Raw genomic sequence first — 116,744 nt, forward strand, 5'->3', positions numbered from 1 at the left:
CCTGTGCATTTGCGCTATCGTGGAGCGTTTGTTTCTAAATCCAAATTGGTGATCCGGTATTAATATTTTCATCTCTATTATTGGTTTTATGCGGTCATATATTATTTTTTCCAGTATTTTGGAAAATACTGGAAGTAGTGTTATTGGTCTGTAAGATGCAGTTTGGTGTGGCTCTTTGTCTGGTTTAGGTAACATTATGATCTGTGCTAGTTTCCATAGTTTGAGATAATTCTCGTGTATAGAGAGTGTCCCTATGAACTTTGCGAATTCGTTATTGTTGTGCTCTTTTATTTTGTTTTTTATTTCCTTTGCAAGTTTGTTTAGGTGTTTTTTGTTTTCTTGACTTCTATGTTTTTGCCATTTTGCTTTCGCTTTTCTTTTTTCTCTAATTTTTTCGAGTATTTCTTGCGGAATTATTTTTGTTTGTCTGTTGGTTGGTTTAGGTGTCAGTGGTTGTCCTTGCTGCTTCTTGAATAGTTCCTGTCAATGTTGTTACTGCCTGTTCGATGTGTTCAGGAGTTTTCAATGGGATGTTGCAGTTTATTTTGCTCTTTCTTTAAAAGTTTGCCATTTGGTGGTTTTATTGCATAGTGTCTCTGGTTTGCTACAAAGTATTGATTTGTTTCTGTATTCAATTATTATGGGTGTATGATTAAAGCTAGGCTCGAGGTTTGGTGTTATTTTTAGTTTGATTGTATTTAGTCTCCTTGTAACTGCAAAGTCGAGTAGGTCAGGTTTTTTGTTCAGGTCAGTCGGCCAGTATGTCGATCTACCTGTGGATAATATATTGAGGTTATTATTTTTAATGTATTTTTCAGGGTTCTACCTCGAGATGTAGTAATTCTTGATCCTCATAGCGTGCGCTTTGAGTTGTAGTCCCCCGCTACTTTTACTTGTCCCCTAAGGGTTAGAAGTACTCTTCCCACATTTGTGATGTTATTTTGTGTCGCGGAGGTACATATGCTGCTGACAACTGGAAGTAGTTGCTGCTAGTTTGAACTGTAACGGTGGTTGCTTGTATATATTCCTTATTAACTTGGCTGTGTAAATGGTGTTTTATGGTTTCTTATTATCACTGCGGTCCCTCCGTGCGCTTTTCCTGAAGGGTGTTTGGTATCATATATGGTGTAGTATGGTATTTTCATGTAGCTTTTTGGAGTGAAGTGTGTTTCTGAAACAAGTAATATGTCAATATTGTTGTTATACAAGAATGTTTTAGTTTCAAGGGCCCGTTGTTATAGGCCGTTTGAGTTCCAGGCTGCTATTTTCAACGTGTCCGTTTTTATTTTTTGCTTAACATGTTTGTAAGCAGTTGTAGCATGACTGTGATTTGTCGCGTTTGCTGTCTGAGGACTGCGTTTTGTTCGCTTATCATTTTTATTAGCACTTAGGTGTTTTTGATGGATTGTTTGAGCAGTTCCTTGATTTCTGTAGTGTCGTTGCTGATGTTGTTGTGATATTGGTTGTCAGAGGGTAGCGATTGGCTGATTTACTTGCGCGTAGCTTCGGCTACCAAAGGTGTTAGGTGTTACTGTGGTTCATTGCGTGCTGTGAATTTGGTGTTGTCTCAGTTTCTGTGCTGTCCTGTTGCGCTTGTAAGTTATTGTATGTCCTATTTCGTAGCGGCGGAAACAGTTTATGTTGAAGTTGTTTTCTGACTACACAGCCTTTGTAACTAGCTGGGTGGTTTCCATTGCAGTTGAAGCATTTTACTTCGTTTATTTTTCCTGTGTTTGGACAGTTTACTGTTAGGTGCTTCCCTGCGCATTTGACACACGTTGGGTTTCTGTTGCTGTAATTTTTTGTGTGTCCTTATTGTGGACACCTTATGCATTGCGGTATATCTTTTTTATGTCTAGGTGGCTCCACTGTTACTATTGTGATTAGAACTTTTTGATTTCGTATTTTCTTTGTTGTTGTTTTTAGGTTCTAGCTCAATTAGAAATAGCGGTAATGGCTGTTTAATATCGTATCTGGTTATGTTGTTTATTGATCTTACCTGGTGTCCGATTTTTGCTAGTTCCTCGCTTATGTTGTCGGTATTTGTTTGTGGATGTAATCCCCTGATTACTGCTTTGTAACTTTTGTCGGCTTTGAACTGGTAGTTGTGATACCCTGCGTTTTTCTCCTTTAGTGACTTTGTCACTTTTCTGAATGGGGTGTTGTTTTGAACATTGACTTGGTCTACTTTTATCTGTTTTATAGTGTTTATCTGTTTTATCTGTTTTATCTTTCCCTGCCGTGTTGTTTAGAAGTTCAAGAGGGCGTCTGTTATTTTAGCATCGATGTAGATTCGTGGTGATTTAGCGATGCGGGTTGTTGGTTTTTCAGTTGGGTCTGTTACTGTCTCTTTTAGCAGTGCGCTAAATGAGTTACGGAGCGTGATTTCTTGCAGCCATTGTTGTTTATCTGCTGCTATAGCTTTCCTGCCGCTTGTGCACGGAGTTACTTTTCGCTTTTTGCTGGAAGTTCGCCACCTTCCAGCTTTCGTCATGGTGTGTTAGTTCGTTGTTCTCGTCATTGTCTTGTGTTATTTCCATGTTCGTTTCGTTTGTATCTGTATTTCCGTGTTCTTCGTTTATTGGTTGTCTATTGCTAGTAGAACCTGTGACTCTATTTATAAAGTGTGTTTCACCTTTATTTGTTATTCTTATTGGTGAAATCTGCATATTCCACCATTTGGCGATGGGCGTTTACGTTACCGCTTTCTCTTCCCTCTTGCCGCACTTTCACTGAAACACTGTTTCGCACGTCCGTTTATCTCGGTTGCTCAGGCAGAACTGCATGACAATATAAAGTCAAGGTGTGCAACACATGGACCACATGTACGATTATTACTACAATACAGTGTAACACGCATCATCTGTAACTTACTGCCAGAACAAGAATTAGTTATAGGCGGGAATGTGATGTTTTCTTATAAATTAATCATGTATCACCATTCGCATTTTTACAAGCTGATAATGACTCTTTTTCTATTTCATTTGATAATATTTATTCTTAACGGTTTGAACATTTCTTCCTATGCTGTAATTTAAAATTTATTAACGATAATTTTCTACAAATTGATCGCTATTACATATGTATCTGATTTTGATTACTTTGCTATAAATATGTCGAGTGCAAGAATTAAAAACAAGGGAGCAAGTGCGATACAGTAGGACGCTTCATAAAGTTCATTCATGCGTTATCCCCATAACTAAATGTTAAAATATTTTCTAATATATCTCTGAAACTATTTGGGATAGAAGAATGGTACCAATGACCGAAACTTTTTGTAGGAGAAATATAAATGTGCAAACAGATTTGTTGAAAGCCCATTTGCTTGGACAATATATCACAACCTGATATTTATCGATAAAATTTTTTGTAAACAGTTATCGTCTTTCATGTAAATTTGTTTCTGTAAACTATATATCTAAGCTCGAAATATGGATGAAATTAAATTTTGGGTTTTCGAAAATTAATAAATATAATTATTATTAAACTCTGCTTATGCACGGTGCTTTCCTACGAGGAAATAAAACTCTATTGACTAAATTACTCGCACAGTATTGTTTTAAATACAAGGCAACAAATAAACATACCATTTGTGGTGAGCTAAAAGCCTATATCTATTTAACAGATTGCTTTCTATAGAAAGCAATGCTTATGTGACATCAATCACATATCAACCCGCATCAAAGATAGGATATCAATCGCTGAGCTTCGGACTCCTTTGGACACATCACCACCTTATCATCATAGCCTACACAGAAGCTATGACACACCTTAGTCCACATCAAAGATAAGACATCGACCCCCGACCTTCGGACACTTTTCCACATCATAACCTACACCGAGCCCCCTCAACATCCTAAAACCAAAAAGTATATAAGCCGAAACTTCAACCCACTCGGGCGGTTCTTGTTCTAGCTCTTGTTATTGTACAACCCTTTCTACCGGTTCAGTGTCAATCTATTCTTGTAAGTGTTAAATTTATAATAAAAGCTCGATGAAAGAAAATTAAAAGTTGAGTTACGACTCAGCCTTATTTTCCCTTACAATCCAAGTGTCGGTTTTACGTGACACTTACATAGTCTGATTTGAATGCTTCACTATCTTAATATCTCCTATACCATTCCGTTTACAGAACTGTCCTATCTGTATCGCTATCAAATGCCGAATTTAAAGGCTACAATAGAAATCAATGAACAAAAAATATAAGAAGAGGAGTCAGTAAAATTCCTAGACTGATATAGAAACCTAAAATTAGAAAAACTCACTAACGAAATGAAAAACGAAAGAAAAGGTAAGACTAATAAGATACATTATGAACATCAAAACAGGGGTAAACTCAACGACAGCATTTATATTATATAAAGCAATAGGTAGATCAGTCTTAGGGTATGAGACTCCAATTTGCGACAGATTCACGGAGAAAATAAAGTACAAATAAACAAATTACATACTGCAGGTACAGGGGCAACCATAAATTATGGTATCACAACCTCAACAAATATAATGAACATAGGGACTAACATAATAGGTATGGAAAACAGAACGGAATGTATAGAAAAAAATATACTGCTAAGGAAAGCTCAGCCCAAACAATGGAATAATAGGATTAATAAAGGAATTGACAAAGTACGAAGAAGAATAAGAAAAAGAATACCAAGATCTGGATACGATGACAGATGTATAGAAAAACGCACAAGAAATGAATAGAGCTGAACAGAATAGGAGAAAACACAGCAATAACTTAAAAAACCCTTACACAGACTATGTGTATATGGCTATAAACGCCTCAGGAGCAGCACATAAAAGGGAAATAAATATCGAAAATAAAATTCTGATTAAGTATTTAATTGCACAGAAAAGAAGCCAATCAAAAGGTAAAGTATTACATTGATGGGTCGAACAAACAAGATGTCTACGTCAAAGGAATGCCTACGCCAACAGGTTCGGGATTATTTTAAACGAAAGAGGAGAATAGATAGAAAACGGAAGTAGCATACCTAAGGGATTAACCATTTTCACTACAGAGACAATAGCAGTACATCTAATAACCTCAACAATTTTATTTATTTTAGTAGATAGATAAGTAAATTTTTTTTAAGAATCGCGAGCTGCATGGATTAATATATTAAAAAATGTATTATTCCATTTAAAAAAACCTAGTTCACCTCCAATTACCTTTATGCGTCTACCTGCGAGAAAAACCAATAACTTCAAAATATGCCCACCTTGAAGCCATTCAAGTTTATCTGAAACATTTTCCGATATAATTAATAGTATCTAAAATATTTCAGCTCAAACTCTTAGATAAATCATCCTATATATCTACGGAAACTTAGGGTTAGACTACAATAAAAGCTAAAGAAGATGTATAGTTTGTAACGTTGAAACTTTATAATTATGCACTTTAGAAACTTAGATCTAAGTTAGGAAATCTAAGAGACCGAAACTTCGAAGACCTGTAAACCGAAGAATAGATTCGGCTCCATCCCTCGACACACATGAAAAATGTATCGAAGGAAGAAAGTAAACCAAACCAAAAGCTGTAAGGAGTCGGAAAGCCACCGAGGACAGACGTGTCTGAGGCACTAGCGAATTTACAAGGAACAAGAAAGTAGGCAGATATATTAACCAATAGATTCTTAACATAAGGATAGCAGTATCCAGAGACTACGACAAGCCTATAAATGGGAGACAAACTAGAAAGCTGCCTCAAGGAGCAATATTCGGCCCTGTTTTGTATAATATATATATTTCTAGCATCACGAACAAATTAAGCTCGTCAAGAGTGGAAGTTAAGGTTCTTCAATACGCGGACGATATAATAATGTACGCCAGAAAATTATCTAAGGATCAAGGAAACAATGGAAGTGAGTAAGCTTAAGTGACAAATTTAACGACAATAAAGCTAGAAATATCTACCGCAAAATTCAAAATTGTACAATATGCTATGAGACAAAAGGTCGGAGGAATGTAGCCGCTGGAAAAATACAAGGTGGGGAGCAAAGAGATTCAATTATCTGGCGACGCCAAATTCCTCGAGCTAACACTGAACAGGTATCTAAAACTGAAAAGTCACTGCCAAGAAATAATTGCTAATAACAACTCCTCAGAATAACAACTCCTATAAATGTGATGAACGTTGAGGCTGGCAAGATGGACATGGAAACAAGAGCAGAACTACAGGCGAAAAACTTTTTAGCAAAATATTGCAAGAGAATCTCACACTGAGAAGATCCACTGATAGTACTCTTGGACAAATATAGCAAGGAAACCATGCTAACCTGAAGAAGAAATACGAAGATTACCTGTCCAGAGCCTGAAATCAAGGAAAAGATTATCAAAGAATTATAATGAAAGAAAATGAAGAGATCGCAACTGAATTACAGGAAGATCTGTTTGGGGAACTGAAGCATGAGACGGAGAAAGAAAAATTATTTCAAAGGAAGTTTCAGTATAACAAGATAGACTGTGTTAGAGAAGGGCTCAGAAGAGAGATAGAAATATCTAATAATATCTTTGTCAATGATTTGATTTCAGATGTAGACCTGGATTCAGATGAAACATCCATCATTTTCATGGACGGTTCGAAAGTACCAAATGAAGTGTCAAATAGGATTAAAATACTTAGAAGGAAAGGTAGTCGATGACTAGAAGAAGAAATTAGCATCAGTAACAAAGCAAAAACTGAGACAATCGCAATCTACGAAGCATTGAAAACAGCCATAGGAGGTACGGGAATTAAGCAAACGACAATTCTATCCAACTCCAAAGGCGTCCTAAGGAATGTACAAGCGTCCCACAAAAATATGGCTAAACAGAACACGAAACCGTTAATGGATAATAACCATTATTAAACTGAGATAAATTGATCCAATAATGAATGACTCAGCCATCCGCTCTACATACGCTACTTACACAAGGAAAAGCAACCGCAAATAGTACTTATATGGATCCCGATTCACGTCAGTATCAATGGAAATTAAATAAAATTGATGAAACAGAGTTGCGAAAGAAAATACACAGAGAGCAATCATATTACGAACTGCTTGTTTCAGATATAGTAGCGGAAAACAGGAACAAGACATGCAGGAATATGTCCGAAAGAATGAAGCAAGAAAGTACCTTTAAAGGGATATAATACTTTCAAAGACAAGAAAACAAACTATCAAGAAGATCCCCAATTATGACTTTAAATAGAACACGATCAAATCATTACAATCTCTTCTTTTTATACGTGGGGAAATCCTCATGGACACTCCCCACTCATAGAAACAGGATTATACCGATTAAAACCCCACGGTGGACCGCCTGACGCTAAGCTGGGACGCCACGGGACCTCTTTCCAATTACTGTCGGAGCACTCCTGCGTCTTCTCCTGTCTGAGGGAATCGTTCCTTGGTTAGTTTGGACATTCAGAGGTACCACCCCTCTCAACGCTATCCCCTGGGTCGTCGTGCAAGTCTGAGGAGGTCTAGATCCTCCTCGACGTGTCGGCCTCTATGACCACCTAGGACGGCGTAAGGCCATCCTTCAGCGCGGAACACTGCTAGGGTGGGATGTTCTAATCCTCTCCCTCTTCGTTCCTTTACGAGCGTTACGCCTTCACAATATGAGCAGACTGCGAGGAACCCTTGTCCTCACCCCCTCAGCATCGCTTTCACAACTGACGAGGGGTCTAATCTTTCGCCAACCGCTAGCCGTAGAATACGATGTGAGGTCTCCCACGCCAGACAAAATTTCAACGTGTACTGGGCCGTGTCCTCGCCCTCACTACAGTGGTGACAGGTGTTCGTCACCCCGAGGTATTCCCCGAATGCTCCATGTCCTGCGAACACCTGTATCATCCAGAAGGACAGTGGAAGCCCTCCGCGGCCTCTCCAAGTCTCTCAGTTTGGTAGGACCGATCTAACAGCACGGTGGCCACGGACCTGGTCTTCGGCGAGTAGATCGGAGCGCCACCACTTCCACACCTCTCGTCAAGCTTCCCCTCGAACGTCTCGGTCCGCCTGCCCGGGGGGCGGGCAGTTCCTGCCTAAGCCCAGATCCCAATTCAACAATTCAAACAATATGGTATGTCACTAACCTACCATAACGAAACAAAACATAACCTCAAATTACAAATATAACCAATGAACTCATTCGATAAAACAACGAAATTTAATTTAATTTAATTTAATTTAATTTACTAATGTAAAATAACGGAATTTAAGAACTACATAAATAATATTGATATATTGCAAATTACTGAAACTTGACTCAAGGAAATAGATAGAATAAACTTTAACAATCACATAAAAGTAAGGAGAGATAAGTCTACCTCTAAGATCCGCAGAGGAAGAGACCTCTGATTTATGATAAAGAAAGGTATAGTGTTTAGAGAAAGAGATAGATAAGGGAGCTTACGACAATATCAATCACAACAATGATTCAGACCCATGAAAGAAAAGAGTGCCTGATTAAAGTAAAAAATGCATCAGTAATTAACTGAAAGGCAAGAATATCACAATAGTGAGAAATTATGGCGAATGCCAGGTGAGAAAACTGGTAAAAAGTCTCCCATAGGGAATAATTTTCAGTCCCAATATTCTACAATATTTACAGAACAAGAATAATAAATAATTTGGGGCTAAACCAAACAAAGGTAAAAATGCTACAGTGTGCAGACGACATTGTGTGTATATATGTGAAAGGACTATTACTATAGAAAGAAGCAATACACCAATGGGGCAATAGAAATAACAATAAGCAAATTAATGGAAAACTTAAACAACATTAAACTATATGTCGGGTTCACATTATGATTAGAGTTAGGGGCGTGAAACGAATCTTCATTTGGATTAGACATTATTGTTATGCAATAGAGAAGATATTTACTAGTGCAAATATGATTATTACGGAATTTTTTTTTTTTTTTATTTATTTCTTAATATTCACAATTTGTCCATTTTGGACATTAGGTCGAATTTTTTAACAGTTATATTAACATATAGGTAGCTACCCCCAGCGGGGTACCATCCTCGCGTTTGCAAGGTTATATCCTTTGTGAGGTCTGCTGGGTGCTTCTTTTTTAGCCTTCTGTCCATGTTTAAGGTGTTGAACGTTTCCGCAGCTAACCAGTTTGGGTGTGTTGCTATTCTTACTTTGTACAAAATAATGAAAGTGAATACAAAAATAGAGAAAAGAAAGGATGAAACTGCTGAAAGGTCGACTACTTCGACTTCGATGACTTTTGGATATATTGTAAAACTCAACATTCTGAATACCTTTCTCTATAACATTTTCTTTTTTTCTATACAAATAAGGACTAGTCTCGCTTAGTTTACAAGTTCGCGAAAAGCTGCTAGTACCATTGCAGTCAATTCTGTCTCTAGATGACGTTTGTGACAGCGTACATATGCATCATTAGTGGCAGCGAGTTGTCGGCCGCTTATTTTCTGTCTATAAATATGGTTGTGCAAGTTTAGAGCCCTCGTGGACGATGTGTATATGTGAAGCTGCAAGAGATATCTTATAATTCACCTAAAAATGACTATTATCAATGTATTAGGTTTGTTATTTTTTTTTAGCGTTTTAGTTAGTTTTTTTCAATCCGACCGTCGCGAGGTGACCGGCAACATTTGCTTAAAATAATATTATCCTTTTCATAAAATATTATCAATTATTTTTCTCCTGCTATTTTTATGATTAATTTTTTACTACCTCATGCAAATCTAGCTGCCATGCGACAGCCGAATTGAAATATCTAACCCAATACATTGATGATATTCACTCTTAATTGAATTACAAGTTATAATAGATATTTCTTGCAACCTCACATATGCACATTGCGCACGAGGTCTTTAAGCTCGCTCGATCTCGTTTATAAACAGAAGATAAGCGGCTGGCAATCAATACTGACGCATATGTTACTACAGTCATGCGATTACAAGCAGAATTTGCTGCAATGGTAATGATAATTCTTCGCAAATATCTTGAAAAATAAGCGATCTCACCCTCATGTATAGGAAGAAGTTATCCAAAATATCGATTTCTATAATATATCCAAAAATCATCGAAGTTGCAAAATAGTCAGCCTTTCTACAGTTTCATCAAAGAAAGTTCGTGAACAGGAAATGGCTAATGCAACGAATGTTTTACATTGGAGAAAATAGAAATAGATAATCTCTGAAAACGGCATTTTCTAAAAATAAGTTCGTAATCTAAGAGAAAAAGTAAACTCGAACTCGAACTATCAAATAAATTCTGTCTACAAAACACCCGCTAAACGCGATGGCAGATGACTATGATTTTATTGTCAAATTCTGTCAACTCTGTTACCAATCTGCAGACATGTGATTTTGCAAAATATACTTTCTTGTATGATGTAAAAGTAAATTTTAATAGAAATATTGTACTAGTACAGTTTCTCAAAAATTATAAGCAAGTTAGTTAATAGTTAAAAGTAAGTTATAATAAATATAGTTATAATAATAACAACTAAGGAATTCCTGTAAATCTAATGAAGACATTTTAGATATCTTATTCATTTATAACATAGGAAAATTTCTGACATTGTAACATACATATTATAATATTGGGTGTTATTCACATACATATATGTATGTATCTTTTTGATACATTTATAATTTTGTTGCATGTTTTTAAAACGTCCTTAATTTAATATTTTATAATTAGACAAGTAATCTACATAATATAGAATTTAATATTTGATTAAATACTTATCTTGTTTCATTTATTGCATTGTTCTTATAAGAAAATATTTATAAACAAATACCAACCAACTTTTGGTATATAAATAATTTATTTTATTTGATTTTATTAACATTTTTATATAATTAACTTATTTTAACTTATTTTGAAATTAAACAACATAAATAATTTTGCAAAATTCATATATCTAGTTACAGAGATTTGTCAAAATAATAATTACATTAATCGAATTTAATTCGAGGAATGTAAAGTAACTTTCTGCGATCAACAATGTCATCCAAAGAATTTAAGTCTGGTAAAACTGCTGGAAGTTCAAGGCGAGTAGTTGACCGCACTGTTTGAGTAGACCATTCTTTTAGGTTCTGCGTAGAAGTATAATAAGGTTCTGTTGTTGTTGAGAATTTTGGATAATATGGATCATATTCCAGTTCACTTGGTATTAAAGGTTTTAAAGACAATGTTAAAGCATACACAGGTATTTCTGTAGTAGATAGTGTCATACTTGCTGTTGTACTATGAACTGTAGTAGAAATCACTTTTGAATTCTTTTGTATAGATTTCAAAGTTTCTAAATATGGGTAATTCCTATAATTTATAGATGACAATTTTACAAAGTCAATAGGATTCTTTGTCGATTGATAGTTTATTACATTATTCTCCTGAGTTTGATTACTTCCAGAAAATGTATTTGATGGTAATTTTAGAAAATTGTATAAAGCATCATTTACTTTTTGATATAAATAACCTTTTTGATTCATTCTTATTAGTTTTTCATTAAGTTTATCCTTCTCATGGAAGCTTTGACTTGGAGAAGAAAAATTTTCATTTTGTTTTAATCTATTTTCATTATATTGACTTATTATATGCATAGATTGTGTATTTATAGAATGATCAATAGGAATATTTGTAGTATAATTAATGTAACTTAATGGATAAAATGAGCTTATTATATCCCTTCCAGTTGTTTCTGCCTTATTAAAATTCTTAAAAATTTGTCTTGAATTAAATACAAATCCATGTCTTTCTTTATTACTTGTGTTTGTTGGTTGTGTTGTGTAAAAAGAATGAAAAAGGGATTGATCATTATCTATTGAGTGTTTTGTACCAGAACTATTGTCCTTTTCTTCTTTAATATATCCATTTGTACTAGAAATAATACTTCCTTGGCATTGCACAAGATGAGCATGATCACATATCAGAGCATCTTGTCGAAAAGCAGTTTCCTCAGGACAATGATAAGTGAATTTATTTCCATATTCATCACAAGTGTGATATATCTTACAGCCAGCATTAATATCTGCGTAAAAACCAGCAGTTCGGTTTAAACATGAAAATATTGTTTTCATAGACCTCTCTGTATTCTGAAAAACACAAAAATCAGATTTTTCATCAAATTTTAATTAATATCTGTTACTGAAATACTTAACAAATATTACTATAATACTTAAAACTACTATTCTTTTACATCATATGTTTTACTTTTGTATAAAATTTATTTATTTCTCAATAATGAATCAAACTTTGCAAATAAATTAAGTATATATAAACAATCATATTAAAAATCTTAATATTTTATTTTTTATGATTTTATAAGTACCTATATTGAATTACAATAGATTTTTATTTTAAAGATAATGAAAATTGTTTTGTATTCATTTACTATAATTGGTATTTTTATTTCAAATTAATGTTATAAATATAATTCATCTCCTTAGTGTAGTGATTAACAATAAACATAGTACATACATATATGTATGTATATGAAAATTTAATAACCTATTTTATTTTTAATGGCAATATATATCATGTACAAATAATAGGCCAGATGTGTGTGTATATGTGCGCGCACGGGCATACATGTAGATACATATATATACATATACATGTTTACGTATGTATAAAATCAAGTGATAATTCTTATAATCACTTAATCATTATTTATCTTATTTCAAATACCGAGTTATATTGATTTACCTACATATGTTTAAAAATAAGATTCAATTTTTCAATGTCTTAATATTTAATGCTTGTTAATATCTTTATCTTTAATACTTCATAATATCACGAATCTTGGGAAAAAATTACCATTATATCTATCCTTTTACCTATCCTTTTATTTATCAAGAGGTTTATCTTATTTTATTATTGTTATATTTCCTTATTGTCTTTCTATTGTACACTTACTTATTATTATTAGATTAGATTAAATTACTAATTAATCTATTTATACCAATTATTTTGAATCAACATTTTGGTTTAAATATTTTGTTTAAATATTGCACTATTTAATACTGCAAAGTATTGTTTATAATCAATTCAACTATGTCAGCCTAAAATAATTTTCATTAATACATTTAAGACATATTAATTAGTGTATGTATTTCAACAATTTCATTCATCGAAATATTTATCGTTTCTTACGAATCTCAAAATCTTTTTTGAATACACAAGCTTAGTTTAATTTCATTTAATTTTAATAATTTAAATACATATCTTTATTTGAATACAAAAAGTTACGGTTTCATTAACATTTTTTAAACAACACCAAATAAAATATTTACGTATGTAAAAAAGAATAGCTTCAACTTTTATAAATTTAACAAAACTTATGTTACACAACCTAACATTGGATTACTTACAACTATCTCAGGTTGAGTGTGTAGAATAAGCATCATATACTGAATAATAATTTTCCAAATCCAGTTGAACTGGATCATTGTCATAATTTCAAAATGAAATTAAAAATACTTTTTTACGAAAATTATAAACTAACTGATATAATACTACTATTGCTGGTACCTCTCGTTCACAACAATACTGGTAATGTGAAAGTGAAAACGTCACGTTTAGAATGTAGGATTGACCTATGATATTCTTCTTACAATCTCTCTCTCCTTCTTCGTGTGTATCCGTAACAGGGCCTCTTTTCCTTTACGAAATATACACAGTGTAACTATAAAATTCAAGAATTGATTAAATTAAAATCACATAATAAACATTACAAAGTTTATTATATATTTTCATTAAAAATAGTGTCTTTTCGAATTGCATTAATTGCAAATTTTGTTTGAAATTAATAACGGAAGCTACACATATTGCTTCATTTCGCCTGTGTAAATCTAAAGTCAAAAGAGTACAATTATTATTATTTATTAAAATTACAATCTAAATATTCTTTTTAAAAACTGTATATTCATCCTTACAATTAATGAAGTTTACGAAACATGTAAATTTATATGGTAAACTTATAGAAATGTTACGTTCTTTCCGATTTCGATGATTTTACGATACGTTATAGAAAGCAACATTTTGAATAATTTTTTCATATAACCTTAGTTTCCGAGATATTTGCAAAGAACTGTCGCTATTAGTACAAAGGATTCTATGTAGAATCGAGTGACCAAATAAAATCACTTAATCGAAATTATTCGTTTATATATACAAACGAAGATGAAGCGAGTGTAACGTAAATCACGTCAGAGACCAGGACACTGTAACCCCAAACTCTTTTGCCCTGATGTCACCTTAGGCGACCACTTCTAAACATTCTCCAGACAGCCGATACTTGAACATTACACATGGCGACCTTGGCGACAATGTATATTGCCGGAGTGCCTGAGGGTTCATCTGTGTCCTAACGGTCCTTCCACCGAATGTTCTGGAAGCGTGGCAGCGGTCGCGTGCGCCTGCAGGGTGGTGGGGATGATGAAGGATGAAAAACAAAAGAAGAAACAGATGTCACCGAAAGTAAAAAATATTGTAAGAGCCTCAGTCTCGAACGGTCACGCCTAGAGCTCAGAAGTGTCTTATAAGTGTATAAACGAAGTAAAAATAAAGTTTCTTTTTTTTTTTAATTTCTTTTTTTATTTTACGTGACACGAGCTTGGGTATTCGAAATGAAGGTTCGTACACAACGTGCATATGCGCAGCTATAAGAAATGTCTGTTGTAACTCAATAAAAAATGAATATTATCAATGTATTGAGTTTGTATTGTTCAGGTTAATATTTTCAATCCTGTCACCGCCAGGCGATCGGCAACGCTTACATAAACTGATAAGAATTGTTATTCCTTTGGTAAAATAATGTCAATTATTTATTCGCCTCCTATTTTTATAATTAATTTTCTATTATTTTATGCAAGCGTAACCAGCCGCCACGCGGCAACCGGATTGAAAAATCTAACCCAATGCATTGGATTATACCTTTCTCTAATCTTCTAAATCTCGCTATATATTATAACAGACATTTCTTACAGCCTCGCATATGCACTTGCGCACGCAGCCTTCAGTTCACACAACCCTTGTCTATAAACGGAAGATAAGCGGCCAGGAGTCGGCAGCCAATATTGACGCATATGTTGCCACAGACGCACAACTATGAGCAGAAATACATTGTAGTGGCATTGGTAGTCTTTTGTGAATATCTCAAAGCTAAGCCCAACCGCCGATTATATATAAGGTGTTCGGCTACAGGTATACACAGACTTAAGTGGTTATTCTTGAAGCCGAAATGGGGTAACAATAAGGAATACAGAATTTGCGTTTTCGGCTTTGTCTTTTAGTAGTTATTGACAATTAAAAATCGACCAAAATATTCCTGCACGCCTTACACGAGCAAAAGTAGGTCGGAGTGCACAGGGATTATCAAATTGAACGATACATGGCAGCAGCTTGCCTTGGATATCTAGAGAAGAAGATTATGACATTTAAAGACGTAAACCATTCTACACAACGTTTTATAAGAAAAATCATAGATTTAAACATTATAGCTGCCTACTCATTAAAGTCCATAACAGCATATCGACAATCGCAACATGGAATATTTGAGTAGAGGGAATTACTGTTTATATAGCGAATTCAGATATAAACTTACAAAAATAGCTTGCAAAACCCATGAATTGTCACATCTGTTTCACGTTGCAGAGGACAGCGCCTTCCCTGTTTCACGTCTAATACTCTCAATCGATATCTCCCTCCCCAAATATTCGATGTAGTTTTTAAAAAAACATATTTTTTCAAATTTGGTAAGAACCTCACTATATCGAGTGCATGCAAAATCTAAATGCTCGAATTTTTCCTCTATTGTTTCTGGCGGGATTAGTATATCGTCTAAGTTTTCTTACTTTTTAAATTTCCTAAGGCGGTGTTGATCGCTCGTTGAAATACAGCCAGTGTGTTAGCGAGACCATAGGCCATGCACAAGAATTCATAGACGTTACAAATACGATCTCTGTTCGGAGAATCTAACTAGTATCAAGGAAGAATCGACATAAATTCCTTTTATATCGTCGCTTGTAGTGTTCAAATTCATTTCTTTAATCGGCAACTTATCTGTTTATTCTATTTTCAGCGAGCTCACGCGTTTTTGTTACTTACTGTCGGTCGGCGAACTCGTGCCTAAGCAGTTTTTGCACTACTTCGACTTTGCACGGCTTAGGCTTGAACACACAAACGCACTCATACAGATGTATATGATAACATCTGTTTTCACCAATCGGCCAAATATCGTCAAGTAGTTTTAGAGCAATAAGTGCAAGTAGGAACACATTTCGTTGCTGGCGCCGAATATTATCTTTGAGGGCTAGGTTTCTGTGGGTTGCGACTTCGATCATCGCGTCGCCTTTTCTAGCATGGCTCATTGTATGCGCCGTCATATGTAACATTGCTTTCATTCTTGTTGCGGTCGTGCCTTTTCCGTCTGGTGATTTTCTTCGTTCTGCATACTAACTTTCTTCGATTCGACGATTCTGATTAAAAGCTCTGCTGTCAACTTATACCTCGCGCTTAATATTTTTAATTATCACCAATTCTGTTATTTTCGCTTCTGTAAAGGTAACTTTGGTCTGCTTCAAATATTCGGGTTTCATACGGATACAATTAACGTAGCTCCTCGCAGTATCATTAATGCACTGTAGTGCATGCATCATTCGATGGTGCAACTTCTTTTCCGACTTTTTTCTTTTATCGTGTAAAGGTCCTCCAGAAATTTCTTCCAAGTACAAGGACGGGCTTGCCACCCGCGATATCACTTTTTGCGGAGTCTGAAAGCACATGGTTATGTGCGCATTCCAAGCATTGATGCGGTACGCTTCCCGTTAATTTCTGGATCCAATCGCATCACGTATTCGCGACATCGCCGATATCCTCCTCGTTGAATTCTGACAACGCAACCACAGGTGACAAAGCCGCTATGGTTAATACAGCCCTCGAATACTCTGCTGCTGCGTCATTCCCAATGCAATCCAGGATACGACACACCAAATCCTCGACTTGGTTACGTAACCGGCGAATTTTCCATTTCGATTTGTTTAACACAAGTACGCGATAAATAAATCCACGGAATGAATTAAATCACAGCACACAATCTGAAGCATTAGTGTACTGTCACGAGTATCGCAAGTTTGCACGTTATGCTCGCCAATTCCGTTTTTGATGTTATAAAGATAGTCATATTTTTAGAATACTCGATATCTATAATTCGTCAAGGTACTAGGGTAAGTGCCGTGCAGCCTTTCGCAGTTCGCTTATTAAAGGACATCACTGCCTTTCCTGTTCCGTTGCTAGCCTATTTTCGAATAATGTCTCTATCCTTTAGCAATGCAAAGTCGGGTCGTTATCATGGGTAAACTATCTTACGTATCCTCTAAACAGTTACATGATCGATAACTCATAACTAGGCGACTTTGAGCCGTCGGCTATTAACTTGCCAAATACTCACTCTAGCAGCTTGCTGAGGTTCATACAAAGCGCTCAGTTCAGTCATAATTTATAGTGAGGCTAAATTGCGGCGGCTACCTGTTATTATATCTTCTCAAAAATTGCCACTAACATATGTATACGATAATCTGAAATAATAATAAAAATTTTAATGACGCGTTACATTTAATGTGTATTTTTTATTGATTATTTGGCCAAATGTATTTATTATAGAGGTGAAGCATAAATTTAACATTCAAGTTCGTTAATTAAAATGAATTTGTGTTCATTATAATTTCAACCATTATTGTTGCAGACGAAACGATTAAGTTGGATAGCTGGGACTATCCTGACGAGAAAAAGACAAGGAAAGTCTCTTTATTAACAATTTTTGACACTCTATCAAACACTCCGGACATAATAATAATCGCGATAGGCACGAAAGCTATCATAACTGAATCTGGGAGGCGATGTAGCGGTAAAACGATTATAATTTGCGAGGGACAAAGACGATGAGCGCGTGTTGCTTGCTCGACAACTCGAAAGAGAAGAAGGAAAAGAAAGAGAAAAAACAAAAGAAGATCGAAGGAAGGATCGTCTAACAATCGCAATGATCAACAGCGGCTACGTTGTTACGCTCGCTCAGTGTCATATCCAATCGCTACGCACTCGAGACCATAATCCGTGCGATTCAAGCACAAGTCGGATTTTGTTTCAATTTCTTAACGCTTATGAACCTTAATAAATATGTTAGTTATCAAAAGGCATCAATGAAAAAGCAATCAATATTATCCCCATCTAGAAAATATAGCACTTGTTTTTAAATAGCATAAGTAAAATAGAGATATAGTAAAAAAATGTCATACTTGACATTTATAAAACGCATGAGAAACATGACTCAATACGAACAAGGAAGTAGAAAATATTCGATGACTAAACAAAAATTTCATTTAAATATATCTTTGCGAAAATACAATAAGTAATCTTAAATAATAATTACTGTAATCTTACTTTATTTATATAACTCATCAAACTATGAAATATGATGTGCTGTGACTATCGACACGAATAACTGAAGTATTATATGTATCATTTAGTAACAAATAGTAATAATATTAACAATATCGAAAATATTTCTGCAATTTTGTTTAAAAGTTATGATCTCGTAATAGAAAAGAAATTAAAAATATAATAACTTTCAATTGAAAAACAGTTACATAAAATATAAAAAATACTACTATTAACATCTTTTTCCAACCATTTATAAGTTTTTAATAACTTGTAATTTCTTATTTTTTGTAGTAATTGCGAACTTGCTTTCGATCTTAATACAATTATTATGTTGCGGCAAGTTCTTAGCATGGATTTTCTTGATTAAACCAGTCAGGATACTTTTTCACGAGTGTACGCCTTTACAATTTCACCTAAATGCAATTTATATTTGGATTTGGATTTGGAATTTCCCTCGCGAACTTTGAAATGATTATGTTCCACAGAATGCTGATTGCGAAGACCTGTTATTAATTCAAAATGAGGAAATTTATCATATAATTGAACTAAACTTTTTACAGCTATATAAATTCCGAAAAAATAAGGGAGCTCCTTGGTATGACCTCTTATATTCAGAACCCACTTACAGGTTATATAATCATCATATAATTGAACTAAACTTTTTACAGTCAAATGAATTCTGAGAAAACAAGGGAGCTCCTTAGTATGACCTCTTATATTCAGAACCCACACAGAACCCACCCAATTACAGATAATCATCATATAATTGAACTAAACTTTTTACAGTTAAATGAATTCCGAGAAAAGAAAGGAGATCCTTGGTATGACCTCTTATATTCAGAACCCACTTACAGGTTATATAATCATCATATAATTGAACTAAACTTTTTACAGTTAAATGAATTCCAAGAAAAGAAAGGAGATCCTTGGTATGGCCTTTTATATTCAGAACCCACTTACAGGTCTCACAAATACGTAAGTAAAAATATGATTTTAAAAAGTCAAAAATAAAAAGTTTCACTTTTAAATTAGTACTTAGATACATTGACTCAGCGATATCTGACACTAAATTATGTTACAGCACTCGATCGCGGCGGTCCGTTGAGCTTCTCAGTGTGTCAGGGGAACCTAACCTAATTCTACCTACCACCGAACCTAACCTCTTCATAATAGTGTGCAATTATGCAAAGAATCTTTTCAAAAAATTATATAATGTTTCCTGAATTTGATAAATGGGAGCAAAATATAACGATTTTGTGTCTGGGAATTATGGTTTGAAATCCAGGAATCCATTGCATTGGTTTAAAAATTGTGCATTGTTAAAGTTTGCTATTTTTTATTAAATTAGTCGACTTATTCCGCATTATTCTTTTTGTCTTATACGTTGTTCGTCTTTGTTAATACTACGAGAGATAGAAAAACATAACTAATATTGGATGAGCAACGTATATAATCTTTATTCGAAATGTTATTTAACAAATCCAATCATATATCGATAATAAAGCGAGATTCCGTTATTCTCAATACAGTATGTGTTTAAATAAATAATAAAATTTACCATTTAAATGGTTATTACGTTTAAGTAAGCTATGCAGTAAGCCAAAAGTACCGAACTTTAAAAATTAATGGATTTCTAGATTAAAAATTTCTATATGTCATTTTTATTCTTCTCTATTCATATGAGTACTATCAGGAAATACCACATAAGTATTTATAACATTTTACAACAATAAATGACCTTATAAACCAGCGTACTGAGGAAAAACAATATGAATTCCATGCGACGGTGAGAAAATATTCACGTCAGTACAATTGACATGCCAATTGCCAAGAATTAGTTTTAGATCTAAATAAAATAATATTAAAATTATTGCATCATTCCACTAATCCATAATCGTTTGAAAGGGAATCTTCCCTTTTTCTCTCTAAAAAATATATTAAACGATTAATTTCTCTTTCTTAGGTAATTTATAATTAGTTTCATTATTATGCGATTTTGTCATTCTCATACTTGTCTATCTCGAATAGAAAAGTAGATATAAACTTTTCCGTAGAACCGTACAATGAAATAGATTCTCGTAGCGTAGAACTCAATAAGTTCTTGTCTATGTGCAACCAAACAGGGCAGATCCCTAACATTAAGCTTAAATACATAGGTTCTTGTATATGCTAAACTCCGACCAAACAGGGCAGATCCTTAATTTTATAAGTTCTTATATATGCCAATGTTAGTTAAACTAAAAACTATGGGCGTGAACACTCTTATTTCTTCTCCGGTAATATAGAGTCACTTAGCCCCTGCAAACGCCATCTCTTGACAACAAGAAAGAACATAAACATAAACAGAACATAAATCATTACATACGCGTAAGGTTTAAACTGCTGGATTCCTAAAACCAAAACTTGCATTTTTAGATCTTACGCATTGAAAATCATTAAATTCCAATAGAGAACGGCAATAATTTTATGTCCTCTAAACCGAAGTTCAGCCAAAAATTCTATTACTTATTTAACTGTTTAAGTTCTGAATACTTCTATTGGACACAATCTATTTAAAAATTTTAAAAATCACGTATTGTAACAAAATCCTCTCGATAATCATTTCTATCAATATCATAGATATATTAAAATAAAATTGTCATATTGCCAAAGATAGTATCGATAAATCAGCAAGTATGTGAACTATATTCAGTAAACTAGTTTTATTTAAGGTTTGAAGAAAATTTATTATGAAAATTATTGATAATGCATTCTACCCTTACTATGCAGAAGATATTAACAGTTGCACAATTTATTAAAAAATGAATTATCAATATTTAGATAATTAAATTAACATTTTATAATAAAATTTTTCATACCTATAGATTTTAACTTTTAACCTTTTATAATTGTAAACAAATTAAAGTGAGATGTGAATTTTGAATTTCTCGAAATTTTACGCATTTATGTTTGAACCAATAACTAATACGACCCCAAATTACCACATGACCATCTTCCCCGCTTCCTGGTGGTGATCCCCCCCCCCTTCCCATGCCAAAAGTAAAGGTTTATGCTCGGCTTTACACGGTTGTATACATTGTGATCGTGGGTTAGGCTGTGCAAAATTGTATATCATAGATTTTTAAATAACTAACTACAAAATAAATAAGAAAGAAATAAATAACTAACTATAAGATGTTATATAATTTATGCAAGTTTCTATAAAAAATACTTTTACTTAGCAAAATATTCGATGCTTGATTTTTTATAAAAAGATATGCAAATGTATTGTTACACCATTTAACTTGCCATTTTTAGTATTTACATAATATAAAACATTAAGGAACATCTATAGCATTCGACATTCCTTTTAACATTAAATATTTAGGTATAGATATAAAGAGTATTTGAATTCTTCTGTCTTATTGCGTTGTTAGTTACATGTAATGTGATCTGCTTTGATGCCTTATGTTGTATTTTAAATTTTTATTATAAATGTATGATTAAAGCGGTTAACACAAGCAATTAACAATTATGGCTACAAATAAAAATGTCATAGTACTTGTGCCAAACGGTCGTCGACAAAATGTTGGAGTAACTCCAAATACGACAATACTACAAGTAAGGAGTAAAAATATTAAAAAATTATTTTGATAAATATTTCGTTATGTTAATGTTAAGTAAAATATTTTTCTCATAGATACTGGAAGAAGTGTGTCAAAAGCATGGATACAATGTAGATTCTTATGACCTTAAGTAGGTATTATCATAAAAAGAAGTCATTGTATGTTATAAAAAATATATACTTTAATTGAATATATTTCATTATTACAGACATTTTAATCATATATTAGACCCTAATGCTATATTACGATTTGCCGGATTAGCAAATAATGCACAATTAGAAATGGTACCTTGTACAAAAATACGTTCCATTTCCAATGTCACAATAGGTATACAGTTGGAAAATGGGGAAAGATTAATGAGTGAATTTACACCTAATGTAACATTAGCTGAAATTTTAAAACATGTGAATTTTAATGAAGATTTGGAAAAAATTATTTTAATTTACATGCATCGTGAGGTATGAGTATATCATTTTATTGTTAATATTATTATTTTAATAATAAATTTTATGTTAAACAGTAATTAGAAATGTTTCTACATATATATAAATATATTGTTTATTTAAATTTATTTTTATGTTACAATGATCTTCACATATTAGGAAGCACAAACAAAAAGTTTGTTGTTCTGTAAGAACTCAGATTTAGATTTAGAATTTATTGAATTCGTTGCTTAAAATGGGAGTTCTACATAAAATTAACATTTTCTTTATTACTTAATAAAAAAATCTAATCTACTACTAAATATATATTTTATTAAAACCTGCATGGATTTGTTCATTTTTTGTATACATCATGAAAAACAAAATTAAATAAATTGTACATTTATATAAATTTTTTAATATGTAATCCATAGCATTTTACTTTATTGTTTATGCTCTATAATATTAAATGTGTAATGTAATAATATTATAGATAATATTGTAGAATATCAGAGTCTATTAAGAAGTTTTATGTAATTATGAAATTGAGATAAAATTTAAGATGTATAAAATCCGTTTTATATTATGCTATGATTTTTACAGATTTCTGGATTAGAAGCTTTAAAAAATACTACTCTGAAGGCATTAGGACTTGTCAATGGTAAAGCTGTATTACGGTTAATACAAAAACGACCTCAAAGCATAGGTAATATTGCTTTGACAACATCCAAAACAGTTAAGATTGCTGAATACTTCAATATACATAAAAGAGATTCTGGAAATAAATATTCATTAATTGCAGATACTAATGAAACATCAGAATGTTTGATTTCTACAGGAAAGCAAACACAAAAACTAGGAGAATTAAAAACATGTTCTCAGAACGAAGAGAGAAAAATAATGAAAAGAGAATATGAAAATAATATAATACCATCCACTAGTACAGATAACTATACTGGAAACCAAATTTTATTGCAGCCATGCAACAAACATGAAACAGATGATTTAAATAATATAGAATTCGTAAGATTTATGTATATTAAAATTTGAGTACTTGTTGTGTAAAACATACAGCCTCTCTCTCTCTCTCTTTTCTTATTGCAGTTAGGTGAAAGAAATGCTTTGGTATTCAATCAAACTTCAATTCAGCGAAAATCTAGAGATGAATTACCAGATGATTTTTATGATCTAACAGTTGATGATGCAAAAATATTATTAAGAGATGCTAAACGTTATAGAAAAGAATTAGAAGAAGCACCTCTCCTAACAAATATTCAACGACAATCCAATCAAGAAAAGCGAATATTAAATCAATTAAATAAATATCATTATACAATTATCCGTATACAATTTCCAGATCAATTTGTTCTGCAGGGTTTATTTCAACCAATGGAAACTGTTCAAGCAATCAAAGATTTTATAAAATGCTATTTGATTGATGCAAATAGTGACTTCATAATTTGTAAGTAAAAGCAATATTTCAAAAGCATATAAATATATCTTTTTATTACATATTTTTATATATTTTTTGTTATATAAAAATTAAAAAAGGAAAAATTTTTAGAATAGCCTTAGACTTAACGTAACTTAACGTAATATTTACAAAAAAATTTTGTTTATGAATTCAGAAGAACTTAGTTCACAGTAATTTTTAAATTTATCTTGTAATATAATTAGCTAATAAGTACAATAATCTCATTATAGATTTACATTATATAACATATTATACATCCCGAAAGTATACGTTTATTATAGTTAGTAATACACATTTTTCTTATTGAATAGTTACTACACCACCGAAACGTAATTTGAACCCTAATTCTCGCTTAGTTAATGAAAATTTAGTTCCTTGTGCTATTGTTTATTATTCTGGCTCATCAGCTCTTAAATTGGATGTAAAAGAGAAGTTTACAGATCCTAAGAAAGTTGAACTGCAAGTAGCTAATGTTAGGTAAGTGACGTTTATAAGTACTGACTTCTTGTCATAATTCTACATGTATAAATACTGTTTAATGTACTATATTATTATTTTAGGAAATCGATGCTAAATAAAGATGAGAATGTAAATAATGATACAAATAGTAGATCGACATTTAATACAGCAACAAATAATGAATCCGTAATTGGAAAAGGAAGTAAAATTCGAAAGTAGTTAAATCCATCATTTAAATAATTAATGACCTTTGTTATAGTCTGGCAGACTTCGGAATATTTTAGAGTAAAGTATAATGATATTTTAATATGTACATACATGTACACACATAGATATATACATTCATGTATTTCATTTAATATTGTAATTAAACATACTTTTGTATAATAAAGACTGAAAAAACGAAAAGTTAGGTATAAAATATAAATATTTTATAACAGTTGAAAAAATATTTAAAAAATTGTGAGTTTATAACACTACATCTATGTATAAAGTTACTTTCTTGTTGATAACGATAAACGTGCTATTGATTTTAAATTTCATCTGCTTTCAAAATAATAAATACATATCTTGCATAAAATGGCTAGCAGGAATTTCAATCTATTAACAATCATTAACATGTTTAAGTAAATATTAATACTTAGATAAAATTATTAACTTTGTAAATCAGGAGGTACTGTAGTGGGTGATTGTAATTGTAAATGCAGAAGTTGTCGAGCAGGTCTACCTATTATATTTCCAGTTGGACCTGAACCACCTGCTTCTTCTGTAATACTTCTTAACAAATTATCTTCTATAACATCAGAGCTTTTATTTGTCTCAGAGTCTTCATCTTTTTCTATTTGAGACTGTATTTCTGAATTTAACAAACGCATATATTTGTCCATTTCATTTCTTTTATCTTCATCATCTTCACCCAAGGATCCCTCTGAACTTCCTTCAAATTCTCCTTCATTTCCTGGAACAGCTAAATCTAATATTCCTCGTAATGTACTATCAAATATGTCTGCATCGAATTCAACTTTTCCATTGTCCTCTGGATCATACATTACATCAACTTCTGTTGAAAGATCTCTGAAAACAAATAAATATATAGATGACACATACACACTTTGTAATATTATTAAAATTTTAATAAGTGTAACATACTCTAAAAATTGTACACCATCAATATCACTATTTTGATTTAAGAACATCTGTACTTTTTCTTTAAGACTTAATGATTCTTGTTTATGTTTCTTGCTTTTAGTACTTCCCCACTTTTCATTCAAAAATGTTTCTAACTGTATTGGATCTACATTTAACCAACTATCACTATCTGCAGGACTTAATGTAGCTTCATCTTGTGCTATGTATTAAGTATAATATGAAGTAATAATTAAATATTGAGTAATAAATGGAATATTAATTTCAAAAAATTACCATGTAATTCAACATCATTGGACTGTATGTTTTCCCATGCTTCTAAAACCTTTTCAGCATCACTTTTATTAATGTCGGTAATAGAATTATATAGATTAAAGTATTTAAAGTAATAATCTTTTGCTGCATTCAAGAGTTTTTCATATTCTTCGCTACCCTTTAAAAGATTTTTAAAATAGCCATTAACTTCTAAACGGCTTAAATATGTATTTAAAACATCTTCATTTGCTTTTAATTTCTCAGAATTATTAACTGATCTTTTTTCTCTTCTTCTAAGTTCTTCATTTGCACGAGCAATTAACATTTCTAAACCACATGCTATTTTAATTCCAAGTACGTGAGCATTATACTTCGAATAAGTTATTGGGGGTATATTCCAGCCTGTCCTCGGATCTCCAGTATATCGACAATGATTTGCCATTGCATACAAACATTTAGTCATTTTTACATTAACCATAATACGTTGTTCGGGAGGAAAATATTTCATAGCACGACAAACCTACAATACATAAAAATTTATGAAATAAGCCAAATTATAGTTATACACAAGTTTATATATTATTCAAATTTATATATTACTTTTCTTTCAAGTGGATCAGAATGGCAAATTGTTCGAATAATTAATGCGATCAGTCTTGGTTCTTGTCGAAGTATTGAAACTGCTTTCTCAGGTAAAAAGACTCGAGCCTTGTGATGTCTTTTTTCAATCTCACTAGGATAAATATTAATTCGTCTTTTTAAGACATCTTGTACTTTCTCCGAAGCTCTGTAAAAATATGGTTTCTCCCCAAGATTATTTAACAAATCCAACCATGTTTTATGTTTTTCGCGAATAATGTGCAATTCACCATTATATACAAATACATGGTTTTCACATGTTTCAGGATTAGCCCATGGGGGCAGAACATTTGCAGCCTCAATTAAAAGAAATTCACCGTCAGAATCTATAACTTTAGCAATTAATCCATTAAAAGTCTGGGTAAGTTTGAATATCAGAAAGACCACAAACCATTCATCACTTATATCTTCATCAAAACGTAAGCGTATATAAATGTGAGGCAATATATTACATTCTGCAAGAATGAAAAATAATGATATACATTTATTATAATCATGTACATTTATTATAATAATCATATATTTTAAATAAGTTATTAAAACGTTTTACCTCCTGTAGTTGTAGAATTTTCAATAAGCTTTTCCAATAATAATGCTTCTTTTGTTCTAGGATGAAAAATTAAATTATCATTATGCCAAATATAACCTTCAATATAAGGTGCAATTACTTCATTGAATTTTGTAATTTCTTGTAAGAGAATTTCCTCTGTTATAGCTATTGAAGGTTTTGTATAACAAATTTTTGGATAAAGGAAACATTCAAGCACATCATCTTCTTTAACTTTAGGTATTTTTGTATAAGCCATGGTTATGGTTTCATCTGTTACGTTATCGCGTGAACTTGCTGTTAGTATTATTGTGTAAAGTTTGTTTCAACGATTTTATTCATAAAGATACATATAAAGATAAAGTACACGAGTCATATGTTATGAAGTAAGTAAATGCGATATAAGAATAGAAACAGTACGCTGCATAGAAACTCCTCCAGTTCTTGTCTAATCAGGCATGCACACTGTCGCCATTCATTGATCGGTGTTTCATTTTGTACTTTACTTCCTACTCGTCCACCAGAGGACCATCGGTATGACTTCATGCAAGAGCTTCTCGCAAGTGCCCTGCTTGGAACACTTCTTATAAACACATATACGTATGTAAACATGTATATATAAAGTATGTATGTAAGTTTAAACGTTCTATTTTACCCTAATGTCTAAAACAGGTCTGCTATGTGTTAGGTTAATTGCTAAATCTTATATCAAGGAAATATTCGAAGATGATTCATCTCAGGGTTCTCTACTCTCATAATGGCACATTACTATTACAGAACTATAAGTAATTCATTACGATTAAGTAATATTAAAATAATACAGATAAATGTAAAATTGTCGATATCAAATAACAAAAGATATGATTTACAAGTAATGGTTTCACTCAAGAAGCAGTTCTTGTGATCTGATTCTTTCATCGGAGACACCAATCTTGAAAAATTGTCAAAAAATGTATTTTCAGAATTATAAGTTCATAAGAGAGTATAGGTCTGGCGCAAAGTTCAGTGGTGAAGCGAGTATACTGATCCATAAATTCAACTTCCAATATACATATTGTACCAGTAATCCCATATAACAGTCGTATCAAATTTATAATAATTAAAATTAAAGCACAGAAAGATAATAATTTCTTTATTATATCTATATATGCATCTTTAAAACAGAATTCAATGAACAGCTGGATATTTTATTTTCAAAATTAAATTTATCAGATTTTAACACTTTGACAGCTACTATCGCGTAGACATGATTTCGCAAACATAATTTGAACATAGTAGCGTTAATACTTTTTATTTATTTGCGGGAGACCATAATGCTAAACGTACACCGGGGCAACAATATTAATAACAATCGTGGAAAAGACCCTATATAGATGAATTTTGAATAGATAAATTCAATATAGAATCCAACTGTATAATTGATTTCAACCTTCTTACGAAAAATCTAACTCCGTTATAGATTTAGTGATAATGAGAGAAAAATATTGTTATTTTTCATTTCAATCAAAGATTCTTATAGGACTTTTCCTTCTTAATAAATCAGTTCATTAGGATTTTAGTAAATGTGGCTTGTAACTATATCGAGAACATCTTTTATGAAATTTCCCCTATTTAATACTAAACAACCATAAATTGTCCGTTCCCGAAATTGACTCATACCTAGGAGAAATCAATAAACACATCCGTGATGTTATTGAAATTTCTACCCTAAAGATTATTAATGAAGCATATAATTCTATAGATAAATATGTAATTTCTAAACTAAAAACATATTTGTAAGGACCATATATCAGAGGATCAGAATCATTCTAGTCACCTTTTATAGATCTGTAATCATTGCCTACATATTCTCCCAAAAATAGTAAAAAAATTTAACAATCAATTCGTACTGGTACAACAGAATAATAGATATAAGTACTAGTAACCCCGAGGAAATATTCCCAGAGATACGCTCGTCACCTTTGGCAAAGGAATATAACCTTCTTATTAAGTGCAGCAACCGTGATTTACAAATCAGTTCAGACCACATGATTCTAAATTCAGTTGTAAGATTCCCATATTCATGACTAGCATAGTAACTACCCCACTCCAATCGATTAATTCCCAGGCATACCAGTTGCCTGATAAACCATATGTATAAAAGCACCATGGAAATCAATAAAAAGTTTCAATTGTCATTCAACATTCGATCAAGTGTGTAATTATTACCTCCTTGTTCCTTACTATCCTGCAAATAAACTTATAAATTTTAATGTTTTCGTTTGCCGTTTTAAACACTTCGTGACATACTTTAATCCTGACTATTTATATAGATAACAGAATTGTAGTGAAAGAAAATTTAAGAGAAATCAAAATATTATGGAAAAAATTGACTCACGAGTTTGAAATTAATATTAAAAAACCAACCAGCTTTCTGAATATGGAGATCTAGAAAACAGGAAAAAGAAATAAGATTTACAAAAGAACTACGCGGAGAAGGTATTGAAACTTACGGAATGCAAAATGTGAAACTAGCGACTACGCCGATGCAGGTGAATGAATCATTATACCTGAAAATAAGATAGGATTTTTCAATTTTCTGGAAGCAATAGGGAGTTTTCTATATTTGGCCAACAAAATACGATATGATGTGAATTATGCCATAGATTTCAATAGTAGACGTACGGAGAAATCACTGAATGGAGACATAACGAATGCTAAAAGAACGTTTAGGTGTTCGTCGCGTACAAAGAAAAAAGTATATATTACTTATATATTTATGGTTTCCTGTGCTGCAAATTATAGAGGGGATCCGGAGACGGGGAAAGGTACGTCCGAATATGTAATAAAATTTTGTGGGCGCCCATAAGTCGATACTCGAAGAACCAGTCGGTAGTAGCGTTGTCTAGTACGGAGGCCAAGTTTATAGTTATAGCAGACTGCCGCATGGAGCTACTATATATAAAATATATAGTTGAGGAAGCCAAACTGGTGATAAAGTTACATGTTGATAATCAAAATGCAATGTAGCGAAGAATGGAATATACAATGTATAGAAATGCTCGGCATATACATGTATGTACAAAATGCATGATATTTTGACCAGTTTTCGGATAGCTCGGTAGTTCGGACCGATTCGAGGGATCCTTTCTCTTCCGCACATTCTCTCTCTCTCTCTCTCTCTCCCTCCCTCCCTTCCTCCCTCCCTCCCTCTACCTCTCATTAGCTCAATCGAATTAGTTCCCAAAACACCTACAATCGGGGAAATTGTAAGTGGTAATTTTTTCACAAAATAGTTCAGAAGGTCATTAGAAATGAAATATGCTTTTATTATTTTTATTTTGCCTACCTTCTAATTTCGATGAGTTTTGGATATGTATAGAAGTCCATATTTTGGGCAACTTTTTCATATACATAGAATGAGTGGTTTTCGAGATATTCGTGAAAAAATTGTCGGTACCGCTATAGTGAGTTCTACCTATAGTTGTGTGTTGTAATAGCGCATAATGTTAGTTTGGTTACCGGTCGCCGGCAACTTATCTTCTGCATACTAACGACGGTTGGACAAATTTAAAGGTCCCCTGCACAATTATATATGTGAGGTTGCAAGAAATGTCCGTTATAATTCATTTAAAAGTGAATATCATCAATATGTTGAATTTAAAATTGGGTTAGATTTTTCAATCCTTACGTGTCGGCAACTCTTATGTGTTGTGAATTATTTTCTGTTGAATTAAAAAGTGTACCAGTCCGTCGTAATTATTACATAAATTTAGAATTCATACAATTTCATTATGGTTACATTTATTAATTGTTTTACAACTTTAATATAGATAGAGAATAATTGACAAATTCGGAGGTGCAGACAAGCAAAGTATCAAATCTTTTATGCTACGGCTAGATTTATACTAAAGTATAATATTCTTACAGCCTCGCGTATGCAGTTGTGAATAAGGTTTTCGTAGCTATTTATTTAGATTCGCAAACTATGGTATAAAAATAAGCAGATCGATGGCTGATGGGTATAAACAGATCACCAAGTGGCAGACAAAGTAGTGAACGTGTCGGCTATATTTGCGACTGTGTCACACATCATCACATAGCTACACATATATGAGCGGGATTCAATGTCTAATAAGGACAGTTTTTTTTACGAATATGTTAGAAATATCTAGGACCGAGCGGCGTTTACACACATCTAAAGGAAAAAATTGTTGTTTTGAAAAATTGTCCTTGATGACATATTTAGAAATCATCGAAATTGGTGATGAAGACTAATTTTTAACTAATTACCAAAAACTAATCACGTCAAATTAAGTTCTCCTTGAAACCATTCAATTTTTATGAGAAACATTTTTCATTAAAGTCGTTATTTATGCAGTAATCTAAGTAGTTCTAATTACGTGTACCACACCGCATATTTGAACTTTTTCTTTTCATCAAATCTTCATAAAATTATTGATGCTTTATGGTTTATATTACATACACAACTATTATGATTATATGGATAAATAAAGATCGTTTTAGCAAGATTGTGATCTCAGAAATTGATAAAATTTTCGTTGTTACGTTGTAGCAGAAAATATAAGTTGATAAATTCATTTTTAGTTGATGTATAATTGAACTTATGTCATATGAAAATTTAACTGCTGTCATCAAATTGTTAAATATCCTAAAACGCAATGTAATACATGCGTATTACATATATCGTTTCTAGTTTAACGTGTAACCATGTATATATATGTATATATAACGTTTATTGCCCAAGAAAAATATAAATTACATATGTGTATTCACAATAAACAATGAATTTCTGTTTGAAAGTGGTTTTGGCAAAAGTACCGTTACGCGACGGTACGATGTAGCCATGCCATATTTTGTGTTGGGTTTACATTTTTAACATTACAGTTTGTAATTTAATTTAAGCTGCTCAAAAGCGATACTTTTATATGATATTGTCTTTTCTTCTTTTTTCTGTCCCGAAAACTTGGTCGCAACTTGGTGACTAAATCGTAGATTTTTTGTTTTTAACGTATTTTTTGAAGTCACTATGTTTGGATCTATATGTACTCAGACAAGCCCTGATGCATTTTCTTTCAAATACTCGGATTTTTTTCATTAACGACGCTGATATGTTATACCAGAGTGGACAACCATAGGTTATGATCGGTCAAATTAGTATTTGGTAACAGAGTTTTTTTACCACTGTAAAAAAACATTTGCTGTTCAAATGTTTGGAGTAGAATAATCTTTTTGCTTTCCAGAACGCTTTGCTTGCTTTGGCAAGTTGAATTTCGATGTGCTGTTTGAAGATTAATTTGTCATCTATATTTACGCTTAAGTATTTTACACAATTTTTGTGGTGTATAAGTTCCCCTTCATTTGTTTTTCCTCTTAATTTAAATTTTTTATGATGTTCTCTTTCTACTGAGTCGAGTTCACTTAATTTGGGTCTAAACAGTATGGTTTCGCATTTACTCGCATTTATTTTTAATTTCCATGTATGGTAGAGTTCCATTGCGTAGAGTGTGGAATGTTTGTATCGGAAGCCGAATTGATTTTCTAGAATTACGTGATCTTTTGTGCGAAAGGAGACTAAAAGTTGAGTAAAGGACTTATAGGTCGTAGGTTTGAGGGTGAAGAGTCGTCTTCATCCTTTTTTGTGACGGCTATTAATTTATCTTTTTTTCCATTTTCCATTATTAAAGTGTGTAACCATGTGTAATCTATCAGATATGGTAAAAATACAACAGATTTTTACTCGTGATGACTTTAGGACACTTGTCCGTAACTTTACTAATTTTATTAGTTGAATTGAATATAATTTCTACACATACCGCTGTAAATCCTAGGGGGCGTAAGAAACATTAATTTTTTATACGATCAATATTTCAGAAAATGGGGCACGAAGTCTATAAGATGTAAGATCTATGCTGTATACTCATCTATTCTATACGTTGTCGGTGATTACGTCTATTCTATATGCCGTCTGTGGCGCCACTACTATACCGAATCGATAACATCGCATGCGATACGAAAATGGTATGGGCAAATAAGATGACTCTCAAAACGTTGAACTCGTAAAAGCATTGAATGTCATATATCACGTCTATTCTGTACGTTGTCGATGGCATAAGTAACTCTTCAACGCCAGTTTAGGAGTTGGAAATGTAACAGTTGGACGTAACCTGAACAATAGAAACAGATTGTATTTGTGATATTTTAATTATTATATTATACTCTATTTTAATTATTATTATTCTTCTCTACATTATACCATATCACATTATATTATATTGTATTATACTGTATTATAATTCATTATATCATAAGGTAGTATTTAAGATACTTTATACTATAAGCATGAGTAAGACGATACAAAACACACACCACAGAAACAATTAGAGATTAACTATCCAGCGTAACAATAAGTGTAATAAATATAAAAAATTTACAGTCAGTCTCATTAATATTCCGACACTCCATAAAACAGAACAACTTTTTTTTAAATTCGACCATGCGACGTGTTTTTTTTTCTTTTTTTTTTTTAGATGTTAGAAGAGTTAGTTTACTAGATAATGTATGAAAAAAGCTTTTTAAAGATGCAATTGATCAGAATTATGAAAAAATAGTGAAGGTCACTTCTTACATATTCTTATCTGACTCTGTAATGAAAATTTAAAATATTAAAATATTAAAATTAAATATTAGGCGTATCGACGTTTTGTAGCTTTATGTCGGTGAAAAGGTATCAATCCTAGTAAACTAATTCTTCCAACTTCTGAAAAAAGTTCGTCGTTTGGTCCAATTTGAAAAAAGTTATTCTATTGCAAAGAGTATCCGAATATTAATGAGAATAATTGTACAGTGTACAGTATATTGACATCGTTAAAATTACCCGCGTTTCGAGTTAGAGCCGTTAGTCTAATTGTTAGAACTGTACTTCGTGTTAAACTTTTGATTGCTTTTAGTTTATTATATTGTTCTGTAAATATTATACTATTTTTATTATGGCACAGTAAACGATTGTTACAGAAAATAAAGAATGAAGCGGTCAAGGCATTCGACTGCGGGATCTCTGTGAATCTCCTTGTTGCAAGTTCACGCGCTAGTTTTTTTAGCATTTTTAACTACATGGCAATAAAAGATCATCACTTAATAGTATTATAAAGTATCTTAGAAATATTTTGCCATAAAATATACAAGTCCACACGAATGACTATAAAATTCGCAGAAATAATGTAAAGATACTCGGCAAAAATAAATAAAAAATAAGTAAATAACAAAATAAAATAAGTAGAGAAGTAGTAAAATGGATAATGAAATAAATGAATGAATAAATATAAATAAATAAATGAAAATCGTAAGTTAAAGACATAAAATTAATGGAACGAAAAAATTAAAACATCGTACCCAGACCATTGCAAAGTTATAATTAATGTAGGTTTGGGTTAGGATCGCTTTGTTTCATATTACGTGTACCTAATGTTATCTCGCGCGTTAAGAAAAAGATGGGAAGCGAAGAGTTGTTAATACCTAATAATAATAATAATATAACACTAAATCCTCATTTTCTATCGCAACCGATTCTTCATTTACTGTTTGCTATTGCGCGGAACAAATTCAAACATATTATGACGCAATGCGCGGTTATCGTGCGCGTTAATGATCTACTCTAGGCAACGGTTGTGAGGTGGTGTCCTCTCGAGGTCGAAACGGTCCGATGACAGCTAGCATCGGCGTTCGTTTCGAACGAGTAGCTATGGTGTATACGATTCGAATTGTTGCGCTGCGCCGAGTTGTCGTTGCCGCGTCGTGAATATCAAGAGCTTTACCGAGTCTTCGATAGATAACCTTGATTGTATAAACGTTTCACCAATTTTATACAGTAATATAATTTCACTTTAATACTTCATCAATAGGTAAACGAAGTGAAATGATCGTTAATCAGCCGTGAAATTCATTTGTTCGACTGTAATACCTCGGTTGTGTTGCATTGTTGAATATTAAATAGTACGTATGTACAAATATGCAAGTATGTGCGCGTATATACGGTGAAAGTACGAGTTACAACGAGAACTATGGCGGTGGTGCGTTGTATCGTTTAGAAGTGCGCCCACGTTCGCCGTCCAAGATCGATAAACGGTCGAGTGTTACCTGAAACGAGCATTCGCTTGCGCACAACGAATGAAATACTGAACGTTCGAAAAAGAAAACGGTGCCAATGACGAAAGCAACGACGCAACACTAACGAGGTTCGTGACGAAAACATCGACAGTGACGACGACAGTACGATTAACACGACCATCGTCATCGTCGACGAGTATCAATACCGGTGTCTTAGTGTAACATATAATAATGAAATAATAATACTTATATATATGTAATATAAATATATATATATATAACATAATAATGACCGGTGATAATGCTTGAACTAATCGTTCCCACGAACGAGTGAAATACCAAGGCATGAAAACTCTGAGCTGCACGCAGAAAGGTTTTTGCTGCTTGTCGCTGCTATGGAATAAAGAAGATATCGAATGATTCTAATCACACGCGCTCGTTCGCATGTTTGTTCATTTGTTCGTTCACTTTTTCATTGCTACCGATTCAGCTTTTTCTATTACATAATTCGTAGTACGTCGAATAATTTTCGATTGATGGGACAAAACACCAGGAAAACAACGGTTTAAACGGATAGAGTGCGTCGATTTCAATTTTACGAGTAATTTTCACTTCTCATTCTTCTTTTTATTTCCTTTCCGTTTACAATGTTATATAAAATTCAATCAATATTCGCCTGTATCACAATTACAAACCGTGACGAGTCGATTATGTGCGATTGACCGACTGGTTTTATTTATCGCTTAACGCGTTGTCGAATTAACAAATTTACAGAAATGGAACAATAGTCGTCTCTAGAAAAGTATGGCGTGGCTGCTCGATGATACTTAATTAATTTAGAGGATCGGGTTATCAATTGTATCGGGCAATCGATTATGCATAGTATTATATCGAAATACATCAGGAGTCTGGAGCTGAAACTGCAATTGGAATTTAATTTGAGAAGACAAAAGTAATACTGTTGCGTCCAGGACGCGCAACATGGTAATTATTGATGGAAAAAATGGAAATATAACGTTGTAACGCACACCTGTGGACGACAGATAGAGAAAGGAATACTGCGCGGGCATAGACATTGAAAAGAGATATATAGTGAGCACAGAGGGGGAAGAAAGAAGCCCCAATAATGAAGGAGCACGGAAGCAAACTTCCGGCAGAGCAGCCTGCGAAAATTCTCAAGTCCTTGTTAAAAAAACCTGGTCAATCTAAAACAAGATCGCAGAAAAATCGGGTTGTAATCAACGAAAAATTGAACGAGTTTTTTGCAGCTGATTATATAATATTGATAAAAGAAGAATGTTGTGCCGATTATGAAGAAGACTGTGATTGTTGTTGCCAAGAACATGAATTGATGCGTTTGGGAAACTGTAAAGAATGTCGAGCCGAGTTGAATCTCCATTTCGGTGTTTCGGATAACAATCGATACCATGATATAGAGAGAGATGGAGAAATGATACACGAAAACACGTTCAGAGAAGAAAATTGTACTCGCGAAGGATTCGAATGTGTCGAGTTACATGTAGAAGATGAAGATGATGAAGAATATGAAATAGAAGGAGATGAAGAAGAAATCGAAGAAGGAGAGGAAGAGGAAGAGGAGGAATTAATGGTAGAGGAGGCAATTAAGGGTGACATAATAAGAAGAAAGGAGCATGTAGTACAAAAAGGAATCCAAGTGCCAAAGACCATAGCGGAAACGGAAGAGAGAAGATCGAATGTAGGGGAAGAAGTAGTGAGAGAAGTAAGAAACTCAGCAGATCTACGAGACAAAAGCAAAAGTCGTGAAAAAGTCAATGGAGCAAAGAATGTCGAGAATTACAGACGAATTTTGACTGAATTTGTTTCGCCGCCATTGACGATCGCATCGTCTACGTTGTCTTCACCGTCACCACCTCCTCCGCCGCCACTACCACCGCCGCCGCCACCACCACCTCCACCACCACCACCACCGCCAGCACCATCGCAACCATTGATAGAAAGATCATCGCCACCGTTACTTGCAAGTCAAGATCATCAACAAGAAACATTAAGTCCACCCGAAGGTTACAAAGATGTTTATTCTAATGGAGAACTGTCTAACGTAGCAGAATGTTGCTTACGATCATCATTAAATTATCTTCACTGTCAACGAACGGCAGGTGAGTTCCATTCCAATGTGAGAGGTAAAGGGAAAACAACGAGAAACGTCCATTTCTCGTGATTTTCCATTTTATAACATATTTTCTCTTTTTTTTTTTTGTGAAAACTGAGTCTGTAAAAGTATCAAGTCGCAATGATTATAACGATCAAAATGTCTTCATAAGATAGCGTTAAAGATTTGATAGTTTGGTTAATAGCAGGGAATGTCTACATGTACTGAAACAAAACACAAAATTTCCCTCTCCGTTTTATGACATGTTGCGTCATACACAACAAAAACGTGAGAAAGAAGTGAGTATTTGTGAAATAGGCGTTTTCTTTTATTTTTAGTGATAGTAGAAATAGAAATTTCTTAATTTATTTCATTATTAAATGCTCAAAAAAAAAAAAACAAAATTGCAATTCCTGTAAAATACTTAATATTTCATTAGTCATTCCTTTTTATGATGTCTTAATAAGGTATAAACTTCATTTTCTGAGTAATATGGTTAACCTTAATGAATATTCTTCTTTTTTAATAGATTTGAATATTAAAGTTTAATTTTCTTAACAAAGCTATTTTGTGACATTCCTTGTTTTTTTGCCATACTCTTTATGAATATATGTGTGTATATATATCTATATAATATACGTATATAATATACATGTATATATATTAAAAACCGAACTTTCCTTTCTTACTTCCCAATAATACCCAACCAAACTTGAATCAAGAGGAAGTATTAATATAAACCAACATAAAGCAGCTAGGTATTATATTCTTGTACAATATTCACACGCGTTCTCACACCATATCTCTCCATAATGTAAAATGTATTGTAATGAATAATACATACCTCCTAATTCGAGTAAGGAATAACTTTCTTTACTTTTTCCTATATAGATTATTTTATTTCTGCGATAGACCCACTATGTGAAATTTCACAGTTTCGTGTAATGCAGATTTTGTTCTTAACGTTTCTTATTTTTTTATTGAATGACAAAACCGTATCGAACAAATTCCATACATATAATAGCAAAGTTCTTTCCAATGAAAAGAGGAAAAGAGGAGGAAAAAAAGAAAGAAAAGAGGAGAAAATCATTTACGGAAAGAATACGTAAATAATAATTGCGCACTTATCCATGTTCGTGAACGTTGATTGTACGGGTTGTCAGCAACCGCCGGAAGTACAGTGTACCGTGACTCCGGCATTTTCGTGCTATGCGGGGGAAAAAGAATGTGTACATTCTTAACTAAAACTGCTCGTCGACCTACTATAAAATCTGTCACGTACTTGTTGATATTCGTGTCAATTGTACACTTGGCTACGTTCCGACGGTCATTGAATATCGAAGTAACCAATAAGATGGCGTATCGTATTTTTACAGATGCAGAGGTTGAAGGAGAATCCCGATGCAACCACGAGGTAATGGATAGTAATAACGGGCATGTACAGAAAACGGACGAGAATCTACCAAAAGCAACTACTAGTGGTATATTTATACGTTTCTTAATTTTTCAATGCAAATATGCATTATGATTAACGTTTTCTGATGGCAAACATTCACGAGAGCATTTTTCCTTTCTAGAATCTCGCCATCGGTATCTCGTGGAAACCATAACTATGACAACTGTCACCGAAAGACGTATTGTACGCGAAATTAGCGAGGAAGAAGATATCGACTTGCAACATGGAAAGAAAACCAGCCAAAAGAACGTTTCTGAAAAGAATGTTGCTTCCCATGACACAGAAATAGCAGTTAATCGGACGACGAATAATCATACTACAACCGATGAGAACGATTCGATCGAATGTATCGTACGTAACGAAGAAATTTGTTGTCGCAATGCTAACGATGATCATGATACACAGCCAAATTTGCCTAACAAAATAAGCGATACGGAAGAACAGGACAATGAAAATCGACTTGCTGTAAACCAAACACCATCGGATATAAAAGAGCTCTCCCTTATATTTAAACTGGGTAGTTCTTCTTTAACGGGCAACAGCCTTAAACCAAATTCTGCGGTTAGACAGTTATTTCCTAACCCGAGATTCGTTTCGCCGCCTCCGGCTCCTCTTGGTAAATTGATTTCTTCGGCGCATACTCTTGACGAGCCACAGGATAGCCCGACATTTCTCGTTACCACGGAGAACTTACGTTTTCTCGATGTCGCAAAGAGATCAAAAATTGGCGAAAATCAGACCGGTTCTCTTAATAACGACTCAATGAATCCAATTAAGAGAACGATCGAGAGGAATACTCTTCGAAGAAGTCTTCTCGATAAATATCGCACGAGTTCTCGAAAGAAAGTTCTTCCTTCGAAAAACTTGTCGCTTGAGGAACGAATACGTCAACTTACTTGCGTGGACCAAGAGGAAGACGATGTTTGCGAAAATTCAACCAAGGGTGTTACAGATTTGTTCACAAGTACGGAAACCGATACCGAATTACCAATACATGATCCGTCATCGAGACACGATGCCGACATGTCGTCGATGGCAGCAGAGTTACCAACAACGCTACACGTCGCTACAAAATTCACCGCATTCTCCGATGCAGCACTCACGACGACCATTACCACCAACACTGCCGTTACGATAACAACTACGGCAATGGCAACGACGATACTTACGTCGTCGAGCTTGTCATCGGTGATAACCACGGCAATGGCGACCACAACTATGACCACAATGGTTACAGGCTCCAATTATTATAAGCAAAATCCTTCCACTACCAATACTGCAACTGCCGATGGTATACATACTCAGTCGACGTATAAGAAATTGACCGATTTGTTTGTACACAAAAAAAGCATTCATTCTAACTTGCCAGATCTTGGTCTTGGAAGCAACGGAAAAAACAATAACGTCAAAGACGGTCAACAATCGAAAAACTCCTTAAAAACGAATAATTCCGATGGCCGTCGACAATTCCTAGCTAGTCTGGCGCCATTGTCCTGTGTAACTGTTAATAATACGGATACTCAAGAAGATTATTATCGGTATAATTCTAGAATAATGGTGAACGAAAATCGTGCTTCGACTGTAGGCTACAACGCGTTTTCGCCTTACAGTTTAGAAGATATCGAAGCGGCGCTGTGCGAAGATGGTCGAAATTACGTAGGTCCACCGGATGTTACCAAAGGTACACCGACGAGTGTCAACAACAGACCCGATATAGGAGATAATACAACCGATGAATTGCTAGCATTTGTAGAACAAGACAAATTCAGAACCGAAAGAATAAAGCGACGTTACAACGAAGTCGAAAATCAATATCAGCCGGTAATGAATGTCACTAATACTAACAATAGTTACAACGTTGAGGATAAACTTGATAGAATCGTCGATGGAAAGAACGAGGGTAATGATAATCGACACCAACTTTGTTTTCCATCCAATGAGAATGTCAATCATGAACGTGGTGGTGGTGTTGGTGGTAGTGATGGTAGTGCTGGTGGTAATAGTGGTAGCAGCGGTGGTGGTGGTGGTGGTAGTGGTGGTGGTGGAGGTGGTGGCGGTAACAGTAGTGAGATAGAACGTATAGTTAGTCGCTGTTACAATAACAACAATAATAACAGCAACAACAACAGCGGTAACGGCAATAATGACGGTGGAAATAAAGACACTAGTAATATTGACAACGACGATGACGAATTAAACGATTACGGATTTAATCGTAGACCATCTGTAACCGGTATTAAACGACAACAGCAAGATAACATGGATGAAAATGTTTCGTTTCATCAAAGGACAATTCTGGAAAATGATAACACAAATGTTCTCAAAACGAATTTTCATCCCTCGTTACCGACGTATTACGAAAACAATTGCGTTAAAGTTGATAGTCGGATTGCGTTGTATGATGAAATGATCGACGTTTCTACACCAAACTCGTTCGTTAGTACTTTGATTGCTGACGAACAAGACGCGAACACGATTAATAGAATAAATACGATGCAGAAGCAAATTGACGATATCTATCAGACTATTGTAGAGAATACCAACGTAACTGGCCAAAATTCGTTAGAACGTGAGCCCTACGCGGACGACCTGTTCACGCGACAACATTCTCGATTACCGGCAAACGATAGTACCTTTCGTTTTTATCAAGATCCAAGGAGCAACGATCAACAGTATTTTCAAGAACAATTAAATGTTGCGAATATGCACAGTACGCGAGGTATCGCAATCGGAGCCGAACAGACTGATATAAACAACACCGTTCCCGTTGGTATTGGTAGAAGTTGTACGAGCGGCGGTCCTTCCATAAAGACTCGACGGAGGGAACCTATTGCAACGACTCCTACCAATTATCGATGTAACATAGTGCCTACCACCGTATATGCCGGACTTCCTGCTAATGGCAAGTGTTACCGTACCATGTATTTCGTTCCGTACAACGGATTATCCGATCCAACTTACCAGAATATCCAACGAATCTTGCCATCGCATCCTTCTCCTAGTTACGCGAATCACATCGAGAGGTATCCGTATCCTCGAACTAATAAGAACGATCATCGATTGCAAACGCAAATACAAACGCAACCACAACCGCAACCACCGCCAGCGCCACAACAATTTAGATATTTCCATTTAGGAAATCGTTCAGTATCGCCGATATCGAATCTTACTCAAAACCTTGATCAAGCTTCGCCACTTTCCTCCGGTTCGGTCAGTCATCCTATACCTCCTGGTTCCTCTCCTCTTTTTGATTCTCGGTTCACATCAATCTCATCCACTAATCCAATCGCGTTACAGCCTACCCAACAAACCTTGCACCTTCATTTGCATCATCATCAGCAACCAGATGACTTTCGAATTTCCGGTGTCACTTTTTCCTCGGTTCCTCATACCGCGAATCATTCATTACAAATTCATCATCACGCACAACATCAGCATCATCCCTATCATCGACACAATCATCAACCTACTTTTTATTGTTTACCATCCACTATATCCGCCTCATCCGCAGCATCTTCCTCCTCGTCCTCTTATACTGTAATAGCGCCATCGAGATGCGCTGCGTTCAATGGTAGCGGAATAGCAACCACCGAAGGATCTTATCGATTCTACCAATTGCATTTGGGACATACAGTTCTCACACCTTCGTCCGATCTTCAATCGGCTCAAACAATTTTGTCCTCATCCGCTTCTATCTCGATACCTTCTAATTCTACCTCGTTCTCTCCTTCATTGTCACAACCATCTTCGTGCTCGTCATCCTCTTCTCTACCAACTGTTACACCCGTAACACCTCTACAGACCTCGAATTTTACTCTTCCGAATCACATTTCCGATACTCTAAATTGCAGCAGTGCCAACTTCGACGCCGTATGTCGCGCAGGAACCATTCAGTCCATTTCTAACAATGTTGTAACTTCAACACCGTCCACAGTTACCGTTTTCTCATCCTCTACTTCCTGCGCCTTGTCCTCCTCGTTGTTGTCGTCGTCATCGTCTTCGTCGTCCCCGGCATCGGCCTCGTCTTCTTCTGCTTCGTCCTCCTCTTCCTCCTCCTCCTCCTCTTCATCTTGTTCCTTCTCTTCCTCTTCATCCTCCTCTTCGTCGTCTTGTTCTTCGTCATCTTCCTTACAAATCCCTTGTTCGCCTTCAAAATTACACCAACAGCAGATAATTGGCAACTACGCAACAATGGAACGCGGAGTTCCCGAAGGAGCAGCCAGCGCACCATCCCACGACGTTACGCAATCTGGAATTCTACTTACAACAAATTCTTATGTTGCGCATAATTCAAATGGTGCCCAGGCTCTACCAACACATGCGCAAAATTCAATATACTATGCCATGAATGTTTAAATCTATCTACTGTGAAAAGTCTGCACGTGTCTGAATATCCTACACGCACACGCAGCAGTAGGACATAAACCAATCGTTATATTTAATACACAGCCACATCTTTGTGAATATTTTCGCAAGATTTTCCCAAAATGATGAACGAATTTTCAAATTCGTGTTTGAAATACGCGTTTCAATACCAAAACATAGGTGTTCATCTCCCTTGAATAATTTTTGATCGACTTATTATGCATCTATTATCAAAAATATTCACGTAGGACGATAAGGTACGCAAGTGAAGACGAACTGCCCTTTCTCGCCACATTTGCAACTGAATCGAAATCGAATCTAATGCGACCTATAGCAGGAACAAGAAACAAAAAGATCAACTCAGGGCCTCTGTAATTCCGAAAGATAAATTATGTTTTATCGCTTCTCACGAGGCAAAATTGTACGTACGTTGTAATCGATTCTAGTCACGGCGAAATATTTACAGGGATATCGATAAACATAAACCAAAGGAAAGGACGTTTACGGCGTCTATGATGTATACTACATGTAAGTATAGCTGACGCTAATTATTTTCAACAAATTGAATTCAATTTTTGCGGTGGAATTGATAAATTAATTAGAAATTTTACAATAAAAAAGAAAAGGTGCGAAACATGCAAGTAGAAACGCCACAGCTAGTACACTTGAGCTAACTTGATATTTAACATGCTACGTTGTTTCATCATTATTTCTTTTAAATACATATCGGTATTTTAGACTGATAAAAATAAAAACATAACAGTAAAAACGATGATGAAATTCATAAGTGATCGAATGCATTTGACTTTCTATTGTTAAACATCGGTTTTCATAAATTACGTTCGTATCGTATTCGTGACTCCGTTTCTTTCGACCTAGTATTTTGATCCGTTTTATATTTGCGAAAGAAAAAACTAAATCCACGAGAGAATTTATCACTGTCAAAAGTGATACAACGAAAATAACTTTGAAATCATAGATTACACTTTACTAGTAGAGGTTTCTGTACTTCGTATTGTTTCTGCCATAATAAAAAATAATAGTGTTCAAAAAAATGACCAAAAGTAAGTAATAATCATATGAACACGTTCCGCGTAAAATATTACTTTATATTATTATATTATTCTGAAACATAGCAGGCATGCCGCACCTTTTGTGATACCCTTTCCGTGAGCGTAATGCATTGATTTTTTAAATGGCAAACGGTAACAGAAACAAAGAAATGCATCTTATTTCATAATACATATGATAAACCTTTTGTCGACAACAAATGTTAGTATGCGTATATCAAAATACACGTATGATGACTGCATAACGCAGTCAACGTCATAGCGACCTAATAGAGATTAAGTAATCATGATAGAATAGAAAATAAGATAACATTCGAATTCGAATGTAATCAATTTTAACCCAAAGTTAGATACCAAACTTTTATGGTAAATGGCCAAGCTTAGAAACAGGTTTTACATGTAATATAGTTTACTTAATTATTCTTACTTACTACTTAATTATTCCATGATATATCACCGTGAAAAAATGTATGTAAATAAAGCTTTAACCACAGGTCAAAGGTTTTATCATTTTGAAAGTATCGAAAACTGAGATAAAAGAAGGCACCCTAGCACTATTGTTAAGAAAAAATAGTTAAGTCATTAAAGAACGTAAAAATGACGTAAAGGTAAACAAAAAACTATAAAAGATGTACTCGTATGTTTCAATCATAATCTTTTTTTAAACTGATTTATTAAAAAATTCACACTACTAAGTTATCAATAAAAACGTCTTACATATTAAATAGAAGAATGTTTTACAAGTATTTTTTATACGAAATTCATGTAGATGTTCACAGTTGTCAATAATTACATTGTTCCTTCCACGCGATTGCCAAGAAGCATCGATGTTCGCTCGCTGCTTCGAATTGGTTGAAGCAAAAACCAACCGTAGATTATCTTTTTTCGATGAACCAGTCGACGAAAGGATAAATATTGGTATGGGTGTGTCTGCCTCTGTATGTGTATATCTGTGCACGCGCGTTCAGTGTATATGTATGCATGAATGCATATATATATATGTGTGTGTGTGTGTGGATGTGTGTATATATATATATATATATATATATATATTTACATATGTGTATATATATATATATATATATATATACTCACACGCGTGCACATGTACGCACATAATATACATGTATATGTGTGGATATTTCTTATACATAAAATGCTTGTCTTCACCTTTTCTGGATCGAATTTTTTCTTCGAATCGAGCGCACGTCGAATGATTTGAAAACGAAAGATAGATCGCACAGATAATCAGACGAACTATCATTAGTCGAAAGTATTCTCGTATGCACTGTATGACAAACTCATACAGCAGTCATCGTCCGAACAGTGCTAATAGGTTTTAAAAACGATGTTAGTTGCTCTCTACAAAACGATACATCGTCTTCTTCTAACTGGTTCCGGAGGCTCTAACGCTGCTAGAATAGCTTCGTCGAACACGTTTTTCAAACCTTTCTAAACATTCGAGGAAACGATATGTTAAGAATCGAGGAAACGTCATAAACTACAAGGATAAATATACTATAAACAAAATCATACCTGTGTAAGAGCACTGCATTCCACATACTTTACTGCTTTGAGTTCTTTGGCAAGTTTCTCACCTTGTTCCGCAGATATGGGCTTTTGTTTATTTTTTGCAAGTTTTTCTATAGTCGCCGCATCGTCTCGTAAATCGATCTGAGTACCCACCAGTAAGAATGGAGTCTTTTGACAATGATGAGTGATTTCTGGAACCCACTGATACAAGAATTCTAACTGAGCTAGGAAATCGCTTTTCTAAATACAATTAACGATATTATAAATATGAAATCCACATATATACCTTCTCTTTAACGTTTTCAAATGACGATGGTGACACAACCGAAAAACAAACAAGGAACACATCAGTTTGAGGATAACTTAAGGGACGTAGCCGGTCATAATCCTCCTGACCTTTAAATCAAAGATTAAGAATCGATAAATTATCTCACATATAGTTAACAAAACAAATGAAAGAAAAACAAATATATTTTAATATATATAGTGCAAACTAATAATTACCTGCCGTGTCGAACAATCCTAAGGTATATGGTTCACCGCCAATCATAACAGTCACAGCATAATTATCAAACACTGTTGGGACATATTCGGATGGAAACTTATTCGTGGTGTATGAAATCAACAGACAAGTTTTACCTACTGCACCATCCCCAACTACAACGCATTTAATTGTCTGCATTTTTCAGCTTTCTCTGGGATATCTCTATGTACAAAAGAAACGTGTAAACGTTATTAGTGGTAACGTATACGTTTACATATACCGAATTCTCTTACACGAGGTTATTGTCGAAAGTAACATAAAGTTTCGTCTCGTTCGGTTTTGCAATGTCTGATCTAGTCCAGTCCTACTCAATTCCGTCGGTTTTCGTCACGTTTCATTACATCCCGTCACGTCCAATTATGTCCCCTAACGTTCTATTGTATACTTTACTAGGTAAAAGGAAATATATGTTGAACGTTCCAAACGATACTTCAAAGATATTCGTTTCCGTCAAGCGAATAGAAAGAAATATTATGCAGAAGTGACGGAAAGGTGCACGTTTGCCAATTTTCAACGAGTCGATCCAATTATACGTAGATGTTGTATGAAATAATTGTTTTTTCAGATCGCCATTTTTGGTATTTTGTCAAATCTATCGACTTCTACTTTAAAAATTTATCATTCGAATATATGCTCAAATATATGCAGTGACATTTTTCACTATTTAACCCATAGCAAAATGCAAATCGCATTAAGAAAAGAAATACACAAAATTTAACCGAAACACTCACGAGTAACTGGGCGTCGACAACACACTTTACTGTCACAAATTTTTCGAACGAATATAGAAAGCCAACGATACAGTAATTCAAGAATACAGTATGCAACCGCCATCTATAGCAACGTTTTACCCATCTATAACACCCTTGTCTGCTTTTGCAGTATGATTTGTTATAATAATGAATTAGTAATATCGAACAAGTTATTAGAGAGAATTGTAATGTCAAAAATTGTTTCACACATTAATAACAGATTGTTTTATCGAAATTATAACGAATATAAAGGATGTGCGTTTATATTTATCAAATGGCCCATATTGTAATATATACATATAGAAGATAAGTATACAATAGTATGCATAGAAAACGAATGATCTCAATTATAATCATATACAATATATGTATATATATTATTCGTAATATCAGATAATATCTATTAAAACGTAAAACGATTTAAATAGGCAAATATGTAAAACAATTAGCTTGCAAACCTCCGGGAGGCAGCGAAGTTTTTACATACATAAGTTATCCTTTTATTATTGGAATACAAAATATTTATTCTCTCCAAATTTATAAATTCTTGATGATTAATTGATGAATGTTTTGAATATACATGTTTAAGGCAAGCTCTAGACTTGAATTTTAAATTAGGTCTTGAGGGTTCGCGATAACAAAAAATTATATATTTAAAGGAGATCTGTGGTAAGTAAAAGATTAAGAACCGCGGATGTATAGAATATACCTACATATCATAAATATAAGTAATTCATGTTTAAGCTGGTCACATCTGGTACAGTGTGACAATGAAGATGTCGTGTCGATCGTACTTTAATCATATATATTTCTAAGCGAAAGAAACTAACCTAATTATTTTTGCTGAACGATTTTGTTTGATTCAGTTATTTCTTAAATAAATTAAAGTAGCATAAGTTGAATTACAAAATAACGTATGCTTAATTATTGTTGCTCATTATATGTCACTTGCTGAGAAAGAGGTGTTGTGAAAAAGTAAAGTACGCCTTGCAAATATCGTTATGGTTTTGCCACGAGTATATTTTGATGTTTCCGCTGATGATAAACCATTGGGTCGCATCGTGATGGAATTACGAACAGATGTAGTCCCAAAGACAGCGGAAAATTTTCGCGCTCTTTGTACGGGAGAGAAAGGTTTTGGATATAAAGGAAGTACCTTTCACCGAGTAATTCCTAAATTTATGTGCCAAGGTGGTGATTTCACTAATCACAATGGTACAGGAGGAAAATCTATTTATGGGGAAAAATTTGAAGATGAAAATTTTGAATTGAAACACACCGGACCTGGCATATTGTCTATGGCAAATTCTGGGCCTAACACCAACGGTTCACAATTTTTTCTAACTACTATAAAGACTGCTTGGTTGGATAATAAGCATGTAGTTTTTGGTTCTGTAGTTGATGGTATGGGCATAGTAAAAAAAATTGAGGGTTATGGCTCTCAAAGTGGGAAAACACACCAGAAGATTGTAATTACCAATTGCGGTCAACTTTAAAGCATTGTATTTTGCACCTTTATAATGTCATACACATGTATTTTCTTTTTCTTGATAGGCAAATTCTTGTAAAATGAATAATGTAATGCAAAAATATACAAACAACAAATGAAATAATGCATCTGTTTGGATGACATAAATAACTGTGTTCTTTTTCTTTCTCTAACATATTCATACAGCTATATATTTCCATCGAAACTTACTTTGTAATGAGATACATTATATGTTATGTATATCAGAGGATTATAAAAATATCTGTAATTTTCTTTCGTATCTTGGCTAAACTACAAGTACAATACTTCAAAAATTTATTTGAAAAACACTTATGCTAAATATAAATGGTTTGTAAATCGTTGAAATAGCTATATAAATATCATATATACATACATACATAGGCATTCATATATTACAGTCATTAAATTTATACGTGTACAAATTCATAAGTACATATGCATCACAAAATAATACACTAGAATGCGCACAAACATTCAGGAAAATATAATGAACTAATTAAAAGTTGAATTATTTGCGACAAAAACGATACATTCATTGTGAAACCAATGTTCAGTTGATGTTTCAACGATTCGTGGTGCATATCAAAATATCGAAAGGAGATAGAAGGAGAGCCTGATTCAAAGTTCCGAATCCTTTTGTAAAACTTGGCAAGTGAAGATAGGTTGTCAGTGGATTAACAAACATATGTACAAAGTATCAGTGAACACATATTGGTAAATTAACCACAAAGAAAATATTGAGTTCGAGGATGGAAGCAAATACCAAGAAAATTAGATACATAATGAGGCAAACTATTCCAATGGATCGAGTCAATTTAAATTTGCCAATTAGAAGAGACAAATAAAGTACGGTGAGAGTAGAAAATAACGATATGGAATTGTAAACCAGACCTTGTGAATTAATCGTTACATAATGATCGCCAGGTGTTTTCGGAAAAAGTGCTGCTTTCAGGAACCAAGGTAATCCGAGACAAAGTAACACGTCGAATACGTTTGAACCGATTGAATTACTTATGCCCATGGCTCCGTGACCTAAAATCATATTTTGAATCAGCAATATCAAATAAGAAAGAAAGATTAGGAAAAAACAAAGGAAAAGAAATCATGAAATATCGGTACTTTATGAATGCTAGTCGTGAAGAAAAAGTAAAAACATTTATAATACGTTAAATACATAATGAAACGACGTGGTTTGTAACTGATTATAAAGCGATTCTAAGATGAGACAAATTTGATAATAATATCGTGATAATATCACGCGGTGCGTTATCGTAACCTAACTGTCTCACGATAACTATGTTATCGTGATATTTCACGATAGCTACGTTATCATGACCGCTATTCGTTAACTACATATATATAATTTCTTGATCGATGTACCGATTACCACAAAAAAATCACTCCAAAGGTTAATCGGTTACTTTGGAGGTGCGTTTAAATGAAAATTCGTTTTAACCGGTTGATTCTTCCATTATCGATGAGTGAAAGTGTGAAATGAAGAAAATTACCTTGATTCGCAACGATAACACTAGAAACAGCCTCCGGTACACTCATTCCTGCCGCAAGAAACGTCAATCCCATTATGGAATCAGGAATCCTAAATGTATCACCTGAAATAAGGATCATTTTAAATCAATATCGAGAATAAAACGAGTGCATTTAGATATCTGGGAACGATAACAGCAATTGTTGCAAAGATACGTACCAATTACAGTGATGACCCATCCAACTATGTACGAAGTAGTTGCTATCCATATTATACACATGATAAAAGTAAGGGGGTACCAAGATTTCAATGTGCTTCTTCTACAGTCAGGAATCGTAATGAGAAGCACAAAATTTATAGGCCAAGTAATCAACCACCAAATCCGTTCGCACGTCGAATTTGGCCAATTCTTCATATTCACGATATCAACTAAAATAATATAAGTATATATACACATAGGTAGATATTTATTGAGGTTAAGGCTTTTCAAAGGATTCTTGTACATATTTTCATGCAATCTATGTTACTTACGCGATTCATCTTCACCGCCCGATTCCAACAAATTAATATCCGTGTTTTTAACCAGGTCTGACAGAACAAACGGATGACGTGTGTTTTTAAATGAAACTCAACGACGTATAATTCAGAGAATTGAATTGAATAAAAAATTAATCGATATAAACAATACCATTAGAAAGTAGAGGAGTTGATTCGGAAAGATTCTTGTACTTCTTTCTTGTATTTGTTACAGATTGAACAAACTGATGTATGCTCCGATCGAAGCACATTACTAGAACGATAAACATTTCCGTTTCATTTAATTAGAAATACAAACAGTCTGTGTGGAGATTATGAAGTAGCAATGAAGATTCGTAAAAATGGAACGAAATATTTATTTATTTTAATTTATTTATCATTTATCGATAGAAAGAATCAAGTAACGATGGGGAATTACCTGAATAGTACTTCATAAACTTACCTAAAATGTACAAAACATACAAGAGAACGAGAATCAATCCCTCGTACCATTCGATACGACCGTCTCGTAAAGTTAAAATAAGTAAGAGAACTGTGATTGCATATGCGATAGTATCTCGCGTGACAGGCCACCCTTCTAGATTCAATACCTGAACAAAGATTTGCTTTATTCGTGTTTTTTTCTTGTTTTCCTTTTTCATGTACTTGATTTTATTTTCGATTCATACATAATCGATAGTGTGTTCCGTCTATGTAAGGCGTAAGGAAAAGATCTCACCTGATTTGCAAATAAACCACAACAAGCAGGCACAGCTAATATATTGAAAACAGCAGACCCAACAATCGTGCCGACACCCAAATCTCCTTCCGTGACAAAAGTACCTACAATATTGATAAACAACTCTGGGCTAGAGCTAGCTGCTGCCATAATTGTTGCTCCTGCGACATCTTCTGTTACGTTAATCTCTGAAAATCAAATCCATGTAATAGTTCCAATGTTTTAGCTGTATTAGTTATATGAAAAATTTTCTTAGATCTTGATGATAGTCTATCTTGAAATAAAAATAAGGTGGAAATAAATTAAAGCGGCTACACTGAACTTACTATGGCAAATTTTTTTAATCGACGGCACAAAAAAATCATCACAAACAATAGCGAGTAACAGAAACATGTAAATCGCTATCACGAAATGTATAGCTATAAGACCCGATTGTCTTTGCTGTCGAGTAAGGCCATCCGATGGAAACTCTTCTATCGCTGGAGGAGTGCAGTTTACTTCATTTTCTCCAGCTTCGATAGTGCTTGGTCCAATTTGCAATAACTTGCGAAGTCCTTAAAGAGATAGAGTATGTACGTACTCTTAATGATATATAATAATAACTATACGCGTAAATTCCAATGATAACGAAGGGGCTATGTTATGTTATAAATGGAAAGTAAGGAGAACAAGCGTAGAGATAAAAGGTGAAAGTTTTATATGTATATATAAAATATATTATATTTAGATCGTATTGATAATGCGAACATATTACGTAATGATTCATTCTAAATTTTAGTATCTCGATATCTCCACCATCTTTTTCGTTCAACGTAGCGGCATGCATCCGTGTATACGCATTCGTTAGTCATCGAATGCCTCATCATAATTGCCCTTTATTACTTATCGCTTGTTATTAGTTGTTCCTTTACTCTTTGAGAGAACGCAACTAATCGTGTATGTCGCAATAAGGGACAAATGTAAGTTTAAGAAAACAAGTCATGGACTTTTGTTTACTTATGACAATAATATGATACGATATGAATTACTTGATATGTATAAGGCACATATAACATAAGAGAAAGGAAGAGGAAGAATTGAAAATAAGGAGAATTCAGAAAACGAGACTTACGCGTATCCGTAGGGTTATTCGCACTTGCTGCATTGTTTGGAAGAAATATTGCTAACGTATTAACGAAGATCAAATACATCGTTGGAACGATGATCATACAGAATATTTTGTAGCCTATCATTTGTCTATGTTTCCGCGGCATTTCGTAGTCGCTGTTTCAGGTAATCAGCGACAAGTTTCAGTGATCGAGCTAACGGTGCGACTTGCCGTTCCGTATGATACTAATTTTGATTCGCCAAGTCGAGCAGACCGCATCGATGTTTTTCGTTTACGAGCATTATCGGTTTTAACTTTACACAGATAAGATACTATACAAAGCGAATAAAGACATCCCTTTACTGATAATCCAACAACAGGAGTATTCCTGCTACTGGAGCATCTTAATTGTCAATTACATATCTATCGATAACGGGTGAATGATCTGTAATGTTGTACACCATAAACTTATATGTATATGGTTACGTTTACTGGTATTCATCCTTATATATGTGATTATCTATTGTGAAACATTATATTCATATTTACGCGTGTACAGTGTACAAATGTACATACGCGTTTCAATTTTGAAACATCATTTCAGTTAGAGATTTAAAAGAAGGGACATGAATCAATTTGTTTATTTATTCATTTTAATTTTTCTAGTTCTACTTACTTGTCCGTTGCATTTTTTTTTCGAATGGAACCGTACACACTGAATCGTAGTTACAGTTGACTGACAATCAACTTATTTACAATTGACAGTGCTAATTGTTCTCTTTGCGCGCATCATACAGAGAGAACGACATTACGTTTTTACTGTTGCAACTTGCTTCTACTGTAGCCCATCGCATCGTATCCCGTCACACAGTTTACTGTCTTTAAAAGCTTTTCTATCAATCCGTTTGTTAGTTAGTTTACTTCCCAGAATATCGTAATGCTGCTTTTAAAATAATCGATGGGAAAAGAATAGACGCGCGCGAGTGTGTGTATGCGACGTGTGCGACTGGAGGAATAAATTTGAAGGGAATAAGTAATGCAAAATGCTTGATTGTGTCGGAATAGAATATATACGGTACGACGTTCAATTTTCAAGGAAGCCATAACGACGATTAGTGCGATGACGATTTCGCATTTTGACCGCGGCACGATTCAGCGGGCGCGATGCGCGAGAGATGAGAAGAGAAGAGTTAGAGGGAGGGGCGATTCCAACAAACGCTGCCGGACTTCGGAGTAGTTGTTAATGTAGTATATGTGTGACAACGGGATTGACAACATGGATACGTCTGACTTAGGAGGAGGTTCGTTCAAATATATTTTGAATATTATCGGGAACGGATGCTTTTTTATAGTATATGTTTGATCGATACAAGAATGGTTAGGGGGGTGTGCTTCGATGGCGGTGAAAGATAGAACGGAATGATATTTAAAAATCGGAATTAAAGTATCGAACAAGGTGGAGGAGACGTAGGAAGAGAAGGAACAGGAGGAGGTGGAGGAAGACGAGGAGAAGGAGGAGGAAGAGAAGGAAGTGGAGGGACAGCAGGATGGCTAACATCAGCATTAGCAGCAGCAATAACAACAGAGGGAAGAGTAGAAGAATAGTATACATCATAAGGAAAAGGAAGATGAAGGAGAATAAGTATGGGGTAGAAAATGAGGCAGACAAATGGAAGAAGGAAGAAGACTGAGAAAAGAGGAAAGGGACAACGATGCAAGATCGACTAAAAATAGAAGCCAAAAATAGAAAATCGTTCCAAACATTTGGTGCATTTTCAACTGAATTCAATTAAACATACAGGTGTGTCGTGCGGTGCTGCGTATCGCGCATCAATACTTGTGATTTAGTTTCCGATGATCGATTGGTCTAAAGGACTACGAATAAGACGAGATATTCGAAACTAATCTTGCGCAGAAGGGCGCTTGTCAAAGCACAACGTACGCGTAAAGTAAAATGTTTGTTCATATGAGACGTATGAATTATTCATTATCTCTTTCTCTTTATAAATCGCAAGAGTTCTGTGATCTTTATTTCTACAAGAGATCGTGTGCAGACTAGAGACATGTTTATCGCAAAATTTATAGAATGAATTGAATCTCGTTGCTCTCTTTTCTCTGTTCTATCACCTTCGCTTTCCTTTCTCTCCACCTCTCTCTCTTCTCACTCTTTTCTCTCCTCCTCCTCCTCTCTCTCTCTCTCTCTCTCGCTCTCTCGCTCTTTGCTCTCTACCTCTCGACCGTTCTTCTTCCTTTCTACTCCCTTTACTTATTTTTATTTCATCCCAGTTTCACATCGCATGTCGTTCTTCTATATGCAGGTTAATTGAAACCTTGTTTAAACAATTTAATGAGTTATTGGATATAACGATCCATGTCAAAAGATTTAGTTTGTGTTACCGTTAGTGATAATGAAACTTGTTTAAACTCATGGACATATATTATTATATACCTATGTATTCGCACGATTCGTTACTCGTAACGAATGTTACGTTTAACAGATGCTTAAACATTAACATGTTAATTAACATTCGTTGTTATTTGGGGTCTTTGTGTTGATAAATTATTGTTACTTTTTTTATTTAAGTATAATACGATGCTCGTTAACGTACGTACAATCATGAGACACGTTGGTATTTTAATTTTTATAGAGGAATCATAAAATGAATCGGCGCAACTATATGTATATATAATATATATGTATATATGTATATATATGTATAACTATATATATATATATAAACGTATATAATATATATATATATATTGCATGCATATATATATATATATATATATATTTCAATATAAATTTCAATAGATAGCCGTGTAACGGAGCAAAGTGAGACGAAGAGGTGAACAGTACTAGTAATATAGTACTGCTTATGATTTAGGATTGAGATTTTGAGAAATGTTCCGTCTGGATGTATTTGAACTGCAAAAGTTTATATAACGATAAAAATACTGCCTCCGCTCTCGCACATTGTTCTTTTTGAATAAATATCGAAATGCGAAGAAACGCAAAAATATAAATGAAAAATCCTGTGCACCGTACACGATAGATCTTATCGGCGGTCGAAACACAGAAGAAATAATAAAGTTTTGAGTTCATTCGAAATTGCGACGATGTGATGAAAGAAAAATCAACAGATTGCTAATTGAGAATCAACGTTTAATGATCGGCGATCAAGCCGATGGTCATCGTTTGTTTCCAACGAGACGAAACCGTTCGACACCGAATGGTCAAGCCACGTTATATCTAGTTTATACGACGTACATTAGACATGAATGGCATCTCCTCTGCCAACTTGAATGAGAGCAATTTAACTTCTTTAGGTTGCTTAATCGGTAGGAAGTCACATCAACTATACAGCTGTGTAACCTGTACAAGACACCAATACGTGCATCGTTTGCTTCATTACGTCGATTGTAACAGGTTATAGGAGAAGAATTATCAAGATCTAAGAACGGAAGTGAAGAAACAAAGTTGTTAATTTGAACCTAGACAGGACTTTTCTTTCACGCATATACACCAACAATGGGATATCACTTTCAAATTGATCTTGATTTTCAACGATCGTCATTAATGTATATACAATATACATATACCATATGTGTGTGTGTGCGTGTGTGTATATATACACATGCAGATATGTATACGATGTAGAGAAACGTTTAACAACGGAAACTTTAAAATGGGATGAGAGAAAATCACATGGAAAATGTGAGTGACGTTGAATAGCTCCGCAAACGAAGGTAGGAATATGCGCAAAGAGTCCTCGTAAGAAAAACAATATATAATGGAAAAAGGGGCGACTTCGCCGATTTCAAAGTCCTTGAAATATATTAACCAGATCAATATTCTAAACCACTATTTCCTATACATACATATAATCATCGTTCGGCATTACTTTTCAAGATATTCGCCAAAAGCTTGAATTAAATTTAGATTATGATTACACTCTATACTGGAATAAACGACCGTATTTTTATATAGCCCAACCTAAACTTAACGCATTGATGAAAGGAAACCATTTGTAATATTATATAAATAGAAAAGGAAAATCAATGTGTTATAGGTTGGGTCAGAGTAGTATCCGGCCGCCATTAGGCGTGAAATAATCCTCGATGAATTGATTGATATACGGAATGTTGCACTTATTTCAGAATTTTCGATTGATCAAAAATTTAATAAATATTTCAATATAACATACGTATCTACTTCCATTGAAAAATTGTTTACGAAACAAACATTTATAAAACAAGTTTGTTAAATAATGCATATAGTATTAAACATAAATTGCTTTACACATAACCTGAAAACTAAAGCCGAACAGCGCAGCGGTTATATGTATAGGAAAAAGTTCTCCAGAATGTTCACCTTGACAACATATTTGAAGGTCATTGAAATCCGTAAATTCGCTCTTATTTCCAATATTTACTGAAAAAGAACATTTTTTCCTTTCGTTATACAACCATTGCTATGAAATACCGTTGTCGCATGCATCGCATATTTTAATGAAATTTACGAAAAAAGATCGATGAGAGGGAATATAAAACTTTCAATTTGCCTGCCATTTCATTTATTCGGAATGTGTTGGAATATGACAAGGAACAATGATATACAAGTGCAACTTTGTTATAGGGAGATTATTATGTTGTAAAAATATTGTTAGGTACAATTAAGGTTAAATGAATTTTGTATCGAAACTTGAGAAATGAATGTACGAAATGAATCAAAGAGGATAGGTAAATCAACATCGAATTATCGGGAAAATCAAAGTTTAACAAACTACGGCTAATAACTATAACTTGTTGAAAAGACGCTAGATGAAAGCCGAGAAATATAATAAAATTTAGTGAAACATCAGACATTTCTCACGATTTACTTATATAACGAAAAATTTTGTTGCGAGAGATATTTATTAGCCCTTGTACATAGTATCCGTCAAAACTAATGCTCATCGATATTTCATTTACTTATAGTTATTGATAAATTGGAGCATTAAACGAATCTATCGTTGAAAATAGAAATAGTTTTCCACAATTTTCTTATTTTTGCTATTTTCGTCCACTCATCCGTAACGAAAAATGTGCATATGCATGTGTTTATTTCCGTCTATTTACGTACATGTGTACCTACATAAATGTCGTAGTAAAAGTTGAAAAGAAGATACCAAATAAATGACAAAGATACGATTCGATGATAAAGCTAGAGAGTCGCGAGTGAACAATTGTAGCGATCATTTCTGATCTGCCATATCCAAGAGAGTTATTTGTCTTTGAGTGCGCGTGGGAATGGTTTTCATCGAGTAACTTATGAAACCGAGCAAGCAAATGCCTCGTAAACTATGACACGAACGGTTATTTGAAATTTGTGTACTATTCTATGTTCCAGCTTACTTTTAAATATATATAGATTGATACGTGTCTACGATAAAATATTGCATCGTATCATTTGTCACAATTATCTACGTGTTTATATATTACATATGTATGTTTTGCCTTCGAACTTATTTGCCAGTTTAGAATACAAGTTCTGAAAATGAATTCGAATGTTGCAATTAATACGTATGTATACAAAATCGGCAGGCGTGTCGCTTATTTATTTTCGAATAGTATATTGGAAACCGCGTCGTTACGATGATCATTGTCGCCACTAGGTCATGGTTAGGTGATTATGAATGAAATTGAATTTTTAAGTAAAACATCTTTCCGGGAAAAGAGATTCAACGGGTGAACATCGAAGGTCAATGAACCGATTATATTTGTGATCATCGTGACTAGAACGAATGCAAACCAATTATCTGGGTTCGTAATCACATTTGTGGAGCGTGTATTTGACGTTTCTATCCAAGTATGCAAGGTCGTCGCTACTTATGTAATAGATTAACCAAAATCGAATGCCAATAGAATGTAAGCAAACACGATCGTTTTACTGTATACACATACATCCGGTATCTTTAAACAATGAAGATTTATTAAGTGATCGAAAAAATCGACGAGAAACATAATGGACGTGAAATAAATATAATGGGATTAAGAGCAAGAAATGGCAAGCAAGAATTCTATGATAACGCCGCGTCGCTCTTCTTTCTTGTAATGCGGCCGTTTCCTCCTTCAATATGATACAACAAATATAGGTAAACGTAGAATAGACATCAATGAAAAATAAAAAAAATAGAAGAGAAAGAATTGACAATTCGTTCGAATTAGATGCGTTTTTTCGCTTGACCATCGTTCCATCGCCAAATATCAAACTGTTACATTAACTACCTGTTACTATGAAATAAATCGTCCTTATCGGTATCCAGGAACAAATCTTTTCTTCGACGCATTGGACATGGAATTAAACACATGAAAATAAAGAGATATTATGTTTTAGGTATAAATTGTACACCTCCAGCGATAGAAGACTTTCCACACGACCTTTTCGACGAGAAACAGAGGCAGGGCGGAGCTGTCGTCGTGCACGTAATCGTTTCGCTTTACCTGTTTATCGCGTTAGCGGTAGTGTGTGATAAATTTTTCGTTCCCGCAGTAGAAAAGATATGTCACGGTAAGCAACATTTCGCAGTTATTCCTAAATATATTATTTTCTAGGAGGCTACGATTGGTGTCGATTTATAAATATGTTTTTCGCTTGTGTTCGTCTACCTGATGAATAAATTTATTGAATGATTCGCGGGTGAAACAGCTGGTTTGTGCGTAGAAGAAAGTAGAAGAAGAACGAAGTCAAGTGTGAAATGAACCAAAGTGATACGAATTTCTTGATTTGTTTCTGAATGTTTTTAAATTTCAATTTCAGCACTTTCAATGTCCAAGGACGTGGCAGGTGCTACCTTTATGGCCGCAGCAACGTCGGCGCCGGAACTGTTCGTAAACGCAATCGGCACGTTCATCACCGAAGGTGACATCGGTGTCGGAACAATAGTAGGCTCGGCTGTATTCAATATTCTCGCGGTACCGGCTTGCTGCGGTATAGGTGCTGGGATGGTAAGTTTTTGTGATCTACATAACTTGGTGCACATAGAGTATTGGACAAGTTTTTATTATCGTTTTATTAGTTGACTGCGTGCAATTAAGAAACCTATCAATATTCCCTGTATGTATATTATGTATTATGCAACTCAAACGGTCTACGTACGTTAATCGAATACGTACAGGTAGTTCCTCTTGACTGGTGGCCAGTTAGCAGAGACTGCCTCGCCTACGGCGTTACGGTTGCCATTCTGATATGTATCATACACGACGAACGAGTAGAATGGTACGAAGCGTTAACGCTAGTGTTATTGTACATCGTATACATCGCCGTCATGTATTGGGACAAATCGTTTCAGCGATGCACGCGATTCCGTACGCATAATGCTGATCGATCGTCAACGGATGATCACCGACACGCGACAGGTAAGAGAACGTGCCTTTCTTCTCTTCTTTAAGCGGCCATAAAATAAATAAAGAACAAACGAATTATCTATTTCCAAGCACTAAACACTTTACTCTGCTCGGATAGACTCGAATAACGATAACGATCTGGATATCGCAGTCTTTTTCTTTGAAATCGTAAATATTATCATCTTATATACATACGCATGTGCGAATACATATCTATGTTCGTACTTACGTTTGTGTATGAATGAATAGTACATTCAATATCGTTGCAAATATAGTTGTGTACCGATTTATTTACAACGTTTCTTACAATATATATACTTGTCCCGAACATTTGTATACTTGTCCATTTAAAAAAAGTTAAACACAAAGTGTCGTTTCTTTAGAAGGCAGCACAGAAATTCACATGGCAAGATCCGACAAAGTACAATCGGCCGTTGAACAAACTGAACATATAGATCTACCATTGCAAAATGGAGGAACGAAACCTCAAGAAGAGAATCCCGACCCTAGTAAGTAGTATAGAAATTTCACTGGGCAAAATTTAGTATTATCCGTTTCGGAAACGGATAAAATGAAAATGAAAAATCACTGGTGAGGGGGCGGGGAGCAGGGAGAGAAAGAGAGAGAGAGAGAGAGAAAGTGAGAGAGAGTGAAGCGTGTTGGTGGAAAGCGTAGATAGGGAAGGGGGGGGGGAGAAGGAGAAAAAAGGGAAAATAAAAGCGTTGCATACTTTTACGTTGAACAGATTATGAATACGAATTATTGGTTTGGCCGACACGAGCTGGGTGGATAAGAAAAACAGCATGGATTATGACTTGGCCGATTCATTTAATTTTCATGTGTACTATTCCGGATTGTGAAAAGCCACGATTCAAGAATTGGTTTCCGATAACGTTCCTTATGTGCATCATTTGGATTGGATCGTTGAGCTATGTGGTCGCATGGATGATCACTATAATTGGTAATGAAAGTGGTAGCAAGTAAAAAAAAAGCGAAAGAACAGATAGAACTGAAATTGTACAAGAAAAAAGAAAAGAAAACAGGGTGAGGCAAACGTGATTACTTTCTTTTTAGGAGACACTCTGAAAATACCGGATTCCGTGATGGGCATTACTTTCCTGGCTGCTGGTACCAGCGTACCAGAGGCTGTATCAAGCGTAATAGTGGCAAAGCAAGGTAAGCTGATATGCGAATATAACGTATGAAAAATTAGATGAATAATGAATTAATTGAGTACTAGTGAGGAACAATTATTAATTTGTGAATAATATTTGAAATGGACGACACGATGGTTTCTATGTTAAATCTTTCGATCGATTTATTTTGTACCAGGACACGGCTCGATGGGTATTAGCAACTCGATCGGATCAAACACTTTTGACATATTGTTGTGTTTGGGTCTACCGTGGCTAATTAAATCTTCGTTTTCACCAACACAACCAGGAAAACATTACATCAGTATAAATTCTGGTGGGCTCGAGTACAGTGCCATATCACTGTTATCGACACTAATGTTACTCTACATTGCTTTTGCTTCGAATAAGTTTCAGCTTGATAGAAAAGTTGGTCGAGCCTGTTTATGTATGTATGCCGTATTTCTGATATTAGCCTCGTTGATAGAACTCAATGTATTCTTCAGGGTAAACTTGCCCACGTGCCAGAGGACGGTCAAGTGATCCGAAATCGAAAGTAGAGTTGCTTAATGATATTTCATACGGTGTTTACTCTGATCCTCGTACGTTCTCCCGAACTTACGAAAAACATTGTGAACCGAAGAACGCTGTTTTACATTATACGAAACTATTTCTTCTCCCGTCTCGTTTTTCGACGAGATCGTCCTTCACCCCGAGGCTCCGTTACTCCATGGCATTCTTTCCTTCGTAATCCATCCATAATCCCTCTCTCTTTTTCTTTTTCGCCTTTTTTCTGTCCTTTTTTCACATCAAATCATCACATACTCGATCACCCTTTGACTTCTCTATTGCGATCAAACTTTATCGTTTCCATCTCTCCAACTCTTTCTCTCGCGCTATCGTCTAATTATTCCGCTTACCACGAACAACATGTAATTTTTAACGTGATTTAGGGACATAAACAGTAAACGAAAAAAAGAAGAAAACAAGGAAATTTCGTCCTCTGGTAAAAGAATAAGAAAGAGTTTGTCATTCATGCGAGTGCAGGATCTGAACGTTGAAGCGTACTCACGTATTCGTAATGATAGAAAATGTTGGTAACAATGATTAAACGAGTAAATGGAATTAGGAAACAAAATATTGTTAAAATAATAAATAAATAAGGTCGTAATAAGATGTCGGTGAAAAGAATTGGATTACAAAGTAAAGCGAAAGAAGCTAGAGACAAACGAAGATTAAGAAATCAACAAAAGTACGAAGTACATATAACGAACACGTATGTAACATCGTATATATGTATATTCATATATATACACACATATATATATATATATATATGAATGAAGTATGCATATGTTCGTGCATGCGTGTGTGCGCGCGCGCGTGTGTGTGTGTGTGTAATGTATGTATGTATGTATGTATATAATATATGTATATACAGTAGATCGATAGCGTAGAAAAGACTGCCGCTTTTATAAATGTTTCATTTCGAGAAATACAGCACATACATCAAACGAATATGAATACGTATATTGGGTAGCTAATATGTCCGATTAAATAAAGTTTCGATAATCGGTTATCATTGCGGAACACCATGATAATCGGTTATCGGAACGGGGGAATTACGAAAGTCTCGATAATTGCGCGCCAAGATTGACATCACGTTTATTGGTAAAATACATTGACATGTACTGAAATTCGCCGCAGGGTGTATATTTAAGTAATCTAAGAACTTAACGAGATTAATAAAGTACTGTAATAAGTTATTAAAAAGAGATTGTTGGTAATTTCGTTTTAATCCTGTCGCGAAACACGCTGAACAATTGCTCGATTCCTTCTTACCGATTTTTCGATTGACGATGGTTCGGCTAACGAATGCATCGTATCGATAATTGAAAAGTTACACGTTGAGTTACGATTCTCTCTGCGACTATAACGTATCCGTGTGTCGGCAATTGTAATCAATGTCTCCGAGACCTTTGGCACGATTTCAACGAAAGAGTCGATCTGCGAATTCGAGAAGAGCAGACAGCCGTCACGCGGCGCAGATTCGCTTCAGCAAGGAGCAGAAACACGTCGGAACACGTTGCAGAATTTTAACAGGTAAGTAGAACATTAAAGATCGCTTTGTGCTTTTTAAAAGATCGGACTACTCTCACTGCTTGGAATGAGATTCGAACAAAGTTTAGGCGATACGCAACGTTTACATGTTTCTAGCATTTCGAGCTTAGCGCGTTGATCACCATTCCTCAAATACATAATCTACATATACAAAAACTAATTGAGAACTGTACCATGAGGTTCAGTGAATCATGTAGAGAGCAATACGATATTCCATTTATACGATGTGTATTTATGCAAGCGCACGCATGCAATTGCAGCGCGACGTGTGTACCAAACACGTGAAACAGTAGGTGAAACGCATTCAAGTAAGTAAGTATGTATGTACTAAGCAGTGGATCCATGCTGTATTGGATGGCAGTAGGTCGAGCGCGTATTAGGTCGGTAGGTCGAACAACGTGGGCGACCATAAACGGTTCAGGAAGGGGTCAGCTGCACGTCACCACGCCGGATCTGCAATGCGGCGTTGTCGCAGAGACAGTTACCGTTACATTTTATACCGGTGAATTCTTGTACCCTTAATAATTGACCGAACAATTAATGCTACCGATCATTTGAACATTTCATGTACAGTTTCGATTTACCCATTTATATTCGTATACAATATTTGTATATGTATACATATCTATTTACCCATATACGTTTCATGTTGTATCGATAAAAAGGAAAACATAAAACGAGATCATAACCAGTGCGTCTGACAAGGATTTAGTGATAACGAATTCAAGTTATTCGAAAGAGAAAGAAAGAGAGATAGAGAGAGTGAGAAAGGGAGGGAGAAGGAAAACGATAAATCGATTGGTTTCCGAATGAACTTAAGAAGAGAAAATAGAAGGACGGAAGGACGAAACTAGGAAAAGAAGGAGACTTAGAGAAGAAGAATAGAGCAAACGATTAGATGATCCTAGTTCGGAGCATAGGACAAAGGGTGGACGGGCGAGAAATACAATTTCAGGAGAGGCTCGATGCGGCAAATGCGGCGAATGCGCTGAATGCGTTGAATGCGACGACGGTAACGTCATGCGCTCTGAAAACAACCGCAACCCCCTGTGAGAAGAGACGAGGAAGAACGGTAGGGATTAGGTGTACGCGGCGTGGTAGGATACACGGTGCGCGAGCGCGGGCACGCGCGCACACGCGCATTAAACCACCAAGGTACCCGTAGTGGAAGAGAGACGGGACAGCACGCACGCTCGTAGGTTCTGCTGTAAAGGAGGGAGCACAGTGCATCGAAGTTATGCAGTGTTGCTTACCACGTAGAAGGCATAACACTCGCCGTTTCTACAATAGGATCCTAACATTTTCATAAATTTTTTGTTCTACGTTTCGGTGTTTTCAGTTTTCCAACGTTCTCTTCTTTATTGCTCTTCTTAACAAACGTTTCGTCAGTCTCACCGTAAATCGCAACGTAAAATCGATTATCCAGAGACGGGTATTTCGACAGAAACACCGCGGAAGGCAAGTCCTATTTGAAAGAGAAATCGGAACGAGGATCATAAGGATAGTTGGCGCCGAATGTTTTTACCTACACGCGACTGACAACGAAGATTAATCTGGAATTGGCGCACGACTTTTAAATGAGAGGGAGAAAGAGAGAGAATTGAAATCAAAAATTGGATCGAGAGTAAAATCAAGATCAAGACTCGCATTTGACAAGAAACGTCACGAAAGTTCAAGTCTGAATTGGAAAAGAAAGCAGAGTTCGAAGCAATATAGTACAGAATTACATTATGATAGAAAATGAGTTTGGAATCGCTGAATGAGATTTCGTCGCATTAACGTTGTATCAGCTTGATATATTACAAAGTTATCAGTTGGACCAGTGGATAATCCGCAAAAAGTGGATTTTTAGTGTCCGGCGTTGTTAGTGTCCGATCTGGAGTTTAATAATCATCGCGCCCTACCTCTCTCACCGCGCCACGCCAGCAATCGTACCACATATCGATACTCATATCGACCACCGTTCGTTTTTACGTAATTACGTGTAGTTTTTAAAATAAATATTCCGTGTCATAGTGTTTGAATAATATTCTGATCGAACCAGGTAAAACCACAAAAGGATTTTGCAGAACATTTCGATATCACGTGACTAGTTGCGAACAGTACTTCCTTATGTTCTTTACTGTGGTGCCTAAATAACTTAAGTAAAGAAAAACTAGTGCCTATATAACGTATATGCGCAATAAATACATATATCAAATGCTGTGACTTGAAAACATAGAACGACTCGTTAAATCGATTGGGATCATTCGATGAACCAAATCATGGATCAGTGATACAGTGATACTCGAGATACTCGCGATTTATCTCGATTTCATTCTGTTAGAATTTCAATCGAATCAGTCACACTCACAATAAGAATATTACTCTTTATTTCCGAAACGAAATTTACAATCATCGCACTAGAACTAGGATTAGGACCAGAAAATAATGTGAGTGAAAATCGTCGAAAGAAAATTAATATCGAATTTGAAATGCGAATGAAATTATTATGAAATTACTCACATTTTTCTCGGGGCTCGAATGAACAAGCATACTCGCATTTGTCCGATCTAGATTTAATCTTACCGCCTTCTCTTTGTATCTCTTCGCAATTTCCGTTCTCTTGAAACATCTTCCGCTTCTATCATACATACATATATACATATATATCGAAGATATACAACAATGTCTCGTTTAATGTTGTGTAATCTCGGCAATACATCCACGGCGGGAAATGATACAAATAACAATGCAAATACGAATAGTAGTATGGAGGATGATGACTACTATCCACTGCCAACTATTTATCGGTGAGTGAATTCTTGATCGATGATGTACCGTTCCTCCTCGTCCTTTTCTCCTGTTTCCATCCGCGTCACGTTCAATTCTTTTTCGTATTCTCCTGCTATTTTCATCACGTCGCGTCGAATCTGTATCCGTACCTGCATATACAAATTCCATATTACCAAATTCAACAAGTTTAAGATAAACGAATAGTATAACAAACTAACAGCGACTGCTATAACAAAACATCTCGACAAACATTATCTTGCTTCTATCATATTTGTTGTCGTATAATTATTTATATATATTTATATATATTATATATTTGCCGCCTATCATATTTTCTATATCATATTTTCCGCGTTTCTACACACGTTCATATAAAGACACACGCGATAACGATCGAATGTTTTCAAAATATTTCTTTTGCTCTTCGGTACCAGAAACATGTTACCAAGAGGAAGATACATCGCGACATGTGCGACGAAGAATTTCTTACATACTTGAAGTGGCAAAGTCAGTTACATAGCTAATATGTAATCGACTCGTTGCGATAATATAGCTGCATAACAACACAGTGAAACGTAATATATACACTAGCTGGAATATTTTTTCCAATTTTCCGCAGTCCGTTAATTTTGAATTTTGAGTAAATAACAAGCGAGTAATGTTTTACATAGACTGGCATGTTACGAATTCCTAGTTGTAAATGTTTATGCGGTTGTATCGAACATTCGATCGATCGTGTCCTATTAATACTTACTCTGTACCTATACTTTATACGCGCAGCTGCCGTGCACCTATAGCGAGTTTGGATTGCATGGAAGAGTTCAACGGCGGCGGCGGCGGCGGCGGCGGTGGCGGCGGCGGTGGCGGTGGTGGCAATGCCGTGGACTCTGGTGTACATTGCAGTAATACCACTGGAACGAAGGAACAGCTACTGACTAACTGCATTGCCGCACAAGCGCAGCGCTTACAGCATCCTTCGCCAGGTATTCGCTACCGCAACTTGGGCAAAAGCGGTCTACGTGTTTCCAATGTTGGATTAGGTACGCTGAATGTTTTCCCAACTTTCGTAGAAACGAACAGAATCGCGGTTACCCACCCGTTTTATTCCATCTCAATGTATGCTTTACTATACTCCTTTTTCAGATAGCTTGTCAGTAGTATTATGTTGGCCATATTTTTTTAGACTATAGGTATTGTACAGTAAACAATGAAAACTATATATTTTCTCAATCCATCGACAGTGCCATTCTCCGTTCCTTTTGTCCATTCCATACATTTATAGTTATTATTCTTGTTTCTTTTGCTTCGCCTAGTAAATCTTGTCGATGCAATCTTTATATCCACCAACGTGGGCATGCACGCTTTTCACGTACGTTTTTCTAGCAAGATGCAATGTAAATAATTAGTGAACAAAGTAATATAGGTAGACACGTAATATAACAATAATATCCATATCCAGATAACTTCTTATATTTATTGTTGTTTTTGTTGTGACAATTGTGCTTGTCGTGTTCATTGTCATCGTGATCGTCATTGTGGTCGCAGTGGTTGGCGTCGTCGTCGTTGTAATTGGAAATATTTCCCAAAATTATAAATGTTTTTGGAGAGATTTGATCGAAGATAAATCATTATATTCAGACTGCGTAAGTGTTTCTGAGATTATGAGCTATCAAAATCTCAGGCGAATGAACAAAGAAAAAAGGGAATGAAAAAGAATGAAGAGAAAGGGAAAAATTGCCGCGTGTGAGAGCCAATGATTCGGAACGATGATGATGATGATGTTGGTGGTGGTAGGAGGGAAAAAGATAAATAGGTATACGTGATGCGTAATAAAGGTTTAGGGATCGATTGTCGGACCATGTATTGCAATTTTTGAAATAAAAATAACGATAGATGTAAAGGTGGAAATCGTATGCAGCATCATATTTGTCTATTGAAAACGGTGAAAAAATTAAATTAATATGCACCGAATCGAGACAAGTGAGTTAACAAAATTGCTTTATACATGTAGGTACATGGACAACTTTCGGAATAGGAGGTTGCAGTAATGAGGAAACAGCTGAAGCTGTAGTTGCCCTCGCCTATGACAGTGGAATAAATGTGTTCGATCTGAGCGAAGCTCATAGCGGTCATAGAGCAGAAATTCAATTTGGGCGAATTTTATTACGACGTGCTTGGAATCGTTCAAGTTACGTCGTTACCACCAAAATATATTGGAACACGAAGTGAGTATCGATCGAATTGATCTAACTTCTAAATGGATAATAAAAATGATAAATACTGATTCGGGAGAATCACTACATTTCAAAAAATCAAATTGATGATCAAAAAAATTGGTGATCAAAATTGACAAATTAGAAATATAAAAATTGGCAAACAGTACGACGTAGATATGTAAATCAGATGTATGACGTTATGAAATTTGATCATCGCAGGACAGAGGGACGTGGATTGTCACGAAAACACATAATCGAATCGGTGCAAGCATCTTTAGTCAGGTTACAATTATCGTACATCGATATTGTAATGATTCACAAAGTAGATCCTATGTGTCCTATGGAAGGTTCGTTTCTTGCTTCTCTGGTACAATTAAAATGCGCTATTAAAAATAATTGAAATAATCGATGCTTACTTATTTTCTTCTTTCAGAAATAGTACGTGCAATGAACTACGTGATAAGTAAAGGATGGGTAATGTATTGGGGAACGTCTCGTTGGACCCCTGTCGAAATTATGGAAGCTTACACGAATTGCCGTCAATTTAATTGTGTCACACCAATCGTGGAACAAGCCGAATATCATCTATTTTATAGAGAAAAACCAGAACTTTATATGCCAGAGTTGTACAATAAAATCGGTATTTAATCGGAAAACGTCCAATTTACTCGACATAGTATACTGTATGCATATTCCTTAACAATATTCAAAAAAGTCGTTTGTAAACCGTAGGTGTTGGTCTGATGGCGTGGTCCACGGTTACGATCGGCATGGTTTCTTCGAAACCTGACGACTGTGGTGTATCTTTTTTATCGAGATCTTCGTATAAGGTAATATTATGCAGAAAGAAAATTTTCGGTATATTTCATAGAATATATAGAATTATTCATAGAATAATTGAGGAAGCTGGTAGCTGTCGGCCTCAAAATATCTGTAGCGCTAGCAAAAGAATAATGCTTGCAATATTTACCTTTTCATTTCAGAATAAATATTCGTCATTCAGTTGGACCGAAGACGAAACGCAATCTTTGTATAAAGAAGTACGTAGTCGAATTCGCATATCGTGATAGGCTATGCCGTATTTCCACGCACATAAGCATACGTAAAAGTTAAAGGAATAAACGAACGTTACGTGTGAACGTACGTTACGTTATCGTGTTCTTTTCTGTCTTTGTTTCAGCAGGAATACGGCTGGAAGGAAAAGTCAGCCGATGACGAAACGCGAAAATATTCGGATAAATTGCGAGATGTGTGTGCACTCGCCGAACGACTCGGTTGCTCTTTCGGACAGTTGGCCATCGCGTGGTCTTTAAAGAATGAAAGTGTTCAGTGCCTTCTCCTCGGTGCATCAAACATAGATCAACTGTACGAGAGTCTTCAAAGTTTACAGGTAATTATTTCTTATTGGTGAAATTAAACATTCGTATTTCGTATCTCGATTTCGATAGCCGCGTACGAAACGAACGGGTAATTGTTATAAACGATGCGTGGTTTCAGCTAATTCCAAAATTGAACGCCAATATAATGAACGAAATTGAAAGAATTCTTGATAACAAACCGTCGCGACCTCCGATGATTTCAACATTGGCGCTCAGATGACAATCAATTTGCCCCCACGGAAGTGGTGGGGGCTCCTTAGAAGATGGAGGCAGCCCAAAAAGCGAAGGTGCTAATAGCCAAGATCAAGAGCAGACGAAAGAGTTAACCGGCAAGCTACCATTCTGCGAAATACAATGAAGTCACATTAGTACGTGTACGTAAATTTATGCACAGCCTGATCTTGGCCGGGTAAAATTGGATCGATTAAAACCGAATTCTAAGATGAACTAAAATGAATGAAATGATGCCAAGCGAGATCACACAAGATTAAACGAGAAAGAAACATTCGAATAAGGCATCTGCTGCACGTTCTAGGTGTCCGGCACGAATATATTCACGTGAAAATGAATCGACGACAATACTACTACGGTTACGGTTACGGTTACGGTTACGGTTACGGTTACGGTTACAGTTACGGTTACGGTTACGGTTACGATTACGGTCACAGTCACTGTTACAATTACCATTACGATTGCGATTGCGGTTACGATCGCGGTTACGTTCGATATTTCACGATAAATGTTCACGAATAAATTACAGACACGGTTTTCACACATCTTTGATGCAGCTGTACGATTATCCTCTTTGCAATCTTCTTGGAATAGGGACATTTAAATGCGGAAAAGAGAGGTTGAAGATAACTGGAAAACTTTTTTGCGTACACTTCTTTCGTTTCGAAGAAAAGCGATCGAATACAAGTTTTCTATGAATGTACGACTTGAATTTCTACCCATGATTCACTATGCCAGGTGTTCATTCGTAAATTAGATAGAATATCGTAATGTCTTTATTACAGCTGTGTAAGATGATAAGATGAATGCTTGTGGTTACTTTTTTCAGCTTCAAAGAATTTCTTTTTTTCGTTTTCCATATTTTTCCTGCAATTTATCTGAGAATATTTAATAAAGTACTGTAGCCGTTGGGATTGATAGTAAGCGAATAGTCATCTCTATTGAGATCGCAAACTGTCAATATTGAATCGTTTCTCATCCTTCCAAGGTTTTATTCCTTTATCCGTGTACAAGGCAAACCAATATAAGGAAATACAATGTGAAACTGGTCGGAATTCACACGCATATACATATACAGCTACGCACGTACGTTCTCATGCTATAATATCTACGTTCGTGCGAGATAGTTTTCGTATGATTGATTATACGATTGATTTAATTCTCGAACGTGCGTATACCATTCGTAATCACAGGTGGACAGCTAGCTCCGGTCAGCTAACTAGCCATTCTGCTAGTTAACTACCCCAAACCATAGCCAAGTAGCTATGTAGGATAGGTAAATGACATAGACGGATAGTCTATCAGTAAGTAGTCGTAGATAGTTAAGGTAAATAGTTAGATAAGTATGTATATACTTAGATAGATAGGGGTATGAAAGGACGAAAGCGGGCAAGCGCGATAAGTGAAATTATGTGATATAGAACGAAAAAAGAGAATGCGTGTGACGCGAGGAAAAAGGTTTCAATGGGTTTATAGATACGCGCAGAAAAATCACGGTACAAGAATATTTCCGCTATACGCTTATTTCGTTCGATTCGTTCGACTATCTGCTATCTCCCGCAAGAATGTTAGAGCAATATTCTTTTCTTGCATTTAGTTTTCCGAATAAAAACCGTCCTAACGGCGCGACAGGCGCAAAGCCTCGTAGAACTAGTAAGATCATTTTCAAATAACATCGGTCACGAACCGACCAATGTTGAATATTCCTGAAGACGAACGATCCATGTATATTTACCTTACTAATCCGCATATACCATTTCGTGTATATGGGGTGAAAACAACTGTGAGAATATCATTAAATAAATAACGGAAGTGAAACATGACACGTCAAGGAGAGAAAGGAGAGAAGATCAGAGACAGTTCAATGAAATTCCAATGAAATTCGAATAAGTGATCAAACTTCGGGACAAATATGGGGACGGTGATATTACAGAAATTATCAACCGTTGCCGATTGTATATATGTAAATCATAATTAACTGTTACGACTACGTTGCTATTTAGTGACTCTTTGATCCCTGGTATGCATTCGAATATATAATAAGTAGGTATATATTCGAATATAAGTACTTATATTATACATTCGGATAACAGGGAATAAGACAGCAAACTCGTTAATGGGGTCGGTTAGGTAGCTGCGCGATTAGCTATCGGTAATTAAAATGATAATGATCGAACACCGATCGCAGTGCTGGCTACGCTTTTGCCGATTACGCTAATTATTTAGCGATTTTTCATCCAGGTTACGATCTATATTTTCCACGAAAGTTTTTATCGAAGCGTAATATATTGTTATATAATATATATATAATAACTCGATAATACGAACAAATGTGTACAGAAGCGTGCAAGTATGTACATATATTTGATTTGCCGTGATCTCGAAGACATGGCATCTAGGCAAACTAAAACGCGGTTACGCGACTTTTTGGGACAATTCAAAAAGTTGGAAAAACTTGAGTCGATAGGAAGATATCAAACTGCCAAAACGTCGAGCGTTTTGTCGTGAATCAAATGACGAGCCATGATACGAATGATCGTTAAAATATATGAAATGCCTCAACTGTGTTCCGCGCGAACAAAACAATCCTCTGTATAATCGATGATAGTCGATGTGATTTGAAGAGAGAGCAGGTCGATTAGCAATGAAAGAACGATTAGGTATGGAAATGGCTGGGAGGCAAAGAAAGTAGGGGAAGAGAAGAAAAAGGAAGGATAGGTAAAGAAAGAGGTCGGAGAGTAGAAGCGATACAGAAACGGCGATGATACGATTAATTACGAGTCAAATGGAAAATGTTCAATGAATAGACAATCTTGATCCTTTGCGGATGTTTTTCATCGCTTGATCGCGTTACGTTCGAATCAAGATTGTTCGTTCGTTATTTCGTTCGTTCATTGAACGAATTAAGAGAGATTGTGTCCGAGATTGTTACTCGTTTAAAATGTAAGATTTTAAAGATTTTATTCACGCGCCTTGTAGATAGATAGGTAGGAAATGTGTACGAGAAATCGGTAGGACAATTACGATACCGTCATTATTATTGACCCGTTATCGACGATCAAAGATGCGAATATTCGAAACGAATTTCATGCGCATGATTGTCATATATATACTTGCATGTATACACTACATAGTGTACATAGTCGGTCATTGGTTATCTTATCCAGTCAAATAGTATACACTTTATCGAATAATCTTCGTTTACGCGGCTAATTGTTATTGTTTAATCAGAAATTGCGAAAGCATAAGGAATTGTATTAATACCAACGAAAAATCGATCGGACTGTGATTAAATCGATCGGTCTTCCATTTATTATTATGGATGGAGTTCGTAATTTGATTTAATCGACTATCAGTAAGGATGGCCACGAACACATAATCGAATCGAATCGTATCAAATTGAATCGAACCCGACTACGTACATAGAATCGCGACAGTCGATTAAACAATCGATGCTGAATAGGACACGTGTATATGTAGGCAATATTCGTATAACTGTGTCATGTGCGTGTTGCATAATACCAAGTACTGACACGAAAAAAGAATAACCGCTCTTGCGAAGCTGTAGCATCTTTTTAAATTGTCGATGATACGAGTACGCATCTACCTATCTATATTTCTATATTAATTTATGATACAACCGTCGAAATACAATGAGATCGAATTCGAATAAAAGTGTTCAATACGAACGTACTTTTTGGTCAACTATTTTGTCAATAAAGAAATAATATGCACGAAAATTTCATCTAGATGGCATTACCAGTCACATATAATGTATATAACTTGTCCTCCGCGGGTATACATATTTTCTCAACGTATTTCTCAACGACAAAATCCCTAAAATTATAGGGGCCAAAAGGGGTTTGATCGTTACTCCGATCACTATCTTGTGATCTTCGATCTACCTTCTATCTTCTTCTACCGACTTCCTTCTTCTTTTCCCGAAACCACGATCGTAAATTTGTGAAATGGAAAAAACAGCGCGGCGTTTCATTCAATAAATAATTTAATGCTCCAAAAAATGTAAAACACACATACACACACATACATTTTCATAAGACGGAACATTTTCTCAAAGTCTTTCGAAATCTTATACGAACGTTCTAAGCAATGTATCAAGTATTTAGGGGACTATTTTGAAAGAATTATAAATAAAAGAAACACGTTACCCTATGCATTATTTCATTGCATCCTCCTTTGTCTCGTTACCTTCTTCATCTACCATGCTACGTTGTGATATTCTTATAATACAGTAAGGAATAAGAAAACTTGTAAAGTACTTGGATAAAAAAAGAGCTGATCTTGAAAGCGGATAAATCGAAGATCGTAGTCTTTAGAAAGAGAAATTAGGCAGTTTAAATAATTAGAGTATGTACTTAAAGTCAATGAACGTGATAGAAATTTCGCAAGGAAGGCTAACATAATCATGAGGCAATTTTGAGGACAATTGAAGGGAGGCTTTTTAGGAATGATCACAAGAGGAGGATGAAGATATTCAACAGTCTGATAGTAGGGGTTCTGGCGTATGGAACGGAAGAAACAGAACTTGAAAGGATTGGAAAGGAAGGTTTGGACGAAAAGACTCCAGAAAAGCGTTGGAATACGAAAGAAAGATAAAGGAAAATGTAGCAAAAAGTCTTCCTAAAAAAAGGAGATAGTAAAAGACTTAAAGAAAGGTTAAAACACTTCAAAGAATGTGGGTACAGCGAAGAAGTAGTAGAACAATTATAGAAGAAGGGAATGGGGACGTAGGGGAGATCCTAAGGAAGAGGAAAAAGGTGTAAAAAGATAAAAACAATGGAACAGAATACAATTATTTACCTAGATACAGTAGGAAATACAGGAGAATAACGACAGGAAGTTTACGAAAATATTTAACGTAGAAAAGGAAGATAACAAAACAAAAGATATTAGCAAGAGTAAAACGCGGTAGCATGGAGAGCGCATGTAGGTTTTGATTGAGTTGAAGAAGAAAAGAGGTTATTTTGTGAAATTAGCAAGCGGGATATTTAAACACTGGAAAATGTACAAAGAAATTCGTAGAACAAACTTGAGAGTGGAAGAAATACTAACGAAATGGCTAAAAAAGGTATAGAGGAGGAAAAGGAAGAAAGGGACGGAGGAGAGATGAGCAAAGGAGCCAGCGCAAAGTGTAAAGTGCAAATAGTAGACAATGAAGTAGTTTATGGTACCTTTAAGAAACAGAAATACTTTGAGCAAATAAAAGACGGTTTTAGAATAGAAACAAAAGAAACGATTATGTAAAGCAGATTCAGCAACAGTATGGGATAAAAATAATGTATATATTGTAATCTATATAACCAAGTCCAATTTCTGGGCTAATAAGCTGAAATGAATAAGCTACTACTCGTACAATGCACCTTTTTATGCACGTATATGCATTTATACATGTACATATGGGTATCGTATGCGTGTGCGAGTTGTATGTGCATTCAAGCGTTTTATCGCTATGCGTACACAATCAATCAAATTAATCCATTGCTTGATTCATTGCCTAATTATTTTTTGTCATGAAATTAATTTACATACCTCGAGTACAAAAATAAATTATTCCTTATTAAATATATGGTAATTATTTACCTTAAGAAACACCATGCCGATGATCTTGATTTTCACACACGTTATTAAGGACATGATTTTGAATAACTTTTCTTAATAACTTAATCAATGGTTTTCTACAATTTCCGACATATTTGCAAAAAGCTATTGTTACTATTATATTGAATCTTGCCTATATTACATCGCGGTGGCCTGCAAACGATCTTTATAACGGGCGAATTTTTTCAAACGACCAATGCTGAGGTTCTCTCAACTGTAAACAGTAAGTGGAATAGATTGTTCGGAACGAAGAACAAGCAATGCAAAAAGATTTTTTGAACGCACAAATATCATATGCATTGGCAGCCGCTATTAAAATCTACATCAACTCTTATCCCAGGAAAATGAAGGTACATACTGATCAATCCAGCCATTGTGAAGAAGCTGGTTATTACCCATGCTGTCAGTATAGCATGCATGATGTCAATATAGAAAAAGAAAAGTTACTCAGAATCATTTCTTTAACATATGTGAAGATCAAGATCATAGGCGTAGTATCCATTGAGGTAAACAATTACCAAAAATATTGTACAAAATATAAGTTTCACAATATTCTACATATATATATATTTCATAATTATACAATTTAAACTGCGCTACATAGTCATTAATTCAAGACACTCGATTATTCTTACACTAAGATTACACGGGCGTTTCACACGCCGTATGCTGCACATCGCGGTTTCCCCGTCGAAGTGGGATCTTGGCTTTATGAGTCTTTTACGTACATTTGACACGTTGCACGTTACACACTGATACTAAATATTGTGTCGCAATGCCGGCTTGTTTCATTTTCCGCATGCGACACGTAACAGACGGCGTTTGGCGAGCATGTCAGAACGTGTGCCACGTCTGAATAGTCAGTTGCATTTAAACATACAATTCGATCTATGTTGTCCGTTCGCCGTTACGCAGAAAACAACACCTTGTTGTCATCTGATTAGATAACCATCTTTCGTCGTTCTTTGTCCATTATCTTATGATTTTATATTCCATTGGACGATAGATCCCTCCAACGAACCAGAAAATGTCCTAAATCTAGAGATTCGAAAAGTTAGGAATAGTTTCTTAAATTCTGTTTTATGCTCTGAATCGATGAAGGCGACAATTCTCCATGATGTAGCTAAACCTTACTTTAGGGAACAAAAAAATTATTACTTTGACGCCATGTTGTCTTCTACTATGATTCGTCCAATGAATGGAGTCGCTGGCTATAGATAGAAGCACATAGTTGGCGACCATTTTGGAGCTGTGTATCAAATGCCCCTAACCACATATGTTTTGTATATGTTTAATTTTTCGTTTCAACAATGCTTCAAGTTGCCTGTAGGTAATAGTTCTTCCAGTGCATTCGAAGAATTTAGTTGCATTTTTAGAGCCAGGTTCCTTTCTTCAAATTCTTTTTCGTTTCGTTTCTTTTATTTTCTTTTTTCATGTTTTTTATTTTATTTTGCTCCGTTTTCTATTTCTTCATGTTTTAACTTTTATTTTGTTACGTTTTCTTTAAAAAAAAAATGGCCATAACAAAATGGAATTTATATAGCTTAACCGCCCCAAAAGAAGCAGCTGTTATTTATTTGGTTGCGAGAAAATAGTCCTTTACGTAGCAGTAAACAGTGCCGCAAACATCGAAAGCTGATGATTATTGCTGATATAAATTTATGACTCGGAGGCGCAGAGACCGAGCAATTTCGATGTCCCATCGAAAGAGGTTAACCGCGTCAAATGTAGACAATACGTAAATACGATTAAACCATTTTGTTATGTCGCGCAAGACATCTGCACTCCATTCCGCGCTGCTTGACAGCCAACGGTCTACGTGCCGCCCTTCAAACCCTCAATAGGCCCAAGGACCCACCATAAACTTTTTTTTTATTTGTTAGAATATTTACAATCAATTCTCGTTGAGAATTTTCAGTAACTTCATTTGGCGTGATACAATGACATGGTTTATAATAGTTTATATTGTTGATTCTAGTAGGATCTAAGGATTTAACGTAAAGGGTATTTTCTTTTTAGTCTGCTGATCTGGCCCGTCGTGTCAAATAGTTGAGTGACTAATGGGTTGTGATGGTTGTTGACTCTTGCTTCTGGACTTGTATATTTCATCTTTGACTGTGGGTATCTTGAGGTCGCGGTGGATTGTTTCGTTGGTAACATACCAGAGTGCATTTATTAGAGATCTTAGCGTTTTCGATTGGAAGCGTTGGAGTATTTCGATGTTGGAATTACTTGCTGTTCCCCATAGTTGGATTCCGTAGGTCCAGACAGGTTTTATTGCGGTCTTATAGAGCGTAATTTTGTTCTGCGTGCCTAGGTTGGAGCGACGGCCAATGAGCCAATAAAATTTTTTGAGTTTGCCCCTGAGTTGCTTCGATTTGTCTGTGATGTGTTGTTTCCATGTTAATCTCCTGTCATGCCCAGGTATCTGATTGTGTCCTTGTTAGGAACTGTTATATTGTTAATGGTGACCTGTGGGTCTTCAGATGTCTTCGCAGCGTGAAGGTTACATGTGTGGATTTTTTTTCATTAATTTTGAAGTCCCATTTATGGAACCACTTTTCTATAGAGTCGAGACCTCGCTGGAGAGTGGATGAAGCAATTATCGGGTTGGCGTGGGACGCTAATAGCGCTGTGTCGTCAGCAAATGATGCTATAGTTATTTCTGTTGATATTGGTAAATCGGCAGTGTAGGTGGAGAACAGCAGGGGTCCCAGGACACTATCTTGAGGTATGCCCGTTTCTATTGGGAATATTGTGGTAATGGCGTCTAAGTATTTAACCATGAATTGTCTTTTGGTTAGGTAGGACTTTAGGATGGAGTAGTAAGCGTGTGGTAGGTCTTTTTTAAGTTTGTAAAGAAACCCTTCGTGCCATACTTTGTCGAATGCCTGTTGAATATCAAGGAATACCGCTGAACAGTATTTTTTCTTTTCGAGGGTTTGGCTGATATTGTGTGTTATTCGGTGGATTTGTTCTATTGTGGAATGTTGCTTCCGAAAACCGAATTCTCAGGATGCCATAAAGCAGCTGGTTACGGTAGTTTGTGCGGTCATCTGTACGGATCAATCAGATGATAAATAGCAGTCAACATAGCGTCGTACTAATCTGTAAAATACGCTAACAACGCTCAACTTTGTACACGCATAGCTTTTGAATCAGGGTATTCCTAAAGGTAAGACTTGTATTTTTAAATTCTACGCGTCGAAAACTATTAGGTTACACAACAAAAAGGCCATAACTTTGCGTACCCCAAATCGAAGTTTAACCCATGATGTTTATGCTTCAAAAACATACAAACGTCTTCTTGCATTGCCTTTTCCATTCCCCCTCCTCCCCCCCCCCCCCCGACACCCTCACTTTTCCATTTCCCGATCGCAATAGTAATAAGTTCAAAATCCTTTCCGGCGAGAACATTACCTGCGTCCCAAGCACTTCTTAAATTTCTCCCATAAATCCTATACAATCAAATCAAATTACTGGCACATTTGTAAGCGAACTTCAAGGAAATATAATCTATAGTTTATATAAATGTGCTCCGATTTTTCCAAAGCGCCACGGTTTACTCGGGATGCTAGAATACGTATAGGGAAATCTTATTTGTTCGGCCGTGTTGACTATTCTACAAAAAATGCTCGAATATCCTAGACGCCGCAACCGCAAAATCGTTGGGGCTTGCTAATCTACAACGCAGTAAAAGAGAGGGTTTAATTTATAGAACCCTCACTTGTCCTCCGACGAATGACGAAAACCAGGCGAGTGCTCTGTACATTTGAAGCTTTACATTTTTTATACATCTGCTATGGACGAAGAGGTTTCCGCCGATTCTTTTGCTCCTAACGCGAGCTTCCATGTCTTCCGCCACTGTCGCCAGCGGCTCTTCATTGTCTCCAAACTCTGTTACTCCTGTCAACCTCCACATTTCAAACTTCTCATTTAACATCGTCCAGTTCGAAAAAGCATTATCGACTCCGACAAGACATTCGTTATCGAATTTCTTGTAAAAGGAATTCGTCTACAATTTGTAATAAAACAGTCCTTAGATTTATTGCACGTTCTTACAAATTACGGAGGAAGCGGATATTTGTCTAACGGAAAAGCAGCTTTTTCCCATTAAAAATGTCGCCCATGAGCCACGTTGTAGGAGGCTTCTTCCTCCTATCTTCGTTCTCAACGTTGATCATAACCAATGGGCATCGTGGATTGTTACCCTCACTTTCCTAACGAAAAGTGTGACAACGAATCCGCTTTCTTCATACAACAAAGGCACCTACTCCGAACTTTCTTCCGTAATCACACAAGGACGAACTTCACTCGTTCTCATAACTACAGAGCAGTCACTTCGTCTATATACTTGTTCTCACGACTACAGAACAGTCAACTTGTGCTCTAGACTTCATACTTGTGCTCTCGACTTCATCTCTATACTTGATCTCTAGACTTGTTCCACAGTAACATTCAAGTAACAATTAAAGCTCATCAGTAACAGCTAAAACTAGCACGAGTTAAAACATAGTTCAAGGAACAACAAGAATCGGAAGTCAAGTCAGCAGAATCGACAAGTCGAAGACGGTCAATCGACAGAAGATACATTATCACAGTCGTCAACGCGAAACGAGTCTCAGATCGTACTCGTTCGTAGTTTGTCATTCCACATACGTAGCCTTGTATCACTTGAAGTTGCTGGATCGTTGAAAATATATATTAACCTGTTAATATCAGCGTTATATTCATTTAACCACCCTTATTATCTGAACCGAAATAAGGGATCGAACGATTCGTGGCGTCGATTAGTCAAATCCGTAACGGGAATTTGCGACTCCCGTTGGCGCGCTTCTTCGAGATCGCGTTCTCCCCGCGAACGGTCGAAAGTTTGGTATTCGCAACGCTATTATACAGATTATGCTCGCTGCTCTCCATTTTGCGCTCATCGTAATTTGAAGAAAAAAACAAAAACAGAGTTACTCGTTGATTCTCGAAAATATTTTTATCATCACGTGTAATTGTTGTTAATCATTCCCAATTCGTTCGTATAAGTCTTCTTTCGTTTTATTTTTTACTGATATTCGCAAGTGCCTGTCGCAGCTTCGATTTTTAAGCATCACCATTGACAAATTTCGATCATCTACGTGAATATTGAGAAACGTACAAGATCATTGATAACCGTGAAAGAAGCCGCACTAGATAATATATAGAAGATACTTCCAGTTTCAGAAAATTGTTTCTGTTCTTACATCAGCAAGATTAAGGAGATTATCGGGATTTTCGAGATTGCTCAGATTAACGAGATGAATAAGATGATGAACAAATTTAACGATTATAATTTGATAGGACAGAGAATGGGCAAACAAATTATAAACTGTGCAGAATATACAAAATCAATCAATATAATTCATCCATATGAGGACACATCGGTAAATTTACAAAAAAGAAAACGTTCAATTCTACGAGAATAGCAAATATTAAAAATATTGTGTATAACACCAGACATATGATTCCTACTTTTTTGTTTAATTTAAAATTGAAACATGCTATAACTGTATAAAGAACTACTATGCAAACAACTGTTGTAAGTACACTGTAGGATATAGCTCCTGATACGATCTCCACTTCTCTTCCTTTCATTAGGCAACTTATTGTCCACGGTAAGCCCAAGCAAAGTAAAATGTCGAGAATATTTGCTCCCAACGTATTGCTCATCGCCATATTTCCGTCCCCTAGATGTATATGAAACATTTAATATTTTATATCGCCGATCAGTGATTTGATTCATCAAAATGTAACAAATGTAACAACAAAATAAATAAGAAATTTTGATACAAAAAAATTTTTTTAAAAATTAAGCTTACCTTGTTTGGCTAAAATCACGATGGACGCAAGCTCCGGCATATTTCCACCAGCAGCTAGAAATGTAAGACCCATAATGGAATCCGGGATATCTATTGTATCACCGACAACCGTCGTCATCCAAGAAACCAAATAAGAAGATATTCCGATCCAAATCACACACATAATGAATGTCAGTGGATACCAGCGTTTCAATCGTTCGATCCTGACATCTGGTATCGTTACATAGAGCAAAAATTTCAATGGCCAACCAAACATAAACCAACATTTTCCAGTCATAGTTCGTTCCCTTGGCCAAGTAAATAAATATTCTGCAAATAAATATACAGAAATGATACATACATACAATATGCTTATGCTTCTCAACCGCTTCGCAACATTCATGTACGATACATATACACAGATACATATGTACATACATACCAGAAACAGAACGTTCCAGCGATTTGTCAAAATTTTCTAGAACATTTTCGAGATCATGCTGTTGACTTTCCAATTTTTTAATATCCACGTTCTTACTAGGATTAACCACAACGACATCATCTGGAGAGCGCAGTTTGTAAGAGCCATTACGAGGCAACTTCTCTCCAACGTTAGACACTATAATTAATCGCAACTAATTGTTACTCGATATCTATCTTACTCGACCCGCAATATTTTCTCAAAACGGACAAACAAACAATGGAAATTAGTTGAGAAAGAGAATGTTACTTACACTTTGTCGCGGATTTAGAATTAAAAGGAACGATTTTACCGCAACACTGCCAAATACCTTTGCCACAAAAGAGCAAGATTAGGTAAATGCAGAACAACATTATCAAAATCATGGCTTCGTACCAATGAATCCGACGATCCCACATTATTGCTACCAATGCTCCTATAGATACCACGTACATTGCACAGTCTCGTGACAATATTCGCCATTCTAACGGTATCGCCTAAGTCAAAGAGAATAAAAGAGGAATTAGAAATTGTGTTTTTGAAACAACCGTTTCCTTTTAATTCTTCAAACTTCAAGGATAGAGACGCACGTGAATAGGAAACAAAAAAGATAATCAGGAAAAAACTAATCATGTAACGCTAACAAGGTCAATGGAAGATAAGTAAAAGAGATAGGTATTCGATACGATCGATCTAAATATACATACTTAAAAAGAATGCTTATCATCTTTTATCTAAAAGTCTGTATCGTTATAAGAAGATTGAATGGGTGAGATAATTGATTTGCCAGCGCATTCGCCAAAAATTATTTTCGTATATGTATACGCGTATTATATGTATTTATATATATAAGATATAGTTATGCAGTACAATCGCGTGTAAATTGTGCGATAGATGTTAATATCAGATTGGCATCCATACAGCGGTTCACTTTACTTTTAGTTATCGTTCATATTCATAATCATCTAAAAACAATTTTCAACTATACGTGTATTTTTAAATATGTGCGTGTACTTACGCAAAGAATCGTTAACGCTCCGCAGGCAGGAGTTGCAAACGTGTCGAATACGGCGCTACCGACAACAGTACCAACACCAAGATCTGACTCGGTTAGGAACGTTCCAATTATATTCACGAATAATTCGGGGAAGGAACTGCTCATAGCAAGAAACGTCGCTCCAGCAACATCGGTGCTTATGTTCATACTGACGCATATGCAGTCGATAGCTGGTAATAGATAATCATGGCAAACGAATGCTGTCAATAGAAAACAATATAATCCGAGAAAGGTATGCAACACTACGGCTCCGTGACGACGTTCTTTGTACGTGAACAAATCGTCGGGAAAATCAAATATAGAACGATCCGTGCAGTTAATTTCTTTCTCTTCTTCCTTTTCTTCGATCCTAAGAGATACGAATGATTCTTGTCCATCGCTTCTCGTTGCTTGCTTCGCAGCCACCTTATTTTTAATGATTAGCATCGGTTGATTTATGTCACGTGCTTCGGCGATTCCATTCGGCAAGTAAATCGAGAATGTTTCTACAAGCGAAACATTTCTTTCTCTTTCTCCAGGTAAAAGATATATTTTCAATGGAAATAACAAACAATATAGTCGTGTAAAATTCTCTGAAAACCTTAATCTAGAATCGATACGCGCATGCCTCTTTGAATATTTGAGCGCGCCAACTTGTACGTACATCGAGACAATTGATATTTTCAGAAAATTCCTCTCTTCTATCGTTCCCCTTTGAATTACGCGCTATCCAGTTCCACTGATGATTCGATGTTCGTAAAGAAGGCAAACAGACGAATGTTGCGAAGAAAAAATGCTATTTAAACGTATACTATTATACGCGTATATCGATCAAATTGACAACTACATGTATGCATCAAATTAACTACTCTAATTGTAAATTTACCACTTACCGTTTCCAAGTAGCGCGTAAGAGGCTGGAGTCCATATCGATAGCACAGTGATACACGCGTAACTTTTTAACAACCATATATTCATCTCGTCTTTCATGTACTCTTCGAATGTTCTCTTACGATCTATGTATATTGTTTCTCAATACTACTTTTTGAAAAGTAGTCTGCGCATTTATGTTACATTACGTTCAACTGATTACGCTCCCTTCCTAAAGCTCATTCAAACGCCGTTATTATCTATTTAACCATCGTCGACGTTGTCGTCAGTATCGATAACAGTAACGAAATCCGATTTTAAAACCACTTTATACGCTTAGCTATGCGCGAAGTAGTTAGCTTCTATAATTAAACTAAACATTTTTAAACTAAGGTTTACTTACCTCGCCACATCGACTTACATATACATATGTGAAGATATGCATGTTGCTCTCTATATAAATTGACAAAAATATTTCAGAAATTGACAAAAATAATCAGAAATAACAGTAAAATGATTAATTATACATTACGACTAGGAAGAATAAATATACTAAATCGTATACAAATGATTGCATTTGTTCTTTATTTCATAATCGATTTCTTTTTTATCACGTACACTAATAATCACGATACTGTTCGTATTTTTTCCCCGTAAATGACGTTTACGAATGATATGATTAGTAAAAAGAATTTGTAAAAATTACAAGTAATCGAATGAGATTGATGTAAGGAGATAAAACGAAAGAAATACATACGTGAAACGCTATGCGTGCAAATGCATGCTATTTCGTTTGGCATAACGCATATATACATACGAACCCTAAAACATACTGCGCGCATCAAACATACATATACAATGTACATGTCCATAGAAACGAATATATGTGTACATATTCGTAAAGGTATAGTATATCAAAATCTATCGAACGTTCATTCGAAATATTTCATTCATAAGTACAAAACCGTACAATGAGTGAAACCAGGAAGCCACGATACACACATATTTGTCTACAGTGTAATGTTCCTAAACTCGTATTTCATCATAACATGACGAATATATAAGTCTCAGAATTCGAGATCATTTTCTATTCAAAGAGTCAGGATCTCTCAGATAACGTGCTCGCGTTCGTTTGCTACTTCGTTACATCTTTTCTAGTAGACTTGTCTTTACCATACATAGCATCTAGAAACAATCCCGCAAATACTATAAACGTGCCCAACCATTGCCTAAATGTCAAACTATTACCAAAGATAAGTATTGAACCTAAGACTGTAAAGAATTTTCTAGTTGTAGTTATAATGGAGCATGGCAATGGACCGAATTCCGCAACGGTAAGAAATATAAAATATTGTCCAAATGCTCCTGCTACAGAAAAGGTAGCAATGTGCCATATAATAAAAGGGTATCTATGTAGAAACTTAATAAATTCGACAAGTTCTCCAGAGGCTATGATGACAATGCCGCTAAAGATCGCAGACCAGCCATTCATATTCAACATCATATGACCAGACTTGGAATTGTGTTCAGCTCTCATTCTTTCTTGCACAGCGCTAGTTAGACCATCCATTGTTAATGAAAGTAATAGCAGTAATTCTCCAAATGCAGTTTGTCCCTCGGAATGCTTTTTCAATGGATTGACATCCTTGTACATAAACAAAGCTACACCAATGACTACTAAGAACACAAACAAGTACTTTCTAACTGGATATACCTGCAAGATAATGTGTTTGATTGTTAGAAATCATATATAAGATATGTAAATATATGATTGTAAATTGTAAAAAACAAAAACAAAAACCGACAAACAAGAAATCATACATATATACACAATAATACAAGTTCCATAAATCTTCTCCTGAAATAATAATACAAGGTAGACGATTGATTATATATCTATGAATGATACATCAATAAAAAAAAGAAACAAAATACCTTGTTCCCCAGCAGTACACCGAGTATCATTACCGGAATTGGTTTACCGGCTTTTCCAATCACTTGTGTTGGATAACTAACAAATTGTAATGCCATATTACTGCATACCATAGCAAGCAAATAAGTGAGGGCAGAGAGCGCATAATAAGTTTTCGGAGTAGTGTCCTCGCCCTGTTTCATGATCGTTAATAAACTAGTCTTAGCAAATAAATAATTAATTAGACACTGGAAGAAAACTAAAGTAAACATATACGTAAACTTTTCACTGCTTTTTTCATCTCCATATTGTCCTCGTGTGATCTTCTCTTGCAACATGCCAAAATGAAAATAACATACAAAAATACCGATAGCGCAAAACAAAAGTTTGAAACGTTTTGAAGAAGCCATTATAGCTATATTAGTATAGCGTCAATATATTGGAATAACTAATTTTGCTATACTGTTACTCTTTCGGTCATTAGCCGATGTCACGATGAACAGAAAAATCTTTGAGACATTCTATACATACGTAAATGACAGATAAATAATACGTGGCATTTAACGATAGGTTATGTTCCACGTAAATTACACAAATGTAAGCAGAAGGGGAATGGGCATAAAAGTATGAGAGAGGTGAGTGTGTACATGAGAACTGCCAGCAGCAACACAGAATCGGCCGTTCGTTAGACAAAGATAGGGAATCCTCTTCTCAAAGCACCATTTTTTAGAATGGGCTATAAACCTAATAAGCTAGATTAAATATAATGTGTGCATACCAAAAGAAAAATAAATATGTGTCTATCTACGCATTCACACGTCAACATCGACGTATCGATATCAATTCATCTATGAACAACACTCTAGATCCATTTCTGTATATTAAGCCACGATCATATAAACGAGTCTTGACGCTCACTAGGGAAAACCGAAAATTGAATCGTGCCTAATTGTGAAAAATCAACATGGAAATTTTAAGAAAGACCACGATCTTTCAAAACAAACGGAGATGAGTGAAATAATCTGTCATTGTCTGAGAGATTCAAAGAATTTCTCGCATTCGCGGAACGTAACCTTTTTGTCTTCCACGTTAATTTTTCACAACTAGTCACGACTCAATCTTCAGGCGATTTTCCCTAGACTTCGGTATATAGAGTCGACACCTGTTTATACATAAGATCGTGTACTAAACTACTAAAGTTAAACAAAAACTGACCTCAGGCCAGCTAGGGATTTTCTGCTGCTTATTGTAGCGTACCTATTCCACACGACAAAAACTATGATTGCCACATCCTATCATGGACTTATACACACAATATGTATCTTTTATGTTTATTTCTTTACAGTATGCTAAAAGTTTATAGTGAAAGTATTTCGTGACAGATAATGACTTTTGGTCGCAATATTTGTCGAATCTTGAATTTATAGGTATTTGTGTTTTTTACAATCACAATTAATCAATTTGTTGATTTTGCATGCATCAATAAAGTCATAAAATGAGAAGTTCGATAAGGACAACTTGGCAAAAGTCGACGGTGTTGTTTGTTTTCGCAAGCATAATTATTACATTATGTTCTACAGCGGCATGCTTCAAAACAGATAATTCAAATAAGGAATCTCTTCAATGTGGTGGTTGTAGCTTTAACAGACAAACCATCATAAAGACACAATATAAGAAAGAAACAGAAGATTACTGTGCAGCAACCAATGATCTTCATATTTATAAAAAGACTAGTGTCAATCGCATAGATCGTTTAAAAAACATGGCTAAAATAGAGGCGGGCACCTACACGATTGGTACAAACGAACCTGTGTTTGTCGCAGATGGCGAAGGTCCGAAACAGCAAATATATTTACATAGTTTTTATATAGACAAGATGGAAGTGAGTAATCGTGATTTTGCAAAATTTGTCAACGTAACCAATTATCGAACAGAAGCTGAAAAATTTGGAGATTCGTTTGTATTTGAAGGTCTGTTAGATGAAAAAGTTCGAGCAAACGTAACGCTCGTTGTTGCTCAAGCTCCTTGGTGGTTACAAATAAAAAATGCAAATTGGCAACATCCAGAGGGTCCAACTTCTGATATTAAGAGTACGTTTATCTGTTTTTCGATTGCTCAAAATTATAAGTTGGAGGTAAAAAGAAATAAACTTAAATAATTCAGATAGAATGGATCATCCCGTTGTTCATGTATCATGGAACGACGCTATTGCCTATTGCGAATGGTTAGAAAAAAGATTACCGACCGAAGCCGAATGGGAAGTTGCTTGTCGGGGCGGACTGTCAGATAGGCTGTACCCATGGGGTAATAACTTGATCCCAAATGGTCGATACAGGTGAATATAGTTATATAAAGAATTATCTAAAATTAAAATAATCCATCAAATTAAAATAATCTGCAGAGCAAATACGTGGCAAGGTGATTTTCCAAGTAATAATACTAAAGAAGATAAATACGAAAGCACATCACCTGTTACAGAATTCCCGCCAAATAAGTATGGATTACATAATATGATAGGAAATGTTTGGGAATGGACATTTGATTGGTGGACGACCGAAACTAGAAAACGAGGCGGGCCTAATAATCCTGTATATATGAATTACTTACCTCTATCTTTTTTATTTGTTTTTTCTTTATTTTTAAATAAAACCGGCAATTATTTTTATAACATGAAACATATTTCCAGAATGGCCCATCTAGTGGCACGGACAAAGTGAAAAAAGGCGGTTCCTATCTTTGTCACAAGAGCTATTGTTTTCGATATAGATGCGCTGCTCGGAGCCAAAATACTCCAGATACAACGGCTGGAAATCTTGGTTTTAGATGTGCATTTTCAGCTTAATTTTAATCGAAAAAAGAATTAATCGATTTTTTAAATAAATGTTATTTAATCATCTCATATTATATCATGTTTTTTCTTTTTTAATTTGATCAAATAGAGTGTCGTTTAAAAACAGAAGGTAGCTTTTGTAAAAATGGCAAGAAATTATAATACACGTACTATATTTCCAATGCGTGTACAGATAAAATCATTGAAAGACAGTTTGAGAAGGAGGATGTTCCCAGCCGTAATCGTCATTGCAATTTGTGTACGGTCGTTAAAAGTATCATACGTGTATAGAGATTGCATATATTTGCAATTTCTTTGTTATATATTATATCAGAGAAGAATTTCCTCTCTGATTATAGCAAAAGTCAGTCAATTTGTTTATACGTATATCCATGATTTGCTTTCTTTTCTATAGAGAAACATGAAAGTTTCTAACCAGTAAAAGTTAAAATAATTGCTCACTCCTCTTCCCGTTTTTCGGTTCTTCCCACAACGTTATAACATAACTCTTTCGTTTCGACTATCATCGGCATTCATCGGTTTGTTTCGGTTAAGTTCATTTAAAATTTCGGGCGTCGGCTTGTGATGGACGACTATTATTAAAACGGTGTTGCCTTGTGTTGACGTTTAAAGCTGAATCGATTGAAACTTTTAACAATTACAATAGTAAATTATCATCGGAATAAATTCATATGTATCGAAATAATATTGCAACGAGAAATTGATGATATCATGGAAAACAGTGAAACAAATATTTATAAACTAACCTTCTCTGTCACAGTGTAAAACACGGGGTGTAATTTCAAAACATCGTTTTAAGCATTTATTAGAAATTTTAAGGAAAAGAAACTATCGTATTCACTGTAAAATGAATTACGGAAAAAAATCTCCTAGCATGGGTACACCATCGGTATACTCGCACGTTACTACACGTAGCAGTGCAAACTTAAAATCTTCACGATCAATGCGTAGTGTTAAAACACGTTGGTATCAAAAACCAATTTTGACGCATTCGCATTTACTTAATATTCAAAGAGGCGCCATGTTTACAGCTATATTTGCATTGGTAGGTATGTAATTGATTGATAATGTATAAAATTTATATTCTATCATTCATATAGATGGTGTTTTTCTTTCTTTAGTGTTTAGCCATTTTTACCATTTGTACGTCTATATTTGATCTTTATTGTCTTTACGAAGCTGCACCAGGCTCAACCCATTATGGCTACTATATAATATCCTATGAATTTGTTTATGTGGGCAATCGGCATGGTTAGTAGATATAGGACATTGAAATTTGATTGTCTATATAAGCTCGATGAAAAGAAAGGAAAAATATTTATTTATATATATCATTACTGCTTTTTAAAAATTTTACCTTGATGTTTCATTTCAGTACGTAATGCTCTTGTTGTTTTTGCTTTGTTCTCTATGCTTGGTGGAGTAGTAGTGTTTGGAACATCTGTGATGTTGATAACTGCTTTAAGAAAAGAATATGAAAAGAAGATGGTACCATGGCTCTACAGTTTTGCAGCTTTCACTGTTTTCAGATTTCTTGCCTTTATCTTCTTCAGTATAGTAAACGACATGATATTTGCTTATAATATTACAATGTGTATTTTGTGGATGACATTCATTTGTTTTTCCATTTATGGATGGTTAATAGTATATTCTTTATATGTGGAATTATGCGATCTTACAAGACTAGAAGATTTAGCTCACTTAAGAGTAAGTTTCTTTATTTAAACATCTGGGAAAGACTTTTTTTCATTCCTCTTTCCTGTTACTGTTGATTTGTTATCTTATCATTTGTCTGAATTATTTGTTTTTGTTTTTCGTATGATATCGCCGATTGACTATTTTTATTTTATTTTAGATCGGGACCATGCAGTCATTGAATGCATCAACTACACAGTCCATCGCTGGTTCTCGTCCAACAACACCACATAGCGCGGTATCAGCACTGCCTGTGAATTAAGGCAGGAAAATTTGAATAATCTCTACATTCCAACAAGTTGTAACAGTGTCATTATTTTCGTTTCATCAATATGAATAAACACCTTACATGAAAATGGAAAGGATACGAGACAAGGAAGCTGGATATATGTACACGTACATATATAATGTTAAGATACTTGTTTAGCGCAAAGCGTAATATATATATAAGCGTATATATATACATTAATCCGTCCGATAACTTTGGGATTCCGTCCAAAACTATAATAAAGTACGAGTTTTTAAGAGTAGAAACTCATACGCTTGTATGAATATTAACTTAGTATATACTATTTGTAACCATATTTAATTTTTGTTATAATTAACACTCTTTTGCTAATAAAATTTGGATAAACTTTTAAACCCACATTCATTATTAGTCTGTCGTTAGTATATGTTCAATTTATTATCAATATATATTATTATCAATATATTATATCAGTATATGTTCAATATTATTATCCATTTATATCGTCAATAATTTATTATCCTTACATAAATCGTTATTTGAGCTTCACTTAAAGTATAAACTAGTTTTTAATCGATTTTATATGTGAATTATATCACAGTTGCTGCAGTTTCATGTGTTAATTATATTATTTTAATTATATTACGTCAACAAATAGATTAAAATGAACTAAAATACGTAGTTACACAAAGAAACGAAAAATTTTTCCCAAATTTTGAAAGTCCTTCATTAAAAATGCAATCGTGATTCCATTATAATTAATTGTCAGCGGATGGTCGAGCCAATTCAGTTTCAGTATACATACGTAACAACGTATGAAAAAGTGAATATGCAAAATAAATAGTTCTTCCAAGAAGGTTTAAGAGAAATATACCGATTGCTGTGATTAACTTCAGAAGTACCCCAAATGTAGCCGTCAATATATACATGGCAATTGCAAGGCACATTTTCTATAAAAGCCATTAATTGCTACTACACATATATGTGTGAGTGTATGTCTATATATATATATACATTCATATTATATGTGTTTGTAAAGAATAAAAGAAAAACGAGAAAACCAATATGTATCGAATATAATTAAAAACGAGATCTCGATAATCAATCGTTAACATAGTAATATATATATATATATATATACATTTCCTGTACAAACTATCAGCTGTATCATATTTAGTATGTTTCTTATCGACAAACAATTTATTTTATTTCAGACTGTGTGCACGCACACATGCACGTGCATGTAGTTTAAATTGGCGTGTACTTTAGCTGGTACGTGCTATACGCACTGAGGATTATTTATATTATGTATAGTGCTAAAATATAATGCCAGTTGCCCAAATTCAATGTAAAGAATGTAGTTGTCATTTGCGTTTAATAATTTTGATATAGCAATATAATTAGATAAAAGGAAAATGTTTCATACTAATACCAGAGAGGAAATTTCTTCTCTGCTAATACGTGTAATATATACATACATATGTGTATACTTATTTATGTAGGTGGAAGGAAATTTGTTATTTTATAACAATGTTTCATGAAACTTGTGTTTCCAGTTCATTTATAATAGAACAAGAATGAACTTAAATGATGATTTGCGAAGATCTAAAACATAACCGTCATACGAAATTATAATTATACAAGTATGAATTCAAATATGTCGACGTGTACATGTCTTGATCTTCATGTACTTTATATTTTACATCGATATTTTCCTAGCGAAACTTGAATCTTTCTTTCGAGATGGTAAAGCACCTGCTTCTAAGGAAACAGTTGATACATGAGAGTAACACAAAGTTAAAATAATGTAGTTGATAGATGTCAATCGATTTGTTCTCGATTCCGATTTTTGGTAAATATTGATATTTAAAATATTTATTTAAGCTACTGTTGATATATGTACCCATCTCTCTCTTGATGTGTCAACATAATGTAAACATATTTGTTAATATTATCGTCGTAGTTAATATTTGTATATCATTCTGATGTATCTTTCGAGTAGTTTTTCCAGGAATCCCGTATTTTCTATAAATATATCATGTTAATACTGATTTTCCCAATTTTTTATCGGGAGTGGGAAGTAATGAGACAGAGAAAAGAGAAAGGGGAGACGAGAGAGAAAAAAGATAAGTAAGTAAGTAAGTGGGGGAGAAGTAAGAAATATTATTGTTTGTATGTTCATATACATGATTGGTTCGGTATAACTCGTTTGTAAAAATGATGCGTGTTTTATTATGCATAGATATTTCACTGTCAAACCGTCTATCTTCGTTTGGCTTTTTTCTTACGTAATATTAAAGGTACATATTAAATTGCGTCAAGTGGCGAAACATACATATGTATAGTAGAATATAGAATGTTGGATGGACGTGAAATACGTAATATTAACAAGAATGTTCTCTAGAATTTTTCGGCATGACATTCGGAGCGACGACTCAAGAGAGATAGGTAACAGAAGAAGAGTTAATGATGAAAAAGAAAGAAAGTGGATAAAACAGGTGATTTAGGAAGAAAACATTTCAGAAGTAAATGGTGAAAATAATGGTAAGCAGGAACCAGTTGAGTGATTTAAAGTGAAAAAACAAAAGTTCCATTTAAGTTCGGATATGTGTATGTACTTATGTATATTTGAAGGATGGATAGGGTAGTGAGGGGAGGGGCGTGTGTCTACGGTAGAAGTGAAGCGCAATAATGTTTGGAAATAAAAGAAGAATAAGTGTGAAGTACGAGGTGGAGAATCCTATACGCGAATTGCATATTTATCGAGTAACGTTAAACGCGATGTGTTTCAAAGCGATCACGATTGTCTAGTCGTCGCTAGAGGCAAGAGAATAAGTAAATCGAGTCAATTATGATTTTCGATGGAGAGAAAATTGTTGTTTTTATTACAAATGGAAGTTTAAAGTATAGCAACATGTTTTATATATGTATAAAACACGTTTGAAATTGGACGGTGTTTGCCCCAACAAAAGATATATCCTATAAGAACATTCGTGGAAAAAGGAAAAAGAAAAAAAAGGAGGGAAAAAGAAAGAGAAATGGAAGGCATTATATTGTATTTCATCATTTCCTTACAAACTTCTCGAACGCGGTTCATACATATCAAGTTGGAGTTACTAAGTGGTGGTTTTATGATCATCTCGAATTGAATAAACGCGAATACGCGGCGATAGAACTATATAGTACTTTGGTCAGTTTTCCACTGTGTTCTTCCTTCTTCTCTGCTTCCTTCTCTGTTCTTCCGAGCTGTTCAGAAAATCAACAAGGTAACCTCACTTTCGATCACAAACACGAGACCAAGATCATTTCAATGAACTTGATTCAAGAGCGACACTTAATTCTGAGCCAACTTCGAACTTCGAACGAAGTCATATTTATGTGTATCTGACGCGCATTACCGCGTGCATTACCGCGCGTTTATTTCCTCTCATCACACACGTAAAGCATATTTGTTACGCAAATTGAGGTATACAATTTCGAAAAAGAAGAGATAAAGTTAACCAACATATTCGCAATAGAGCATAACCGAGAATTAGTTTCACCACTTGATGGGTCCAGTATAATCTGTAAAGCAAACATTCAACAATGATATAATATACATCATCATTAGGATTCAAAAGGAAAAAAAAGGAACGGAACTGATTAATTTGTCTCACCTTTGCCACTTGATACGTGCTTTTGGAAGAGTGTCTAGCGGATCTTTTATCAGATACATACGAATTCCACGTATATATGTCCGAAAATATTGGTCCCAGTCAATATCGGTGATATCGCATGCAAAATTTTCACGGTCTTCCTCTGTCATCTTATTTAGTAACTCCTTAATATTATCATTCGAAAACTTCCATTCGTGGATAGAAAAGTAGTTAAGTACATCCATAAATTTGTGTATCTTTTTATAGATTTTTAACATCCTTTGAGAAAATATTTCAAGATATATATAAATATTAAGTTCATAATAGAGAGAAGAAGAGGAAGAATTAGAGTCATAGAATTAAAACAGAAGAGAATAAAAAATCATATGAAAAAAAAGTATAGAAAAAGAGAGAGGGATGGGGAAGAGAGAGAAATTACCTCGGTTGTTTTCCCAAACAGAGCGTGACGGTGTCGATCAAGAGTGCCGGTAATAAGTGTAACAAGTAAACATACATAAGATGAATTATCCTATGTTTGTTATTTCGGAAACTATAGTACCATATGGCTCTGCTAGTGGGAAACTCAAGCCCGTATTTTTCGGATAAAAGTTTCAATTGATCGTATGTTATAGGATTATCTTTTGAAACATAATTGTAAACGGGTATGTCATTTTCCCTTTCTTTGGTAGTTGCAGATCTGTGCATAAAAAAATGCGCGTGAAAAATAAAGTAAAAATAAGGCAAAGATAAAGCATGCGTGAAAAGAAATAGAAATATGAGAGAAAAGAAACAGGGAAAGACAAAAGTTAAGAGTAAGAATCGAAAAGTGTTGATAGAGTGGAGAAAGATGCAAGTTTTGATCGGTGAATCTTACTTTCGACGATTTGCGACATCCCACGCGCAAGCTATCAAGGCATTTACTGTTAAATCTCCAGGAACAACATTGGCTTCTATGGATCCATCGCAATGAATCGATCGTAAGACCCCGGTACCAGCCCCAGCTGCGACACCTGTTGGTCCGTACAAGTTGTCGATCCATCCTCGCACCGGTTCTTGGTATGTTGATATCACTGAAAATTCCATTAAATCCTCCAATCAAATTAATTTTTATGTACATTTGACCGACATATACCCCTACCCCAATCCTCTTTCCTTTTTTGCTCTCACACTTTCTCGCTCTCTCTTTTATTTATCATTTTCCAATCTGTTTTTATATAGTACGTTGTTGTTTTGGCTTTGTTGCCGTTCTCAAATCAAATTTTTTCTCCTGTCCGGTTAATCTCATGAAACGGGAAATGAGCATACGATCGCGTGATGGTTAAATACGAAGAGAAGAGATATCGAATTTGAAAGAGTCAACGAGAAAATGTTTGGTATCGTTAGAATAGGGAAGTTATAGATAAAACTAGGTAAAGCTATAGAGATTCCTAAGACTTCTACTAACCAATACCGGGACGAAATATTCCAACAGGCAGATCACCGGCCTGTTTCACAATGATACCTTCCGCTACTGCTTTTGTGTATGTGTACGTGTTCGGCCATGCACCTAATAATCTTCAGCAACATAATATAGCCGAGTTATTGGAACAAGAGTAAGCAGAATAGAAATAATTAGACGGAATGTAATTTTAATTAACTTAAATTCGAATTAATTTCGCTGGAAAAAATTTCTTACCGTGGAGTTATTTCCTCGATCAATTTCTCATCCATATATTCAACGATAGTTGCCAACTTGTCTCCGTCAATCGGTGCTTCGTACACCTTTTCTTCGATATGAGTTCGCGTACAATTGGCATATGCTGTTGATACGTGGATGAACGCCTGAAAGTTTCGTTTATTATTACGAAATAGCTTACTATTAGCGATTTTAAACAATTATAATTATAATTATTATTATTATAAAATAAAAAAAATATTATTATTATTATTATTATCATCGTAATTGCTTAAATTCGTACAATATACGTAAAAGTATACATGTGCATGTACCTTTAAATATGAAATTTCCTTACAAAGATCCATTACATCTTTTGGACTACGAACATTAATGGGTACGGCAAGTTTCATCTTCTCGTCAAATCTGACCGTTGCCGCAACATGAAAGACGATTGAGACTTCTCGCGTAATCGTTTGCCTGTCCGCGGGAGAAATCCCAAGACCTGGCTGACCGCAATCTCCGGCTATAGCAACGATTTGATGCCGAAATTTTGGTTGCTTCTCTTTTACTTTGCCAAAGAGCTAAACAAAAAATAAATTAGTAATCGAATGTGATCAATTGTCGTACTAGTTTTAACGTAGAGATTCATTTAGCGGCTGATTTGTAGAGATCCGCTTCGGTAGCGAGAGGATAATATGGTAGAGAAGATAAAGTAGGGTAAGGCAGTAAGAAAAAAAAAGAAGAGAGTTGCGAGATATCGGTGGTCGGTCGAGTGACTCGAGAGCGGCATGTCGAGGGAAAGCGAGTTCGTGTTATGATCGATCCGTAGTGCCGGAAGCAAAAGTAGAACTAGAGAAAATCATAGGATCGGAATTTGTTTGCTCGAAAAGAAAAGAGAAAGAAAGAAGAAATTCGACAGAACTCGGAAAAGGTTGAAAAAAAAGCTGGAGAAAAAATAAGAATTCTTACCGGATCGTCAAAGATTTCCTCGATACGTTGATGCATATCTTTCCCTTTCTTCGGACGTACCAACAAATAGATGAACGAGATCCCAGGACATTCTCGGAGAAGCTTCTCTATTAAAAGTTTGCCAACGAATCCAGTACCGCCAGTGATGAAGATGCTTTGCCCATTGTAGAACTGTTGAATCGGGCTGAGATTCGACTGTTCCAAAATCAAATCGCAACGATCACTTCGAACCAAATGTTCCGTCGGATTATCGTTCAATTTGCAACCATTATCCAATATTATCGCTTCTTGGCCACATGGTTCCACCAGAACTTCCACCATCGCGTTGTTCGTGTTCGCTGCGTTTGCTGCGTGACGTTTCCAAGTTAACAGTAGAGCAACAACTGAAGAAAACGAAGCAAACAAAGGAGGAAATAAAGTACGGTATACCGCATCAACTACATGCCAATCTGAAACGAATACCGTTCCTCTTTCACACAACTGTTTGTACTTTTGCGATAGTTAGTCAGAGAGAAATTGCGTACATCACCGCGTCATAGAGTGAAAGTTGATCGTGAACTTGGTCGCGGCGTCTTTTACTATGTTCCAAATTCAAATCGAAAGGCTACTATCGACAGTCCGTGCTCGTTGTCCAATTATAAAAGATGCTTTGCTATACGTTATATTTACCCTGCTGTTCTACGTGTTAGGGAAAAATAGCCAAAAATTTTGTTATAACGACGTTTATTTTGCTTGCTTTCCACTCTATTTTTCGAATCGCTAACGAGTTGCTCTTTGCTTCCAGGATGGAGGCCAAAAGAGCCGAAATAGTCACAAAGCTTATGAAATTATTGATATGTTAATATGTTAACAAATTACCATGCAAAATGTATAATAGTACGGTAGAACGCGCCTGCATAGATTCGATATTTGCATAACGACGGCAAAGTCCTTTTCCTTGTACTTCGAATCTTAGACACAACCCCCCCGCTACCATTTCTACATTTTACGTTTAACCTAACCCCACTCCTAGCTTATCTTCAATCAGCCAACTCCATCTTACAGGTTGAGCGGCGGAAATCTTCCTTTTGTGAATCACTAAAATTTCGAATTTGCAAAGGTCATGGCGATCTTTAAATTTCAGAAATTCCTCCCGTTCAAATACAGAAAATGTTACACCCGATTATGCAGATTGTCAACATTATTCGAACGTTGTGTTCGATGTATTACATAAGTACTAGCGGTACGGATGCTGCGAGAGCAACCTTTATAAAATAGCAGAATCTTCCGTTAAATGCACTGTTCGATACGAAGAATTTTAAAAACCACGAGGATCCGTCGCTGTAAAAAGACAAACTAGTCTGCGTTATTACGGATTTACCGAATTCTCATATTCATATGATTGATGATATTTTGATATTTTCATATGATTAATCGTTACGTCGGACTGTCACGACAACTATCCTACTTGTATCATTTTTTATGTGATATGCACATCTGAACGAACGAACAGACGAATTCGTCCGAACGATTCCCTTCAGCTATGCTCGACACGAATTTTAACTGGTGATGAACTCACGGTGAATGTCTGACGAAGAAAGTTGTGGATTGACATAGATCGAAGACGATTCATTAATTCAAGAAAATTATTTGCTACATTAATACATCGTACACATGTTACACATATCGTACACACGCGAGTTTCACCCTTTCGTCGTACCCTATTCGCGACCCTGTATCTTCTTTCTCTCTCTTTTAACATTCGAATGGAAATTTACATTAAAAATATATGAAAGTTCGTTCAACGACCGTGTGAAATAAACATTACATTAATATATGCATATACATTAATGAAGAATCATTAAAAAGAAAGGAAAAGCTGATCGCAATTTCTACTCGACACACGCGTTTATCGCTATCTGAATGGAATGTAATGATGAATTCGACGAATCTCGTTCAAAAATTCCGTCAACGATACAAATCAAACAATACGAAGCATTTTTCAACCGATCAACGATCTGAATAATGGAAATTAATTCTACATTTGTAGTCTACATCATATCGGATTATTCAGATAACTTTTGCACAATTTCACTGACCTTATCTGATGTTCCGTGAGAGTAACGTCCACGCAACACTTTTAAGGTATGAAAGAAATCATTAGCCATCAAACGAATATCGTTAATCGTGTAAGGAATAGCCACAAGCGAAGAAAAGAACGAACGAATGTACGAACGAGCGGAAAAACAAACAAACACTAGATATACCTTGGAAACTTTCTCCTAGTCCGAATCTACCGATTCTTCTCCTCTTATGCCACCTCAAACCTTTTGCAAGCGATACACCTCAGAATTGTCACTCGTGCCGTCGTCAGTCTTACTTTTCCTTTCTTCTCCTTCTACTCTGCTTCGTGCAGTGCCCCTCCTCTTTACCCTTTGGCTCTCTTTCCCCTTCCTTGATCGCTCAATCATACTCGACCCCCCATCAACCACCTCATTTCTATCGCATTATTTCTTCCCTCATTTTTCTTAGTTTTCCTTTGGTTCTTTCTTCCTATTAAGTTATTTCTTCGATCTGTGATTTTCTGATTGGTTGTCCTATACTCTCGTCATATATTCTCTATAATTTAACGAGTTTAATAAAATGCTATTTATGAATTTGCCGGTTATTGTAAATAGCTAAAATTGAAATTGGATAGAACGAGAACTTCAAATGATGCGAGCAACCTATATTTCTTGTTAAAAGATCGGCGATACGAAAAGAGAAAGGCGAGAAAGCAAGGAGATAGATAGATAGAAGAAAAGAATTTCGGTCGTTTCAAGTATTTAAAACATCTGAAGAAGTATCAGAATCGTGTATCTTGACTTGTTTTAAAATAATTTGGCCGACAATTGAACGGACGTTCGCAAAACTAGACGTTTCGATTACGACGCATTCGTCAGCAAACAATCTTTGCAAGAATGGCAAAATTCGTCTGTTCGAATTATGTGCTTGAACAAATAAATAACTAAAGTTTAAGGTCCCGTTTAATATACCGTTATAAGGTCATGAATCTGCTTTTGAATATATTCGTATACCATTGGCATATTTTTAAACGTATCATGCTCTATTTATGTATATGACTATTTCATTTGAAATAGATGGCGAAAAGCAAACCGCGTCACAATTTCTTTGCGCTTATCGATTTATCGTAATTGTCAGCATGTTTTCTCACATACGACGTATGCTATGGCAACGGATTATATATGTACGTTTCTGGGAAGAATTAATAACCTCCTGTTAGAAGTACTGTTTTCTAATGCTAATAGTTAATAATTAATAATTTATGATTATACAACCTTTAGCTGCATATATACGTATGCACATTTATAATCTATTTCTGTTTCTGTACAAAAATGTATAAGAACGGAAGTACAATTAAAATGTATACTTATATGTATAGAAAATACGTGAGTTATACAAAAACGATTTGCTTATAACGAACCGCGGAAAAATAAAATTCGTTGTTGCTTGCAGTGAATTGTAGTAGAAGCACAAATCTTTACGTTACTGTAAGTTTCAAACGAACTTTGTTTCGCAATAAATAAACAAATTAATAATGATGTAAACATTTTTTCAAGTATACAATTTTTCATGCTAATTCGAATATACTTATGAAAAAACGCAACTTTTTGTAACACTTATGAGATTGATTTACTAAAATCGCGTATCTTTCCACGCAAGGATGTATGTATAATGCATATAGTTTAAACGTCACATGAACATCAGAAGTAACTTGTTTGCAGGTAGATACGTCAGTAATTAGCACATTTACTATTAATTCTAGGATTTGTATCGATAAAAAGTTGCAGATCATGTAACGTTACTAATGCTTGTTGTATTTATATTGAATTCTAATAAATGTCACAAGTTCGTGCAGCACTTTTTTCTTCTTCCCTTTTCTTGGAGCAACGTTTAAATCAATCACATATAATAACGGAATATTTTAAATATTAATTATTAAAATGTATATAATCTTTTTCAGAATTATATTATTATATGGACGGAATATTGCTTGGGTTTTAATATTAAAATGATTTTCCATAGAAGACATTCGCAAGGTCACTTAAAGCAAGGCACACAAACGTCCGTTATGTAAGATTATTCCTATAGGTTTAAAATTTCAGATACGTAGGTACTTACTTCGTGGTTAATGAGTGTGTATGTGCGTGAATGCGCACATCAGATGGAGGGAAAGAAGTATGAGTAAGTAAGCGAGCAAGTGAGAGAGATGGAATCCAAAGGAGATGGTACGCGTGGGTGTAAATGTACGCTCGTGTATGTCTTTAAAGAAATAACAGCAGAGATGGAACAACATAAAAGAGAATGAAAGAGGAATGTGTTTGTGTATGTAATGTACACGGAACAAACAAAACGTCAGCTCGAAGTCGATATTTGCTGAGTATGGATAATCGTAAGAATGTGCTTCGTAAAAAAAAAAGAAAAAAAAGATAAGGAAAAAAAGAATGAGTTTAATTTTGTCAATGACAAGGGACAAAACATTTAAGAAATTCGTCTTCAAGACTTCGTATTAAGCAGCAAGAAATGATTTTCATTGTCTTCGCTGGAAACGTTGATCAAATCGTTGATATTGTCACGCTAATATGTAACGTGATGATCGTAGGTAGTAGTCTTCGATGGTATTTGTCGATCGTTTCACAAATGGTATACTTTCGTTTAAAGCATAAGAATATTCAGAATACCAATCGCGATGAAAAATATTTTCCAATTGCTGCCTAAGATTTTCCGAAGTCTGATCGCCGATAGTCTCGAATACCGTACCTATACCTAACAAACCAATAGTTAATCACAAATGTATAAAAAGAAAGAAAAAAGAAAGGAGGAAAAGTAAGAGAAACAATTGCCTGCTGTATTTATAAAATAATCGCCAGACCAGTTGCTTGTTCCTATATACGCTGTTACATCGGTCACCATATATTTATTGTGATTTACCCTTGAGAACGGTATTCTGTCGAAATCAGGATTCGTAGGAACTATAAATTTTCTCTAGAAGAACATGTTAGCGTAAATGCGATGCCATGTATGAAATATATAATGGAACTATACAGAACGCAAGCATGCTTCTTTAATTCTTTACTGACCACTTCAATTTTCACACCCGCATAACTATCTGTTAGTTCCATGAGCGATTTCAAAAAGAAAACCTCTGATTTTCTCGTATGCTTCCACGACGATATCAATAGTCGTATGTGTACTTTACGTTCGATAGCTGCCGTTCTCAGTGCATCATCTATTATCGGCCAATATCTAATACGAATTATACAAAGTTAAATGTAGAATGAGCAATCCGAACGAGACTATAGAAACACTTAGTACATATACGCATGCGTGTAAATATAGATAGATTAATGGACGTATTAGAAACACCTAAGTAGATTAATCGATACGTACTTGATTTTAGCTGTATATATAGTCAGTGGAAAATAATCCATCACTGAGATGTAAATAAATTTCTCGGCTTTTTCGATACAATAAAGAATAGCATCCACGTCATTCGTTCTACCTTTTGGCGAAAATGGCGGAGGTGAACTCTGAAATATACGATAGTATAATACAAATTCTGCTATTTCTTCCTCTCAGTCACCCTTTTTTCTGGACTTGATATTTTAGATTCGCACAAAACCTGTTCCATATTAAATTTGTATACGCTGGAATGGTGTCCTTAAAAAATCACACTTACCGCAACAAATGTTTTATATTTATTATTCATAAATGTAAAGTTCATCGGATTCTTTAAATTAATTCTCGTATTAAGATAATCCGGCCAAACAGAAGGTATTTTACCATCGTTGCCTACTGTCCAATAAATCTACCAAATATATCAAGAAATAGCTTTAGCGTTTAGTTAACTATTACGTAATATCCGTATATGGATTACCAGAAACAATCGACTTACGTCGAATATCTTGGCAAAATCGTTTGCCAAACAACTGCAATTTAAAGCCATTAAACCAAGTTCCTTCACCTGCGAGAGCGACCGCCAATCCATATTCGCAGAACCAATATATAAATGCGTTCTGTCAACGAGCCATAATTTCGAATGAAGTACTCCTCCTCCGAACAATCCAGCAAAATTTAAACTTTTGACCTACTCACAGTAAATATGACACACGTTCTTCCCTGCGGAATCGTTCAAATTATTGAATTACTTTAAAACAGCATTACATTACCTTAGCGTTTGCCTTTTTCGTCAACACTTCCGTATCGATGTTCGGTCTTATTTGCGATGGTATATTTTGCGTTATCTTCAGTAAAATATTCCGATCTCTGCCCGCTTCGAGAAGCAAATGGAAAATTTCTTCACCCTGAAACAATCGTTTCAAACTTTCCTGGAACACAGAAATTCAGTTGCTTACATACCTGTTTCGCACTATCGTCTGGATACACATCTTCCCTCCTCATAGTCCAATAAAACGATGCTATTTCTATCTTTTCCCGCGCCAATGAAATCAATTTGATCCAAGAGTCGTAAGTGTTGTCGAGAAAAACGGTGTTATTCGTGTAACTCATGCCGATTGGCAAAGTTTCCACGAAAGATAAATTACAGCCATTCATGCAACTCGTATCGAAATCGAAATTCGTGCCGTTCGACGCGTATTTATCCGCTGCATGATCTAATAATGGCAATAAAACAACCAGCACTATCAAAATTAGTATGACTGTAATTGGAATGCAGCTTGGTCTGCACCATCCTTGTGCACCTCCCCATCTGTTTCGGTAACACATAATATTAACACGACTAATTAATTATCTTATTTTTGAAGGATATTCGATCGTATTTCGTCTTTCTGGCCAAAAGAAACACTAACTTCCCATTCGTAATTGGATCATCAGTATCGTTTCTTAACATAAAACCGGAATAATCCCACAATTCGAAATCATCGTCAGGAGCGGTGGTATTACAGTTAGCTGCACTGGCACCAGATCCACCACCAGAACCACTATTTCTACCACCACTGCCGCTATACTTTGATGGGTTCAATTCTAATCTGGCATTCTCAGAAACTGTCTGTGACAAGTAAGGTAAATTTTTGTTTGATGGATAGGACAAAGGCATTCGAAATGGGATAAAAAGAAGGAATCCTTACGTAATTGTACATACGGATAATTTGTGCTTAACAAGAGGCGTTCTGCTCTTACGATGTGGCAATAAAACGACTACATCCTGATCCTTGCCTTGTTCTTTCATGTACTTCGTATAAGACTTAACCGTGGAAGTAGTGGCTTTACTCGTGGAAGAAGCTGTATGACGTATCGAATCTTCGTCATTGCCGGAACATTTCGAATATGCGATATTCCTTACATTATTGTTTCCACCGTACGAAACGTTGTGCGTGTTGTTCACCTTTCGGATCGAATTTCATACGATCAGTAAAATTACTCGCGCACTCGTATCGCAACTCGTATATGTAAAAGTAAAAATGTAAAATCATGGAAATCTTTTCACCTCTTTCCCGTTCTTTCATATTGATTTCAACTTAAAAACTGATTGCTAAAGGAATTACAAATTTTAGAAAAGCGGAAAGAGAGAAATGCGTACAATTTAAATGGATATAATACAGAAATAAAAGTAGAAGTAAATAAACCGCATTTATTCGAGTGTGCGAAACTCGTGAAAGTGACTTAATTCTAGTAAACTTACTTGTACTAATATGTGACAAGCCTGAGATGCAATTTGAAAAAGACCATCTTGTAAATTGCGTCCACCGTGTTCGGTATTTTCGGAACGATTGCTCCCTTTCCAAGCGAAAAAAGACATCCTGATGCATTTACTATAATTTAAACAGGGTATTTTTGTAAGAGGAACACTTAGAAAACTATGGAACGCCATGCACGTGAAATCTAATTAAAACCATTTGCGGAATATAAATAAAAGAAACACAATAATACGAATAATTTAATAACGAAACCCTTTTAAGCATAACTTTAATTATGACAATAATATATTTTATTGCAATTTGAACAATTCATTTTCAAAATTATTATTCTCCAAGCGATCAAAATGTGACTGGTCGTAGCGTAACCAAAGATCTAAGCACTATTTCGTAACTTTCTTTGTTAAAAGCGCTGAACCGCTACATATTTTCTTCTGGATCAAAATGAACAAAGAAATAAAAAAGGATGCGGAGAATAAAATATAGGGAGTAAGTGGGAGGTTCGGGGTTGAGGAAAAATTGACGAACGTGCGTGTGCATCTACATGTATATACGTAAAAACAGTTGAATGAAAATGTATCAAGTTCAAGTTGGATAAAAACATACCCGGACGAAGGAAATCTTCGGTAACATTTACACACGTGCGCCGTTCTAAACGTTGCGTCCGTCGACCTACCACCGACGTATTTTACGAAACGAACAGTGTCGATCGAAAAGTCGCGTTTGCTGCGCGACGGACTTGCGCTCAAGAACTTTCTGTGACCTACATATTTCGTCTTCAAAACTTTCAAAACGGTACTTTTCCATATTATTTATGATTTATCTCCGTTAAACTTGTTACGATCTAATTTGGACGACCGATAAATCGCACATACATATGTATGCGTGTGTACATGTATGTTATGTTGTGTCTTTATAGGCGGATATAGAACAATATCGGTATCAAGGGATGATACCGATGAAATGCTATAAATAAAAGAAAACAAAAATGAGCATGTATATATATATTGACTATCCTTGATGCATTTTATGAATGCATGGTATCATACAAAATATCGTTGTTTAAGAAGAAATTCATTTCGTAGAACGTACTGTAGATGTATCGATAGGACTCTTAATTACTTAATTCTTTCGAGCGTCTTTTGAGTTCAAGTCGAGACCAATTAATTAATGCGTTTGTTAATATCAAATATATTTGAAAATGCATTTAATATCGTTTGTACGTATGTGGCAAATTCTAAATTTTAATTTGTTTTCGAAATTATTATTAATTGTAAAAGATTTCCTTGAAGTTACATAAGTAAGATATAAATTATATTTTCTGTTCATCAAAAACAATATATGTATAACGATTAAAGTATTCACAAAACCATTGTAAATGGAATATATCGAACGAAAACCGTTTTAGCGTACATTTCTAAATGACGAAATGTAAATTTTAATTCCCTTTCTTTCTTTAAAACCATAAACTTCTTATCTTTTATTAAGATGTCTAAGAAATAGCAGAAACACATCTCTTGGAAATGTTGAAAAAATTATTTTATTAGAAACGATCAAAAACTGCTATAGCGTTATCATTCTGGGGTTGAAATTGAAAATATACAAGTATGTACATATATATGTGTATGTAAATATGTAATTAGTATACTAGTATAAGCGGCTGGATTTTCACCCACTCTAGGGTTCACCGTAAACCTCACCAATTTTTGGAATTGGAAATAATATGTATGTATATAGGTTATGCTTGTGTGGGTATCGACATATCACTCACACCTGTTGTTTCTTTTTCGTTCACTTCAATTTCCGAAACAATTTTCTTAATGAGATATCGGACTACGATATTAAACATGCCAGAGAAAATAGTTGAATAACGAACGTACTATTTTACTTTTCATAAAAATAGCTACATAGTCACAAACTCCGTTTCCCTTTGGAATTCGTTGGAACGATCGTTATTTACACACGATTTTTGTGACTCAAATTAACCGAATATTTTTCATCACTCATGACAGACTTATTTATCAAGCACATATGACCAATGTTAAACGGAATAGACTATATCGACTATAGTTTGCCCAACAGGACGAAGCAGTAGACATAAACAAAACGTGATTGCTGTGACTGCAACTATTGGCTGCAGCTATTGGCTGCAGCTATTGGCTGCAGCTATTGGCTGCAGCTATTGGTTGCCTACTAGTGACAATATTGTCACTACCGTTTGTTTACGTCCACTGCCTCGTCTCGTTGGTTAAGCTACAGAACTAACATACACCAACTAATTGTTTTCCCTATAATTCCATATAGAACTTGTAAAACCGATAGAAGTTAATTGTTTCGTCCGCAATCGTATAAACAAGTCTCGACATTCATATACTGCAAAACAATGTATCTACATCTGCATACGTTACTCATGCACAAAACGTGGCTTTGTTGATCTGTCATGTTGATTTTTCACGACTAGATTAGGGTTGGCTCAATTTTCGGACGGCTTTCCCTAGTGAATATCAAGACCTGTTCTTATTTTAGGTCGATACAGGTGCCTCCACAAGTCCCTAGGTTACTAAACTGAGTCGAAAAATATCAAAATGGAGATTAATGGAGAAAAATATCAAAATATGACACGGATAACGAAGAACGTAGGACGGATCCTTTTCTTACTCTCTACCTTGATCTTTCTTTTGCTCAAAAGATGGTTGGTTTTCCCTAGCGAATTTCCGGCCTGCTTACATAATCGTGATACAAGCACGATCGTATACTCTATCTAATACACATCATAAGCATAAATGTGCGTTAGAAATTTTTAGATTCCTATCTAGCATTAAAAACATGGCTTTATGTTTTATTTGTTTGTATGGATTTTCATCAATTGTAATTACTGTTTCAGTAACAGAGAACATTTACTATAATATAGAGTTAATGATTGAACAATCGATGTTCTTCTTTCACTTCACCTCCCTAATTTATTCCAAGAAGAAAGATTATGATGAAAGACTCGACAAATAATATACCGTTTCGTAACAATTATTAACATGAGAAAGAAATGGAGATGAAAACAGAAAGGAACAAGCCAAGGAAAAAAGAAAAGAAAAAGGAAAGGACAAAGACTATGGTTCAAGAAAGCACTAAAATTTTAGTAACATACCATATACACCGATTTTGATTCATAAGCGAGCAGTCTATATATTCAGTGATGCATGCTGGGATGCTGGGGTTCTGCTGGTTCTACAGTGTAGTATCCTAGTGTTGTACCGTACCGTAGAAATAGTTGCAACAGCGCGGCGTTCTGCTCGCTGTTCATAGGCTACCGCCATTGTTTCTAGAAGTGAGCAAATTAACAAACAGACTTTTAAAAATTTAGGATCGACCATAGTAGTGAATACTGAATTCCATTGCCAATACAAACTATTTGAAGATTAAGAATAATAAAAAGTAGCATATTCCATGTGTTACATTTTCATTTAGTTTCTCATGTATTCGTATGAAACCAAAAAATTTCAGTGAAAGAATTTCGGAAAAGAGTTTGTGTGATGCATTTACAGGAAGAAAAATCAGTGTTCAATGTAGTTGTTTTCATTGGTGATGCTTTTGTATCAAAGTGCTACCTACGATGATAGTGCTAGTGCTAGTAAAAAGAGTGGTGTGTTGTTCTTCCATGGTAAAATTGACGAAAAACATTTCGTTAATAAAGGACCTGATCGTGTATAACGCGTCCCTTTGATGCGGATTAATTGAATTAATTATTACGGAAGAAACAGCTAACATTAACAATCAGGAGAAATCGAGTTCCGCGTCCTACAGTAATCCCTCGTCTTCATTTTGCTCTTCTAAAAATAGTTTACATGCTGACAGAGTTCTGTAATTGTAAATTATTTAACAATATTATACTATCTTCCGCTCGAAATATTCTGAAATTTGAACGAATTGCTTCACGTTCAACAAGATCACTTTATACTTAAATATTGAATTTCGATCATGGAATATCATTAGATGATTTTTTTTTTAAGCTGTTAGTTCTGTCTTCTTCGAATCAGCTTTGCATTTACGATGCCAGACATACAAAAAAGGTTAGTGTTCCTTATGACAACCCCAATTTCCAGTGACAATGAATCATAATTATCATTAGATAATCAGTCAATGACAGGTCCGGAAAATTGTGTATTTCCGCGTGTATTCGATGAGAACGGGTTTCATCTCTTACATCGTGAAATGAATGTCGCGAGTAACGATTAAACTCGTGTTGATCGGTGTGAATCGATGCTATAGACGAACAAGTTATGCAATTTGAAGATTCATATCGAAACTAAGTATAGAAAGAAAAGTAGAAATTAGAAGAAATATAAAACACGCTTGTTAATTTCGAGAGACAACAAATATAGGATATGTAATAAACAGGAGAAAAATTGAACGTTTAATGGTTGTTGCGATGCGCAGATCCGCGCCTATTCGCGCATCCCTCGAACGATAGGATATGATGAGGTGCACGCTAAGTTCGCGGTAAAGGGAGAAAACACGTTGAACGAAACCGATCGGGACACGTGTACTTTGCTAAATAATGCATCTTCCTCGGGGGTTTCCTTCGTAGACGCTTTTCGCAGTTCCGTCAAACTCTGTACATACGTCCTTTCGTTACCGTCGTACCTCCGTAATCGTAATGAATATTTTCTTCTGTATATTCCATCATTATGTTTTCTCGCATTTTGGAAAACGGACGATACGCTCGAATTGGTACGTGATAAATAGAGCTAATTTTACGAAAATGATATGAATAGTAGATGGCAATAACTTGAAATCGATATTCACTATCAACACTCTATGGTATTCTAATCTCAGACAAGCATTTAATAACAGACAATGAAATTTCGAATTGAAGTTTTATTTAAAATAGCTTAGAATTTAGATAATGACATGAGAGAGAAAGAAAAATCGGAAATAATTCGACTATTTTATGCGATGGCAATAGTTAATTGATAACATAAAGGACTGATAAGAATAGTTTAGATGTAAAAAATCAATTACATCTAATTATTTTTTATATTTCAGGATGCGAGAATTTTCCTTTTCATACGAGGAAAGACATCTTCACTGCTCAGCAACAATGTTAATACTGCTGATGTTATCCCTGGGTGATGTACACATTGTAAATGGTGAATATACATATGTACTTACATAATATACATATGTCATGCAACTGTTAAATTATATAACGGGTTGAATGTAAAATGCACTTTATTGATTCTATTTCGTATATAATGTATGTGACCCATTGGAGGAATGTAGAGTGATTTCCATCTTTTCCTTTTTCATCGACATTGAAAACATATATGTATTTCTTTTCATTAAGGTAATGTGTAATAATGTTGGAATACTCAGCATTAAATGGTAAATGGTAGAAATCTATAATCAAACTTGTCATTGTAAGATGATGATAGTTAAGAACAAGTAAGAAACAAAAACGGATAAACTATTTATCTAGTAATATTATAAAATTGTCACAGGTTCTTGCGAGTTTCCAGTTGCGTGGACTGGAGAATGGTATCAATATGGAAAAATCGCACCCATTATCCTAAATACAACGGTTATAGGCGAAAGGACATGCATCGAGCGATCCGAGGACTCGTACATCGTGTAGTAAGTATTTGAAGATGGTCTTTCCAGAATGCATAATAAAAGAACAACGGCTAACCTGGAGCTTGAAGACGTACTAATCCTTGCAATCACATTTCAGTGGTGACAAATGCTATTATTGTATAATTATTAACGATCGGCATGAGAATGTGATTCAATTTCGTGAAGGTTAGTCAAGGAATTTTATCTTTGTTCGGTTGCTTCCTCGTCACTTTTGTGTTTTCAAATACGTAAAACTCTTTTTGTTTTTCTTGCCAGGATGGTGCTATACGGAACAAACCACTTTGGACGAAATGTGCTCGAACATTAAGTCCGATGATACTTTGTATTCCATGTTCCGCATAAATTCCAAGCCGATACCCTGTCCTTTTAGTGGACCATCATTTACGTTTACCTATGATAAGGGTTTTGGTGAATGCGCAATGCCTATTAGCCTTGGGGAGAAATGTACTGACGAAAGTAAATTACTTCTGAAATATCAGGCTTGCCCGGATATCAAACGAAGCGAGAGTAACAGTAAGCTTAAGCAAACATTATTGTTGTCATCTATTCATTTCATGGATAGATGTTGTTTTCGTACATATATGCACATATTCTAAAACAATCAATATTGTTACGAATCTCTTGTTTTTACATTTTAGCGGAAGAGTTACAATGCCTCGCTGTATGGAATGATGGTCGTAACAAATACCTCGTTGGAACATTAAAAGGAAGAAGTATTTCGAGTGCCGAAAAAATGTATAGGTATGCATGATTTGATAGGCCACACATTGAATTTAAAATTTAAACGTTAAATTTGTCTTTGTTTTTATCTTTTCCATGAGTAGATGTTTCCTGTACGAAGAGAAAACACATCATCAGGGAAAAGTGGCCTACTTACTCGCTCAATCAGGTGAACCAACTTGTAACGGCCTAACTACAGTTTCAGAGGGATCACCAACTATAAAGCTTACGAAAGGTATACAAAATTCCTCGATCAATTTCATTTGTCCCAATATTCGTTACCTTTGAGGCGGTGAGTTTACAAAGACATTGGGCTTTGGATTTGCAGTTGATAAAGAACATAATAGATGCAAATATCCTTCATGGATTACCGAACATCATGACTGGCGTTCTTTAGACGGTACTAAAGTTTATCATTTTACGAATAAAAATGCAACACTCAAAGTTAAAGTACAAAACAACGATGGGGATACGTTTCACGAAGAAAAGATTGTTTGTCATAATCTAGAAAAATTACATCCTACGGAAAATACACAAGGATACAAAGTAAAGTTGATTGCTCATGTTACTAGCGGTTGGTAAGTAACAGTTGTACGTTATACGAGTATATATTACAAATATAGAAGTAATCGTAACATATTATACATATACTACTCTTGCAGTGACATTGGCTACGTTTGCATGATATTTCATAAAAGAGATCACCACATTATAGAGTTACAGCAATCGGGTAAGTATAACTGGATGTTTTATTTCTCGAGTGTTTCGATTATTTTCTTTCATAATTTGGAACATGTAACATGTATAGATGAAAAAGCTATAATGCCAGACGAGGCGTGTTCCCTTGCAGACATATCTACAATGGCGTATACCACTCTAATAAGTAAGCGATACTCCGAGTTGATCATTTTAATCGCATAATTCGTGAAACGTACTATGTATGTATATTACCGTGTGATTCATTTCGTAATTGTATAGGCTCTTCATTACGTCAGAGAAAGTGTCCCAATCCTGGACGATATGTTATCTTGGGATTTACTCCATTCAGTGTATCTAATACTTCGTTTCGTCGACAACGTCGTAGTGAGAGACACTCTTCTAGAATTACTAAAAGAAGGACTTGGCACGAAGATATTTCTCAGAAAGAATTGCACGAACAGCAACGACAACACCAACAGCAGCATCACCATCACCATCATCATCATCAATATGGAGGAGAACAACATCAACAACAACAAGAACTACAAAGGGAGGATTGTAAAAGAACCAATGTTGAAATAGGCTGTGCCTCGTCGGATCAGAATGAAATTCTTATTGGAAAAACATGCGATACGGAAGAAATAAGTAAGCATCAAATTTGTTTGTAGTACTTTTCTTAGTCACGCATCTCCTATGCCCCCTATTTATTTATTATTTATTATATTTATTGTTGTTGCTGTTACAGCGTATTATTGTCATGGTAGTTGGGAAGAAAAAAATATTTGGTATACGATAGTGTCGTTAAAAACTAATCAACCTTCCCCAAGTTTTGGACAAACTTTTTGTTTTTCTATGCAATTTGACGGTAGTACAGAGAAGACGTCCGTAACCGGAAAAGCAATTAAAACTCAAGTCTCGGAACAGGAACTTTGGTTAACTAAATTGGATCGTGTCTGTAGTAGAGGCCAGATAGAAGACGAACGATCCTACACGCTTATCAGTCAAGGTATTTTAATGAACAAACGTGCATCTATCGTTTTTTACTTTTATCACTTTATCTCTTCCCTTTACGTTATTACATTATATTGTTATATTGCATTATGTTATTACATTACTCTATATACCGTTTTATTAAGTATTTATTAAGATTAGATCAAAATCAAATAATACCCACTAATATTGCAATGTTTATGTCGTTGTCATACAGCTTATAATCGTTGTAATCATCTTATTTTTATTATTGCAGGAGTTTGCGAAGACATGGAAAAGGCGTATTCTAGTTTGGCGCCACTTTTTTCCAAATCTATAATTTTATTTGTCGCAATCATGGGAAATTGTGTCGTAATATTTTTGTTAAGATGATATGCCACTTCCACGTGAAGAATTGTACTCGATGCTTTTAGAGGGATTATTTTTTTTTTCTTCTTCTCGTTCTCTTTTTTTTCTTGTGAACGTCGAGAAAAGTCGACAGGCAGAGAGCAACGGCGAATAAACTCCTCCGATTTTATATTCGCTTTTGTAAGGATCGAGGCCAAGAACGAACAGTTTAATTTAATCGACTCGATTGGACAGCGCTGGCCAACTACCATCTGTTTCTTCGTATTTCTTTCAGACTTTCATCACGTTCGATCTGCGGTCGGTGACTCAGATACGATACTCTTTACTCAGAGACTCTTTACTCAGATACGATAGCTTATACTACTATGTAAGTTTCTTTCGTGTTTCTTTTCTTTTTTATTGTGCATTAGACAACATCGCACGAACTTTACTTACATTTTTTTATTCATTCTGACATAGATAAGGATGTACTTAGATTCTAGATTTTAAGTCTTATGCCCGTCCGTTTCATACAATGGTCGAGATTTCTACCCGATTACATCTATTTACATCCTGTAAATCTGTATATTTGCACTTGTATTTTTTATATAAGCATATGTTGAAGAAGGAGCAAAAGGTTCGCTCATGTACTGAAAAACCGCGCATTTATTTTCGATTTAAGAGTACGAAAACAACGATACCTCGATCGTTTTTACGTAATTGAGATTTGTAAGGCACGCAGTATATTGTCAATCGACCGACTACTGTGCACCCGCAGCTTTCTTGTAAATATAAGCAGGGTATAACGAGTCAAGACCATGTTCGATTAATCGCGAACGAAATCGATGTAATCCTATAACTGCGAATTTGATTAATTTAACGCGTAACAATTACTTACGATAAGGAAATACTTTTTACCTCTTAATCTGCTACATTTTGTATATAATAATTTAAGCACTGTATAAAGACTGTTTTTAAAGGGTATAGAGTTTTCCACTTATACAAACGCGTTTAACTATCGAGCGCTAGCTTGAAAGTGATTAACTATCGTGTTCCTTTCGTTTTCGTCCATTGTGAGATCTGTATTATCGACGAAAGGGAAAAGATCACAGTGGAAGAGTGGCGTTCGATTAACACATTTCGAAATATGTACGCAAAATAGTGTCCCGTAACGAGGATTAATGACGCATCGTGAACGCCGATGCAATTGCGATCAGAATTCGTTAGAAAAATAAAATGAAATCGCATTTCTTTTTTCTTGATAACATGATCGCATTGTGCCTAATGAAACATTATTTCTCCTCGATTTATGACAGATTTTCTTACGACAAAATTATATATGGCTATCTATTACTCTCGTTGTATCCACTATTATTTGTTATAGTTCACATAGGAACGGAATATAATTATACTGAATTCGAGAGTAAAAACATGCGTGTATGTAAGTATATACATACATGTGTGTATGTGTGTGTGTGTGTTTATATATATATATATATATACACACGTGCGCGCGCGTACATATTGCATGTTCATGTACGTACGTGTGTGTATAGATGTATACATATACGCGTATAAATAATTGAGACTGTTCCGAAATTCGTATAATTAGAATATTCGAGTACGACGATGCACTGGTTCTAATCCGTAAGATAGACAAATTTTTAATATCAAGATAAATTCTTATTTTTATACGCATAAATCTATCGTTCCCAGCCCGATCCTTCACTCCAGCATTTTTCTATTTATTTCTCCATTGAAAGATTTTCTATCCTGTTTATTTCCTCCCGAAATGGACCCATAGTTTGTTTATACTTGACCAAGTTCCTGATACGTTCCGTACTAGTTTAATAGGCGTAACCACTTTGTCGCGCGCCTTGTCCAACATTAAAATTTATTCGAACCATTTTACGATCGCATCTCAACGTGTCTCAATGATAGTTATTGACTCGATCGTACCCTTTATTACTAATGCATCTAGATAATAACGGACGAAAGAGAATTATTGTTGTTATTGTTGTTGTTGTGGGATGAATACTGATATCTTGTGCGAAAGTTTCATCAATCAATACTGATCAAATCGAAATCCAGATATAATTTTTATGTACACCGCAATTTAATCGTAATACTTTTACTGCCTTCTACGTGAAAAATTAACGTGAATACACAAATGCTAGTATTCGAGATATGAAAACAAAAAGGAAAAAAAAAAAACAAATGATTCAAAATGATTCAAACGATAAGAAATAACAATTCTTTACAAGGGATTAACGTATGTTGTATGTATGCGCGTGCGATTTTTTACATCGTGTATGTTGATTGAATGTATGTACAAGTTGTAATGTATGTAAAAAACGAGAAAAAGAAGATTAACGATAAGTATGTATGCTTAAGGTAGCATCGTAATATTTTATCTACCAATGTAATGTCACCGCAACAACGACGATGACGATGACCAGGACGAGGACCAGAAAGACGACGACAATGATGATGACTATGACAATGACGACAATGACGAGGACGAGGATAATGACAAAAGACAAACATATACGAGATAGAAATATGTTAATTTTAGGATGACTTAAGCATTGCTCGTGTTACGAGCACTGAGGTTATAAAGCGAGCGTGTTTTATTGAAAATGAAACGATTGTACGATGAATGTTGTAAAAACAAGATAAACGCAATTGTGACAGTATTTCAAGGCGATATCGTTCGAGATGGTCGTACGTTTGATTGTTTCTTCTCAAGCTAGAAAATCAATGAAGAGACAAAACGAAGTTAAGATCGAAAAATAATACAATGACGATTCGAAACTGTCGATTGTTCGGGCGAAAGAATGAGTAAAAAAAGATGAAGATTCAAAATTACAATGGTATTTCGTAACCCAAAATGAAGTATCGACGCTTTCGTTTCGCAAGGATTGCTGATCAAAGCCCTGACCTACAACTATTACAAGCTACACTATGTGTAATGTTTACTATTATATTTTGAATATGAGGAAATACACGTACATGTACAGAAGTTATCGTATAGAAAGATGAATGCATATTTTACCGCACATATGATGAGTACATACAAACCTGTATAAATGTACAAACGATCGTAAGTGCGTTGTTGCTGTGTAAGAAGAGTATCGTTTCGAAGAAACGGATAGAACGAACGATTGTACGTGTATGCAGTACCGTATGTGCCTTCTATATTTTATAATACTTGAAAAAATACATAATCGGCAACAGGATCTTTCAGGATGCTTATTAAGAACAAATAAAATACGAGAAAAGAAGAAAATCATAAAATGCAGGTATTTAAAAAAGTTTGTCAAAGATCGAACGTTTTCTTCGTAGCTGTAGGGATATTTTCAATGTCGTCGATAATGTTCGGCGATAGAAGCGAAAAAAGATTTTCTTTTCTGTCTTGGATCATTACTCTTGGTTTACTTTCTACTTTCATTTTTTCTATTTGTTTTTACCGCGCTTGATTTATATGCGAAAAGCAACGCACGAATAAAATGTACGCGAATATACGCGGAAGCCTTGGATCGATAGATGTGGTTGGTGTTTTGACAAAGCGGTCGATCAACTCGCGTGCGCTTCGGGTAAACTTGAGGGCGTGTGTGTAAATCGCGTTAAATCGTTCAACTACAAAGACCACGCGAGTATCATCGATTTGCAGATTGCTAACGCGTACGTTTTCCTTCCCCCTCTTCTTCTCTCTAATTCTTTTCTTTTTTTGCTATCTCACGAAAAGAAGCATATTTCGCTTAGTCTTGTCGACTGTTGTTCTTTTTCAATACTTGCAAGCAGGTATCCCGTGCGAAAGAAATACGAAAGATGCAAAGTTGAAAAGTAGAACGGTGGGAGATAAAATGTGGGGCAAAGGTGACTGAGGTGAACGGCACTAGCTCGTAACACGCAGAAAATGGTCGCGCATCTGCGCAGATGTACAGATTTATGAGGTTCAATAATTTGTCAGGAATATGGCAATACTTTGTTCGATAGAAGTTGCTCGATATAGCGTGCATATCTCATTAAGGTTACGAGATTGGATTGACATTAATGAGTAGAACCTTTAAATTTACCTTGCCCTCTTTCCGATACTTTCATTCATAGAATTTTCATGTACGATATAGTTAAAACAAAATGATTCGATCGTTTACTATTATTCGTTCGTTTTATTATTTTCTCCGCTTTCTTCAGAAATGAGCTACGTAAGTATGTTCGATCGATTCATCGAAAAGGTTTTCTAGTCGACTCGAACTGACGATCTTTTCTCGTCTCTAGCCTTTCATCGCGTAACGATATTAATATCGATATTTGTAAAAGTTGTACATCCTTTGATCTCCCTGTTTCAAGAGTGGTTTGTTCCACGCGTTTGCTTGAAATGGGACGATCGTCGTTGTGTTG

At 35.0% G+C, this 116,744-nt stretch overlaps 16 protein-coding genes and 2 long non-coding RNA genes across 56 annotated transcripts; 10 read left to right on the top strand and 8 right to left on the bottom strand.

Annotated features, from left to right (window-relative positions):
* Positions 1 to 10,184: 10,184 nt before the first annotated feature.
* On the bottom strand, positions 10,185 to 20,724 carry LOC100645583. Of its 10 annotated transcripts, XM_020863089.2 has the most exons (5): positions 20,429 to 20,724; positions 20,156 to 20,342; positions 15,321 to 17,555; positions 13,350 to 13,663; positions 10,185 to 12,071 (listed from the first exon to the last, which is right to left on the bottom strand). In XM_020863089.2, exons 4-5 carry the CDS (start codon positions 13,431 to 13,433, stop codon positions 10,932 to 10,934), a joined length of 1,224 nt encoding a protein of 407 aa, XP_020718748.2. In that variant the 5' UTR covers positions 13,434 to 13,663; positions 15,321 to 17,555; positions 20,156 to 20,342; positions 20,429 to 20,724; the 3' UTR covers positions 10,185 to 10,931. The 10 variants fall into 10 exon arrangements, with proteins under 10 accessions (XP_020718748.2, XP_048264788.1, XP_048264762.1 ...); XM_048408831.1 differs by lacking the exons at positions 20,156 to 20,342; positions 20,429 to 20,724 and adding an exon at positions 19,378 to 19,513; XM_048408805.1 differs by lacking the exons at positions 20,156 to 20,342; positions 20,429 to 20,724 and adding an exon at positions 19,303 to 19,505.
* On the top strand, positions 18,914 to 19,684 carry LOC100645478. The gene is made up of 4 exons (XR_001099073.3): positions 18,914 to 19,012; positions 19,086 to 19,238; positions 19,312 to 19,392; positions 19,499 to 19,684. It is a non-coding gene; the product is annotated as an uncharacterized LOC100645478 (long non-coding RNA).
* Positions 20,725 to 21,437: 713 nt separating the features above from the next.
* On the top strand, positions 21,438 to 24,785 carry LOC100645820 (tether containing UBX domain for GLUT4). Of its 4 annotated transcripts, none has more exons than XM_012313148.3 (8): positions 21,438 to 21,784; positions 21,906 to 22,017; positions 22,097 to 22,152; positions 22,231 to 22,480; positions 23,048 to 23,467; positions 23,549 to 23,906; positions 24,230 to 24,395; positions 24,479 to 24,785. In XM_012313148.3, exons 2-8 carry the CDS (start codon positions 21,931 to 21,933, stop codon positions 24,594 to 24,596), a joined length of 1,455 nt encoding a protein of 484 aa, XP_012168538.1. In that variant the 5' UTR covers positions 21,438 to 21,784; positions 21,906 to 21,930; the 3' UTR covers positions 24,597 to 24,785. The 4 variants fall into 4 exon arrangements, with proteins under 4 accessions (XP_012168538.1, XP_012168533.1, XP_003393444.1 ...); XM_003393396.4 differs by having other exon boundaries at positions 21,440 to 22,017; positions 23,048 to 23,150; positions 23,247 to 23,467; XM_012313154.3 differs by having other exon boundaries at positions 21,442 to 21,523.
* LOC100645701 (protein ecdysoneless homolog) lies at positions 24,090 to 27,433 on the bottom strand. Its single transcript, XM_003393395.4, has 5 exons — positions 26,968 to 27,433; positions 26,379 to 26,872; positions 25,800 to 26,298; positions 25,527 to 25,725; positions 24,090 to 25,451 (listed from the first exon to the last, which is right to left on the bottom strand). The coding sequence occupies exons 1-5, from the start codon at positions 27,221 to 27,223 to the stop codon at positions 25,031 to 25,033; spliced, it is 1,869 nt and encodes a 622-aa protein (XP_003393443.1). The 5' UTR covers positions 27,224 to 27,433; the 3' UTR covers positions 24,090 to 25,030.
* A 2-nt stretch (positions 27,434 to 27,435) lies between these two features.
* Positions 27,436 to 29,146, top strand: LOC125385671. Its single transcript, XR_007225194.1, has 2 exons — positions 27,436 to 27,564; positions 27,653 to 29,146. It is a non-coding gene; the product is annotated as an uncharacterized LOC125385671 (long non-coding RNA).
* A 5,416-nt stretch (positions 29,147 to 34,562) lies between these two features.
* LOC100642394 (probable serine/threonine-protein kinase DDB_G0282963) lies at positions 34,563 to 44,585 on the top strand. The gene is made up of 3 exons (XM_003393451.4): positions 34,563 to 37,208; positions 38,578 to 38,682; positions 38,779 to 44,585. Exons 1-3 carry the CDS (start codon positions 36,197 to 36,199, stop codon positions 43,011 to 43,013), a joined length of 5,352 nt encoding a protein of 1,783 aa, XP_003393499.3. The 5' UTR covers positions 34,563 to 36,196; the 3' UTR covers positions 43,014 to 44,585.
* Positions 44,586 to 44,730: 145 nt separating this feature from the next.
* Positions 44,731 to 47,053, bottom strand: LOC100646168 (cdc42 homolog). 5 transcript variants are annotated; one of them, XM_003393399.4, is made up of 5 exons: positions 46,901 to 47,053; positions 46,130 to 46,331; positions 45,912 to 46,021; positions 45,629 to 45,826; positions 44,731 to 45,544 (listed from the first exon to the last, which is right to left on the bottom strand). In XM_003393399.4, exons 2-5 carry the CDS (start codon positions 46,305 to 46,307, stop codon positions 45,455 to 45,457), a joined length of 576 nt encoding a protein of 191 aa, XP_003393447.1. In that variant the 5' UTR covers positions 46,308 to 46,331; positions 46,901 to 47,053; the 3' UTR covers positions 44,731 to 45,454. The 5 variants fall into 5 exon arrangements, with proteins under 5 accessions (XP_003393447.1, XP_020721202.1, XP_020721198.1 ...); XM_020865543.2 differs by lacking the exon at positions 46,901 to 47,053 and adding an exon at positions 46,600 to 46,894; XM_020865539.2 differs by lacking the exon at positions 46,901 to 47,053 and adding an exon at positions 46,560 to 46,894.
* A 610-nt stretch (positions 47,054 to 47,663) lies between these two features.
* LOC100642511 (peptidyl-prolyl cis-trans isomerase) lies at positions 47,664 to 48,557 on the top strand. The gene has a single exon (XM_012313211.3). The coding sequence runs from the start codon at positions 47,923 to 47,925 to the stop codon at positions 48,415 to 48,417; it is 495 nt and encodes a 164-aa protein (XP_012168601.1). The 5' UTR covers positions 47,664 to 47,922; the 3' UTR covers positions 48,418 to 48,557.
* On the bottom strand, positions 48,320 to 58,677 carry LOC100646052 (sodium/potassium/calcium exchanger 4). Of its 3 annotated transcripts, none has more exons than XM_048408738.1 (9): positions 58,530 to 58,677; positions 51,499 to 51,726; positions 51,173 to 51,360; positions 50,897 to 51,044; positions 50,606 to 50,707; positions 50,449 to 50,505; positions 50,137 to 50,346; positions 49,940 to 50,041; positions 48,320 to 49,463 (listed from the first exon to the last, which is right to left on the bottom strand). In XM_048408738.1, exons 2-9 carry the CDS (start codon positions 51,563 to 51,565, stop codon positions 49,129 to 49,131), a joined length of 1,209 nt encoding a protein of 402 aa, XP_048264695.1. In that variant the 5' UTR covers positions 51,566 to 51,726; positions 58,530 to 58,677; the 3' UTR covers positions 48,320 to 49,128. The 3 variants fall into 3 exon arrangements, with proteins under 3 accessions (XP_048264695.1, XP_048264693.1, XP_003393446.2); XM_048408736.1 differs by lacking the exon at positions 58,530 to 58,677 and adding an exon at positions 52,936 to 53,360; XM_003393398.4 differs by lacking the exon at positions 58,530 to 58,677 and adding an exon at positions 52,284 to 52,920.
* Positions 53,418 to 62,556, top strand: LOC100646283 (sodium/potassium/calcium exchanger 4). 4 transcript variants are annotated; one of them, XM_003393400.4, is made up of 8 exons: positions 53,418 to 53,560; positions 58,639 to 58,812; positions 59,062 to 59,249; positions 59,420 to 59,660; positions 60,032 to 60,157; positions 60,394 to 60,609; positions 60,723 to 60,824; positions 60,981 to 62,556. In XM_003393400.4, exons 1-8 carry the CDS (start codon positions 53,512 to 53,514, stop codon positions 61,322 to 61,324), a joined length of 1,440 nt encoding a protein of 479 aa, XP_003393448.1. In that variant the 5' UTR covers positions 53,418 to 53,511; the 3' UTR covers positions 61,325 to 62,556. The 4 variants fall into 4 exon arrangements, with proteins under 4 accessions (XP_003393448.1, XP_012168585.1, XP_012168574.1 ...); XM_012313195.3 differs by lacking the exon at positions 53,418 to 53,560 and adding an exon at positions 53,614 to 54,060; XM_012313184.3 differs by lacking the exon at positions 53,418 to 53,560 and adding an exon at positions 55,108 to 56,009.
* Positions 62,557 to 63,493: 937 nt separating this feature from the next.
* On the top strand, positions 63,494 to 73,676 carry LOC100646402 (voltage-gated potassium channel subunit beta-2). Of its 3 annotated transcripts, none has more exons than XM_048408792.1 (9): positions 63,494 to 65,694; positions 66,458 to 66,660; positions 67,689 to 67,902; positions 68,113 to 68,240; positions 68,327 to 68,533; positions 68,626 to 68,723; positions 68,877 to 68,933; positions 69,074 to 69,283; positions 69,391 to 73,676. In XM_048408792.1, exons 1-9 carry the CDS (start codon positions 65,570 to 65,572, stop codon positions 69,490 to 69,492), a joined length of 1,344 nt encoding a protein of 447 aa, XP_048264749.1. In that variant the 5' UTR covers positions 63,494 to 65,569; the 3' UTR covers positions 69,493 to 73,676. The 3 variants fall into 3 exon arrangements, with proteins under 3 accessions (XP_048264749.1, XP_020720249.2, XP_003393450.2); XM_020864590.2 differs by having other exon boundaries at positions 63,551 to 65,694; positions 66,458 to 66,717; XM_003393402.4 differs by having other exon boundaries at positions 63,553 to 65,694; positions 66,458 to 66,717; positions 69,077 to 69,283.
* A 6,817-nt stretch (positions 73,677 to 80,493) lies between these two features.
* On the bottom strand, positions 80,494 to 83,791 carry LOC100646614 (sodium/potassium/calcium exchanger 3-like). 3 transcript variants are annotated; one of them, XM_048409022.1, is made up of 7 exons: positions 83,340 to 83,791; positions 83,111 to 83,185; positions 82,429 to 82,952; positions 81,685 to 81,907; positions 81,393 to 81,569; positions 80,972 to 81,280; positions 80,494 to 80,839 (listed from the first exon to the last, which is right to left on the bottom strand). In XM_048409022.1, exons 3-7 carry the CDS (start codon positions 82,891 to 82,893, stop codon positions 80,505 to 80,507), a joined length of 1,509 nt encoding a protein of 502 aa, XP_048264979.1. In that variant the 5' UTR covers positions 82,894 to 82,952; positions 83,111 to 83,185; positions 83,340 to 83,791; the 3' UTR covers positions 80,494 to 80,504. The 3 variants fall into 3 exon arrangements, with proteins under 3 accessions (XP_048264979.1, XP_048264975.1, XP_003393451.2); XM_048409018.1 differs by having other exon boundaries at positions 83,111 to 83,242; XM_003393403.4 differs by lacking the exon at positions 83,111 to 83,185.
* Positions 83,792 to 83,878: 87 nt separating this feature from the next.
* LOC100646732 (solute carrier family 35 member B1) lies at positions 83,879 to 85,860 on the bottom strand. The gene is made up of 2 exons (XM_003393404.4): positions 85,252 to 85,860; positions 83,879 to 85,030 (listed from the first exon to the last, which is right to left on the bottom strand). Exons 1-2 carry the CDS (start codon positions 85,636 to 85,638, stop codon positions 84,452 to 84,454), a joined length of 966 nt encoding a protein of 321 aa, XP_003393452.1. The 5' UTR covers positions 85,639 to 85,860; the 3' UTR covers positions 83,879 to 84,451.
* Positions 85,861 to 86,153: 293 nt separating this feature from the next.
* Positions 86,154 to 88,132, top strand: LOC100646854 (formylglycine-generating enzyme). Of its 2 annotated transcripts, XM_012313255.3 has the most exons (5): positions 86,157 to 86,655; positions 86,809 to 87,318; positions 87,392 to 87,563; positions 87,630 to 87,816; positions 87,915 to 88,132. In XM_012313255.3, exons 2-5 carry the CDS (start codon positions 86,991 to 86,993, stop codon positions 88,068 to 88,070), a joined length of 843 nt encoding a protein of 280 aa, XP_012168645.1. In that variant the 5' UTR covers positions 86,157 to 86,655; positions 86,809 to 86,990; the 3' UTR covers positions 88,071 to 88,132. The 2 variants fall into 2 exon arrangements, with proteins under 2 accessions (XP_003393453.2, XP_012168645.1); XM_003393405.4 differs by having other exon boundaries at positions 86,154 to 87,318.
* A 149-nt stretch (positions 88,133 to 88,281) lies between these two features.
* Positions 88,282 to 90,416, top strand: LOC100647054. The gene is made up of 4 exons (XM_003393407.4): positions 88,282 to 89,124; positions 89,201 to 89,330; positions 89,455 to 89,786; positions 89,935 to 90,416. The coding sequence occupies exons 1-4, from the start codon at positions 88,927 to 88,929 to the stop codon at positions 90,034 to 90,036; spliced, it is 762 nt and encodes a 253-aa protein (XP_003393455.1). The 5' UTR covers positions 88,282 to 88,926; the 3' UTR covers positions 90,037 to 90,416.
* A 2,644-nt stretch (positions 90,417 to 93,060) lies between these two features.
* Positions 93,061 to 99,388, bottom strand: LOC100647369 (fatty acyl-CoA reductase wat). Of its 7 annotated transcripts, XM_048409008.1 has the most exons (10): positions 98,529 to 99,388; positions 98,361 to 98,398; positions 96,283 to 96,665; positions 95,646 to 95,894; positions 95,332 to 95,477; positions 95,101 to 95,210; positions 94,531 to 94,726; positions 94,096 to 94,353; positions 93,678 to 93,935; positions 93,061 to 93,585 (listed from the first exon to the last, which is right to left on the bottom strand). In XM_048409008.1, the coding sequence occupies exons 3-10, from the start codon at positions 96,601 to 96,603 to the stop codon at positions 93,474 to 93,476; spliced, it is 1,650 nt and encodes a 549-aa protein (XP_048264965.1). In that variant the 5' UTR covers positions 96,604 to 96,665; positions 98,361 to 98,398; positions 98,529 to 99,388; the 3' UTR covers positions 93,061 to 93,473. The 7 variants fall into 7 exon arrangements, with proteins under 7 accessions (XP_048264965.1, XP_012168726.1, XP_012168719.1 ...); XM_012313336.3 differs by lacking the exon at positions 98,361 to 98,398 and having other exon boundaries at positions 96,283 to 96,629; XM_012313329.3 differs by lacking the exon at positions 98,361 to 98,398.
* A 152-nt stretch (positions 99,389 to 99,540) lies between these two features.
* On the bottom strand, positions 99,541 to 106,072 carry LOC100647172 (5'-3' exonuclease PLD3). 5 transcript variants are annotated; one of them, XM_012313276.3, is made up of 13 exons: positions 105,857 to 106,072; positions 104,583 to 104,942; positions 103,964 to 104,093; positions 103,424 to 103,666; positions 103,131 to 103,330; positions 102,682 to 103,030; positions 102,492 to 102,626; positions 102,218 to 102,409; positions 102,002 to 102,130; positions 101,713 to 101,852; positions 101,403 to 101,568; positions 101,166 to 101,307; positions 99,541 to 101,088 (listed from the first exon to the last, which is right to left on the bottom strand). In XM_012313276.3, exons 3-13 carry the CDS (start codon positions 104,078 to 104,080, stop codon positions 100,895 to 100,897), a joined length of 2,007 nt encoding a protein of 668 aa, XP_012168666.1. In that variant the 5' UTR covers positions 104,081 to 104,093; positions 104,583 to 104,942; positions 105,857 to 106,072; the 3' UTR covers positions 99,541 to 100,894. The 5 variants fall into 5 exon arrangements, with proteins under 5 accessions (XP_012168666.1, XP_048264939.1, XP_048264924.1 ...); XM_048408982.1 differs by having other exon boundaries at positions 99,541 to 101,082; positions 105,750 to 106,072; XM_048408967.1 differs by having other exon boundaries at positions 105,750 to 106,072.
* A 1,097-nt stretch (positions 106,073 to 107,169) lies between these two features.
* On the top strand, positions 107,170 to 115,362 carry LOC100647490. Of its 3 annotated transcripts, none has more exons than XM_020862587.2 (13): positions 107,170 to 107,298; positions 109,017 to 109,120; positions 109,472 to 109,604; positions 109,702 to 109,769; positions 109,860 to 110,117; positions 110,243 to 110,345; positions 110,429 to 110,559; positions 110,653 to 110,902; positions 110,987 to 111,054; positions 111,133 to 111,207; positions 111,303 to 111,668; positions 111,769 to 112,029; positions 112,270 to 115,362. In XM_020862587.2, exons 2-13 carry the CDS (start codon positions 109,018 to 109,020, stop codon positions 112,383 to 112,385), a joined length of 1,932 nt encoding a protein of 643 aa, XP_020718246.2. In that variant the 5' UTR covers positions 107,170 to 107,298; position 109,017; the 3' UTR covers positions 112,386 to 115,362. The 3 variants fall into 3 exon arrangements, with proteins under 3 accessions (XP_020718246.2, XP_020718240.2, XP_012168733.3); XM_020862581.2 differs by having other exon boundaries at positions 107,197 to 108,040; XM_012313343.3 differs by lacking the exon at positions 107,170 to 107,298 and adding an exon at positions 108,462 to 108,701.
* Positions 115,363 to 116,744: the final 1,382 nt, after the last annotated feature.

This window comes from Bombus terrestris, chromosome 1 (genome assembly GCF_910591885.1).
Source record: "Bombus terrestris chromosome 1, iyBomTerr1.2, whole genome shotgun sequence".
Taxonomy (NCBI): domain Eukaryota; kingdom Metazoa; phylum Arthropoda; class Insecta; order Hymenoptera; family Apidae; genus Bombus; species Bombus terrestris.

Excerpts from the sequence above, each read along its gene's own strand:
- LOC100646614 (XM_003393403.4), bottom strand. The coding sequence starts at position 83,436 with ATGAAAGACGAGATGAATATATGGTTGTTAAAAAGTTACGCGTGTATC. Across the intron at positions 81,908-82,428 it reads GAGCGTTAACGATTCTTTGC|GCGATACCGTTAGAATGGCG; the intron begins GTAAGTACACGC and ends TCTTTGACTTAG. Across the intron at positions 81,281-81,392 it reads GCTGGAACGTTCTGTTTCTG|AATATTTATTTACTTGGCCA; the intron begins GTATGTATGTAC and ends ATTTATTTGCAG.
- LOC100646732 (XM_003393404.4), bottom strand. The coding sequence starts at position 85,638 with ATGGCTTCTTCAAAACGTTTCAAACTTTTGTTTTGCGCTATCGGTATT. Across the intron at positions 85,031-85,251 it reads GTGTACTGCTGGGGAACAAG|GTATATCCAGTTAGAAAGTA; the intron begins GTATTTTGTTTC and ends ATTATCTTGCAG.
- LOC100646052 (XM_003393398.4), bottom strand. The coding sequence starts at position 52,425 with ATGCCGCGGAAACATAGACAAATGATAGGCTACAAAATATTCTGTATG. Across the intron at positions 51,727-52,283 it reads GAATAACCCTACGGATACGC|GACTTCGCAAGTTATTGCAA; the intron begins GTAAGTCTCGTT and ends TATCTCTTTAAG. Across the intron at positions 50,708-50,896 it reads GTATGTTTTGTACATTTTAG|TAATGTGCTTCGATCGGAGC; the intron begins GTAAGTTTATGA and ends TTATCGTTCTAG.
- LOC100645583 (XM_020863089.2), bottom strand. The coding sequence starts at position 13,433 with ATGACAATGATCCAGTTCAACTGGATTTGGAAAATTATTATTCAGTAT. Across the intron at positions 12,072-13,349 it reads ACACTCAACCTGAGATAGTT|AATACAGAGAGGTCTATGAA; the intron begins GTAAGTAATCCA and ends TGTGTTTTTCAG.
- LOC100646283 (XM_003393400.4), top strand. The coding sequence starts at position 53,512 with ATGTGTGACAACGGGATTGACAACATGGATACGTCTGACTTAGGAGGA. Across the intron at positions 60,610-60,722 it reads ATGGATGATCACTATAATTG|GAGACACTCTGAAAATACCG; the intron begins GTAATGAAAGTG and ends CTTTCTTTTTAG. Across the intron at positions 60,825-60,980 it reads CGTAATAGTGGCAAAGCAAG|GACACGGCTCGATGGGTATT; the intron begins GTAAGCTGATAT and ends ATTTTGTACCAG.
- LOC100647490 (XM_012313343.3), top strand. The coding sequence starts at position 108,628 with ATGAATATTTTCTTCTGTATATTCCATCATTATGTTTTCTCGCATTTT. Across the intron at positions 110,118-110,242 it reads CAAACGAAGCGAGAGTAACA|CGGAAGAGTTACAATGCCTC; the intron begins GTAAGCTTAAGC and ends TTTACATTTTAG. Across the intron at positions 111,669-111,768 it reads ATGCGATACGGAAGAAATAA|CGTATTATTGTCATGGTAGT; the intron begins GTAAGCATCAAA and ends TTGCTGTTACAG.
- LOC100647369 (XM_048408994.1), bottom strand. The coding sequence starts at position 97,258 with ATGGTAGCGGGGGGGTTGTGTCTAAGATTCGAAGTACAAGGAAAAGGA. Across the intron at positions 96,732-97,140 it reads ACTATTATACATTTTGCATG|ATTGGCATGTAGTTGATGCG; the intron begins GTAATTTGTTAA and ends TATTCGTTTCAG. Across the intron at positions 95,478-95,645 it reads AGGAAATTTCATATTTAAAG|GCGTTCATCCACGTATCAAC; the intron begins GTACATGCACAT and ends CGAAACTTTCAG.
- LOC100642511 (XM_012313211.3), top strand. The coding sequence starts at position 47,923 with ATGGTTTTGCCACGAGTATATTTTGATGTTTCCGCTGATGATAAACCA.
- LOC100645820 (XM_012313143.3), top strand. The coding sequence starts at position 21,931 with ATGGCTACAAATAAAAATGTCATAGTACTTGTGCCAAACGGTCGTCGA. Across the intron at positions 22,153-22,230 it reads GTAGATTCTTATGACCTTAA|ACATTTTAATCATATATTAG; the intron begins GTAGGTATTATC and ends TCATTATTACAG. Across the intron at positions 23,907-24,229 it reads AAATAGTGACTTCATAATTT|TTACTACACCACCGAAACGT; the intron begins GTAAGTAAAAGC and ends CTTATTGAATAG.
- LOC100646168 (XM_003393399.4), bottom strand. The coding sequence starts at position 46,307 with ATGCAGACAATTAAATGCGTTGTAGTTGGGGATGGTGCAGTAGGTAAA. Across the intron at positions 46,022-46,129 it reads AGGATTGTTCGACACGGCAG|GTCAGGAGGATTATGACCGG; the intron begins GTAATTATTAGT and ends TTTGATTTAAAG. Across the intron at positions 45,827-45,911 it reads TTGAAAACGTTAAAGAGAAG|TGGGTTCCAGAAATCACTCA; the intron begins GTATATATGTGG and ends TTCTTGTATCAG.
- LOC100645701 (XM_003393395.4), bottom strand. The coding sequence starts at position 27,223 with ATGGCTTATACAAAAATACCTAAAGTTAAAGAAGATGATGTGCTTGAA. Across the intron at positions 25,726-25,799 it reads CAATGATGTTGAATTACATG|CACAAGATGAAGCTACATTA; the intron begins GTAATTTTTTGA and ends CTTAATACATAG. Across the intron at positions 25,452-25,526 it reads GATGGTGTACAATTTTTAGA|AGATCTTTCAACAGAAGTTG; the intron begins GTATGTTACACT and ends ATTTGTTTTCAG.
- LOC100642394 (XM_003393451.4), top strand. The coding sequence starts at position 36,197 with ATGAAGGAGCACGGAAGCAAACTTCCGGCAGAGCAGCCTGCGAAAATT. Across the intron at positions 37,209-38,577 it reads TCACTGTCAACGAACGGCAG|ATGCAGAGGTTGAAGGAGAA; the intron begins GTGAGTTCCATT and ends GTATTTTTACAG. Across the intron at positions 38,683-38,778 it reads ACCAAAAGCAACTACTAGTG|AATCTCGCCATCGGTATCTC; the intron begins GTATATTTATAC and ends TTTCCTTTCTAG.
- LOC100646854 (XM_003393405.4), top strand. The coding sequence starts at position 86,724 with ATGAGAAGTTCGATAAGGACAACTTGGCAAAAGTCGACGGTGTTGTTT. Across the intron at positions 87,319-87,391 it reads TCCAACTTCTGATATTAAGA|ATAGAATGGATCATCCCGTT; the intron begins GTACGTTTATCT and ends TAAATAATTCAG. Across the intron at positions 87,817-87,914 it reads GAGGCGGGCCTAATAATCCT|AATGGCCCATCTAGTGGCAC; the intron begins GTATATATGAAT and ends ACATATTTCCAG.
- LOC100646402 (XM_020864590.2), top strand. The coding sequence starts at position 65,570 with ATGTCTCGTTTAATGTTGTGTAATCTCGGCAATACATCCACGGCGGGA. Across the intron at positions 65,695-66,457 it reads CCACTGCCAACTATTTATCG|CTGCCGTGCACCTATAGCGA; the intron begins GTGAGTGAATTC and ends TTATACGCGCAG. Across the intron at positions 68,934-69,073 it reads CGCAATCTTTGTATAAAGAA|CAGGAATACGGCTGGAAGGA; the intron begins GTACGTAGTCGA and ends TCTTTGTTTCAG.
- LOC100647054 (XM_003393407.4), top strand. The coding sequence starts at position 88,927 with ATGAATTACGGAAAAAAATCTCCTAGCATGGGTACACCATCGGTATAC. Across the intron at positions 89,125-89,200 it reads TTACAGCTATATTTGCATTG|TGTTTAGCCATTTTTACCAT; the intron begins GTAGGTATGTAA and ends TTCTTTCTTTAG. Across the intron at positions 89,787-89,934 it reads AAGATTTAGCTCACTTAAGA|ATCGGGACCATGCAGTCATT; the intron begins GTAAGTTTCTTT and ends ATTTTATTTTAG.
- LOC100647172 (XM_003393409.4), bottom strand. The coding sequence starts at position 104,080 with ATGTCTTTTTTCGCTTGGAAAGGGAGCAATCGTTCCGAAAATACCGAA. Across the intron at positions 101,569-101,712 it reads ATATATACAGCTAAAATCAA|ATATTGGCCGATAATAGATG; the intron begins GTACGTATCGAT and ends AATTCGTATTAG. Across the intron at positions 101,089-101,165 it reads TTATTTTATAAATACAGCAG|GTATAGGTACGGTATTCGAG; the intron begins GCAATTGTTTCT and ends TTGGTTTGTTAG.